Consider the following 144,179-nt stretch of genomic DNA (forward strand, 5'->3'; position numbering starts at 1 on the left):
GAGAAATTGCTAGGCTACTAACATTTTACAAAGTGTTGATTAATTTATAAATATGAATTTAAATATATTTCCCCATTTCCAACTCTAATTTAAAAATTAATTAAAATTTAAATTTAATTATGTCTGGCATTCGCAAAACGACAAGCCAATTGTTCTGTAAATTTTTATGAGAAGAAAAAAAAAACGTTCTTGCTTACAAGTAAAAATTCGTCAGCGAACTTGGAAACAAAAGTAACAAAAACAACTAAAGAAGGCCTAAGTTTGGGTGTAATCGAACATTTCTCTTTCAATTTCATAAAGGCAACTCACATATTGACCGATGTATGCGGTATAAAGACACCCGGAAGTTCGAAAATCTTTCTATTAGGTATAAGGGGGCTAAGAGAATTATTGACCCGATTCTTACGTACAGACATACTATTATCAGAAGAGAATTATTTTCGAATTTCCATACTAAACCGCACAGATTTACCGATATTTTTAATTAAAAGTTCGCATAAAGAACTGGGATAAACATATTCGGTATCTGGGGGCTTGAACAGTTTTGCTCCGATCTGGGCAATTTTTGGTCTGAATCCATTGATTGGTTCTTAATTCGTATACTGAAAAGAGAAAGAATCAAATGGAATTTAAAACTGTATTAAAAGTAGGCGTGGACTTTGTCTGATTTCGCCCATTTTCGCAATATAATGTAGATAATACAGAATAATATTACCTACCGAACTTGATTGAAATCTGTCGGGTATGTTCTGAGACAGTGTGCAGTGCCACGCCCGTCGTCCAAATTTGACACCGGCTCCTATAACGCCCTCTCATACCATCTCGAGCGTAAAATTTTATGTCACTGGCGTATTTATGGTAGTTATAGATTTCTCGCATTAATATTTAGTAGTTTTTAACAAAACCGTTATGCGGCGAGTGGGTGGAGAGACAGACATCCGGACTTAAATCCTCTCGTCATCCTGATCATTTATATATACATAACCCTATATCTCGATAAGCTTTAGGTGAACAAAAATATTATACTTTGTAGCAACATGTTGCAAGAGTATAAGTATTATGCAATATTTCGAGGCGCAAAAGCAATTTTGGAAAATTGGGAATATTTTCTATTTAAACTCTCTGTCAATATTCGATGTATTATAGTCTTTATTCCACAGTAATTCACCAAATTAAAACATCGGACAACTAGTTTTTGAAAAATAGACGATTTATATGAACCCAGATTATTTTGATAGTTTTACCGCGACTTGAAGCAGAAAATTTACCGTCACGATCAGATCTTTTGGTAAAAGGGTCTTTATTATTATAAAATTTAACTTTTAAAGTTAGAAAAAATATTCTATTTTCGAATGCGACTGGGCTACGAAGTGGCCAGCCAATGACACTTTTTCGAGTTACCAATGCTTGAAAATGGCACCGAACAAGTTGTCGGACTTTTTGAAATTATAAATAAAGGCTTGATGAAAGAAAGTTATACAACTAGGCTTTTTGAATCGGTCTAAAAATAAGTCGATTTTTCGTTCAAACTTGTATGAGAATTGTTTGAGTAGTTTTTATACTGAATGGGTGAACAAATTCAATCGTCCTACTTTTGGTCAATTACATTAAATTTCGAATACACTAATGAATTAGAAAATCAGAGAACTAAAATTATTTAAAATCAAAATCACCAAATAAATAATTGCCATTTAATAAATTTTATTTTTCACTTCAAAATAACGTAATAAATTTTCCTTTCGAAAATAAGTCATTCAACTTTCTCATTTAGAAGTATTTACATATGTTATATGTTTGATCTACTTTTCGAGCGAATAGTCAGCAAATTCTTGCATGTTTTACAAATATTCTATTGTTCAAGTAAAATACAAAACAAATAGCGATTGTTTGTTACAACTAAAGTATTGACTTTTAAACATGAATACACTTGTTAAAACCGAGCAACGAGAGGATTTGTTCAAGTAGTGTGTTTTATTTTGCATTCGCAGATTTGTTTCGATGCTTTTGTCTATATTCATAAGCATGTATTACTATGCGCTGCTTATGTATGCCACTTATGTACGCACTCTTTGTTTAGGTTAGTAATGCTTCGTTTGGGTTTATATGAAGTTTCACATAATGTATTGCTTAGAAAATTTGTGGGAGTCACTATTACACAGGCAAATATATACAACGGTATATTTGAGTATATGTGATACTAAATACTAGCTAATCTTACTTTAAATGAAGTACAAATCTGCGGAATATTAAACAAAAACAAACAGAAAGTGGAGTGGAGGTATAGAATAATAGCGCTATATATGAGACATGTAAGTTTTTTTATGTTTAAGCTTGGCTTTATGACAGTAACACTTTTGAGATTTCACTTAATTTTCAAAGACTAGTGATTCAGGAGAATAAAAGTGTGGGCTGAGATTAGCACGAAATAGACGTCAAAGATGAACGCCAGCAAAAATAAAACTATTTCATAATTACATATTTCACAGTTTTTTTTTTCGAAAACTTCGAAAACGCAAGCCAAGCGGTTGAAAATCTGAATGGTGTTTATGGTACTGATTCGTCGATTCCGTCAGTCAAAGGTGCACTACGCTCTGAAACGACACTAGTCAAAAATGTCGATACTAAATGTATATCGTCGGACTCGTCAATTACCCGGAAATATTGCACAAAAAATAATTTGGAACTGCTGAGTTCAAGTAAAATCGATCCATTCCTGATTCGGATGGTTATTATTGGTGATGAAAAGTGGGTCACTTACAACTTTTGCAGTTAGCCCGCAAAAATGGTGGCCAAGCCAGAATTGATGGTGAAGGAGGTTTTGCTACGTATTTGGTGAGATTAGTAAGAATCATATACAATGAGCTGCTCAAAAGGTCAAACTGTTAACTGACTGAAATCGACTATACACATTTTTTTGTCAGCAGGGACTCTCTCTCTCTTCTCTGAGTCTATCTATCAAACAAAACTATCAATCATAACGTCTACACTCTGCTCGTTTCTGGTATTGAAGATGTCTGAGGACGTGATTTTTGCATGTGTACTGTTTTATTTTAGGCAATACATTGGTTTGACCGAAATCAGATAATCCACCAGCCCCCTCTTATTATAGATGTGGTCCCCTATTTAGCTATTACGACGCTTTTGAGCAAATCTCATTTGTTTCGTAAATCAAGTTTTACCCCTAAAAAAGATAAGGAAAAACTTGTGCTATGATTTTATCTCGCCCAGGTTTGACGGTGTGGGTTTCGGACTGGTAGCTTCGAACTCTATTTATTCAGCTAAGGCGGCTAGTTTTTAATATTCTGAGTTAGATTAGAACAGTTTTAGGTAAACATTTTTATAAAATCGCAAAAATATATAAAACTATTAGCAACATCTGAAGAATAATATTAGATATTTAATAATAAACTTTAGCTATTTACACACCAAACACATACATATGTAGGTAAATATTTATAAACGTTCTCCAAGAGCAAAAAAGTATTTTCACCACGATACTGTATTTCGTTGCATACTTTGCGGCTGAATTCGCCGTAAATAACTTGAATATAGGAATATATATATATACATATATAATATAATATATATCGTATCCAATGTTTATGCACACACCTGCTACACACGCATATATATCTACACCTCAAACTGGTTTTATCGTATTTCGGTTCATACAAGGGATCGGATGCTTTGTTATGGTTTGCCGGCTTCTGCCGAACACTTTTGTTGTTATATATTTGTAGATATGTATTAAACAATAGCACAATGGCATTCATACGTTTATATTATGCGCTCTCACAGCTACAAAGAGTCCAATGTAAAGAGCAACAAAGATTTATTGAGTATGGGACAGGGATGCCAATATAGCATTCGTTCGGAGATTGTCTTGGACAATAATCCATGCCAAATTTCGAGAAGATATCTTACCAAATTAAAAAGTTTTCCACATAAAAACTTAGCTTTGATCGTTAAGTTTGTATGGCAGATATCTGGTATAGGGGTCCGATATCGGCGGTTTCGACATATGAGCAGCTACTTGGAGAGAAAACGACGTTTGCAAAATTTCAGATCGATATCGCATAAAGTAAGTGTCTAGTTCACGTACAATATATACAGATAGACGGAGATGTCTAAATCGACTCAGTTCGACACGCTGATCACTTATATTTATATTTTGTAGGGCCTCTGACGTTATTCTATTGCCAAAGACCGACATTTTATAAAAAATTCTACTACATGTTTACATGTATAAATTAGTATAATATGTTATTATTAACTTATGTATGTATGTATGTTATGGAAGTAAATTTTACTCACATGTTTTGTCGCTGAAAAGATTCTATTTATATTTTTAGTAAATATCCATAATCCGTAAGATTTTTTCCAAAAATAAGATTATAAAATTTATTTGTATTAATTATATACAATATATTATATTTAATATTATAAATTTTCAACAGATTGGCTCTTTTCATGATCTTAAAATAGTTTAAAATATATAATTTATTCATTATATTGCAGCAGAACTCACAATATCTTAACTTCCATTATATAATATGCGTTACAGAATAGAGAAAAATTAAAGAGATTTATTTACGTACATTTATTTGGAGCACATTGGATTTATTTGATTGTATTGTATTATATTTTATTTATATAATCCGAATAAAAGTGTTTTTCCCCAACAGATCGCTTTTGAGTACTCTGCACTGTTGGTTTAGCTAAAGAATACAAAACTGTTATTTTATAATGACTTGATTGAATATTTTGAACCCACTTAAATATTAACTGTAAAAAAATCCAGCTTTTACAAATTAATTGTACAATTAATTTTTTACACTTTGGCAACTCTGCCACTAGCACAGTCAGTATGTGAATGAGCTAGAGCAAAATATGCTGAAATTGCTTTACTACGACAGAGGAGGGTTTATTAACGTCGCACGTAAGCACTGTTGCGTTACGTATGGCACGGCACCGCTATTGCGTCGGCGCTTTAATCACTCACAGCCATAGCCATGCAAAAGCAGTGGCAGTGTCAGTCCAGTCAGACTACGGTGGGTTGATTGTTTGTTTGTTGGCTAAAGTTGTTTTCAGTCTGAAACGAATTGTTGTGAACGATGGACGGAAGAGCAATTGGCTGCGTTTAGAATATTTCAACGGAATTGGTACATTTTTTTTGATGAGTGAATAGCCATTGGCATAGAATCGCAGAGTCAATGTGTGATGAAGTACAGTGACAACCAGCTAGACAGACGGCAGGTCGGTAGATAATCAGATAGGCAGTGAAGCTTGAAGAAAGCAGCATAAGAATTTAGGGAGAACAACCGAAAAGGGTGATGGTGGTAACTGGTAAAAGCCGGTGATTTTCGCATGCAAAAATAAAAATAAATAAAAGATTGTGAAATTACTGATTCTTTTGTGGTTTAAAAAATTTTCGAAAAAATTTCGTGGTATATAAAAAACAATTTTTTTTTGCGTTTTTAACTGTAAAAAAAATCAAATTATTGGCAAATTTCAGCAAACAAAGTTTACGTGAGCAATTGTTGCGTTAAGTTTATGCGCCTAAAAGTCTATAAAGTCTGGCAATAAACCGGCACACACATACACATACATATATGTATAAATACGCTAGTACATAGGAAAAGGATAAGTGAAGAGGATATAAGAATTTAAGAGCACATACACTAAAGCCAGCAGAGAGACAAAGGTTAAGTAGTAGCGAAAGCGATGCTTAATTTGTCAGTGTAGTGTTTGTATGTGTGCGTGACTTAATATTTGCGCATCCTTAAAAAATTTTTGGCTACAAGTAAATCAAAAATCAATCAAAATTCCAACTAAAATTGAATGCATTGGTATTCTCTAAAAAATATATATTTTTTGTAAAAGTGAATCCTCGAAAAAAATTTCCAAAGAAAGTGCAATAACAGAGCATTAAAAAACGAAAGTTCTAAATTCCGAAAACCGATGTAAAATAGATCAAAGTAAAAGAGCGTAAAAAAAATACGTCGAAACAAACGAGCCAAATTATTAGAACGCCAACGCTAGACAACACTAAACCTCCCCCAAAAATAGCGTAACACCCACACAACAACAAACACACAAGCTGCCAACGACTACGACGAAGGATCAAAGCAAAAGGATAATTTGGTAGCGTGTTGCGCGCCGCGGTGGTGTGCCATACAAAAACAAAGGGCAACAAAATCAAAATTACAAAAACAAAAATACATAAACGGAAATAAAACTCGACGTGCAACGTGTCTGATAAAATCAGAAGTAAGCAACTTCATATCGCACAGACAGCGCACGTTGTGTTTAGCATCTGTCGTGTCGTGGCTGCTGTGGCCGGATAAGCAAGGAAGAACATAATAATAAAAACAAAAACGAAGATAATAAAAATACCTTTTTCAATCATCGGTATCAGAGGAATTGTGCAGTGCATTACAATTTGAATTTTTTATATGTGTACGGTTAGGTGTTTGACAGCGCGCGGGGGTGTATAAAACCAAAAATTAAGAAAAAAAATTGTTGTGCTGCCATTTACATCTTCTGGGGACACCACTATCTGCTAAAGGCTCGATAAAATAATACAAAGACTGCAACTTTTGTATTTTTTCACAATCAATGTAAGTAAAAATTTACTAAATTTATATATAATACTTATTACAGTAAGGTTATGTATTATATTGCCAAAAAATTAACAAATTAATTTTATAATTTTAATTTTTTCATTACAAAATGGAGAGCAAAGAGAATGACATTGTACAGCAATTTGAATAACTGAAATAAAAAAAATTTATCTCTAAAAAATGATCTCTTCATTTTCATTAACTTAAAAAATACTGAAGGTACTTTAGCAAAGATTGAACTTGAACTTAAATTGTGATTATAGGCGACCTTTCGGCAGCCTTAACTTTATATACTATTGACCTAATCGATATACAAATGTAGTAAAAAATTTAAAAACCAGAATTATTACAAGTTTGAACAAATATACCTAAACTCTCTTTAATGTTAATCTATATAATTAATTATTTAATTAAACGCTGTCCGGGAAAAAGTCATTATTCTTCCAAATACCTACGAAATTTTGCATTTTCTGAATTTGTTTTCAATAAAAAGAATTCTTTTGTTTAGGAAGGATTCCAAGCATATTATTCAACTTGTTTAAAGGTTTCTCAGTTCTCCTGTACAATCTATTTTTCCCAGAAAGTTTTTGATTGACTTATTTAACTAAGTTGCAAGAAGACGCATATGCACACTTGAAGAAACATATGCATACAAATATTCTTGAAGATAAAATAATAATTTTATTTATGTTATACAGAACAACAAGAAACCTGGTTCTAGTAAGAGTGTGGAAAAAAACATTCAACTCAAACAAAACTGACCTGAAGCTCATTAGAAAAGTTGTTAACATCTAAGTTGTGTTTCATTTGTATATATAGTATATTCGTAAATCTAAGTAATTAAAAAAAAAGTTATTTAAACATTTTTTATTTTTAATTTTTTTTGTATAATTAAAAAAAAAAATTCCGAAACTTACCTAGTATTTTTTGAAAGTCCTTTTCTTTAATTTAAAACGGTATCTCGTATGATTTACCAAATCTCGTTAAACTCTGAAAAAAATTGTCGAGTTTTTGCTTTATGCGCAATTTTTTTACTTTAGCGAGTATTATTTTGCTGCTAGCTTATGAGAAAATGCTAAAAAATGCCAAGTCTTTTATAAATCATATTTGATAGAATTAACAACAAAAGATAGAAGTTTATCACTAGAGTTTTTCGCAATTATTAAAAAAAAAGGTTCTAAACCGCTGCAGTGGTTGCGGCCTTCATCGTGGTTGAAAAGTTTTAAGTAAAATTATTAACCTATTTGAATTTAACCTTTCGATTATTAAAAAAAAAATTAAAATTCAACAAAATGGCAGACTTTGATAAAGTTTCAAATTCGCTTAAAAATTAGGTGATTTTTAGTACAGAAATAACATATTTCATAAAGTCCAAAATCTTATAGGTACAGAGAAACATATTGTAGGTTAGACTGTTATTCAAAAAATATTTGAAATATTCAATTATAATTTTAGTATGCTATTTTTTGAGGGTATACACTCTCGAAATATGCAAAAAAAAAAAAAAAGAAAACAATTTTTTCTGTGCCTTTATTTAGATATTGACAAAGTTTGCTAAGCTTCGAATCAGTCTTTGAAAAGCGTTTTTGCCGATAAAATCGTTTATTGATAAAATACCTTCTGGTGTGATGATTGAGTAATTTTTCGAAAATTTTTGAAAATCATTTCACATTTGATTCAGTGAAAAAAGGGTTTTTCAAGAAGAGTGTTTTTTCGAGTACTGTTTCCACTAAATCAAGTCGTATGTCATGAATAGCACGTTCAATATTGAACGTCTTGTTGGAACCAGATATTATCAAAATTAAATTCTACTAATTGGAGCCATAAAAAATTGGTTATTATCGATCTATAGCGCTCTCCATTGACAGAAACGGTGTCACCAGCTTTTTTTCGAAAAAAGGACGGACCGATGATTCCACCAGACCAAAAACCACACCAAGCTGTCGATTTAGGTAAATGTAGTGGTTGTTCATGACTAATTTATGAATTTTCTTGCAGAATCACCAGAATCAACAGTTTTGTTTATATACCGCACCACACAGATGAAACCATCAGACCATAAATTGGCAAAAAGCGTATGAAAAGTTGCAATCGCAGAACGATTATTTTGATAATAAAATTGAATAATTTGTAAACGTCGTTCTGCGTATATCTTTCCATGATGAAATTGTAAACATTACTGAATACAATGAAAAACAAAAAATACAGATCATGACATATTAAAAATGGCCAAAAGGACACTTAGAAATCATATCATACCTAAAGCTTCACTTTAAAAGGTGTCGGTGAGAATTGAAAGTTACTTTTATAAATACTATGTAAGAAAATTAGTTTTCATTAAAAATATCATAGCTTTAGAAACGTTTAGGATAAAATTTCCTACAATGTGGGTTCTTGTAGAGCATAAAATTTCCTATAAATAACTACCTTTAAAAGATTTTGTTCAATGAAAAAAATATATATAATCATGTAACCATTTAATTATTAACACGTGTCAAAAATGTACACTTTGCTGAACACCACCAGGAATACTAAGAAAAACATATTGTAAAAAATTCTATATTTCATATTATATTAGGCAACTCTGTTAAGAGCGAAAAAAAGGGCGAGTGGAAAATAAGAATTAATTTTTTATGACAAAACTCCACGTACTACCTTAAAAAGGAACCAAATTGCATTTAACACCCCTCAAAATTATTCGCCTGAATAAAAACCATTTTTCTGCTGTGGCTACCATTTGCCTCAGGGACTTTCAATTGCTGTGAATGCGCTTTCGCTCCTTTTGCTAGACACATTTTAATTAAATTTAAGCATCATAAAAAATAGCAGGATAAAGAAGTCATATTCTCCTGCGTAAACGTCGTCAATTACGAGATTTCATTGAATTAAATTAAATTGCAATCATTGACAAATTAAAAGGGGCACACAAACAGGTGAAAGTGCTGTCGCCATAGGCAAACTTTAGAACCAGCAAAGATCTCAGTTAACGTAAACTAAATGTAGATGCAAACTAACTGTGCTATATACATATATTTGTATATGAGTACAGCTAGACAGATCCTTAAACGCTCCTCTTAACACTGTAAAATGTGCAATCTATCTAGCAATTGCATAATGATTTACGCCATTTTCACAACAACAGCAATAGCAACAACACGCCCATTAGAAATCATCATCGTTATGAATAAAAAAAAGTAGGTAGAATAAAAAGGCATGAAACTCCACAGTTAGGCAGCTGGAAATAGTGATAAAGTAGTGCAATAAGAGGCGAGCAAAAATATTTGCGCAGAACTCGGCAAGATATGTAAAATGTCTGCGAGCTTTCACTAGCTGAATTGTGCTTTCACGAGTGCAGCAGTGTGCTTGTTCGTGGTGGGGCACTATGGTTGGTTGACTGCCGCTGCCGGTTGGCACACATTAGGATAACTCATTCGTATTGATGCCATTTGCAGCAGCGCCACAGGCCACAGTGGCAACTAAACGTATGTATTTGTGGCGAAATTCAAATGCATATAAATAAATAAATAAAAAGCGGAAAGGAGGAAAGGAAGTAAAAAATGAAATAAATTGAAGTTCTGTGGCATGTTGGTGACATTTTAGGCTCCCTAAGGAAGTGCCTGTTAGAAAATGCCAATGGTTAGAGGCAAGGGAAGAAGTGAGAATGTAGGAGCAGAAGTACATAGTAGTCAGAATAAGTTGTCTACTCGGCCACTTGGTGGCACGCTGGTGTTAGTAGAGTCTAAGAGCAGATTCAATTATCAAAATGTCGTGTGAGGAGAAGAAGAAGCTGCAACAGGGAGTAGAGCTACAGCACGATTGTGAACCCAAAATAATTTAAAACCTGGTAAATTTAATTCATTAAAATGTAAAGAATGGAAAGTAGTAATTCGACTTAACTCGATTTGATTTTTGAACATTTTTTGGTTTAGAATTTTAGTGATTCAATTTGATTTTAACACATTTAATTAGATTCGTAAACTCATATAGAGACATAAATACAATTTAGTGTCCAAATACTTAATTGGGGTGTTGGGTCAGTGTTTCTTATAGATGTACCCAAAATGGGATTATTTCCAACAATCGATAAGCAAAATTTTAATATAATTTGAGAATCTAAAATTTGAATCTAGAAGAAATTTAGTAATTCAATTATTCTTCGCTAAACTTTTTAGAAAATAGTTAAATTTGAGACTTGGTCTGGTAAAATAAGGAAAAACTTTAACTTCGGTTGCACCGAAGCTATAGTATCCTTCACAAATACAAAATATTCCTAACAAGCACATGTTTTTTATTGCTCAGTTTGTATGGCAGCTATATGCTAAAGTGGTCCGATCTGAATAATTTCTTCGGAAATAGCACCGTTGTTTTGAAGATACGTTGTCAAATGAAAAGTTTTTCCATAAAAGCTCATTGATTCCGATCGTTTAGTTTGTATGGCAACTATATGCTATAGTGGTCCGATATCGGCGGTTCCGACAAATGAAAAACTTCTTGGGGAGAAAAGAACGTGTACACAATTCCAGATCGATATCTCAAAAATTGAGGGACTAGTTCGCGTATATACAAACGGACAGATAGACGGACATGGTTAAATTGACTCAGCTCGTCATGCTGATTATTTATATATATATTTTATAGGATCTCCGACGTTTTCTTCTGGGTGTTATAAACTTCGTGGCAAACTTAGTATACGATGTCAGGGTATAAAGTTAGGACTTGGTTAGTTAGAAGGTAGATTGGGCGTCGCAAGAAAGCTTGATCCTAAGAGATCGCATTTAACTCATTAGTAGGCCCATCGTGCTCTCAAGTCACTTAATTAAGCAACATTCAAAAACTATTTTTATAAAACTTCTAAGCTTTTTCCACCCTACTACAAAGTTTCTGTGAAGGAGCTGAACTGTTTTGGACAGCATATGAAACTATAAGGGCAGGACTTCTCAACACACAAGTATACTATTATATAGAAAAATTATAGATGCAAACACCAGCAATTTTATTACGTGCCTGAAAATCGGTTCTTGTTATTTAAACTATTTCAGTAGTGGAAAAAATATCTTGAAAATAGGAAACAATGAGTTCGTAGCAGTACTTTTTCGGACACCAAGGCCACGAGTCACATATTTTTTCCTTCATTAAATATGTAATATTCATAGACATTAACCAGGTATGAACGCTCTTGACGCTCCGCTAGTCAAATGTCATCGGTGCATTTCTTGCAAATGATTGCCATGTGGCACGTTCCCTCATCAGCTATATTTATAAGTTGTTTTTTTCTTTTAAGACCTAAAGACATATAGACGTTGAGATATATGTCCTGCATATTCCATCATACTTGTTTCCTCCTGCTCCACCATGAGATTTTTTTGAGAATATTTCTTTCTTACTTTTTCGCTCTTTATTGCAATACTATTGCGCTGCATTCTCTCAACTAGTAGTTCTCTACCGCAACCCGCTGGCTGTAAGATGCTTAGTCAGTTGTCTTCTGTTGATGGCTGCTTTCAACAGGATAACTATGGCAATGCATGTCACCTTTCAACAATAAACGATTGCACTCGCATTTGAAATTGCACTGTCGTTTGATGTGTGCATGCACTCGTTGTCGTCATGCCGTCTACTGCTTGGTAAGTGAGAAAACAATCTCGCTGTGCTCCTTAGGAATTTGCCCTAGTTTTTCCTTGATTTTCACATTTCTCGTTTTTTTTTTTGTATTTTCCCCTTTGCTTTGAACATATGTTGTTGCCAGTTTATTGTTAAATGACTATTCCTTGTAAATCCTTATTATTTATTTCATTCCATGCTCTTGTCTCTTCCTTCTTGCTAATGTGGCTGTTCTGCGTTTTAATTTGTTGTCGGTTCGAAATAAGAAAATGATTTATGCGGTTCATCAAATCGCATGCAACGCTGCTCTTCAGTAGACGCTTACTGTTCTGGGCACAATTTGTTACGCTTAACGCACGTAAGCCGCAGACAGCGGGAGCTTGGATTACGAGTTGCAAAATTGCAATCGAGAATCGACTGTGTTGGCTTTTGTAAAGCTACTTTTTGTTATCAAATCCCATAGCTAGAGACTCAATATTATATTTAATCCTTTGAAGTATGATACTTTTTAATGTACATATATAGTATAATTTGGTCTTCAGTTGTTTTTTCTACTTGTGTTTTCCTTTTGGTTAATCAATAAGATGCTTATACTCATCAGAAAGGTCTAGACTTTATACTTTTCTTTACTATAAGAGACAAACGCATTTTAAATTTTTTATTATTCCAACTGTCGTAGTTGTTTGTTTTTCAATGAGTTAGTAGAGTATGACAAACAACAGTCTTTAAAATTCTTAGAAGCATCTGATTTGGTTACAGATATCAGAACCGCATTATCGATGGTTGCCAAAGTTGTATGGAGGAGAATGAGGTGAAAACATACAGACTATTTCTGCTCTATAGTGCACCCTTTGCAAGACTGAGATTGAAACATATAGGCAGTCTTACCTTCGGCGAATAAGGAGACACAGCAGAAAATGAAATTAGCCGTCTCAACAAATTTGTGATTGCTTAAAGCTCTTTGTCGATTAAAGGCTTTATGACCTATTATATACCGGCATTAGGATTGACCTTATAACCTAACCTAATTTGACCAATACGATTTTGATACCACTTACAATCTCTAGACGAATCGATTTTACACCAGATTTTAGCTTGAACTTATAATCTTGAGCAATTTGTAAATAACAATTAGAATATATAAAACAGATAAATAATCAAAATATTATCGATATATTTCGTGAGACATAGTAGAATAGTTTTCATTCCTTGACCAAGCATCTAGACCTAAATTGTTATTTTTTCTTAAACAGGTCTCTAGAGGCACGAATTAGTTTTAAAAAAACGCATGTAAATACATACACATATATTTTTTTGGTGATCTGTAGTATAGATAACATTTCTACATTGTATTTTATAGGTTTTTAAAATTCGAAAATTAAGTTCTAGCACTTTATAGAGCAGTATGAACCAAAATGCATTTAAACTGAAATATTTATGAAATTTTATAACAATATCGTCATATTTAGCCCACATAACGTTTTCATTTTCATTCCTTTGAATAATAATGACTGTGAGAGTAAATAATAATAATTTTTATAATCTAGCAATCGTGAAGTTTTAAGTGCGGCATTTTGATTCAAAAGCATATAACTGATTGTAATGAGAATTTGTGTACGCTTTCACTATAAACAATCGTCGTGTGCTACCTAGAAGCCAAAAAGGGGGAGTCTGAGTCAGAAGAAGACGACGATATGGGTTACGGACCCTTCAACTTAACAGCTTCACACTAGCCTTAGATGTTTTCACTAGGAAATCAAAACGAAACCATTATTGCCCTTGCAATTATTTCTTAATGCTTTTGTGAAAATTTTTTATATCTATAATATTACATCCCTCAATAATACTTCCGAAAAACACCGTACAAAACACTCTCTAAACTTGTCGTATTCAACTTGTCGTATTCAACCATTTCACTTTAAAAAGCTCAAACATAACTGGATTCATACAACATGTCGAAGGATTCGTAAGAAAGTTGACACCAAAAGGAAACAAAAATCTGAAAACGAAAGTAATCAGTATTTTTTTTAGATGCGATGCAAAAACGTGCTATAATTACGCTCCATTATATTGGATATAGCTTTTCAATAACGTGGTAGAAAGTGATTTCAGCCGAAATTCGCATTACCTTGCTTATTTTCTGATTATTTTTCAATTTATGAGTTATTGCTACGTGGTTAATTTTTTTAAACAAAAGTTGCAAGCGCATTTTTTTGCGTCCTAACACCAAAAGTTGCCATCACTATTTTATATCCTTAGCCCTGTTCGTTTTACTATTATTGTCTCGCATTGCTTACCGTTTTCTTCAGACACACCTACACATATACACAGGTGCATACAAAGTCTTAATAGGTGTCTTGCGTGCTCAGTTCCTTCACCTATTCGGCGTTAGAAGGATTCTCAACACTTTTATTTACAGTATACATTTACATATATATATATATATATATATATATATATATACATATATATAACACACTTATCTACTTCAGTTAGTTGATAAGCCAGCATTCTTACGTCAGTGCTTTGTTTGCAATTTTAGGCGGTCATTGACTGTCTCACAATATATTCGGTCTATTTTCAACGCTTTCGGTATTTGTATGTATGTGTGTGCGTTTCCTGGTTGGGCTTGCCTTGAATTGGATTTCTTTTAAGGTCGCTGTAGACAAGCAGCATTGTAAACTCAAGATTGCATGGTTGAGCATGAACTTGAATTTGTTACGGCGGGTATTTGGCGATTGCATAAGATTGCATAAGATTGAGGAAATTACAAAATTACAAAATAGCTCAAATAATACGAAAAAAAGTGTAAGGCTTCGGAAGCATGCTTACACGCAAACGTTTATGCAATTAAATGGTATATACATAGCAGATGTAGACTTGTAGTTGCTATCGTTATTATATACATTCTTCCATAGCTCTACTGAGCTACTGTCTGCGACACAAATGAAATGATTACCTATTCTCTGATATAGTTAATCTTCTACTTGCAATAATTTAAATCAAAATATAGTTGAAAGTAAAACACAACATTTGAAAAAAGTAAGTAGTAGGTAAAAAAGTAAGAAGGTAAGAAAGGTTTAAAATGGTCATTTAATTGCACAGAGTTGTTATACCTCTGAAAGAAAGTTTAAACTTTTAAATATATAATTTATGCTAAATATTTAATCCAGAGATTAATTTTTTACTGATTATGTTTTGAGGTGGTTAATTCGTGAATATTATATATATATTTTGTAGGAAACTAACTTGGGTGAACGATGAATTTTAATAAGAGAAATGCAATTCTGTGCTGTAATACTATGACTAATATTCTTGAATGAATTGAAGGAATTTTGAAAGCCAGACAGATATAAACAGATAACTCTCCTGTAGTTTCTTAACAATACATTCACTGGCTATTTATCAGTAAGTACCGGAATAATATATGCAAATAGTAGTTTCAGTACGCTAAGTATTAGCCACGAAGTTAATAAAATAATTAAGGAAAAAGAGAGTAAGCGAAAAATATTTGAAAAGAAGAACATGCAGGAGGTGGAGTATTTATGTTTTACGACCGCGATTATATTTTTGATAGTAAATAAACCATGAAAATATGCACAGAGCAACTCCTATAAAGTGTACAACGATGCTACATATTTCCCAAGAATATTAAGGGAAACGAGTTGGGAATATACCAGCGAACACAAAAATCCTTTATTGAAGTAAGAAATATTAGATAATTAAAAGAAAAGGTACTAGTGAATAGTATTAGAATTACCTTCGATTTCAAATCAGCTAATCAAAAATATTTTAACGTTTGAGACTGTGTTTGCTGGGTTGTTATTATTCAATGATTTAGGGTGTATGAAATTAAGGAACACAGCTACACTAGAAAAATCAAAAAAAAGGCGACTTTTCAGAGAAAAAAAAACTACTTTTTTTATTTATTCAAATTCTTGATGAGAAGATATTAATCGTACATTGAGCTATGGTTTAAAAAATCAAAAAATTGCTGGTAGGTCTTTGTATAAAGAATTTGTCTCCGCGCAATCACCAGAGCAAATTGAACTGATGGAGCTGACTGAAAAGAGCAGTTAATTTTTAGAAGCCTGTAACTTAAAAACAATTTAAGATATTGATTTAAAATTGTAATATGTTTTTTTATACATTTTTGTTAAAGGTATAACCTATCAAAATATGAAAAAATTGAGTTTTTTTAAATTTCACACTAAGTGTGCTCGTAAATCTGAAACTTCGAAATACGAGCGATATTATTATAAGGACCGGATAAATGAAAATGAAGTCCTGATTGATTACAAAAGTCAATATTATATCTCAAGACACTTTATAAATACGCATATTGAAAAAATTTAATATATTTTTTCATGCAAAAATTCAATGAAGCACCCAAAACAATCTATTCAAGCCTTGAAATTGAAGCACAAAAAAGAAAAATGCTAAGCAGGAGCGTGTTTGAGGCTAAGTTTCCTTCCGACTTAATGCTGAAATTTTTGCCTTTATGAGCTTCCGTTGCGACGCAACAAACGTGACATTTCCACACATTAGTCGGGTTGTTTGAGTGCTACTATATGTATATATAGGTATATGTGTGTAAGAGACATAGGTGAGCATGTTGTGTTCAATGGGCGCTTGACACCAGATACCCAGGCAATTCATGCGTAGTTTGTGGCAGTTACATGGATTGGTAATTGTTAGAAATACTATGAAAGGGCAACTGTGAAGCAGCCACAAGTAAGCGACAATAGAAAGACAGACAGAATATATAAAGGTAGACAGGCGACAAAGGCAAACAGACAGACAGAAGATATGCCAACAAACGGCAACAAAAGATGTGCGAACAACGAAATATTGTAGACATAATTCATAAAAGCAATGAATGGCAAACGCTGTGAAAGTGTTAGAAATGCAAAGTATATAAGTGTTATATATGAATGCACACACACACACACACATATGCACGTGCCACAGTGTATTAAAGACACAAATCAGTTTTGAAGAAAGCAGAAAAAATAATTTAGTAAGGCAAGTGGAAGGAATTATTACTTGAAGAACACATGAGGGGAGCCGCAGTGCCGAGGCGGGTGGAAAAAGTGCTAAACCAAACTTAACTATCGATTTTGTGTTAATGTGAAAACAAAAATAACAAAAAACCAGCAAACAAACCTCAGTTGTTGAGGAAAAGGTGCGATTTAGGCGAGTACTGAAGCAATGTGGCAAGAAAAACTAAACTCAACCACAAATGAAGGTAATTTGCGCATTGCGAATGCTTGTTGCATATATACTTGTAATATACATATATACACACACAAACGGTTGCAACCCAAAACGCCGTTTGGGCGCTGATCAGCCACTTGGGCAATGGTTTGCTGCTTGCTGGTGTACTCATTGACTTGTGGCAGCATTAACGGCACTTGTATGGTTTTATTGACACAATTTTCCGTTGCCACAAAATGCAAGTCGTGAAGAAAAAAAGATAAAAATAAAAACATGAATAAAAATAAAACAAAATAATTAAAAAAAAATATAAAAAATAAAAAAAGGAAAATATATAAAAAGGTATAGAAAATGCAATAATAAAAAAAATTGTGTTATATAGTATATATAAAATTTGTGGCAATGATCAGTTGATTAATTTGATAACACCAATTATAAAGCGATATACTTACATATATGTGCATTAAAATTGTTGGATGGTGGCAACTGAGGATACATTTGTTCGAAATGTTACTTATTCACTCCTAAATATGAAAAAAATATATATTGTTGTAACAGGAAGCAACAAAAATTCATATTTTAGGACAAGTTCTATAAAACTCGTCCGTATTTAAAAATTCAAGCTCTTACAATAGGCACACTTAAGGGGTTACAATGGTTTCGTGGAGCAAAAAAAGGTGCTTCCGCGTTGACAGCAGAACTTCTGACAGGATCATCAAAAGTAAACAAAAAACAAGTAAGGAAGGGCTAAGTTCGGATGTAACCGACCATTTTATACTCTCGCAAAGTCAAATGGTATACTCGTTTGAGATTTCTTTGTGGATTGACTGATATTTTCGGTGGAAGGTCAACTATAGGCACTGGGGTCCACATATTTAGTACTTAGGGGTTTGAACAGTTTTGGTTCGATTTAGACAATTTTTGGGCGCAAGGTGGCATACTTTAATTGCATTATTCACGCAAAGTTTTACCCCGATATAATCATTGTTACCTGATTTGCATAGTGGAAAGTGAAAGAATCAGATGGAATTGAAAATGGTGTTACATGGGAAGTAAGCGTGGTTGTAGTCCGATTTCGCCCATTTTCGCACTATGACATAGAAACATGAAAAGAACGTTATGCGCCGAATTTGGTTGAAATCGGTTGAGCAGATCTCAAGATATGGGTTTTCACCTAAAAGTGGGCTGTGCCACGCCCACTGACTAATTTTGAACGCGGTTCCTATAAAGTCATCTTATACCATCTCAGAGATAAAATTTAATGTCTCTGGCGTGTTTAGTGCTTGATTTATCGCGCTTTTAGTAGTTTTTAACAGTACCGTTATATGGGGAGTGGGCGGAGTTGCCACCCGATTTCAACTATTTTCACACCGTCAATAGAAGTGCTAAAAACATTTTCTTCGAGTGAATTTTGTTATTATAGCATTAGCGGTTTAGGAGATATGCACATTAAACCTATTAGAGGCGGGACCACGCCCACTTTTTAAAAAAAAATTTTAACTGCAGATGCCCCTCCCTAATGTGATCCTGTGTACCAAATAACAGTCTTGTATCTTATTGCGGAGCTTAGTTATGGCAAGTTATTTGTTTTTGATTAATGGCGTTTTGTGGGCGTGGCAGTGGTCCGATTACGCCCATCTGCAATACCAACCGTCTCACGGTACCATGAAACATGTCTACCAAGTTTCATAAAGATATCTCAATTTTTACTCAAGTTAGAGCTTGCACGGACGGACGGACGGACAGACGGACGGACGGTCACCCGGATTTCAACTCGTCTCTTCATCCTGATCATTTATATATATATAACCCTATATCTAACTCGATTAATTTTAGGTGATACAAACAACCGTTAGGTGAACAAAACTATTATACTCTGTAGCAACAGGTTGCGAGAGTATAAAAAAAACCGTTATCTGCGGTTGCACCGAAGCTATAATACCTTTCACAGAACTTGATTCCGATCGTTCAATTTGTATGGCAGCTATATGCTATAGTCATCCGACCATTAACTAGGTATTGGACGGAGAAAAAACGAAATAAGTGAAAATTGTATTTTTGCCAGATGTGTAAAAAAAAACACATATTTTGGTGAACATTTCTTGACGTTTTTTTGCTATAGGAAACTTCCAATACTAAAGTTTTAGAAGGCTAAACATTCGAATTTCGATAATACTATTCAACATCTGTGAATGTTCTGGGACAAATATGACAAAATTAATACAAACTATCTACTGGAAAGGTCCACAGGGAAGTCTACAGTACAACTTTTGATGGAATTATTTGCTTCAAGTTAAAATACAACAACTTTTCATTTTCACAAGTAAAGCCCCGACCGCTGCTGTACAAAGCTCTGCATATACTTGTATGCTTGTCTCGTTTTCATTTGAAATAAATTGATCAAGTTCAAGCCGCCCAATGCGTCTGCCCAGTCAAAGTCAAAGTCAGCTGAAAGCTCAAGATCAATTTGCTAGGCGATAAGCTAAAGCAAAACTGGAAATGTTTACACCTACAAAGGCCTGCAGTTGCGGCACTTGATAGCCATAATATGCATATTAAGAGACACAAATATTTATACTAAGACCATTGTGAATGACAATATGCATTGTTCATTTATTGTCTATTTGCCAATTGAGGCGAATTTATTGCAAACATGCTACCCACTGCACGCAATAATATATTTATGGTAAAACTTATACCATATATGAATATGTGTGTTTTGGTGTATATACGATTTACGTTGTTAGAGAAAGTTGTATTTTTATAACAACTTATAGCATTTAACTTATCGCAAAGTAAACTCAAATTTAGTTTCATTAATTAAAAAATTTTTTAAAAATTAAAAAAAAAGTATGATGAAATACAACAATATTTTTTCATTTTAGCGAAGAAATATAAATAGAAAATGAAATGTCAAAACAAACTATCAAAGAGCACAAACAAGAAAAAACGTTAAATTCGGTTGTACCGAAGCCATGATACACCTCACAGGTGCATTGTTTATGGCAATTATATCTTTACTAATTCTTAAATAGTAACCGGCTAACGGTTTACATCCAATGGAAAACGTGTCACTATTTCTTTATAGTGACGTTTTTTGATATAAACCACCTTCAAGTCGAAGTAAAGTTACTAAATAATTTATTCGAAGATTATAGCGCCTTGGACTATACTCTTGCCACAGAGTAAATATATCTTGTCAAATAAAAAAGTTTTCTATACGAAGACTTCATTTTGATCTATAAGTTTGTATGACAGTTATATGAAATAGTGACTCGATCGGAGATTGCACTATTGCCTTGCAAAATAACCCGTTTCTTGAAGATATCTCGGTAAATGAAAAAGTTTTCCATACAAACACATGATTCCGATCGTTCACTTTGTATGCCAGCTTTATGCTATAGTGGTATGATCCGAATAATTTGTTCGGAGGTTATAGTGCTGTCTCGAATAATACTCTGTGACAAATTTCCTGAAGATTGCTTGTCAACGTAAAAACGTTTTTTATACAAAGACATGATTGAGATCGATAAGTTTGTAAGACAGCTATCTGGTATAATGGTTTTACATATGACTTTTTGCGTTTATTGTTGCCGCAATAAATCCATTTCACATCACCAGTCACAATCTCATGCAAAATCAACTTCGTTTTGTAGCGTTCAAGTAGCATTTTGACGTCTTTTAATTTATATGACATCCAATTGCCTTGCTTTTGAATGTGTTCGACTGCTTTTAAACGTTTTGAAGTGAGAAAGATTTTCCAAACTTTTCTTATGCTTGGCAACACCCTTCATCGAGTAGTGCTTTCAGTTCCTCATCTGCGAACTTTTTTGGTCGGCTCGAACGTTCTTTATCTTCTAAATAAAATTCACCACTTTTAAATAGTGCTTATCTGCGGCTAAACTAATGCGAGCAAGGCTTTTAGTATATCCACTAAATTTATGCTTGCTGTAAGTAAAATGAAAATAAACAGGATGTAATGCTTATAAATTGCCTAGTTAGTTTTAATTGCGAAAATATTATAAATAAATTCATTACCCAAACACATTCATTAGAGCATAAACAGTATTGCTTTACACCCACAAAACCTCGAAAACCCATTCCTAATTAAATTAGTGGGCATATGTTGCAAGTAACTTGGCATTAGGCTAACGGCAAAGCATTGTACGCGTCATTAAGTGCAATGTCCTTTTCAAACGTTCACCACACACACGCACACAAACACACACGTTCGAGTACAAAGGAGCGAAACACTCACACCAATGCCGTTAAGCGACGCTAACGGTGCTTCAAACAATCGACCAACTACTAACTAACTAATGGCAGACATAATTGTTGACTGGCACTGGTGGGCATATGCAACACCAACAACAACAATATACTATCAACCACACAACACACCGACTAAACAACACCCACTGACATGGAGGTGTGGGTTGCGACGACGCGGAACTGGACAAACATAAAGTTGCACTTTTAGTATTATGTGGCACGCAACAAATGCATAAAAGCATTTGCTAAAAATGAATTTTCCAATTAATAAATAAAAAAGTGAAAAGTGGTGGAGAAGCGAGGGGGGGCGCTAGTATGGTAAAAAAGTGGGTGGTTGCCGACATTTGCTGCACTTATCGACTGGTATTTACCTTTACCGAGGGTAGTAAATCTTTTCGACCGCTGGTGTGTGTGCAGCAGTCATGTTGCCACATCCAACTGGACATTTCCGCATTTGCCGCGAATTTGCAGACAGCTTAAGCGTATTTTTTTAAGGCCAGCGGTTTGGGCGCCATACGCACACACAAACACATAAACAGAAATGTATGTGTGTTGACCAGAAGTTTATTTCGAGGTGGGCGCATGACCATGCGCTTTATGCGGCTTGTCGGATTGCTGTGGTAGCTTATGAATTATAGAAGTGTGCGCCTCAAGCCAACGCATATCCGGATGTCTAAAACATAGAATTATTAGAGAAATTTCGGCGGGGGAATGAGTTAAGTATTAGTTGCAACAATTTGTGGCAACCTTCGTTGCATTTGCCTGTAGTTGGCGTTTTCTAATGTCATCTAACTGTGATTATGTGTTCAAGTTGAGCTGCATTGTTGTTGTTGCATATGATTTTAATGGGTTGCGCTGTGGTGAAAATGTATGAAATTATTGCCACATGTCGCAAATGCTTTATGGAAGCGAAGCAAGGGAAAATAGAATGCACAAATTTAAATAAATTATTCGCAAAACCACCACCACAGGTGTTTGGATAGAAATTTCATAAATAATGCAAGTACCGTTATGAGTACTAGCTATTCGTATGTATGCAAATAATGACCGCAAAATCTTTTACATCGGGGTTACCCTGTTGCAATATTTATAAAACTATATCAGTTCTAACTTCAATTAATAAATCATTTTGGCAGGGTCTTGAGTTAATAATTAGAATCTAAATCACGTAAAATGGCCGAACCCCCACAATAGTAAAATTTTTAAACAAAAATTTTAGCTAGAAATTTGAAGCCAGAATGACATTACAAGATCAAATAAGTATATTCGCATTGAAAAAATATATATTAATATATCTTAGTTTCGACATTTTTGGCTATTCGCTTTGAACGAGTTAGATGAATACAACCTTTGTTTTGGGTTCGTGTAAAATATGATCTCGGTATGTTAGTTAGTGATTGCTTGGCAGCTGTTTGTTTACGACGCGAAAAGTTTGTCTGGGTATTTTTATATATAGAGTCAATGGACTCATCAAGTGTTACCCAAAGAGCATTTTTTAGTTTCGAAAACAGTAAAATAGACACAGAGAGCCAAATCATTGGAATACGGTGGCTGAGCGATGGCTCCTATTTCGTGTGTAGCCAGTAAGTCAGTCACAAATATGCTAGAATGTGACGGGGCATACAGTCTTTTGATACGACACTAGCGCTTCATATCCTAAACATTAACCAAAATGTGTTGAGTCGATTCATAAGAGATGTTGAATAATTGAAAATGGATAGCAGTTTATATAGGGGTTGAGTAGAAAAGCTACTCCCATGTCTAGGGATAACGGATGATGGAAAAAATTAAGATATTGTACCAGAATTCTGATTTGGGTCGATAAATGATATAAAAATTTGGATTCTTAGTCTCTGGCTTTAGTTAAAGAAGATATATATATTATATTTATAGACGAGGGGAGAGCCTTTGTATTATTGCTATTAGATTTAAGAGGTTAAGGGTACTCAGAGGCACGAAAAAATTAGAATTTTCAGTAATTTTTTTTTTTGCATTAAATCATGTTATTTTACAAAAGTAGTAATATGGCATTATTATATATTATTTTGAATTCAAATCACGAAAATTTCAAAAAAAAAATTTTAATTTCCAAAGTAATAGCTGTCTGTGTTGACCCAGTTCCAAAACAAGGTCTTTGCGGTGACAATCATAAGTCCTTGGAGATTTATCTAAAATCAAGCGGGTAAACAAAATTTGTTTTATAAATAGATAATCCTGGGTCTGATCGCAGCTTTTTTTTTCAAAGATTAACAAAATGGCGGCCTCAGGAATTTTTTTTCTAGAATTTTGGAAAAAAATCAACAGTTAATTGGTTTTAAAAAATCGAAATTTTTGAAGAAAAAAGTCCTTCAAACAGGCCCGAGTTTATTATGTGTTCTAAAAGCTGTATACATTTCATTAAAATCGACTGAGCGGTTTTCGAGTTACAGTTGTCATCAGTTCAAAAAACATAGTTTTGAGTAAAACGCATTTAAAGTTTGTTGCAGCTGCCGCTAGCTACATACTTCTAAGATCTTTGAAATGCCCGAGCGCTCTTTGTTATTTGTCGAATAACTCAGAAAGTAAGATATTACACTTTTTTTTTTTGAAAATTCTGACTGCCCCTAACCCTCTTAAGACCGTTTGCAATATTATTTTGTATATATGACTTTGTATTGAAAAGCAGTTTTATTTTATCCCGAAAAAGGGGGTATATACGTTTGTAACAAAGTTTGTAACACCCAGGGGAAACGTCTGAGATCCTATAAAATATACATATACATATTAAATCAGCATGACGAGCAGCGCAGATTTATCCATGTTCGGCTCTGTTCCTGTCCATTAGTCTTTATATAAGCTCAGTTTATGAGATATCGATCAGAAATTTCGCACAAGTAATTTTCTCCTCACTGAGATGCTCATTTGTCGAAACCGGTGAAATCGGATTACTATAGTACCTATATAACTCCCATACAAACTGAACTAACAAAATCAAGTTCTTGAATGGAACACTTCTTTTTTTGACAAGGTATCTTCACGATTTTTGTCCATGCCAACGCAACAATGTCTGAATATATTGATACAAGAAATGTACCATGAAGGGTATTATTTCGGTATTTTTGAAAATTTGGCTGCCTTAATGGTATAAGAGATATCACTTTATTCGGAAGTGTTTTTTCGTACCTGGCGAGGAGTTGAGCTTTGTATAAATAAAGTTTACATGCCGATCATATTATTCATTGTTGAGTAATGCTATCTACTCTATTATCATCAGCTGTAGCGGTATTCCCTATCAGATAAAACGTATATACATAGTTAAATGCGTCATAAATACAGATTTTATCCAACAGAATCAAAATGTTTGTACAATACATTTTATAATCCCCATGGACATTTGAAAGCACCTATTGTCTTAAATTGTTCCCAACAGCGGAATAGAGAAAGAAGTGATGTAATTTTATATGCATATAACTATGCATTTGTTTTGCATAGAATGTCTTTTATACCTATATAACTGTACTTACATATGTATGCATGTATATGTGCTTGCGTTTACACATATGTACATATGCACCTACTTTTCCCATATCCAGTTTAGCAGTGAAAAGTTGTTGAAGTCATGGCAACCACCTGTGGCAAGCACAACCGGAAGCAACACTCCACCATACACACACAATCGCGCAGACGTCATTAGCAAAGCAAAGTAAATATGTATGGCATTGGTCACAAGTTCTTCCATTTGTTATTGTAGTTGTTTTTTCAACGCATAGCGGTTGTTTACACTGATGTTTATTATGTTCGCCAACTTCCTCTACAACAAAACACACGCATTTCACCCAAACCAACATTCGCTCCACCCACCACCAACTGTCGCAAGTTCTGGTGGAGCTAAAGCAACAGTGGGTGAAACGTGCTTTAAATTTATTTGCAAAGCGTGCATTAGACCACCCACACTTCGCATGACTACCACTACACGCAGCTACAAAATCGTCTATGAATGAATAAATATTATATAGATGTTTGTGTGTGTGTGTGTGTGTGACTGTAGTTGCATGTCAATGGCCGCGCGTGCACCTTATAATTTCACTGACAGCTCCATACGGTTGACTTCTGACGTGCATAACGGTAAAAGTGTGTGAGTGCAGCTTTAAGTTTTGCATTTTGTTGGGGCAGTTGTAAAAAAAACGCACCTTATGGCAGTGCGGTGTTGGTAATTGCATAGCGGGTTTTGTTGCAGCAACATTTTGTTTTGTTCTTCCTCGCAATGCAATTGGTTGTTGTTGTTGTCGTTTTTCAACCCTAAGTGCTATCGTAGCAGCATTCAAGTTCAAGTCCTTTGAACGCTGCCTGCCATGTTCAGGCGGCATTTCACTCCTTTAGGCAATAGTAGACGCTTTGCGCTTTGGAAGAATCGCATTCTAATGAAAGTGCGCTTGTGGAATGAGCGTGAGAGTTGCAAAAGCTGAAAAGTTTTACTTTTTACAGATCAGAGGAGTACTGCTATGATTACTTCGTTTTAAAGAGCAACAATTTCACGTCAAATCAGAACATTATTTTGAAGTTGGTTCAATGTCGGGCGAATTTATATGTAAATATTTTAAGTATCTCGTGTGCACATCCCGTTATAAGAGTTTTTTTTTTCAAGATTTGCATTTGAAATATATTTTAAAAATTTTCTTCAAGGGTGGGTAAAGAGCTTTTTTAGCTCGAAATTTTTTGACTTTTCGAGAGCGATGTAAATGACTATGTAAGTACTGAAACGACTAGAATGAATTTAAATGGATACATATCACTAGAGGGAATTTGTAGTGTCAAATAGATCACGTTCTTATTTACAAAAGTCAGGTTTTAAGACAGATTTACTCAAATTGTATATCTATCCAATCCAATTCTTGAGCAGCGAAGCTTGCTTGCTATTTGTGATGTTTCCAGACCTATATATGTCTGCGGAATCATCAAAATCTGATACCTTTAGTTATAATGAAACTCCAAGTAACACTATTTCTTTGATCAAATTATGTAGATATCTCGGGTGTGTTCAAAAATAATCGAGCTTTTTGGATATGTAATAATATGCACATTATATTATCTATGAAAGTTATTATTTATTCAAAATAGGTTCCATTGTATCAAGTCTAACGTTTGGAACGATCAACCGACGCATGCATAGATTTTTTTATGTCATTTATAGGAATGTTCTTCAGCACGTCGATTACCTTTCCTTGAGATATCATCACAAAATGCGCCTTTCACGTTAGTTTTCAGTTTCGGAAATAGAATATAGTTACGAGGTGATAGGTCAGGCGAATACGAAGAGTAGTTGAGAAATCCATTTTTTTCATCAAAAACTTGTTCCCTTTTTGGGGTTTTATTTACCATAATTTATGTGGCACAAAACTCGCACATAACATTCTTTCACCCAAATTCTCCAAAGAGTGTTATTGTGTCTTATTAAATCGCTACTCCCACATTCCCATAGTAAAATTTGCATCGATACTAATAATTTTCACGGACTTCTTCCATCAATTCAGCACGTTTACTAGCTTTACCAAAGGCCAGGTCGTGATTTAAATCCTCATGACCATTTTTATATCGAAACCACTTTAAACTTGAGTATTACTCATACAGTCATCACCATAAACTTTTGTCATCAATTTGTATGTCTCACCGATTTCTTTATTTTCAAGTTTAACACCAAATTTTTTAATTGCTCTTTGTAAAATTGGAGTAATTGCACACACAAATGGAGCCTTTTTTATTTGTGTAGAGTATTCTAGCTTCGGTGAAATCATGGATAATTTAAGGTGTGTATTACTAAAAGGTCAAAGGTAAATCTTTTCATTCACAAAGCGACAATTTCCTCCCAAATACATCAGAAGTTCCTCTTCTTTCTATCAAATTCAAAATATTTGGCAATATAACAAGTACCTTTGTATACACGCATAGGGTAATATATACAAGTATATTTGTATATTTATCACATTTTCTCCAAATCACGTAGTGTAATCACGCATAGATTACCGATAATAAAAACCACTTTTAAATTACATAAATCAATTCACGCCTGGCGCAGTGGTCAGCGGCGAAAAACAAACGACGAGACAAACGAAAACATTTAGCCCAATTTCCACGGTATTCGAGACAGCGCAGCACGTACCCGTTTCTCAGGGATCTCGAATTAAGAGTTTGCGTGTTTCCGCAAACAATTTCACATAAATTTTTCCAATTAAACACTCGTCCACTTTGTTTGACAAAAACAAAAAAAAAAGAGAAAAAATAATAAAAAATGTTTTAAATTACCAAAATTAAATTTCAATTCGATTGTTTGTACAACAGCAAACAACAATAACAATCGAGAAAAATAATCAATTTGAAAATATTACCCTACATTGTGCGGCATGCTGTGCTGAGTGTGGCAAGTAATTAACGTTGGCAAGCAATTAGGTCAGTTGCCAATAGATTAGCATCCGCATAATGAAGTGCGCGAACTCGCAGCGACTCAACAACACAATGGTTACACGGTTCATGCATAAGTACCCTATACACTTACAAAGCCACATACATCCATATATATACATACAAGGGTATATACATGTATGAGTGTGTGACTGTGCTGGCGATTAATTTTGCAAATACAAGCTGAGAGTGAGCGCACACACAAACATACTCACATACGCTGGGAAAATCAAAAAAAAAAAGGCGAAAAAAGAAACTAGAAAACATATAGTAGTTTCGAGACCTCAATGCCAGTGAAATTGCGGGCAAAGGGTGCAAGCGTGTGAATAATTAAATTAGCAATGTAGCAAACTAGCAGATGTGTGCGAATGAAAATATGCAATGGAAAAATAAAGGTAAGAAACAACAACTGAGATCATCACAAACATTTTTCGCCGATACCATCATGCATTCACTGCACTACGAGTACACAATAACACACCCAGATGCATACCTACAGTGTGTAGTTGCATCCCCGACTGCATAGAGCTTGCATGCAAGTTGCTAAGTGACCAGCTGAGCTCGTTTGCTACTCTTTCGCTTTCAAAAGTGATCTAATATTGTATTGTATCACCGCTAAATTATGTCATGAAATCATAGAAATCAATAAAGCAAACACGAATGGTCAATACCGAAATGGTTTAGCTAAAAGAGTTTGCGTACAGAAAAGGCATTGCGCATGCGTGAATGTGACAAGTTGGTGATGAACAAGTACTGTAGTGTATAAGTATGTTTGTCTGTGGGAAATAAATCTTTAATGAGATAAGCTGTCAACAGGTTTGGTCAGCCATAAATATGTAAAGTCAATTAGACAAATTGCGGAGTCTCTTATTTGGAGGTTAGCAAAAGTTGAGCCAGACGAAAGTATGAAGCGGAGAATATAAACAAAATGAAAGGAAAAACAAGAAAAAAAACCCGTACAATTCTCAAATAAAAAAAATTCCTTACAAGAACTTCGTTTTGATCGGTCAGTTTCATGCCAAATTTGTTAAGTGGAGTTTGTATGGCAGCTATATGCTATAGTGATTCAATTTAAACAATTTCTTCGGATATTGCATCATTGCCTTAGACAATAACATATGTCAAATTTCGTTAAGATATCTGCGCTAATGAAAAAATGTGCCATATAAATACTTAATTCCGATCGTTCAGTTTGTATAACAGCTATACCTATGTAATAGTGGTTCAATATCGGCGGTTCCGACAAATAAGCAGCTTCTTAAAGAGAAAACGGCGTTTGCAAAATTTCTGATCGATATCTCAAAAACTGAGGTAGTAGTTCGCGCATATAAGTACATGCCTAAATCGACTTAGCTCGTCATGCTGATAATTTATATATATGTATACATACAAGTACAAGTATAGTTTATTCGGTCTCTGCCGTTTCCTTCTGCGTATTATAAGCTTTGTGGTAAACTTAATATAACCTATTCAAAGATTGGTTAAGAAAAGACTCGACAACGCTTTTGATAGAAACACACTACGAAAGATCCAATAGTGATCGAAATAATTAGGTAATTCTTGTATAATTACTACTTAAACTGTTAAGGGGCACAGCTAGTGGGACAGCCTAAAAAAGGCGATCTTTGAAAGTTAAAAAAGAAAAAAAACTACTACATATATTAATTGTGTTAAAATATTGTCCGTTAATTGAGCCTCGATAAAACTTCCTAGTAGAATATGCTCGAAAAAAGTCAATAATTGACAAAATGGTGGCGTTTAAAAAAGCTGAATTTTATCGAGCGAATTCGAAAAATGCTGCTCCGAAAAAAAAACGAAGTGATGTAGCTGATTGCACTTCAGAAGGCTGTAACTCAAAAAATATTAGAGATATCGATATACATTTTTAATATGCTATTTTTAAAGGTATAGGTATTTGATTCGTTCAACAAATTCAATGCATTCAATTAAAAAATTTTATAGTAGGCGAACTAGTAAAAGAGAACTTTCAAACGTTGAACCATCATATAAAGAAGGATTTTTGTAGATATTAGTTGTAGATATTAATCTTACTAAATCATACACAAACTGTAAGGAAGTTAAAGTCGTTCCATAAATTTCCGATGAAGCCAAAGTATGCGAGCATAGTATGGAGGGATAAGAGAAATTAATGTATGGTTATATATGGTTTTCCAAATGAACGAATTATCTAACATTATAAACTTCGGTCGAACGAAAAATGTGTGTGACAAACTCAGAGAACGTATATATAAGTGCTGTGGAGATCCCAGATAATAGATATTTTCAATACAGGCAACATATTTTGAAGAAAAAATTAAAGCAGATAAATGTAGTACTAAAAGAGTAGAGAGTCACATTGCATAATTATCATTATTTTAAGTGCGGTAAACATTTTCAAAAATAATTAAATATATATCTCTGGGTTGAATATTTTCAAAAATGCTAATCATTATACTCTTTATAAGGAAACGTGTCTTGAAATCATGACCTAATCATCTTATACACATTGAGTAGAGTTTTCCAAAAATGCGCGCTAACTTAGCCATAGACTTGTTTACTTGTTTCCGCAATTTTGTATCAATTTTTTTATTTGCAAATTTTGCTAAATTTAGCTGCATGCCAAACTTGTACGAAATGAATTCTGATTTGAATTTCAAAAACATTATTTACCGTATTTATGTACACTTGTGTTAATCTTTGCCGGCAGGCAAGTTATTTCTGCTTCTTCTTTTGCGGCGTTGATACTAAGTAATAATATACTACAGTTTACTGTGTTGTTGTTGTTGTTTTAGCTACCTGCTTAGCATTGTAAATCGAGAAACAAAAGCGAATTGCCGCAAAATAGCGAAATTTATTCTATTGACCACAAGGTGTTCAATTGTAACCGGTTATTTTAGTTTTAAGTCGAGCTAGGTCTCTGCTATTTAATACACAAAGAAAAAAAAATATACAAAAACAACAATTTATTAGATAATAACTCTGTAATTTTCAAAACATACTTACAGCGTTAGAGCGGGTGTATAGTTTTTTGAATGAGGTGCTAAGCTGCTTTAGGCCTATTGATAGCCGAGTAATTTATGCAAAGAGTAAAGTGATTCCTAAGCTGGTATTTTCTGATTTTACGTCATTAATAAATGAATGATTATCATTTATGGAGGTGACAACAATAACAAAGTGCGGCAGGGAAATTAATATTATTGCGTGCATATAAATATTCGAACATAGATTTTCATCAGCTGTTGTGTCAATTAAGTGGTTATTCAGTTGTGTTTGGCATAATAAACGGTTGGCTGCTATTGTTTAAGTTGATTTTTGGCTTGCTTGTAAGCTATTCATTAACTTGTGATTAGCTTATGTGATTAAGTCATAATTAATTGTTTAAAATATTTATGTGTACGTAATTTGCATATATATTTTAGAGTTAACAATAAGAAATATTCCAGCTATTTATTGCTTTGGGAACTGAAATTGTTGTGTCTAAATAAATATTAAAAAATATTACATTTATACTAGAATATGGCTAAATTAAAATATTTTTTAAATGCAGAAGAGTAAGAGACTCTTCTTATTCGAAAAACGAGCTTTGGTTGGCGATATAATATATACGGCGATTTTTTTTTTTTCAAAATATGAGAACGGATAGTAATTACCAGAAAAACATACAGAAATAGAAAAAAGTGTGATATTTCGGCAAAAATGAAGTTTAGCTTTATAAGTTTTAGCTGAAATGAAACAACAAACAGCCTAGATACAAATTTGCGAAAATCTGCTAGTGGTTTAATCAAAATTTTATAAAAGAATGGTATTATCGAAACACACACGATCTTTCCCAAACAACATGCCACGTTTAGATTCCAGCTACCTTCAAACCAAATCTAATATTTGACTTGAGAATGTTTGAGTTAATCACTTCTTATTTGTGTTCAAGCGACTTTAAATATTAAATTATGCCACTGCTTAAACTGATCTTAAATACTCGTTAACTGAAAATACTCGTTATATCTTGGCCATGAAGCTTAAAAACACTCTACAGCATGCCAATCGAAGTTAGTATTTTTGAAGTGCCGTGGGCACTTATACGCACATTTCATTCAATTATGAGAGAAAAAAGCACTGTTTGTGGCAACAAGGCAATACTTTAGTCAAATCTTAGACAAAAATTTCATCATCCAAATGGCACTTTTAGAATACTTTTATAAAAGTTTTAAAATGCCGGCAGGCTTACTAGTCTTCAAAGAAAAAAAAAATGTATAAAATAAGTTTATAATAAAAAAGAGCGCTGAAATTTCTTAGGAACTCTGTTTATTTAACATTTTGACAAACACTGTAGGCCCCTATAGAACATTGAAAACATTGCCAATGATTACAAGCATTCTGATTTATATTAAGTCTAAAGTTATATAATGTCTCAAATTTTTTAAAAACTGTTAGTAACTTCATTGGAAAAGCAGGAAACTAAAAGTTAATTTTAAAGAAAAAACAAGGAAACTCCTTAACTAAATTTCAGATTGATATCTAAAAACTGAAGGACTAGATCGTATACCTATATACAGACAGATAGACGACACAAACGGACATGGCTAAATCCACTCAGCTCATAATGCTGATATATATATTTTATGGGGTCTTCAAAATTTTCTTCTGGGTGTTACAAACTTCATGGCCGCAACCGCAACATTGGATTAAATTCACTTGTTTGGAAGGAATAAAAATATTTACTGTTCCGACATGCACTAACTTCATTGCAAGATATAAAGTCAGTGGCAAGTTTACCAAGAGATCACTCGCAAATTATTTAATTTTTTTTACAAAAATTATGTAATCTTAATAAACTTTCTTACTTACTCTTAAAATTTTAAAATCAATTATATGGTATTTTTTTTTATTATTAAAAATTAAATTGTTTAAGCTTTTTTACTTATTTTCTATTTTTGAAATTATTTCTTATAAGTATGCTTTTGAATTCGATGAAAGAAGTGCGAAATCTTACTAAGTTTTGTAGCAATGTACAAAATGTGGTAATTGAGGTAGGCAGATTATCCCACAGAGTAGTCAGGTATGTATATAATTTACTTTCGTAGAGATTCTTTATATTTAGCCTCGCAAAAAAAGGGGTTCCCTTTTTTATGACTTTCGAGTGATTTCTGAAATATATGTGGAAAATATTCTGTATGTACAGAGTTTTTCTAGACCCAGCGCTGATCAGGACTTTTTGAATTATATATTTCGTCTTCTTTTTGAAATAACTTATTTAATTAGAAGGCATACCACTTAATTAGTTATTATTAAGCACAAAAAACAGCTGATTTGTTGAAAATAAGTTATTCCACGTATAATTTTGTAAAATTGCGGAAATTTGTTACCGCTGCCCTTTTGCGAGACTTAATGATATAACGCAGGTGTACCGCCCTTCAAGTTCTAAGTTTCCGACGAACGGTTCTTTAGCACAAATAAGAAACACTTAAACCACTCTGCGCCGACATTTATATTAACCTTTTGGCTCAACTAGCTGTATAATTAAAATAACTAAATTTCATCTTTAGAAATCAACTAGTAGCAGTAAAGTGGCTCAGTAATCTTATGATTATCTCTAATTAGAGAGATACGGTTGTAGCTAAACGCTCAATGACCCGCTTATGTAATTTGGTACCCAAGTGTCTATTCAAACTAATGATGTTGTCATTTACGTAATTCTGCAAGAGTAATAATTATGTAAATGTATACTATGTATGTATCTATAGTAAGTTCAAAGCATCGGCTAGCGCAAAGACGATTTTGACTTCATTAGAATGTAGGCATTAAATACGTAATTTATGTTTCCTTTTTCTTCAAATCGCCAGTTTTTAAATAGTTTATAATTTAGTTTCTTTTTTAATATTTTTTTTGTGTAGCTTTTCATATTTTTTTTTGCAAATTAATAAGCGCGGATGCGGCTGAAAGCCGATTTAATGGAAAAAACTATTTTATAGAAATAACAAAAACTATTTTTAGAACTGATTAAAACAAATATTTACACATATAGGTACATATATTTATATAAAAATATCCCTGCCACCAAAAATATCTTAACCGGTTAAGATAAAATTTCCTAAAAGTTTTACTTCAGGGTGAAATAAAATAAAATATGTACAAAATTACATTTATAATCTGGATTTATCAAAAAAAAAGTTCTTATATTTCGAACCACATGTTTTTGCTAAAATCACTGATAAATCGTGTCTCGCTATGAATTCGAAAACGTAATTTTTTTTTACCAACTTTCAAAATCGTACTACTATAGCATATAGCTGTCATACAAGCTGACCGATAAAATCAATAAAAATATATTTTTATACCCTTCATACTCGTACTATAAAAAATGCACCTGTGAGTGGTACGTTCTTCTAGTATTCTCAGTATATAGGTTCATTTTAACACATGAATTCGATAGCTTAGTTTGTTTGCACACCATAATATATACATACATACATAAGTACATATATAAATAGAACAATTTAATAAGATCAAAGCAAAGAACACAACATTAAGGAACAGGTGGTAATTGATAGCGGCAGTGAAAAAAGAATCGCTTCCAAGCACTTAAAGCGGAAATGGGTGTACTGTTAAATTTCAGCTGAGGAAAATTATAGCTTAAACTTGAACTCTAGAAAAATTTCTATTTTTATTACATTTTTCAATGTAATATTGCTCGTAATTAAATTCGGTGCAACTTTTTAACTCTCTGCCGGTTGATGTAAGTAGAGAAAACCAGTGAGAGAGGAAGGGGAAAGAGGAAGAGCACGAAAATAAGTGGAAAGAGTTGAAAAATCAGCTAAAGTGTTCGCGGTTAGATGGAAATAGCGCGTCATGCTGTGGCAGCCGGCAAAAAGTGCCACTAAAAACTTTGCGGTTTTTTATAGTATTGTAATTACTTAGTGCTCGCTAACCATTACTTTGCCACGGCGCGGACCAAAAGCACACATGATAAATATTATATATAAAACATATTTACATACCTATATAAATAAATAAATATATATATATATATATATATATATGTATATGGTATATGTGTGTGTGTCACCCCGCATACGTTGCCGGGCAAATTCATTCACTGGAAAAATTGTGTGTATGCAAATGTGTTTGTTGCTGTGTTGCGACTTTGAGGTGACCAGCTGAAATGAGCACATTAATTGCAGCATATTAAAGTGTGCGCTGTTGTTGTTGTTTAATGAAAAAGTACACACACAGCTATATACAAGGTGGCATAATATACAAGTGCTTGCCACACATTGTGTAGAAAGTAATGAGCAACACATAATTTAAATGAACAGCAACAACCACAAATGTGAAAATAACAACAAGAAGCTAAGCTATTAAAACTATGGAGTATCTGAGTATAATTATGCATCTATATATATATGCATGTACATACAAGTATATATGTTAAAATACAAAATTATGCGTTGCTTAGAAAAAGCGGCATTGCCACACTTGTGCGGCAAGCTGAACTCTAGCGCCGTTACTTTTATGTTGTAAGTGTTGGTGGCAATGTCAGCCTCGCAAACAATGCCTGCAACATGTGGATATACAAGCATATATAAATTACAAACACATATGCTTAAATATGTATATGCAAATATGTGTGTATTTTGTTGCTTCCACCGCAACATTGCCGATCTCAAAGTAAATTCAAATGTGTCGATTTTAGCTGAGGCAATGTAGGGCGCTGTGTGTGCGCTAGACCATATGTATGTATTTATAGCTAATTGTTATTGTTTTTTGTTGTTCTAGTAATCTTGAAATCTAGCTAATCGCTGGGATTTTTTAGATTTTTGCTTCCATACCAAAAGCTTAAGATTGCTTGAGGTGAATATATATGTATGTGTTTACCATATATCCATATTATACGCTTATGTATATATGCATGTATGTATAGACATAATTGTGAAGGCCTGCTGATTTACCCTTCTATGATGTAAGCTTATGATACGATATTAGAAAAACCAGTAATTTGTATTTGTGTTTTGATTTGCTTCGGAGATGTTATTTTATTCTCTTAGGGGCAGGTCTGGCTTCAATTATAGATGAAGTGACTATTTTATATTTTTTATGAAACAGTGTATATTAAGTTTGTCACGAATTTTGTAACACCCAGAAGGAAACAACGGAGACCCTATAAAGTGTATATAAAATTGATCAGCATAACAAACGAAGCCGATTTTGTCATGATCGTCTGTCTTAGGGTGGAGCCAAAAAATTTATTTTTATTTTTTTTTTTACTTAGCCTGGTAAAATTTGTATAAAAAAAGAAAATTTTTGGAAAAGCCCACTCACTTTTAAAGTAAATTTCGAGTTAAAGTTTTTGTTGGTTTAAACTCTTCAAATTTATATAAAATTAACGGATTTGACGGTTTTTGACTCAAAATTGATTTTAACGGTTAAGGAAAGCATGTTGTCGTTTAAGACTTTTGGTAAAACTCCAATAATGACCACAAAAAGTTTTTTTAAGTTGATAACTTTTAATTGGCTAGAAAGAGGACTCTTCACAGCTTTTAGAACACAACACATCAAAAGCTTTTTACGAAATAAAAATTTTTCAAAAAAATTTTTTTTTTGATCTACAAATTTTACCCTCGGCTAAGAAAATAACGATTTTTTTTCACTCCACCCTAGTCTGTCTGTATATACGCGAACTAGTCCTTCAGTTCTTGAGATATCGATCAAAAATTTCGCTCACGTCCTTTTCTCGCCCAGAAGCTGCTTAACAGCCGCCATTTTGTATTAAAATGTTAAAAAAAAACTTTTTAATACACTCAAATACATGTTTAATAATACTTGAGAGTAGAAAGAAATTCAGTTCAGTTTTCTTTATTGCCAAGATAAATTGACTGTTCTAACCTCATCATGTACAGATATTTGAGGAAATACCTGAGAAATTATATATTTTTTTGGAGAAGAGAAATTGAGTTTTTTCGAAGTGTATTGCAAGTAGCTCTTTTAGAACCAACAGTTTATAAAAATGTTGACACTATTACATCTCTTCTTTAGTTCCTCTTTTAGAGAAAATATCACTGAAACATTTTAATGATAACTAAGTTTGAACTATAGATAAGATAACTCTAAAAAACAAACAACAACACATCCTTTATAAGATTTTCGTTGATTGGGTTTTTCCAATTTCATGAACTTTTCAAATCATATACACATTTTCTTATAAATAAATAAGCATGGTAGAAATGTTGGTCAGAAAGAACACTTAAAAGGCCTTAGAAGAAAGAGTCTTTTTACTGGTATTGAAAATTGTATAAATATAAGTGAAGTAAATTCGATTTTCTCCTTCTCTACAATTTTTACACAAGTCGTTTGTTTAAGCTCTCTTATTATACTTTTTTATTCGAGCGATTTATAACAAAATATTGAGAGCTATATACTTACAAGATACATGTTGCGAACTCAAATCGCTCAAATAAAGCCAAGAGTCTTTTTCATTTAAATTCACTCTAACAGCAAGTGTCTTATCATGGAAGAAGCTTCAGAATTTATTCCGAACAAAATGTTCCTAGAGATTGTGATTACATCGTTTGTCGTTTGAGATGCTAATTTTTTAGTTTATGTTTAAGGTTCGTTTTCAAGTCTTGTTCGTCGACATCAATAATTACGGTACAAATATCATGTAAGTTTTGAAGTTACAAAGTGAGATTCTATATGAAATAAGTTGTACTTCCTCACAACGCTATTCGGGAAGAGTCGGCATATTTATTGGCGCAAACCGACCACCGCTACATCGAACGGTGGGTCGTCGGACGCACAAGCGCTGTTTCGCCATAAAACCAATGCACATATTGCAATAAATCCTACGAATTTCTTTGTATATAATTGCGGCAATATGAATAATTATAGGCATAAATATTTATGATTTCTTAATGCGGACAATATGTGAAAATGCAGCGCCGACAAGCGGCCGGAAACGGGTGAGAGCGGCGGTGATGGCGAGGGCGATGGAGGACCAGCAGCTGAGCGTCAGCGGTTGATAGGCAGGAAATGCGCTACTGTAAATTCTCTAAACATGTTCATTTCTATGTATGTATGTATGTATGTTAGTATGTATAGATAAAGCAACTGTGTGTATTTGTATGAGGAGATTAACGAGTGCGTTACAAGACATGCAAATGAGGGCAATTATATCCACAATGGGCGCAGCTCGAATAAAGTACAAGAAATAACACATTGTAAAGAACAAGAAGCGAACAGTTACAAAATGCAAAGTGCTGTTGTTCTGTTTAATGAGCGGCTAATTCCCCTCAAAGCTTCGAGGCTTCGAGCATAAATGCCGCATACAATGTTGATTGGAAGCCAATTTCAGTGAAATGAAATGATATGCTTTGAGTGCCGAGCAGCTTCTTAAGTTCCGGCCAAGATACAGCAGCAGCAGCAGCAGCACAGATGTAGATATGTACATATGTAATAACAAAACATAATGCAGCATATGGTGATAAATTACTTATCTGAGATTTCTTTTGTTTATATCGCACGTCAATCAAGTTGGAAGTCGGCGAGGCATGCAGCATGTTGTTGGTTAGTTGTGTCAATTCGGTAATATATGATCACTTTAAGTGTTAGAAAATAAATTTGGAGTTTGTACTTTTTCTTGTTTTTGTTTCTAATACTTTCGCGCTTATATAAACGCCTTTGCTTACTTTGCGTTCGCTTTCGAATACGTTTGTCTCTGTACGTTTGCGTGTTTTTCAATTTTCTTTCTTCATATTGATTGCTTTGGCGCATTTTTTAGCCTCGCTGCCGCCCTACTTGGACTTGAACCGCCTGCCAGCTGGGTTGGGTTGCCCACATTTGGCTCAGTTTCTAATGTTGCCTTGACGAAATGCCGTAATTAGCTTAAATGTTCGAAATGTTTTGCAAGCCTTGGCTGATTTTTTCAATACAAATGTAAACGTGTACGCTAATAACATATGAATGAACATGAATTGAAAAAAGTCTATATAAGATACCAACATAAAACAAGTAAGGAAGTTATAAGTTCGGGTGTAACCGATCATTTTATACCCTCGCAACTTGCAAGAATCAAAGCCCGGGAAATTACTTCAGGTGTTGGCAAAATTTTATATTAAACGAAGTATTGATCCGATTCAACCAATTTTTGACACAAAGACATACTATTATCGAGAGTTTCATTAATTGATTTTATTATATGAATTTCAATTATATATCTTACACATTGACCGATATTTTCGGTAAAAAGTCAACTATAGCATAGAAATATGAGAAAAATGTTATGAACCGAATTTGGTTGAAATCGGTTAAGCAGATCCCAGGATATGGGTTTTCACCTAAAAGTGGGCTGTGCCACGCCCACTGCCTAATTTTGAACGCGGTTCCTATAAAGTCATCTCATCCCATCTCAAAAATAAAATTTAATGTCTCTAGCGTATTTAGTGCTTGATTTATCGCGCTTTTAGTAGTTTTTAACAGTACCGTTATATGGGGAGTGGACGGAGTTGCCACCCGATTTCAACTATTTTCACACTGTAGGTAGAGGTTCTAAAAAAATTTGCTTCCAGTGAATTTTGTTATTATAGCTTTGGCTTAGGAGATATGCACATTAAACCTATTAGGAGGCGGGACTACGCCCACTTTTTAAATATAAACTGCAGATGTCCCTCCCTAATGTGATCCTGTATACCAAATAACAGTCTTCTATCCTTTTGTGGAGCTTAGTTATGACAATTTATTTGTTTTTGATAATTGGCGTTTTGTGGGCGTGGCAGTGATCCGTTTACGCCCATCTGCAATACCAACCGTCTCACGGTACCAGGAAACATGTGTACCAAGTTTCATAAAGATATCTCAATTTTTACTCAAGCTATCGCTTGCATTGTTGAACGGACAGACAGGCAGTCCGCCGGATTTCATTATCCTGATCATTTATATATACCATATATAACTCCATATCTAATTCGATTAGTTTTAGGTGATACAAACAACCGTTAGGTGAACAAAACTATTATACTCTGTAGCAACAGGTTGCGAGAGTATAAATATCGACAAAGCTTTAACTTTTAACAAACTGTATAAAAATAGAAAACGATTCAATTTATTTTAGGGAAAACAAGAAAAAACGTTATTTTCAGCATAATAGCATCGAAGCTATTATACCTTTCACAAATACAAAACATTTCTAAGAAGAACTTGATTTTGATCAGTCAGTTTGTATGGCATCTATATGCTATATGAAACATGATTTGATCTGAACACTTTCTTCGGAAATTGTACTATTGCCTTAGAAAACAATGCGTGACAAATTTCTTGGCGATATCTCGTCAAATGAAAAAGCACTTGATCCCGATCGTTTAGTTTATATGGCAGCTATATGCTATCGTAGTTCGATATCGGCGATTTCGACTAACGAGCAGCTTCTTGTAAGGAAAAGGACATGAGCTAATATCTCAAAAAATGAGGTACTATGTAGTTAGTGTATATACTTGTACATACATAGGCGCACATGGCTAAATCATTTATACAAACAATATACATATTTTATAGGGCCTTAAGAAAATGAAGGTGGACCCGCTATTAATATATAATGCGAATATATCTGAGAATATTCTCTAAAAATATGACTCGCCATTCTTGAAATCGATTTGAAATTTTCACAAGATCATGGTGGATATATTTGTCAGATAATGAGCGAAGGGAAGAGATTAAAAAAAAATCGATTTTCTAAACCACTTTCAAATTTTGTAATCCACTCTGAAGTGGAATTTTTTTACAAAAATCCAAAATCATTACCTGTATTCATTTATAGTATTTTATATATAGATAATAAGTTTGTATTTGGATTGGAGATAATTTTAAGCAGAAAAGTGTTTCTCACCGAAGGCTGTTTTCGGAGGTTCTTCTGGACGTCGGTTCGTCAAGGGAATCCAAAATTTTTTAAAACGGGTGCCGATTATGAAAGTACTTTGAATTCTGTACATGTAAAATATTTTTATTTATTTATTAAATAAATTTCATAAGAAAGAACGCATGTTCTAACTTGTAAGTGGATATAACCCCTCAATTAGACGACTCAGGATAAAGCAAATTTTATATAATAAAAACGCCAACTTTGTACTAATGTACCAAAATTGTTATTACTGCTGAAAAGTAACTGGTTAAATTTAATATACCGCCATTTAGACTTGCTGGGTTTGATTGTAAATTTATTTGTTTTATTTCACTTTAATACTATTTATTAGCCTTATCATAGTCTTGGCTATTTCTATTTAACACCTACGATTCATCACCTTCAACGAAAGTAAACAAAACTATCCTTTAAAGAATTTTGAACTTTGAAATGAATGGAAATATATAAATATAGATATGGTTTTCGTGTTTAATCGTATATATATATATATAACCAATATACAAACATATATATATATACACAAATCTTCGAAAAATGCAGGAACTTGTTTAGGTTTGCTTTCGTAAACAAGTTGATTGCACTTTTATTTGTTTTTAACCAAATTCAAATGCAGCCAATATCGAAGTACCGGCATTTTCTTTGCTTCATTCTGTTTAAACTTAAGTTCAATAAAATTTTACCACCTTTCAAATATTTACACCTGCCAAAAGAGCACTCACTACAGCTTCTGATCGAAAAGAATCAATATTAACATGAAATTTTGTATACATATACATACATATAAATATATATATATATATATATATATATAAATCCGTATACATTTTTCAATCAAGATATACATATTTAATCAATATACGTATATATTGACATCTAGTATTTCAGCTATGTGTTTTATTTAAGTTTCTGTGCCCTACACTCACACAAAATGCTTTGAACTTTTGCCAAATTCCGGTTGACTCAGCGAGACCTAAAAACACCGAAGGGCCGACACACACACATACATGATGGGTACGCACGACAGGCTACTTCTAAATTAAATGGACGCTCCATTTACAAACTAACTCATAGCATATGTATGTATATATGTATGCCTATAAATTTATGTATGAGGGCATCATCAAACTTTCTGCTTTATTTATAAACACTGTGTTTTAAAAATGTGTAGCAGTGAGTCAAGTGTGATGCCACCGTAACTTTATGGTTTCGGTGATTGCGTAAATATACAAAAATATATGCAACGATATTTATAAAGCTCCCCAACTACCTTAAGATGTATGTATATATATACGTATGTATGCGTGCCGCTATTACAAACTAGACAACAGACGCCAGTTATGTGTATGCGGGCACTTGCCGCCTCTCATTGTGTGATTTGTACATCAACACCCAATTAATTTGGGGAATTGGTTGCAAGAGACGCCGTGGAGGGCAAAGTCGATGTAAATAAGGGCCTAATTGTGCTGACTTGGCCATATGTTCGTCCCAAGTGATATATACAATTATATTAATATTCAAAATTTTGTTTTGTGTTTGTAAACAAACAACTATAATATATTAATATAAATTACTTCCTTTAGGGCAAAACATACGAAACACCTTTGATACGTGTATTTATTTTTTACGGTCCCCAAAAATATATGTTTGTCTTTCCACTTACAAGTTAGTTGATTAACAAATATTCGACAACAAGTGATTGTGTGTCTCAATTAAGTGACATCGCACGCAATTTGACAAGCGAAACTCACGAGTGACATTCGTCAAACTTTTAATTACCGTTATTTGACTTATTTTCCGGCTTTATTTAACACATCACGCGAACGAGTTTAATTTTTTACTTATAAATTCCGTTTGAGTTTTAGATTTCAATACATTTATTATAAATATTATTTGGGTCATTCCATGTCAAATCGACAAACAGTTGGACGTGACCACCACCGTTGTTGGTGGAAAGTTTTGTCTTACCATAAAAAAAGTTTTGACAAAGGAAAACATTTAAAAAAAAAATTTCCTAAAAGCTATGCAAAGTTTAAAATTTCCGATTTTATGAGTTTATTTATTTAATATTTTAAAAACTACTTTATATTAAATACAGAACGCTGGTGCGTTTTCAGAGCCCACTTAGAGGTATGAGAAAAAAAGTATTTTTTTTTATTTAAAAATTACACAAATTAAGAAATTTTGAATTTTTTAAAATCGAAAGGAGTAACCATCGCGGGACAATTTTGGCCTCAACATTTTTTATATTATACCTCTAACATATCTAAAGGTGTGTTTCTTTTTCGTTTTAAAGATATGATTTTTTGAATTTTGGCTTTTTTATATGTTTTTAAAATAAAAAATATTTTAGATAATTCAAAGTGCATTTTCAAAGTAGTTTTCAAAGTACAATACTCTCTTCTTTATAGATTACTTACAGTCCTTCTATGTAGCGAAAGTTAAAGAAATAACTCCCGTAAAAATAATAATTTCATGAAAGTTCGAAAAGCTCTCTAAGAGTAATACTGCTTAAAAAAAATTGAAAATCAATAGATTTGAAATTTATAAAACTGCAAATTATTTTAAAATATATCCAATCTACTTTGGAATAAATCCAAAGATACCCAAATATATTGAATCTATGCAACAATAAACGAAAATTAATACTATTTATTGCCTTAAAAAAGCTTTAAACTTGTTTGATAAATTTAATTACAATTATTTGTTTAAAATTTACTGTATCCGTTACAAATAACCTCTCACCTAAGCTGTCCATGCCAAACCAGGAATAATCGGGGAAACATCTAAATGTCTTCACGACTTCTATTTATTATTCTACACTGTAAAAACTTTGAAAAGTCAGCTACAATATATGCCTTGCGCTGTATAATTTACTAGTAAACTTTGTGAAAGAAGAACTCGAAACGTTCTAACTTTTTTTTGTAATTTATGTTACAGTAAAATGAGTTATATAACAAAATAAAGGTGACACTGAGAACATTAGTTCATCTCCTTAGGAAATATTTTGTTCAGAAGTGGAGATAACTCCCGGCAGTGTTTGGTCCAAATTTTGGAGATTAGCGAATCGAATTACCAACTGCTATAAATAACTTAGACGGGTATAAAAAATAGAGGTAGAACAGGAAGTGATGAAAAGTTCTAAAATAGCGGAAAAAAGGGCTTATATAAGAAACTCATCTTTTCCTCCGCAGTGTAGGATAAATTTCAGTGCGATACCACGAATATAATACTTGTCTCTGATTCGCCAAGTATTGGAGAGAAACCAATCGAACAACACCAGATGCTCAAACAAACGTGCTGCACTTTTGGTGCAACCTTGGGCTAACATGTCTTCTGCCGGATGACGGCAATAGTGTTATGATTCTTTTTTAGTAAAACTAATCAAACATAAGCAAAACAAAACTTGGTATCATTGAAGATAGGATAGTGGTTATACCATTTTAATGAGGTGTGTGCATACTCTCTTGTACGAATTCAACTCGATAACTTTGTTGCTGCTTTTATATGTACTATTTTTGACAAGAGAGCAGAAGCGAGCAGAGAAATGGCGAATCGAATACAACTAATATTATTTATTATCAGCAACTATTTATATTTCTATTACCAACTGAGTCCCAGGTCCCCTAATATCATATAGGAGGACAGCAGAAGAGTTTTTAAATAATTTAAACAATAAAAATTAAATCTACATACTTACATATATTCTGCGTTACAAAAACATTTGTCTGCCTATAACATCTTTCTTAACTAATATCCAAAAACTAAACACCCTGTTTGACCAAAAAACAAATAAAAACAAATAAGTGTATTTTCGTTCAATAGTTTGTTGTTGTCAATTCAAGTAACATCTCCATTCAACATTTTTATTGCATCGTGTCACACCGCTAGCCGTATAATTACTTTACCTATGTTTGCCGACTGTGTATTTTATTTTTGTTCTTGTTTGTTATTGCCATTCGGTGGCTCCAATTAATTCTATTGTTTATTTACTTTATCACGTATTTAATTGGAGTTTCTGAACTGAACCCAACTCGCGGTGACAAAGGCGACTCAATAAGTTTATTGTCATGAGAAATGTCATTCATGCGCGCTTGTTGAAGAAATAAACATAAAAAATACTATTTGCAGATGCGTAAATATTTACATACGTACATACATATACAGATACTTTTGTTTAGTATTATATTATATTATATATAGAAAGTGATGTCATTTGACTTTTTGAATGAAAACTCATAAAATCATATGTTAACGTGCCTCATTTAAGGACTGAGGTGAAAAAAGATAAAAAATAGCTAATAAGGTAATACCAAAAGAAGTGAACTATAGTTGATTCCTAGGACTAATAATAATATGATCAGACAAGATAAAAGAAGGCTAAAACACTTGCTTTTGAAATATTTAAAGAAGCTTCTGGCTTTGATTTTATTATTTTTAAAATTTAAAAACAAACAAAAAAAAAATTAATGTAATTTAAATAAATTTTAATATTTTAATCACTTTAAAGATTAATTTTGAATGTCAAACGTTGCATAATTCAGAACACTATATGCTATGCACCCTTGTAAAAATTATGTAAAATATGCCGATTTATTCTAAACGTAACAAAATACTTTAGTGCAAGCATAATTATATCATAACTCACTAGGGCGACTACAATTTGAAGCCATAATAGAACATTTAATGCTTAAACGGTAGCGGAGCGCAACGAAGCGGAATGAAAATGTCAGAATTAAAAATAGAAAAAACATACACACACACAAATATAGTATGTATAAAACAAAAATGTTGGCATTGCTAGGAATTAAGTGCGATGAATAACAAGAAAATTTGAATTGGTTTAGGATAAATGGCTTTATAGAAATGGCTAAACAAATTTATTATTTTATGTTAAAAGCTAATAATCATTAAATTTTTTGCATTGTACAAAAATTACATAAAAAAAAAATGACATGAAAAACTTCTAAGGTGTTGAATGCTAAATGAAAGTTTTGGCCTACTCTTTTTGCCCCAACGGTCTGTTAAGCCATATCCATTGAGACTATTGACTTTCCATTTACTTTTGAGGCAATAAACGAATAGTCAAAAAACTGGACTATGGTATAGAATATATTCTATGATTTTCTCGAGATTTGTGTTTAGTAATTACCATAATGAATTAATAAGTTTCAATTGGGAACTTTTTTACATATTTATCATTTTCGACACCTGAAGACAAAAAGTTTCTATTAACTTTATTTTTTTTTTCTTGGAAGCTCACCGACAAGTCGGCTTAAATAATTTCGATTGTATCATTTCATTTATCAGAGAACTTCAAGCTCCACTGTAACAAATGCTAGATATTGCTTTATTTGGATAGCGGTTAAAAGCTTGAATGCTAAAATTAAAACAAAAAATCGACTAAACTTTCTAACTTACAAGTACAAAACTCAGAATTTTTCAAGAAAATTAATTTTAGTTTAATGGAAAGGTTATAAAGGACTATTTTTGTGATATGTAACGCGTTAACATATTATATTAAAAAAGTTTAAATAAATTCTCTGTTATTTTTTCTACAAGATCTAAAGGGTAACGATCTAAGGATCTGAAGCCCACATTCATATTTTCAAAAGTTTTAACTTACGAGTATACTTCCCATATTAATTTTCTATTAAGTATAAAATTTATGGTATGTGAGCAGGGTCCTCTTGGTAATAACTACAAAAATACCTTTATTATGAAGACACTAGTACATTTTTAAACCCTCAACAGCATATATTAAAAATGCTTCTATAAAATATACTCGTATGTATGTATAAATGATTAGTATGATGAGCTGAGTCGATTTTGCCATGCCCGTCTGTCTGTATGTACGCGAATATCTATATCCCTCACTTTTGAGATATCTATCTCAAATTTTGCATACGTTCTTTCCTCCCCAAGAAGCTGATCTTTTGTGGGAAACGCTGATATCTGGCCACTATAGCATATAGCTGCCATACAAGCTGAACGATCGGAATCAAGTGCTTGTATGGACAACTTCATTTAGGGAAATAGCTTCGCGAAATTTGGCATGGATTATTGACGAGGGCAATGCTGCAATTAAGTTCTAAGGAATATTTTGCTTTTGTGAAGGGTATTATAGCTTCGATGCAACCGAAGTTGACGTATTCTTATTGTTTTTATTATTTTTTGTAAACTTTTCAAAAGTCTATTACACTAGAGTTAAAATTCTAACTGGAAACACTTATCAATATACAAACATACCATATATCTTATTAATAAGGAGTATAGTTATTTAGAGTATGATAAAATTGTAACCAAAGTAATATGCTGAACTCAACCAGCATGTCATACTTGTATATTATGTCACACTGCAAGGCGTACGTATCTGATTCCAACAACCTGAGACTATTAGCGATATGTCTATGATCATGGGGAGCAATACTCAGTTGTCAGTATGTACAAGCACATACATACTTCAAATTCAAAAGTATTATAATTGAAGCGAATCTCTTTTCGATTAATTTCACTGAAATCTTTTGTACAATCATATACAATATGTACATATATGACATAATATGTCAACTCGAACTCATCTGCACTGTATCGCCACAAAAGTGTTGTTGTTTATTTAATCATTTTATTTTGCGGCTTTTTATTGTCAATATTGATGTATTGCCAACAAGCTAAGCAGCAAACCGTGTAGCAACGAAATGAGCGAATCAAATTAAAAACAGGCATGCAACAACAAAAACAGTTAGCGTATGACATCAGCTGGAAAGCGCGCCTCGCCGAGCTACTATAAACAGCAAACAAATCAAGCGTTGCAAAGCATTCCGTAGTGTCGCTGCTTTGAAGCAAAATAAGTGCTTAATGCTCTGGCGAATTTTAATGGCAAATAAATGTCATAAAATTATGCTAAAAAACGAATGATATGGCGCTTCCTATTTGAATAACTTCTTAAGTAGCAGCTGGCGTAACGTATACGCCCTGGCGTCTGTGCGACTTTTGGGGAAAAGTTGGGCTGCTGTGTACGAAAGCAAACTAAATAATATTTAGAACACAAGCAATTCAATTGTATTCAAAAAAAAAAAAGTATTTTGCACACGTTTTCGACTCTACTCTGGGCCACACCTTATTTTCACTCTCACGCCACAGTCACTCAACTTGCTCCAGTCTTTGTCACAACTCGTGTTGTTTTTTGTGTTCATTTTAATGTCATTAACAGCATAGAAAGTGTTCATAACTCGTAAAATTGTTTTATCACCTATAAAAAAAACAACAACCACAGCAACAGTAGCATACCTTGAAAACAAAAACAAACAGGCAAAACAAAAGCCAGCTACGAACCGACAACAAAGTAAAGAGTTATTAAATGTTGATGTTGTTGTCTAAATTTTTTGTTGCTATTGTTGTAGTTTGTAGCAGCATCAAATAGCACAACGTGATGACACAGCGTCAAAGTAAGTTTGCGAGCTTAGTTTCATATACTCGTGCATATGTACACCGGCGTTCATATATATAAGTACAACCGGGAGTTTTGTGAAGAGACTAAAATTTAGCTGGTGTGAAAAGAGACGAAAGCTATTTAAAGAGAAAATAGTAACTATGCTTTTGGGTTTATGTATTCGCAATTAAGTGCAGGTATTTTATAATAGTAGTCGATTTTGGAAGAGCTCTGGATTTTGTCCAGAGCGACAAACTTAAAGGTGCCGATTGGCCTTCAAAACGATTATCATATGCTTGAGTGGAGATGAATTATAAAGATACGTTTATGACTTCAAAACATACGAGTAGGTTGAGCTGGTCGAGTTGTGTTTCTGATTCCAGAAGAGTCACAAACGATTCATTCGTCTGAGGTCTTGTAATGTTGATATTTTCATACAATTCTTTCAGAAGATAGAAATTTCAACCGGGAAAGGGTTGAGCCACTTTTTAAAAAAGCGAGAATTTGAGTGTTCTTTTCCCGATATTAAATCAAAGTAAGGTGTAAAAAAAAATTATTTTCACCACGAAAATTACAGTGTGCTTGGGACATAAAAAGTTAGCTTACTACAGATTTCGTAAAAGAATTTTTTTTTTGTAAAATATATAAATAAAAAACTAAAAACTTGGTTAATTGAACTTTCCATATAAATTTTGAGGTTACGTGTAAAAATGTTAACAAAAAAGTTGTAGGTCTTCTTATAACCTGTAACTTTGCCATTTAACTTTTCTCGATAGGACTTGTAGTTTTGCAGGAAATCGAAATGAATATTTCTTCCCGATTTAATAGCGCCCGAAAATTATTCTTCCTTTCATTTTTGTTATTTTATCAGTGGATTTAATCCTAATTTAATTTATTGTTTTTTTGCTTTCAACAATTTTCTACCCTTGTCTATTAGATGTGACTGACTGTTTTTTTTCGATTACCGTGGCGTATACGAGAAAATGCGATAACAAGATCGTAGGTTCGAAAGTTAGTACTCTATTGCTGCTTACTATTATATCTTCAAAAATAAAGGCTCCTTCGAGAGAAAAGAAGTTGACTACCGTTGATTTCCCCCTCAAAAATGTTTTCTGACAGAACTTAAGTGTGCATCAAAAAGTGGTTCTCAAAGAGAGCTTCCCTTGAAAATTGTGTTTGAGGAGATTTTTTGAATAAGTCAATGTTGGAATGTAGTCACTGGTACCCAATTTTCTGCTATATCATGCTGCCTATGGTATATGGTACATTGATCAACTCGATGAAATCACTTTAGGGTGGTTGGTTCTTTATGTCTAAAAATGGGTGAGAATATATTAAAATAAATGAGAGGTCTACATCAAAAGCTCTGCTCATTTTACGGAATGTTGTTAAGAACATTGGACTTGGCTTCTTCGTGAGGGGGTGGGTCTAAAATGCGTAATGATTTATGATTGCTTACACATGTTCCGAGCTAATGTTGTCAATACTGTGTTTCTGATAAATATGTTATGCGACAAAATTTTATTTATATATACATAATTTTCCCATATACTAAAAGTAATAAGGCATAAGTTAAATAGAAATTACACAGCTGCAAGCATATTGGCAAAGCAATTTTCCCAAATCAGTCCCCCCATTTGCCCAAGAGAACGTTGATTTCATTTAATTTTACACGATCCCAGGATTGTTAGGCACGCACTCACAGCCCTTAATGATGAACTCGATCAAGGCGGCCACCAGACATATAAGTATGTACAAAGAACAGCATAACAAAAACACAATCTAAACGAAACGTCGACAACAGCAAAGCGAAAATGAGGCTGTACAAATAGCGGAAGCACGACCGAGTTTAAAAATGGGAACGGCGTAAAGGACGTTTGTTGATTACAAGCAGGAAACCTAGAGCATACGTGTAACCGTTATGCCAGAGCATGCTGGGGCATATTTAGACCAAGTACAACGGCATATATATGGAAATTAGAACAACTATATGGTATGTAGAAGCAAAATAAGTGTGAAAGCCTGCAAAGTTGCAGCAGCCTTGCACTCAACCAAATGCACACTAGGCCTACATATAGTATACATAAACAACATAAAGGGAGTAAATGAAAAACAAAACCCTGGAGATATAAATGTGCATTGCATTGTATGTACTGCAGAGTTGAAGTTCATATTTCATAGCTACAAACGCGCATGGAGATAGTTTGCATACCGGTGTCCACACGGATACTTATTGTTATCTGGTGTTTATATTAGAATGGAAAATATGTGTGAAATAGTACTAATAATGGACCAAAAGTAACCAGTCATAAAAAAACTTGTTAGTGACTAGTTTTTCGTTTTGATATTTGAGTGAGAAATTCCTACAACATAGCAGGAAAAAGTCATTGTACAAGTGTAACAGTTTCTTGAACTTGCTTAAGGCACACATACATACATACCCAATTGGAGTAGCACGTGAGTGAGAAAATAAACAAGTATAAAGGATGTTTCCGCGTTGCTCATGCAAGTAAAAGTGTGCAAACTATGGCCAGTAGGGACATCTTGACACAACGGAAAATAAAAACGTGCAAGAAAAAGCATGTACGTTTGCAAGAGCAACTGCGGAAGGAGTCAAAAGTTTCTCTCGTAGCAGTTAAAGTGCGCAATTTGACGCTTCAACAGAAAGTTTTGTCCAACGAGACGCATTGCAGATAAAATCAAATGATCCCGAAGTGAATACGGACTAAAATGGGCTCTGTGGGCGTGAATGTGTAAATACATAGAAGAAATAGTGATAGATATAAGGAAAAGGGTTGCGGTTGGGGCTATTGAAAAGTCAAAACTTTAGTTCGATAAGAAATGTGACACTAATTAGGAGAATGTGTACTAGATATACATACATACATTTTAATATAAGCAAAAAGAACAGCAAACTGTCCACAAATGTTTAAACGCTGTAGCAGCGGAAAGGCGGCTTCTTGCTCTTTGGTGAAGCTATTTCATTTTATACTCAGATTTCCAGGCAAATCATCAGGGTTCATATATAGTTTACCATCTAGTTGAGAAGTGAAGGATCAACGTTCTTTAGAAAGAGTTTACGTCATTTACTTGGACGACTTAAACATAATTTATGTTGTAAATACCAACAATTAAAGCTTATAAAGTCTGATATATGGAAATACCTATACACGACATCGAGAGAATAGGATAACCTTATTGTCACCCAATTGAAATGGAGAATATTTAAGGGTCATGTTCTTGTACTACACAATGACTTATCATAAATTTACTTTCGAAACTCACCGAAACCAAAATTATGTTTAAACTCTTATATTCTCAGGGTCTGGATGATATAGTAGTAATGATCTGATTATAGACGTTAAGACCCTAACATTAAAATATTTGTGTTTAAAAACTCTCTATAATAATAACTAAGGAGCGATTATTAAAATTTATAACAGAATTGAAGATGAAATTAGTTATACAGGTTGGTTGAAAAAGTGCTGCGCTCGAAATCAAAAAATACTGCTTTTGGTACGAAATATAGTTTTTTATTCAATATAATCTTTCTTAACTTCAATACACTTATTCTAATGATCCTCAAATAATTTTATGCCATCCCTATAAAGACTTTCCGGAAACTCCGCAAAATACCCGTCTACGGCTGTAATAGCTTATTCATTTGATGAAAGACGCTTTTCACGAAGCAATTATTTCAGGTTTCTGAAAAGGTTGTAGGCGCTGGGAGCCAAATCTGTTGAATACGGTGCATGCTTAAGCAATTCGTACTTTAATTGGTTGATTTTTGTCATTGTTAAAATACCTTTGTGAGCAGGTGCATTGTCTTGATGAAAAATTATTTTTTGTGTTACAAATCTTTTCTGTCTCTTCTCACGAATTTGTTCATCCAGTTGATTCAAAAGGCTGCAATAATATTCAGAGTTGATTGTTCTACTTTTCTGCAGATAATCAATTAACAAAATATTTTTGCATCCCAAAAAACTGATGCCATGAGCTTCTTTGCTGATTGTTGTGACTTCACCTGCTTTGGAGCTGAACAACCAGTTTCAGTTCAGTGTAAATGTTCTTGTTTCAATTTAGGATCATTGTACTAGATCCTAGTCTCATCCATAGTTATAAAACGATGCAAGAAACCGGTTTCTACTTAAGATACTCCAAATTTTTTCGATCAGTTGAATGGCGAACATGTGCGGCACTAACTTACCAAACAGCTTTTTCATATGTAATTCTCCATGTAAAGCATGAAGTACTCGTGCATCTGAGATGCCTATAGCATTAGCAATTTCACGCTTAGTCAAATTTAAGTCTTCACTAACAATATTATGAACTTGCCCAATGTTTACTGGTGTGGTTGCAGTTTTTGGTCGTCCTTCGCGTGGATCATATTCAAGTCTAGTATGACGACCTTTAAATTCACCAGCCCAAATTTCAACGGTGCGTTTTGAAGGTGAGCACTCCTTATACACTTTTAACAATTGTTCATAAATTTCCTTTGTTTTTAAACCTTTCAAAATAAAGAATCTAATCGCTGCGCGATATAAAATTTTTTACATATTAAAAAAATACTCTGACACGTCAACTCCAAACAAAGAATTAATTGACAAAATGACTTATAGCTTTGCGTATTTTCTCACAACAGGGGTACCAACTAGAGAAAAACAATTTGTATGTACTTGTATTAGTGCTTCTTCTTGGTGAGAGCAGTAACTTTTTAACCCACTTGTATGTGTTATAGATGCTGGGCTTGTCTACTAAACGACAGAGTAGCTAGGAACCGTGATCTGCGATAAGCGCTTTAAGCCACACGATGTATTTGAAGCATTACAAATTTTTTGCTGTCGCGCTTGCATTCATAACTGATAATAGAGTAAGGAAGAGTTTGTAAAGCAAGAGAGTATAAACTTAATTATAAATTATATATTGAGAATTTCATGCAAGAGCTATAACCAAAACATTGGCGATTGCTTCAGTTATGCCTTTCTAATAGTTATACTAAAGGCATTTTATAATAGAAATTACTACTCCACTGGCGATGTTCAACCTTCGGATGAATTTATAGTACATTTTATTACAAATTGTTCATTCAATGATTTATTATAAACATTAAACAGATATGTTTAGAAATTTTCAAGCAGATTAGTTGTATTTTTATAACTAAAAGCGTCTAAAGGATTATAAATTTAGCGACCTTGAGCTGCCGAAAAAAATGAAATATTTGCCATATGTAAATTCACACTGTCGACTTCTTCTTGCGGCACTCATAACACTATAAAAGCACCCTAACCTATTGTACTGCTGTATAGATGTACTTCAGAACCGATACACTTGTCAGTCTTGTGTAGCTGTTGATTATGATCTCCAGCAGGCAATCCATACCAGAAACACTGTGTATCTATTAAATTTAGTGCCAAGGCGGCTGTCAGCCAAATCGACGAAGTAGAAATTTCGCTATGCGCCACAACTGTGGAATTTCTTGGCAAGTTGCCGAAAAAACTAAACGCCAACAAGCGTGAGCAAAGTGTGCATATCAAGCGACTTGTTGGGGCGGCTTCCACAAAAAGATATTGATGAACTGTTATATGGTGCTGCTGAGCAAACAGCTGTTGCACTCACACCATCCTTGATAGATACATAAGTATGTCTATGTGTATATTATTATTAGTTTTTATTTCAAAATTTTCGACGTTCCAGAAACAACAAACAAACATTAATACGATTGGCCCAATTTCGCATGGATGCGCGCTAGAAATGCAGTTTCTTCCTCGCCGCATCACCGGCCGGTGCTTATTGACTGGCTCATCCGTCTGTTTATTCGTTGTTGCATTTATTTGTTATAGCTGTTGTTGTTGTTGTTAGCGCGCCTGCAATTTGTCTGTGCGCAATCAACAAGAAAATAGCAATCGCAATGCTACAACCGCAATAAAAATGGGCCAAACTCTACATATTGCAGGCGAGTTTGCGTGTGGCACATCTACTTGTACATATTATTATACTTTGTTTCTATGTACGTATTCGTATATATGTAAGTAATTGTGCATTTGGATAATTGTAATTTTATGACTTGTGGCAAGAACATACGCCAGAGGCAAGTATATGCAATTATTGATTTGATGTGATTTTTTTGTTGAATATCTGCGCATATGTAGTTTTTGTTGTGGCTACCGCCACATTGTATGTACCTATACATACATATATATGTCTAACATAGGAAACCACAGCAAGTAGAAAAAAAGAGATTTTAAGAATTTATAAGTGTGAAATGAGAACATAATGCTTTTAGAAAGTCTAGGGCTCTAGCCCTATGAGCTCACTCAGTTCTCTAATGTTATCATAAATTACATATTTTAAAATTTTTCTATTCAACTAGTAGTAATCACTTGGCGCCAGGTCTGCACTATAAATTGGATGCATAAGAACCTCCAAACCAAGTTCCCAGATTTCCTGATGAGTAACTCTAGACGTGTCCGGTCTGGCGTTGTCAAGATGGAACACAATTCCGCTCCTATTGGTTAAAGGCCGCCGCTTCTGGGTGATTGCTTCCTTTACATGGTCCAATGGTTGACAGTACAGGTCTGAATCAAGAGTTTGTAGTAGACCGTTCTCTACTAATCCCACTGAATAGATAGGCAAAACTTTTTGACCACAAATACCCACCACGATTCGATCACGACCGTTTTTGTTGGCGTTGTCAGAGCTCACCCACTTTTCATCACCATTAACTATCCGTTTCAGAAATGGATTGATTTCGTTGTGATTCAATAGTAATGCGTAGATGGGTATTTGGTACATGAGGCATGGGTTAATTTTTGCTAGACGCTCTTAATCAGTCTACAAGATCTTTAAACTCGATTTTCTCGAAAGTACACTTTTCAAATTTGCTTGAGTGATATCCATCAAATTATTTCTGCATATTCTATACTCGTATATAGTTTTCTATGCAATGTCTTACCAGTTTTTGATCTGATTGAAAATCGAATTGCTGCAGACAAAAAACCACCAAAATTTTGAATAAAATTAAACTTTTTTTATAAAGCTGTCATTTCGTGAATTTTCGATTTTTCTCAATCGTAGGTCATTGCACGGCTAATATCTTCTAGGAGAGATTTTTCCTAGATTTCATTCACGGCGAAGTCCGGAACCACTGCAGCAACGGAGAATATATTTTTCATAACTTTTTAGCACCATCGGCAGTGGCTTGCAACTCGAAATATATTTAATTTTTTCTTCAACAATTTTTCTGTGAATTTTTTTAAATATATACCTATATGTATAAATATACATACTTGCCCTTAAAATTTACAAAAAAAAAAATACTAAATTTGATACACTGTTTTTTTTTTAATTCCAAAAAATCTTCGTTTTTAGGCGGTCGCTCTCAGCTCTTAAGTAAGTACATAAGTTACTATGCCTACAATTTAAAATTTTTTTAAATGTTCAATGTGCTGCATAAACTTTAATCTATAAACTAGATATAATATATAAATTAATTTTTTAAGCCTTTTGTTTTATGATTGAACACTTAAAGCGACTTAATTGAGCTTGGAGACAATGTCGATTATGCAACATAACCAAACAAATATATATCGAATAAATATTTGTTCATTTTATTTTGCACTCGGCAAAGCTTAAACCACTTCAATTCTGTAGATCTACAGGGAATAAGTTATGTATTGCTCAATTGGTTATAATTGCTGATGCGCACTGCCGTTTCGCCGGTGTGATTGTGCGACATTTGAATTATTTGTTGCATGCAATTGATCATATTTAGCTTGCGGTTTGGTGTGGCGTTGAGCTAAATGGATTTATCGCACGCATGCAATGTGTTTGCAAAATATTGAAATATAAATAAATAAAATGTGTGTAAGCGAGTGTCTAGAATGAGAGCACGAGTGGTTAACGATATGTGTTTGAGTGGAAATTATTATAAACATTAGAAAGACAGATATTTAAGCAGATATGCCACATGTGTTTTAATGCTTCTGCAAGCGTTGAATAACACATACATATAAACATAAGAATATATATGCAAACTACCGACGAAACGAGGCATAAACCGAATTCATTTGTTACAAGTCGAGAAAAGTCAGACTTGGTGACACACATATACAAGCACACAAACATATACATATGCCTAGCTGTATAATAGGTAAATGACTTTTATAATAAAGCTGTTAACATACTCTTACATATATACAAACACACATATACTTGTATATGTAAGTGAAATCATTTGCATGCGCGCTGCAAGTTTCATATGTCTCCTCTGCTCTCATTTATTGGCTGTTGATGGTCGCCGGCTGTGCCTCCTCGCTTGCGAAGACACATCTGTTGGGCATTGTTCCACTGACTTAATTCTTATTGAATTGCAGGCGCGTATTGTTGCATTGTGCAAGCACAAAAGCAAAAGAAGCGCTGGCAACAACAATTACAACTGTCTGCAACATGCAGCAGAAAAGTGCTTTATTTACAATTTTATTTTTCATCTTTTTTTTTACTTTTCGTATCATTTTTCTCGCTTTTAAATCTTACTGCTTTAAGTAGTCTTTTTGTCATGAAAAATGATATTCAGTTACGAAGTTTGAATGGCGCTGAGTACAATGCTCCCATTTTCCGCTGCGAAACAGTGTTGCATGTTTGAGCGTTTTTGATATGTAAATTTTTTCTAATTATAGGTGGAAAATATTGTGTTTTGGTATAAAATGGAAGATATTTCACAAGAAATAAAAAAGTAACAAGAAAAAAACGTGAACTTTGGTTGCACCGAAACCATAATACCCTTCACAAATAAAGAAGTTTCTGTTAAAAGAACTAAATTTTGATTGTCCAAGCTGTACGACAGCTATATGCTATAGTCGTCCGATGTCAAATGAGCAGCTTTTTGCTATTAAAAAGGCGTGTGCTAAATTTCAGTTGGATATACAGACAGACAGACGGACAACTCTGCTCGTCACATTGATCATTTATAAATATATTTGATAGGGTATCCGACGCTTCCGTCTGGGTACTACAAGCTGCGTGGCAAACTTAATATAATATATCCTGTTCAAGGTATACTAATATTGGAGGAAAATAAATATGCTTGGGTTAGCGTGCGAAAGAATTCATAGCAATCTCAAACTTTATATAGCTAGATTAAATATTCCCACAAAATTCTTTATCATTTTGTAGCTGAAACCCTGGCTTCATATAAAGATAAATATAGATCAAAGCCTATATTGTCTTCTTGATTGCTCCACATTTGCGAGGCCAAGGCTAAAACACCTTTGTTCTCATACCTTAAGTTATTCGTGTAAGCTGACGAGAATATACATTAAGCCCTAAGCAGATTTGCCGACATTAAAAATCTAATTACTGGACTTTTTATTTTGGCTTCAGAAAAGACTGACCATAACCAGTTCAAATGTGATCTTCTCTTGAGGTCAGCCATATAATCTAACCTAACCTATGCATAAGATGGTGAATTTGAAAGCTGTTAGTGTTATATTTTCACCTTTTGGGAGTGAAAATACTATATTACTAACAGAATCTAAAATTTTACTTATCTAATTAGGCAATTATGATACTACTGAAGCAGTCGAAACTTTTTTGAATAAGGCAGCTTGATAAAAAAAAATAAACATACACCGCTGTTTGTTTTATCATAAGCGTCAATAACCACTTGAGTGGTTTAACTTGTAAATTTCAAAAGATTGAATTTTGGTTTTGGATATATATCGAATGTGCATATACATACGTATTTGAAAATATTCTCTCAAAACTTGAATTTGATACGCAAATAGTTTCGGTGATATAGCATATCTTTTGGAAAAGCTGTTTTTAGAGTTGGTGAAGAAAAACGGCTCGATATTCTTCTATAATAACAATAAATTTGATTGACTTTTGGATCTGATATAATTTATGCAGAAAAATCTTTCTCACCACCAAACATCTTTTTTTTGAAGGTGCTTTTGGAGATTGGCTACGGGGTCAAAGGAACCGACAATTTGTCAAAGTGAATTCCTGTTTAGAATATTTTACTATATTTTTGAAATGTGCATTAATATTTATTACTTATTACTAAATAAATTGTTTCTTCAAAAAAGTTCACGACAGAAAACGCTTTTTATATGACTTGCAACCCTTGATACGATTAGTTATGAGTTCTGACATAAGCTACGTCCATATCTCATGTAACGGAATTTCTAAGTACTTAAAAATGGTTTAAGCATTTAATACTAAAGCCAGAGATGCCAAATTTTGTTTATATACATATATAACTTTTGTATATCTTACGAACCATTTAGAGATTAATATTGATCGTCCTATGAAAACGTCCCTTTGAATTATATAAATAAATATCATATGTTCACCATACTCTAGCGTGGATTTGTAAGGCTTTAAGTAAGAAATAAAACTTTTTATTCGACATTATTAAAGATCCAAACTTACATAAATGGTTGAAATATGAAATCATTAACTATGTACCTGTTATATTGATATTCGATTTTATTTTTCTATGGATATATCGAACATTAAAATCAAGTTTTCCCAAAAACCAAATGCGGACAATCGGTTAAATTTCGAAGCTATCGAAGTATCTATAGTATTGATTTTTATTGTTCAAAACGTTCGATTTTTCTAACTATTTCAACTGCTTTCTGTTTATTGATAACACTGTTCCTTCCTCAAAAAATTATACAATAAACACAAAGATTTCAATAGTCTGAATCTAAAAAAAGATTTTGACTTTATGAAATAGATATATTAGTTTCTGGATCACGCTAATAAATAGTCATGATTTATAATATTCTTAAGCCTATACGAAATTTCAAAATATTAATGCTCCACTAATTTTACTCTTTCAGATCTTATAAACCAGAAAATCAAAACTAGCAACTTGGAATTAATTAAAACCATTGACTGATTTACTCTGCCAAAAACTAAGCAAACAACTTACCTACTAAGGTCTTAAATGAAGTTAAAAAAATATAAATTAACAAGTAGTTAGCAGCAAATAAAATTTACAAAATCAAAACAAAAACATTTTTGTAGCTTTTTATATAGAAAGAGGTTATTTGCGCTAACAATAAAAATAATAATCACAGAAAAATTAAACAAAATTACCGTAATTATAATCAAAATTCAAAGTAAATAAATAAAATACAAAGTGAAAAGAACGCAAGCAACAAATTACTAAATAATCAGTTCCACGTCATTTGACGTAACTTTTTTCTACCAACCATAATCAAACAAAAACACATACAAGAATAAGAACAACTTCTACTCAACATTGGCACCGCTCGACACTCGCAAAAACGTTCCAACACCGGTAAGCGTAGAAAGGAATGCAGCGCTGTCCCTATATACATGAGATGCGAGAACGTTTACTGAACGAGCAGCCGCGAGAATCAGTACCGTTACAACAAATGGAGCGCGCAAATCTACTAGACAATCGACAATCGGCTGATTCCAATCAGGTCGGCACAGTGGTCAAGGTAGGGGCCGTCTAACATACTCGTACAAAGGATATGCAAGCGAAGTGCAACTATTAACTATAACTGTTTAATTTTTGCTTTACAAAATATTTTTTATAAATATTTCCAAAAGTTCTCTCAATACTTTTTGAATGTAAATTTTTTCCATAGCAAATTCTCTTATGCATTTTTAAATAGTTTTCTTGCTCCTTGCCTTGTACAGCGTTGTTGTAATTCTTACATCGTGTTCTGCCGTTACACCCATACATACAAACAAAGAAAAACGATTTATGGAATATCCTTGCACGAGTACTGATTGCCCCGTTTAAGTATTTATAATTATTTTATAAAAATTAAAAATAAATAATGAAAATTTAATAAATTGTTTATAGATATTCATTTTGTTATGCAAATTCATCTCAACATAAATCATTGTAAATTAAACATTTTTGAAAATTTGAAAATATAACATTTTTGTTGTTTCACATACATATACATTGCAACAACAACACACATTCTTACATACTATATTTGGATAAATTGGAATTGATCGTACGCGAAGTTGTTAATTGGTTAGTTTTTCTATTAAAATAAATATTTATATGTATTTGTTTTAAAGCACCACAACAAAAACCATATTACAAACAAAGTAACTCTCTATAGTACATACATATATAAATAAGGGTAGGTTTTGACACAGAACCCCAATTGCTGATGTCTTATCTGAAAACTGATCTAAAAAATTTTATATAAAATATTAACACCATTTCCTCAGAAAAAATTTTTGGTTTCGAAAAATGTGCTTTTTAAAGAAAAAATAATATTTAAATCTGCTGTTATTGCCTAAACCTAGTTAACTCAAATGTCTCAAATGTGATAAAAGCGGCTATATTTATTATTTTGGGTAAGTGAGGAAAACATTAACCAGAGGTCTGGACTGATTGCATTAACGTTTGGTATTACCCAAAAAGACTCGTGAACACATCATCGCGCAAACTTGTGAAGATAACTCAAACATTAACCGATATATTCAGGATACAATATAGGTTTATGATTTTACACATTGTCGGCATTAAACTATAGTATATCCGATACTATTTACATATTGACTGATTTATACATTAGAAAGCCTATCGAAACTTTGAAATTCTTATAAAAGATATATGGGAGCTAGGTGATATATTGATCCAATTTTATTCAGTTTAGGGGTTCCGACATATTTTTACCATAAAAAGATGCTCTCTGAGTTTTATGATGGTATATCACAGATTAACCAATATATGTCTACGGTTTGAGGACTAGCGGATATTTGCTCATCCTTACATTTGATATAATATATGAGGGCTATCAGAAGTAGGAGGGAAGTCACCCGATTTTATTCATTGTAGGCAAAAGGTCGTTATACGAAAGATATTCTCTCTAAATTTCATAAAGTGAACCGAAACCGAAAATTTTTATATTAGGTATATGGGGGCTAGGATAAATACTATTCCGATTTCACTCATTTTTGGCACGGGTCTGTTGTTATCGTAAAAATATTTTTCCCGAATTTTAACAATAGATCCCACAAATTGACCGATGTTTTCGGTACAAACTTAGCCATAGGCCCAGTGTCTATGTATACGGTATCTAGGGATTGAAAATGTATGGTACATATAGGTATACCAAAGATGCACTATGTTTGAAAAGTTTTATTACAACAAAGTAATTGACTCTCGATTTAAAAACTGTAAAATTAAAGAATCAGACTGAATTAAAAATTGTTAAATATGGAAAGTAGGCGTTATAATCCGATTTCTCCCATTTTAGTAATGTAAGATAATAATGTCTAAATAGTGTTATAATTGGACGAATATTTCCTGAGATATAGGACTTCGCCTAAAAGTGGGTGGCAATAAAACCTTTCTGTGCCATATAGGATGTGAAATTTAATGTTTCTGACGTAATTATTTCCAACATAAACGTTATATAGATAATAGGTGGGGTTATTACCAAAAGGATCTGACTTACGCTCTCTAAAGTGATATTATTATAAGAATTTAGTCACCACCTTCTTCATTTCATAAAATATCATCAAGGTTGAAGTGTAGGAGACAGTATAACCTGTTGTAGACAACATTTTGCGTTATATCCAACGTTTTTGTAATCGGTAATTCTGAGAGCAATAAGGGAGATTGAAGTATGGGATATCTTTAAGCTGATTTTTGTGCTGTAACTTTTATAATCTAATTTTTTTTGGAAATGTTACGTCAGTTTATTGCATATTTAGGTAGCGATCTGAAAACCCTGAGATTTATTATGGAATCTGTAATATAGTTTTACATACTTAAGTAATATTCCTTGAAGTAAATGATAAAGCACTTTTCGAATAAAAATTTAGGTTTGATGAAAAATGTTAATAAGTTCAAAATATTTACAGTATGCGCATGGTCTCAAAGTCAATAAGGTTCTTCATGAATATTGGTCTAACTATGAGGTTGAAAAAAATGCTGAATTTTATAATTTAAAATAGCCGAATGCACAGTCCAGCACAATAAAATAGCTTTTCGTCATAAATTGAAATTATACACGCCTCTAATTTTTCTACTAAAACACCCATATATGGTAACTGTGTGACTATAATATAATGCATGCTTTCGATTCCAATTTAAATTATTCTTAACTCTCGACTGCTTTCAATTTTAGATAAATGTAAATGTTAAATATTTAAAATAAATGTTTTCAGATGAATTTTGTAAAATAAAATACAATAATCAAAATTATAGACTTCCCGCCAAAATTGAAATGCAAACCAAAATAAACTAATATAAATATTTCTTAAATTTTTCACACTTTCATTACACCCACAACTTAACTCGTGTGAAATTGCTGCGCAACGATGCCGCATGATACAAACATACCTACATGTTCACCATGCTGCCGACGACTAAAACGACGGCGCTATTTGAAAACAAATAAACACGCATCACGGCCAAACATTTAAAATAATGCGTGAAAACATTAAAATTTTTATTTCAAAATATATTTTATGCGTTGTTATTTAAAATACAATGCGCCACTACAACAACAACAAAATGGAATTACTTTGCATAATATTGTGCGCGAGTGTAGCTGCATGCCGATGGCTATCACACGAGTCCAGCACATCAGCGAACGCCGCTAGTGCCGCGCGATCTGGGCGAGGATTTCAATTTGGATTTTGACGATGACTTTCCGATCGATGCGCGTCGGCCAAAAAATGCCAAGTAAGTTCAATTAGTTTAATTATGTGAGTGTTAAGCGTTTAATTTTTTTTGATTTTTTTTCTGGAAAATCTATTGTGTTGTACCCATTTGCACAGAAATTTCCACTTTGCTGTCACAACCCAACCACAATCCGAATCATTGAAAAAATTAAAAAAAAAAATTTTAAGAGAAATTCTAAAAATTTTATTTAGAAATTAATTTATTTATACGTGTTTGAGTGCTCCGTTTCTGTAAGCTTTTGAATTTACGCTTGTAAATAAATAAAAATAAATGTATATTGTTAAGAATTTTTGCGTTTTAAGCTTGAAAGCTATGAACTCAGCGCTAAATTCATATACAAATTACAAAAACTATTTTTGAACAGTGTAATTTTTATAATTTCATTTTAATTTTTATATTGGCTGTGTTTTGTCTTTTGCTGCTGTTTTTACCCTCTTTTTCATATGTAAATATTAACCCTTGTGTGCTACCCCACTAACACGAAACCGAAAAATTTGAAACTTTTATTTACAAATTGTTGCCAAAAATTTACGCTTTCAGATATTTGTTTTTGTAATAAAACATATATATTCTTTTCTTTTCCTTTTATCGTCCATGTGTGCGCTTTTTGTTCGCCTCAAACAAAAACAAAAAAAATATGAAAAATTTAAAAAAAAATTATGAAAAATTACAAAATAAAAATTTCGAAAAAAATTTTGAAAAAAAAATTTTGAAAAATCTTGAAAAAAATAATTAATGAAAAAATTTTGAAAAACAAAACATGAAAAACGAAATCGAAAATGTATTTACAATCTAAAACCAAAATCCATTCGCTCATGAAACACACAGAAACCACTCCAGCAACGCTCTGGACCACGTTTCGATTACATCATTGAAAAGGTTCGACTCTTCATTTTACTACAAGTTTCATTTTGTTGCGTTATTCAGTTTTTGTTGGACTTTTGAATTTAGCTTAATTACCGTAATTTACATACATACAAATTACTCTTTGCTTATGTATATGTGTAGGTAGTGTTTTTGTGAAATTCATAAATTTAATTCGATCCGAAATTTTCTGGTATAAAATTTAATAAAATTGGCTGTTCTGAAAAAAGTTTACTAAAAAATTTTAAATTGCACTTTTGTATGTTCATTTGGTTTGGGCAATAATCACGTTTTTATAAAATGAGTCAATAGTGTGTGAGCACAGGTTTTATGTAGTCAGTTTTTCGCATGGAATTTGTTTATTAATTTTGATGCGTCTTGTTGTTGTACTTTAGATAAACTAAATTTCTTTAATATGAAATTTTAGGCATTTAAATCACTAGTACAAATACTTTTGCACGTAACTGTGTCAGAATATTGCACCTGCGCACATTGGTTTGGGTATATTAGATTTAAAGGCGCAACTGTTACACTAGATTTTCGACAATTTATCTACTTTTAATATGGAAAATATATATACATATATTTAAATCAAAAAATTATGTCTCTATTATCAGAAAACTTTCTGGGTATATTCTAATTCTTTTCTAAACATTCTATTTTACTCCGTTAATTTTCTTGAATATAAGAGAAGTTTATAGCTTATAGCGCTTTAACTGTGATATCCTAGACTTTCTCTAATGATTTCTAAAATTTGTGGAAACTAGACTTATAGAAATCTCTGAGAACTTTCATTAAAAATTTCACTTAGTCTACTTTTTCTACGAAAAATTGTTCTATGGAAATACCATATATGATAATAATGGCCTCTACTGCTTACCAATATAATATCCATAGAAAAAAAGAGTCTTCAAGACCTTAGCTTGAAAATAAATATTTTCTATAGATAACTTCAAAAAGTAATATAATTTATTGCCTACCGTAAAGTTTTATAAGAAACTTTTGGCCTTACATTTTACCATATTCAACAAATTAGTGCGTAACTAGCGAGTTAGCTGCGCGCATCAGATTTTTTATCAAAGTTTTATATCAAATATCGTAAAGGAGCTTCTGAGGAAAAGAATCAGCCAAAGAGTTTAGACTTAACAAAGTATTAAACCATGAAAGTATTACTCATCGTACTGTTACGTATCAGATTAGACTAAATATTTTAGAAAATTTTTTTAGAAAAGCACAAAATCTCCCGAAGACTTATACACTCCACAATTTGTATATACCACATGCTTGGGGTTCAAGACTTTTGTTACTCAATGCGTGGTATAATTTATTAGTCAGAATTCCAAAAATGAATTGCCAAACAAGGAAGAAACATTTTTTTATCTAACCATATTAAATTTTTAATCTCTAAGTAACTTTTAATAAGCCATTATTAATAGATGGGTGTGTTATAAGACAATTAAATATTTTAAAATTCGTTAGATTTTTTGTTTTGGTGAAGTTATGAATATTGTTAAAATTTGTTAGAAAATAATACGAATTTAATATTCAGAAACAAAGAGTGACGATGAGTTTGTAATTATTAATGTATTTAGATATAATTACCTACAATAATAAGTACCCACTTATTATGACTTACAAACATTCAAATATGATTATATATCTAGTTATGTTTTGGTTATACTTGAGAGAAAATAATATTAAGATAATTGAGTTTAGTGCAACAGCTTAGAAATTTATATCAGACATAACAGATGTTATCTTCGATTCGCCTCTAAGGCAATTAGACCATGAATCTTGGATAAAATACAGTGCGTTTAAAAATAACGTTTTCGTTTTCCAAAGTGGAGTTTATTGGCAAACATTTTCAAATTATTAAAAATTCATTATTTTGTTATAGCTGACGTTTATTTAATACTTGCGCCAATCTTCCGCGTTGTCTATTATAGACTGACATCTTTAATGGCAAATTGCAACTAAATTTTCCGTATATTCCACTGGAAGCGACCTCCAGGTATGCTGGAGTAGCCGAATGAAAATGTTTTTCGATGTTCAGGGTTGCGAATGTTTTAAATAAAAAATTTGAAAATTTAATTTTTGCGGACAACATGGGATTAAAAATAAAATTTTTATTTTTTTAATCCCGATGTTGTCCGCAGAAATGAATCGATTTTGTTGTGATTCAGCAGTGATTCGTAGATGGAAATTTGGTGCATCCGGTATGTTTTGCATTAGTTCGTGTGACACTACAATCATCGAGCTGCCTTTGGTATCTGTGTAGCTTTTTTTTCAACGGTTCCAAATGGTTTTTCGTGCAAAATTTAGCTTCTAGACAGTCGAAACAGTGCTTACATGACGATCGGATTCCACGATTACCATTATTTTATTGATATTTTCGACAATTAGCCTTTCAAGAAAAACGGCGCGTTTATACTTCAGCATTTTGCCGCAATATAATAGTGCCAACATACATGAGATTCATATGCTTGGATATTTAGGAGTTTAGGCATTTCTGCGCATATCCACACATGTTTCTCTATTCTGTTTAGTAGGTTGAAGAAGCTGTATGATACTTATTACGCCGTCTGCATTTATTTTCCGCTGCCAAATCCAAGCGGAATCTGCTGATTGTAAATGGAAGTAGTTACTTACTGTTATACGTAAGCAGAAAAATAAACGTTGAAACTAGGCCAGACGCCAGGTTATTGACTTGCCGCTGGCAGATGCCAAAGGCTGTGGCACGTATGCATCAACATCCAAATGACGCATACATATGTGGATCTATCCATATATGTATAAGGACACATACAGAAAACAAATATGGCACGTGCATGCGGACTAACTGCACTCCTGCCAGTTAGCCAACGTAAATATTTGGTATTCAGTGCCAAAACGTGCAACTCATTTAGTCATAAAATTTGCTGCTGTTTGTCAAGCCAAAATGCGAAAGGTGCTGTTCTAAATTATTAGATTAGAGAGGCCACGCCCACTATGGGTGACTAAAATCCTATTTATTTACTAATTCAGTTGACTGCTTGCTTGTGATAAATAGCTAAATACTGACACACCTTTTCAAAAGCGATCCCTCCACCCTCATGCTTCGTATTGTTCTTGCCACATTGCCATTGTGACAGCAACAACATTAAGGCATTTTTCCTCAACCGTTTCGCATTCATAACACGCATCCACTAAAACAAAAGTTATTTGGAGCGCACCCTTTGCCACGCTTTACACTCCGTCGTGCTGCACATTTTCTTGCTGCCGAATCCTTTTTAGTTGCCGCGTGTTGCTGCAGTCCCTTAGGTCTTTGGCGCAGGCGACTGTGTGACATATTCACTCTTACCAGCGCGTTATACATTCATTTGTGCAGCAATTACTATCACCGCCGTTGCAGAAGAAAGTGCGCGTGTCATAAACACACCCCTGATAATGCACATATGTACATAACTGAATGTTGCAGCACGGGGTTGCAGCAAACCCACCAAGCAATGCAACGACGAATGATTAACGATGAATGGACATATCTTTTATGTCTACGCCATAAAATTTCTCTAACCATAAAATTCCCGAAAAAAAAACAATACGTGTGCGTGACTTACAACAAATTAGCAGCAATATTGCGTGCAACAACAAAACAATAGTCCATAAATTAGCTAAATTTGTTTCGCAACCGAATTAAGGAAGAAAGATTATTTAAAATACTTTCCATTGTTCTTGTATGGAAATACAAACATACATTTTGCATCTCCAAAAGGAGATTAAACTAAAGATAACTAGAAGCCTTGAATAATACATTTTTCCGAATTGATTTCTATAATGAATTCATACGAGTATAATATGCTCCTTTTACTCTGCTCCCTTAAGGCTCGAGTTCTAATTCTTTATTAATTACCCCGTCCAGATTCGCCTGCTATTAATAAGTGTCTTCAAAATAGCTATTCGCTCCCCAAGCGATGTTTTTCCCTCTCACTTGTCTCAAATCACTCAAACCATTTAACAGCATACACTGAGAAAAAATATGTTGGTTTTCCTTTGAAGTACTTTATACTTTTTAGTACTGTATACACACAATATGTGTACCGTATGTACATCCAGAGTTGCCATCTGAAGAGTCATTTGAATTTAAACAGACAGACTACCAAAGGAATGTAAAATGCTAAACACTCTCAACGGTATAAAGGAAATAATGAAAAGTTTGGAGTTAGAATTTGAATGTAGTTTTTTTTAAAACCGCATTTTTTATAGTGTTGCCAAGATTAAATTAATAATAATACAGTTAGTTTCTAATGCTTTGTTTTGATGCCATATTATGGTTTCGCCACTCAGAATTACTACCTTTAGTAAATGTTTTAGTGGATAGGATTGCCTAGTTCTTTGAACACAGTTAAAAAAACAATAATCCAGTTAGGAAATAATGATTTTTTCGCTCTGCAATGCAAAATTACTATTTTTTAGGGAGTGCTCCGATAGATAGGGTTGCCAAATGTTATTTGAATATATTTGTCATAAGTGAGGTTATGGTAAGATCTGAGACGTACATATATGAAATAAATACATGGCCCGAATATTTAAAAAATATTAATTATAAATACAAATGGTTATAACTTTGTGATCTACATATTATTTGTGAAGACGACGCCTAAAACCGAAAATGATTAGTTTTCGAGTTTTAAAGGCCCCTTAAAGGGAACAGCCACTATAAAATTTTGAAAAAATAATTTATTTTATTTTTACATATTTCGATAGTCTATACCATTAAAAATAAGTTTGAAGAATTTTAAATGAATATTTCAAATATCTTTTAAGCTAAAGGCTTGTAAAGTTAACTCAGCTCCGACAGGTTACTTTAATTAATTTAAGCGGTTCAAAAATTACCAAAATTTTGAGCAAAATTCAACTTTTTTTAATTTTGTCATTGCACTGACTATATGCTCAAGAAACAAATATGTTTAGGTTTCATCCATAGAGAAGGTCGGAACTACTGCACAAGTCGCTATTTTTAGGCTGTTAGACTAGGTGCGGCTTTTCAAAACGGCCTTACTTCGACAATGTATTCTGAGAGTAATGAAAACTTAATGGAGTTTCACTACTTCAGACTTTTTTAAACATGTACTCGTATGTGCATTAACACATCAAAAAATGGTGGTTAGTGGACCAATCTTTGGAATCACCTTTTCCAGGAAGGCCCTTGCGGGCAACGTTGATGCTAGAACTGATGCTATCTGAAACAAAATATACGACTAAATCTTATATGACATAAGACTAACTTGTAGAGTGTGAATGTGTTTAGCTATACATGATTTTAGTTTTCAAAATGGCGGATTTGTAAAAGAAATGTCTATATTTTCACCAAAACTATTATTAGTAAATTTTTTATAAAAGCACTATTTGCAATAATACTAGATAAGGCTAAAGTGATTTACAGTTGTAAATTTCAAGATGGATGACGAGTCCCATCGTCGCTCAATTTGAAAAACTCAATGCGAGGTCAAATTCTTCTAAAGTTTTAAGTACTGAGCTGACTGATCGGAAGACTTCGAGATTACATCGGATTGGACAGGAGAAAAAAATGTTCACTACTCTAGCAATTGAGCAGTAAATAATTAATATTTGAATTTTTCTATACAGACCGCTTAAGGGTTTATGAGCTCGCACTATCTTAAAGAGATATATTTTTCGATGATCTTAAATTTATTACAAATAAATAATCTATCAAACGGGGGGTTTTACAATATTTTTTATCTCGTTGGGAGCAATGAATTATAAAATGATTATTTATAAACGGGATCTTGGCCATAGTATATATATGTATTTAGTTGCACCATTCATTTAACTACACTTTAAATTACGCTCAGTGTAATAAACTGCACTCGAAAGGATTTGTGTTTTAATAAAATTCAGTCAGCAAGTTAGTTGTAAAAAGCCACAGACAACTTCAGGGCGAGTGCGTTGCTGGCAAAACATTCCCCAAACACGTGTACAAACACCGACACATGCCTGCATATTTTTGTTTTTGCAACATTTTCACTGTCGGTAGTTAAATTTAACATACTACATGCTGCTACTGTTCTGACCAGAGTCATGTATGTACTTGTATGGCTCTGGAGATGATGAAAATGATGATGATGATGATGCTGACGCTGCTGAGCGCGCGCTTCACCGTTGTTTATCCAACAACTTGAAAATTTCGATTGCGTTATAGATAGCATTAAATGGAAATCCACCCTTAAAACTATGGGACTTACCAAAGGCAAATGCAAAAGTCGTCAACAACATCGAAAATAAACAAAATGACAACAACATGTTTATATCGCACGGTGAGCTGGTGTTGCTCTAAGCGAGGTCGATGTGTAAGGTGTGTGGAGTCTATCAGTGTGCAACGTCGTTACTACGACGCAACAAGGTGCTACATACACTACAATGTTGTAAGCAACAACAAAAATAACAACAAAAACATGTTTTATTGTGAACCCCCTAAAAGTGTGGCACGGTCATATGTTGGCTGTGTGTGTGTGCCATTTATGTCTGTTTGTGTATGCATCGACTACGGCCAAGAGCTGCGTGGCCTGCCACATTAAAGATGCTTAGGTCAATTTATTTGCGTCGCATGCAGATTGCTTATATATTGTTGTTGCTGTTTTGTCGTCATTTCCAGAGGAAGCAACGTAAAAATTGAAACGTAATATATAAAAGCAACAACAAGGGGAAAAAGGAAGCGACATTGTGTTGCAACAGCGAGCAAACAGAGTGGCCACTTAAGCGGCTGTTGCAAAAACGACGCAAACAAATAAGCATAACACAACATAATATAAATGAATATTTATGCAGCAGTGTGTGTATCACGAAGAAAATATAAAAACAAAAATATTTAAAAGAAATGTGTCTGTAGCGGATTCTCTATCACAGCAAATCGTTTGCAAAGCCGAGAGGCAAGGATATACGACGCAAACAAAATACGCTGCGTACCTGTGACTTGTTCAGGTGTGTGTTGGGGAAGCAAAAGCAAAGTAACATAAAAAGTATTTACGACGGAAAGTGTATAAATACATAGGAAATGCTTTTTGAGGAATTTCTCTGCGCCGTAACGTACGCTACTTCCTGCTTTGAGATAGTCACCACACTTTGTAATGATGGCCCTGTAGGAAAATTTATTACACGGTTTGTGATATTCAAAATTCATTACTTGAATTTCATATCAAGGTGTAAAATATATATAAATAATATAAAATTATAAATGTATCTTGAAGGATGGGAAAAATATTTAGAAAAATTGTATGGACATATATTTTTTTGATATACATACATACATATTTCCAAATTTTTTAGTTCCAGTGTAGTTTTAGAATGTTTTAGAATAAAGTCGTCACAAATCGCAAAAATAATTGAAAAAAATATTACGTACATATTCCGCAAAATATACGATAATCTTTAATCTGAACATATTTATTATTAATATTGAAAATTTAAAACCAATTAATATAATATATTAGAAAATTTATCTTGTAAGTAGTGAGCTAAAGAAAGCGTACAGGAGAGAATAAAGTTGCCACATATCAAAAAATAAAACTGGAATTATAACATTAATTTAAGAAATTATTTAGCGAAGTCGGTCAGATTTTAATATTAGAAAGACTTATATATAATTTTGTTGATTTCATTGAGAAAGAATTCGGCTAGAGATACAAATTCGGTAAGTTAAAGCTCGCTATGTGATCCTGTATGTAATTAAATTTACATATATGGTAAAAAAACTATCATAAATATATAATATGTTTCCTCGTTTTACACCGTATCATTGGATAACAGAAAGCTTTTAGTTGCTTTTAGCAATAACTTTGGAAATAATAAAATGATTAAAATATTTGAATAAGAAATCTTCCACAATGAAGAAACTTAAATCGTTAATGGACTGGTTCAAATTCGCTAATTTTAAAATGAAATTATGTCACACTAAGGCATATTTTCCTACAGGGCGTGCAGCTACTTTGGTATGTTGAAGAGCGAATTCGCCGCAAAATTTGTATATTGCTCACTGCATGCTCTGCAGAGTTAGCTCTCTGCATAGGCGTATAGTTTGCAAAAGTATTTTACTTTAAATGGCTTTGTATGTTTCTATGTATATAGAAGGAGGTATATATCACATGTATGAAAGTAGCTAGTTAAGCATAATCATGTGCAGCATATTAAATTCCGCTTTATGACCACAACTCTCAGGAGCATAGGCACATTTGATTACTTTGATGCGAGTAGTTTCCTTTACCGCTTAGCAAGCTGCAGTAAAGTTTTTCTTAAGTCTTGCGAAACTTTAATTTATGTGCATTTTCAGCTACTTACATAAGTATGTGGTTAAAGATGAGCGGCATAAGATGTTACCCATTGTGTTAGGCTCTTAAAAAAATAAATGATGTCTTTCAGAGGAGTTCTTAGAACGTTTTCGAATATATAAAAAAAATAGTTTCGGTAGCGAAGTAACAAAATGCCGATACTTTACTTTACGACTAAAGGACATATTGAAAGTTCTTCGATTGCATTTTCGGTTGCGTTTTATTTTCAGTTGATCTAAGACAATTTATAAGGGAGATCTAATCCGGAATATGCTATAATTTTTCATTAGCTATATTTTTATAAACTTTTTCGTGCTCCTTCAATATCTTAACAGTTAATTCTTATCAGATGAAATTAGAGATTTTCCACTTCGTTAATAAATTCATTCTGCCGCAATAATTTTTAAAATGTTGAAATCCCTATATTTCTTTGCCGATTTCCAAGAAGACCTCCTAAAAATTTTGTCTGGCGGTGAGGAAAATTTTTCTGCTTAAAATTCCCTCAAATTTAAAAAAAAAAAGACGAGTCTAAATTTTGACTTTTAAACAAAGGGAAATACAATTTTTTTTTTTATTTACACTTCAGAGTGGCTAAATTATTATCAGAAATCTTATTTTTTAGATCAGGATCTCTCAAATGTATCTTAGAAGGTCATGTGCAAATTTCAAGTACACGGATCAGCGGCTTCGGAGATAGTTTTGGGTTAACTCTGAATTAGAAAAATTCTTACAAATACAATCATAGCAAACTATTTGTCAGATGATCTTAAAATTTTCGGCGAATATATTTTAATATACTTGTGTGTACGTATATTCGAAATATGCAAAACAAAGAAATAATTTTTTTGAAACTTCGCCAGTGGATATAATCTTTAGGCAATCAACAAATATAACAATTAATTAGTAAACTTAAATAAATTGATTTAGCATCGCAATTACTAGTTAACCCGTTCTAGTCTAACTGAAAATGACGTCTCTAGAAACCATACACAAAGTAAGGCTAAAAAACGTTGCCTACATTTCGGAGCAGAAATAAAACTCGAAAAGCAGAAGGAAAACAATTAACGCAATACTTTTCTAATCAAAAAGCAAGCCGTTCCACATTAAGTTATTGGAAATTCAGATTTAACTTAAGCACATTGCAACGTAATACATAACGAAAATTCCGAAAACAATAAACACGAAGGCAACATAAGCAGCATAGATTATTGGAATACACACAGTATAAGGAATAATGTCCTACTTTCCAGCGCAACATACAAAATCAACAATAACAAAAGCAACGCAATAAAAAGTAGGTATTCGCACAAAGGAAATGACGAAACAAAACAAACGAAACAAAAATCGAAGACAATTCAACAATAAGCAAAACAAATACAAAGAGAATTTCCCCTCAACGAAAGCACAACGGCAAGCAACAAGGACAAACATATGCCAGCAAAATAGTGTAGTCAGCGCAGTCAAGCATTTTCCGAGCGAGTAAAATAAACTTGTTCAGAGTATTTAGAGTGATGAAAGTGTAGAGCAAGGAAAATGTGTAAAATGTGGTCGCAACAAGATGCCATCCACATTTTTCCGAGTTAAATCAAAATTCGTGCAAACTGCGCCGAAGCGTGTCAGAGCGTATCCTGGCTGGACCAGTCAATGGCCACTCACGCATACACACACACAACCACACCAATAGACACACACGTGCACGCGTAGTAAGAGCGTTGAACGCTGTCACTGATTGTGGCATTTATTGCTCACATAATTGATGCTGTGTTAGATGCCGAGCACATACTCACATACAAACAGTATTGTGAGTCCGACTCTATTGTATGCTTTCACAGCAATAACGAAGACATCAACATCTTTGGCACGCAGCCGAGTTCGGACCCATTGGCTGTGCTCGCAATCAGTTGTAGTTGGATAGGATATCGTCGCAGACGAATGTGATTGCCATTTACGGATTGTAAAAGTATGTGTTGAGAAAAAAAATTTAGAAAATTTTCACCAGTGAAAAATGCAAACTGCAACTTTTTGAGCAATTCTTGTGTGAAAAATGCGATTTCGTTGGAAAATGTAAAATGAAAATACTTTTCGGAAGAGTTTTTTCTTGACTTGGAGTGAATAAGCGAGGAAATTGTGAAGTTTTTATAGAATAAAGTGAAGGAAAAGATTTTGTGCGCAATTCGCAAGGCGTTCAGATACATTTTTTGCTAAATACACAGTGAAAAATACATTTTTGAACAAAAACATTTTTAAATCTTATAAATTACTCAAAAAATACTAATCTTGAATTTGAGTACAATTTTGCAAAATACAGTGCAAAAAAAAATTTTTTTTTTAACAATTTTTTTTGATGAGCAAAAACATTTTTTTTCGTGCGCAAAAATTTTTTAAAACTTAAAAAGAAATACAGAAAATAGAAATTTTGAGTTTAATTACAATTTTTGCAAACTACACCGTAAAAAATAACTTTTTTAAACAAGAAAACTTAAAAAAAATAAAAATTTAAAGGGAATACATTTCAAGTTTGTGATCGAAAAGTTAAAAAATTGCATTTAAACCCTTCACAAACCATTTCTTATATCTTAAAAAGAACTTAAAATTTACAAATTTTTAATTTAGATACATTTTTTGCAAAATACACTGTGAAAAATAGTTTTTTTATGAAAACAAAACTAAAAAGATACAAATTTGAAGAAAGCACAATTTAATTTCGCGATCAAATATTGCAAAAAACTGATTTTAAACATTTTGCAATTAAAGCTAAAAACAAAGGAACGAAAAAGTACATGTTTTGAGTTTAGAAATTCAAAAAATTATTAAAAACAGAGTTTTGTGCGACGAAACTGCGCTTCATTGCCATTTTTATTTATTTTCGACGGTGATAATGTGTTAAAATTTCCCAAAAAAAAAAATTAATTTCTTTACAATTATCATTGTTAATTAAAAGATTTGCGCTAATATATAAAATTATTGAAGTTTTTGAGCCAAAAACAAATTTTTGATTTAAAAACTTCTACTTTTCAAAGCTGCTAATTACTTGCGAATATACACTTGAGACCTGCTGCCCTGATATATACACAAATAGCTGCCATTCACACATCAGTGCATACACAAACGCACACATACACACGCCGTACATAAACCGTTATACAGCTATGAATACATAACTTGAATGTGCGCTCAAATACAACATAAACTCTCAAGAAGATGGTAAAATCTTTGGAGACGAGCACTCCCCCAACGCTATTCGAGACAAAGCAGGAAAAATAAGACAAAATAAAAGTTAAAAAAGAAGAACACAAAAAACCACAAAAACAAACTAAAACACACCAACACACACGAACCAGTACCTGCCTTATGCTTGAGTATAAGTATTCTAAGCAAATCTGCCTCCTCAATGGTAAATGGCAACATCAATACTTTACCGTTCGAGCAAAGTATTTTAATCAGCTTTTTAAGCTGCTTTAGGTTACATACTTTCAGGCGATTACCATGGCTAAGCTTTAGGCGTTGTTATTTGTACATTTTTTGAGTGGCTCAATTTCATTTTTATTACAAAGTTACATTGTGGGCTCGGCATAACGAGGTTTGCCCCTCGTACCGGGCATGTTTAGAGAGTTGTGAGCGCAATAGGGAGCCTAAGAAACGAGTCAAAACTAGCAGCAAAGCGAGCAGCTGGCAAGCGCCTACCGAAAGCAGCCGAAAGTTAAAGCGAGATTGTTTGCAGAGAGTTGGTTGGACTTCGCTTCAACTCGTGCCAACGAAGTCGCCTAGCAGTGTTCACGCTGGAGCCGAACGCATTCCACACACACACATACATACACCTTGCTTTACATCTGTATAATGTGTGTAGTAGGTGCTTACAGCCAAGCATCTTACCATCTGTGCTGATCAGTTGGTGGGTTGGTGTTATGTTGGTGAGGGTGTTGCGCGCAGCAGAGTTGCCAAATGTGCGCATTATCTCATTAGCAACAACAAAAACAACAGAAAACGTGTATAATAGTGTCAGGCAAAACAAAAAAAAAATATTATTATATTTGCCTTTGCTTCAGGGAGGTCAGTAGGTCGGCCCGGGTTGTCTGTCGTGCACATATATACATGCATATATACTAATGCATGTATGTGTGATGTATATGTATATATAATATGGTTTTGTTGTTGCTAGAACGTCCAACTCGGCTTTTACTTGATGCTAGCTGCTGTTTTCCCTTAATGGCTGGGCAGGTAGTTGCCTGGTGTTGTTGCAGCACACTTGTTTTTGCAGTTTTTATTGTCAAGCATATGTATTTATGTATGTGAGTATACACCCATAGTTCGCTTTCTAAAGCCGAGTACGTTGCGTACAATCGCTTCAACAGCTGCGAAGAGCAGAAGCTGCGCTGTGTGAGGGTGTGACACCAACACGCCAACCCCCCCGCTTGCATCTGGCTCACATTCTACTTTTTGCTGCTGTGTTTTTGTTTTTCTACAACATTGCTTTGTTGCTTTAGTGTATGTGTTGCTGTGTGATTCTTCTAACTTCATTATACCCGCCTTTTTCATCACCGCTCACCCACTTTTTCGCTACCAAAATTTACTTTGTCACCCACAGTCCCCTTCGTACGACGACCGCAATACGCGAAGCGCTCGTGAATGCGCGTAAACTCAATAGCTACTATAATTCGTTTAATTCAACTTTATGCCGCCGCGCTTCGCTTTTGTTTGCGCACGCTCAGCTACTCGCCTCGACCCCGCTCGAAATTCGCGTCTACATGCTATTTGGTTTCATGTGATTCTTTTATTTCTTTGTTGGAGATTTTAGAATTAATTGAAATCTCAAGTTTTTATAGTTTTGTTTACCTATGCTCTTAGCCAGCTGTCCAGCTTTTGTCAGTGGCTGACACACTCACTGTTGTTGTCTTTGCCTTTGGTCACATTGTTGATGACTTTAGTTGTGTCTCATGTGCTAATGAGGGTTTTATGTCAATTGTGCTGCTGCTGTGGGTTGATTCTACGGATGTATGTCAAACAATTAACAATTATTTTATTGTTGTAGGTTTTTATATCTTGCCAAAAATGGCCGTAATGTAATTGCACAGAATTCAGCAACTTTTTCTTTATAAATAGAGAAAAAAATATATGAAAAACTGAATAAAAAATAAAAAGTTTCCTTAACGTTAAAATAAGAAACAAGAAAAAACGTTTACTTCTGCTGTAACGAATCTTCAAAGGTTTACAACTTTATGTTATAGTTATAGTTATAGTGGTCCGATCTCAATAATTTGTTTGGAGATTATAGCGTTATCTTGAATATAATCTATGCCACATATCGTGAAGATCACTAGCCAATTAAAATGGTTTTCCATACAAGGACTTGGGTTTGATCGATCAGTTGATATGGCAGCTATATCCTATAGTAGTCCGATATTGACAGTTTGGACAAGTCAGTTGTTTTTTGGGCAGAAAAGAACGTGTGCAAAATTTCAAAGCGACGCAGCTCGTCACACTGATCATTTGTATAAATACTTTGTAGAGTCTCCGCCGTTTCCATTTGGGTGTTATAAGTTTCGTGACAAATTTAATATAGCATGTTCAGGGTGTACAAAATGTACGAAGTTTCCTAAACTTTATTCTTTTTATAAACATGTTTCTTTGGTTTGCATTTTTTTTACCAAAACAGAAAGCATATACCTTTACCTGCAGAAAGGATGCTTAATTACATTCACGACGATACTTAATTTTTCAAAATCGAAAAAAATTTTATTTTTATTCCAAATTTTTAGTTCTTTCGAAGATCCAACTTAAACTGCTTACAACACCTGACATATAAACCTGATCGAAAAATGGTGTACGTATTTAATATAAGATGTAAACGTGGTTGTTGGCCATATATTCTCTTTTTAGTAAGTAACATAAGCACAATTTCGAAATTCGAAAGCAAATATTTCGAAAGTTGAAAAACGGAGAAATTACTTTTTTATTTATTAGTAAATCTTTCTGTATTTTGTGCTGATATAAGCACCTCGACCCAGAAAAATAGTAAATCAATTATTTGACCGTTTTGATTAGCGACAAAAAATTAGCCTTTTTTGGCTTCCTTTGCGATTTTAAAACGAACGTTTGCTTTAAGATTTTTTTGTTTTTTTTTGTAAAAAGAAACCCACTAAAAGATGTCAGTAGCAGCTAAATCTGAAGATCTGGGCAGGTAGTCTTAGCATCTCTGTGATTTAAGGAGTTTCATGGGTTTTAGGGTTTCAAAAAATCTATTTCTTTATAGTCTTACTTAGTTCTACAACTTCTCTTTAATACTCAACCGATCTTAATGAAATTTTACACAGCTCTTCAAGATATAATTTTTAAGGTCTTGACTGAAGATTTTTGTTTTTTCAATTACACTTATTAAAGAAAAAAAATTTTTAACCAAATTTGCATTTTTTTTTATAAAAAAGTCTGCCTATTTAATTTTTTTTTTATTTTTCCTTCGTCCAATACCTAGTTTATTACCTTTATTAAAACAGGTATGTTTTTCTTTTTACTTCATATGATTCTGTAAAAAGTTCTGCTGTCAACGCGGAGATAACTTTTTTTCAAGGGCTTGCCGGCAATGATCCCGCAAAGGCCAAGTTTTAAATATTTTCTCTTGAAAATTTCACAAAATTCTTCTTATATGATACATATATTTTGTTTGGATAAATGAAAAGTTTTTTTACCATATTTCATTTTTTATATTAAAAAACTAGATGATTGAAAATAGGATCGTATTTTGCTCGAGAAGACCCAGATGGGGTCACTCCTTGAAATTATATTTATATTTCGTAAATACATAAATTTTACTCATTAATACTACTAGATAACTTGAAATGGATTTTAATTTCCATATCAACTACAATTTCAGTCTTTAGCGACATATAGATGGCACATTCTGTATAAATTCACCTGTATTTTCTTCAAAATTTATACATAGTGACTCTTTTTTATTAGTAATTCTTTTTAATTACATTATTTTGCCACCCACATTGTAATAGTTTACTTATTTGAGCGATGTAGTGATGGCTACCCTTCTCTAATATGCATATGGATATATGTTTATACATATATTTATAAGTAAGGTTCCCTAAATGCTTCTTTTAAAGTGAGGTGTTTTGATTAAAAGATTATGACTTTCTTAATCTATCACAAAAATATAATTTTTTTTTTGAATATTCAAACCTCGATTAATAAAGCATTATTCCAGACTTTTTTTCTAAACATGTTGAAGCAGCTTAAGTCTCTTTCATCATTTCGTTATTTCAGGTTGAAATTTTTGATTCAGATTAATTCAGAAAATTGTTAATAGTAATTCCCCACATACCTACTTCCATTTATGCTAATAAATTGTACAATTCACACAAATTTCCCATTGGGAAAATTGTACAGAAAAGCTACATTAACATATACATATGAAAGTATTTGTGTATATGTTGCTCGGTTTTTTGTTCAGACACTTTCGCAGCAAAAATGTAATCCTCTATTTATTATTGTCAAAAAGTTAAGAAATAAATTGCCAACCACACCCTGCCAGTTATCTCTTTATTTGTTTGTTTGTATTGATGGTTTACTACAAGAGAAATATGTCGAGTGCAAGAGCTGGAACAATCACGACTATACACACATACGTACATACATCACTGGTACACATAAAACAAAAAATGTATGTATGTAATTTTTTGAAACAATTGAAAAGGAAAATATAGAAAGATGAACTCATCATGATTTGGAGTTTTAAAAATTAATATTGCTTCCATGTTTCATTATAAACAACCCAATTAATTTCTTTTGTTGAAATCCTGTCAAAAGTTGCGAAAATGAAAGGGTTGGCTAAAAGTATTGAAAATTATTACTGAAGCTCTGATACCAACATCTTCGCATAACTCCACAAGGACCAAATATTAAATAGGTCCAGTGACACTTGTAGCATCATAATGGCAAGCACATGAATAATGACTATAGCAGCAAATATTTCGAGGTGTTTAATGGGTCTGTAGTACTGTTCCAAATTTCTATAATTAATCAGTATAATTTCATAACTGAAACTTAATTCACATACTTATTCACTAAAAGATATTTGTTTAAAAAAAAGTTTCTGTCAAGCATCTCATTTCGAATATCGTTTTTTTAATATATTTTTTTCGTGTGGAATTTTTTCCACTTTATCGAAGTGGTCGTTGTTATAATATGGAGCTGAATTGATTAAAAAAGTTTCCTCCAATCTCTGTGCTCCCCACTAATATGTTAGTATCATTATCATTTCTTGTATCTCCCACTGACGCACAGGGCTTCACTCATAGTATAATGTTACTTTAATATTTATTTTCTCAAAAATTACTAGACATTTTTAAACATCTTCAATGATTCCATAGCTTGAGTTCAAAATTTTTCAAAAATAAAAATCATAACACTAATTTTTTGCGCGTAAAGGAATAACTAATAAAAAAAGAATATAATTTTCCAAATCTTTTTTAAATTTCCAAGGAATAGAAGGGGAGGTTACAATGCACATATCCTGATAAAATTGTTCAAGTAGTGGTGGCTTACATATATGTCCTTAGTAAAATTGGTTCAGTAATTGCCACCAAATCACGTACAGATCAATAGCAATGCTACTAGAGTTCAATTATAACAAGATTTCGAAATATCTTTTAGCTAGCACATTGCAGGATCTTGGTTCGACCCCAACATGAAAAATATCTTTAAGTTTTCTGACTTGAAAAAGACTTTTTTAAAACCTAAACCCCTGTTTAAAGAGTAATTTTTTCATTTAACAAAAAAATTACACATTTTGAAAATAAAATAAATTAAAAATTTCTTATACATTATGTATAACCGAAACTAATCGAAATAAATTTCCAACATATCCGTGCCTTTGCTGCATCCATCATAATTATATATACATTTCACTCAACCGAGATACTAAAAATTTATTTACCGATTTAACCCATTTGCTATGCAAATGAAATTTTGTACACAATTTGAATAGAAATGATAAAGAGCATTGTATACACGAGAAAGATAGTAACAGAAAAAAATGTAATAAAAATAACAACACTATGCGCAAAAGCCCCAACAAGGCAACAGCGGAGCCCACAAGGAGCCTTTGTATACTCGTGCACACACACATATTGAACACACATACACACCGTTGTGAGTATAGGTGAGTTTGGATTGTTTGTTAGACTGGGGAGCAACACCCGAGTGTATACCAACATGAAAATATGCAAATAGCATAAAAGTCTGGCACAGTTTCGCATGAAAGCGAGGCAAAAGCATACAAAGGACGCTCTACTGCTTTAGCAAGAACCAACAACAAATACACAAATACAAAGCACGGACGTGTGAAAACAGTTTAGTAAAGCAAAGTATTGAAGAATACACAGAAGAATATGATTTTCAAGCCGCGAAGCCGTAAACGCATTTGTTGGGGTAGTACACAAAGATTTTATGGAGTGTCAGGTGTGTAGTAGAGTAGGAGACTGCACAAAGAGGGACAAAGTTGGAGGAGAAAGCTTAAAGCTGTAGGAGACGAAAGCTTTTTTGGGGCTAAACTTTTCACTTACGAGAGTAGCCTTGCTATCCTACTTCTCCTAGTTAGAGCAGCGAGTTTAAGAGTTTGCTCTATTTGCCTTTCTCATATTACGTGCCACATTCCACAAACACGATCTCAAAGCCGAGGAGCATACGCAATTGAAGCGCAGTTTTCGCACATACTTCTGCAGCGCTTTTACAGCGCTTCGGTGTATAAAATCAAATTTTGAACTTCTACCATTTCCGCTCGCAGTTTTAATGTGACAGTGACAACGAAAAGCGCTAGCGTCCAATTGTGGAAACAATAAGAAAAAATTCAAATAACTCAAGCAAAATTGTTGCTAATTTTGTGAAAATATATATAATATAATAAAAAAATAATTATAGAAATAATTTTGTGTCAAATTAAAAGTTATTAAAAATTTGGAATAAAAGCCACTCAAAACAATTGAAAATGTAAATGCTCAAATCGACCGTAAAGTGATTTTCAATATTAATACAAATATAAAAATTAAACAGCAGAGAAATAACAACAACAGTAACAGTTAAATAAGTGATTTACAACTTCCGTTACTGGGTGTGTGTGTGTAGTAGTGCAATTTGTTAGAAATGGGTGGCGGCGAAGTCAAAGTCGCTACTGTGGATGTGGAGAGCGGTGATAATATGGCCACACTTCCGGTGTCACGCTCGCACACAACCGGCAGCAATGATAGCGCCGAGAAGAATAATGCAGCCAACAAGGAAATGGAATTAAAGAACGTCATGCCGCAACCATTGCAAAGGTTAATATCGCAATTTTATTATTTTTTCGACAAATTGTGTGTGAAATGCAGGTTAAAAAATTATACTAAAAAGAAAAAAATGCACCATAAAATTTTTGAAAAATTTTAAAGAGATTTTACAGTAAATTTACTATAAAAAATAATAATAATTAACGTAAAACTTGAAAAATCGAATGTATGAACCATAAGTATTTTAAACAAATTGTTAAGTATTTTTTGCGAAACTTGAGCAAAAGTATTGATATATTCGAAAATATAAGGGTTCGAAAATTGATTAGCCGTTTGGCGACCACTTTCAGAGTTTGGTCTATATAATATATTTTAAATGATTAATTTAATAATTGTACGAATATTGATATTACAAATTAACGCAAAAAAGAGTAAAAAATAATTTTTTGTGCACTCACCATAATCAATTACCCAATATATACTATATGAGAAAGTTACCAATATCTGAAAAGACAAAAAATATATAAGTCTTTTTTTAAATTATTTTTAACCGATACCGTGAAAACACTTCAAACAAAAAAACAGATATTAATTTCGGCTGCATCAAAGCTATAATACCCTACACAAATATATAAGAGTCTTTACAAGCATTTGATTCCGATCGTTCAGTTTATATAACAGCTTTATGATATGGTGGTCCGATATCGGCGACTCCGACAAATGAGCAGCTTCATGAGGGACTAGTTCGCGTATATACAGACAAACGGACAGACAGACGGTCATGGCTAAATCATCACATCTCGTTCTGCTGATTATTTATATATTGTACATATATACTTTATAGATCTCCGAAGTTTCCTTCTGGGTGTTACAAACTTCGTAGTAAACTTAGTATACTCTGTTCAATAGTTTCAAACTTAACGCATAGGGATTTTCGGAGGCAACAGATGCGCAACAGAAACACTTCGTTACTGCTACCAATTAAAACAAAAAAAAATATTTTTTATAACTTTATATATTCAGCGGATTTCAATTATCTCCTCAAAATTATGCAATAAATTTCATATGAGCGTCTATCGCTCCTGAAAGAGCTCATAGCATTTAGGAAGAGTAAGACTGTGTTCGTACACGAAGACTTTTGTTCCGGAAACTCATCGTTTGCAGGGGAGGGACGATGAGGAAACACGAAAAGCACTAGATGCTCGTGTTCGGCCAAAAAACTTGGTGCTCATAACAGTGACTCCTTTTAATTTAAAAATTCATATGAATTTGTACAATATGTTCGTCAATTTAAAAATTTCCCGTTAATGAGCAAACAAAGGTTTTCTGTGTGAACCCTGTCTAAGCTATAATTCTCTCAGATGAGGGATGGGAGGATGATGCAGAGTGTCAAATATCACTAAAAATGTTTGATTAAAAAATCGTTTAATTTCTTATAAGTTTAATAACGGAGCTTAAGGCTGATAGCTAACTTGCAAAAGGTTCAGTTTTATTTATATAGATTAAAATAAATAAATAATATAGAAATAGAAATTTTATATGTGGTTTTATAAGTAAATCATAAAATACCAATATTGCTCTATAATCTATAGTCATTACCAAGAAATGTACATTTTATAGCAGTCATAATAGAGTTTGATTAATTCTATACTTTTTTTTGTGGTAATAAAATCTATTTTACAGCTATTTTAGAAAAAGAAACCATAAATTATAATATAAAGCTTTTCATATAAAAAAAAGTAGCAAATGCTTCTACTAATATACAAAATAAGTACGACATAATTACTGGTCAAAAATATTTAGTCAATCACCGCACTTAACGAATTTACAGTAACCGAAACTACCTTGATATTTACACGTTAAAAGTTTGCCATCTCAGGAATAATCCTGTACACTATGTCGAGAAGCAGGGGTGGGTTTCTTAATTATCGCAAATAATTCCACATTAGTCTCCTGATAGTATTTATATGGTATATTCTAATAGCACTGATGTCGTAACATTATATGCTCTCCAACTGTCTTTAAATCCCCAAGCTTTGCAGAGTAGTGCATGAAACAAACTAAACCAGTTGTTCAAATAAAGTGGCAGTACTAGCATTGCAACCCTGTGCTAACATGTACTCTGACGCTTTGTTGCGCTTCTGCCTTAATACAGAAATTTTTCTTTCTGCGGCAAAAAATATTTTGGTAACCTCTTAGTTTCGAGTTTTGCGTTTTTGCTTTTCAAACAACAATATTATATTTAAAATCTTATGTTTTGAAAACCAATCATAAAAATTGTTTGTGTTTTCATTTTTGATAGTCGTTTGTTATATAAGCCATTCACAATGGTTTGACTGGTCTAAAATGTGCAAAACAAAAATTGATAGCATTGAAGACAGCGGTTATACCACTTTATTGAGGTATCCGCATAATCTCTTGTAATAATTTAACTCGATAACTTTATTGTTGCTTTTAAAAGTCAATTTTTGAGTAGACAAATGGCCAATCAAAAAAGGATTCTGCTACGTAAGTCATTCTAAATAACTTTGGGCACACAGATCACAAAGACTAAGATCTTTAGCTATAAAAATTCAGGTTTGATTTTAAACTTTGCTTGCTTTTAAAGAACTGGTCAGATTTTATTTATGCATTAGCATAGCGAGATGTCGTGGGAGCCTGAGTTTACAGAACAGTTTGTTGTAACATAAGCTGTTAAATAATTAATTTAATTAATTTGCTTAGCGCCAAACCAGAGACGATTACAATCAGCACCGAGTTACAATCAGAGAAGAACTTTAAATATTCATAAACAAAGATAATTAAAAGGGAATAAATGATGAAAGACAGATGACAAGTGCAAAAGTTAGATAAGATAGTATTTCTGATCTTGACATTATTAGAAAAGAAACTTAAACTAGTGTAAATAATTCTAAACATAAGCCTTTCTTTCGACGAAGTGAGTATGTAGTTAAATATGGACTATAATGTTTGGCTTTTCGTATTTCAATAACGTGCAGTTTCATTGGAGGACTAGTGGTATCAAATATGAAATAATTGCTCGCTATTGAAGCTAAGAGCTTAGGTATAATAAAGAAAGAGCTTAAAGGATTGCGAATGTCATCAATCTAAATAAACTAAATCCTGATCTATATAAATTTCATTTTGAGATTACGAGCTACGATCGGCAAAAACTAAGAATTAAACGGTTGCTCCGTAGGTATAATACCCGATTTGTTTGTATAGCAGCTGTTGGCTATAGTGATCCGCTCTAAAAAAAAATTTCTGATATTATAGCGTTGCCTTAGAAAATAAACCATGCTAAATTTCGTAAAGATAGCTTGTCAAATGAAAAAATTTTTCCATACAAGAACTTGATTTTGATAGTTAAGTTGGTATGGCAGCTATATGCTATAGTGGTCCGATATCAGCGCTTCCAACAAATAAGCAGCCTCTTGGAGAGAAAATAATGGATGCAAAATTTGAGATCGATATTTCTAAAGTTGAGATAATATACCCTGTTTAGGATATAAAAAGGCAGCTTTAACTGGAAACGGATTTTATCCAGAGCTCAAAAGTTTTTTTCAGCAAAATTATTATCAAACATGTATAATATACATAAAGCTTTCAGCTGACAAACATACATATATTTGCATAGCATTAGGGTAAACACAAACAATGTTAACAAACAATTTGCACACTCCAACAATTTTCGCACTCAGTCATGAACGACTTGTCAACGCGACATTTACAAGGAAATCATGGCTGCGAACATGAACCTTATTGTATTAGTGACAACAACAACAAGAACAGTGCACACAGACTATGCTATAAAAATGACATTCCTGCTGGAATAACTGTGAATCCGGCATGGGATTACGCGACCAAGCTGCAGGCGAACCAATGGTGAGACGAAGAGAGCAAAGGGGGCGAAAAATAAAAAAAGACATTACATAGAAGGCAGTAAAATAAAGAATGCAATGAAATTGATGAATTACTTGCAACATCAAGTTGCACATTGTCACATTGAGGCGCGCATAGTGTAGCGCGCAAGCAAGCTGCATGCAACGAGGGCACGCTGACTGAGTGACTGACGGATTTGGATGTTGAATCCTCTACAAGCATGCTTAGGCATATATTCGTATATGTGTGTTTGTGAGTGTCTGCATGTTGCATGTATGTCGTTGGACACTTGTCGATGTACGTGCAACAGCAGCTAACGGGCAACCAACTTCTGGGGGTATGTGGAAGGTGGCACCATGTTGGACGTTGCGCAACGAAGAGTTAGCATCGCATAGGAATGCTTGTGAATGCCCCAAAGCAAATCAGAATAAAGCGTGAGGAATCAAGTTAAATAATGTCATAAGCTACTGGCTGGCAGAGTTAGAGGGTGGAGGTGAAAGATGCATATTTCTAATATTTGTTTTTGTTGTTGGATAACTTTTTTTTTTTAGTGAAGTATGTGAAAAAGTTTGCATATTTGCATAAGTGCTACCGAGGCTACCATCTATGGGGGAGGTCGAGTGTGCAGAAATGTTAGAAATCAGTTATTACTCTCTACATTTTAGGTGACAACTAATGAAGTGTGTTCTACAGTTTGCGAAGTTGTTGCACGAGTGAGGGAAAGGAAGAAAAAATACACACATACTTGCATGATGTGTATGACAAATGGGACACGATTCATTTAAAGTACAAGTGATCATATATATTATTTAAAATTTACATAAATCAGTTGCTAACAAGTTTATCTAAGGATTTTGCTCGATTTTTTCGAAAAATATATATACTTGTAAACACTATATGTATAACACATATATGGTATTATGTTATTAAAGATATGAATGTGCAACTTGCTTTGTGCCAAAGCCTATTTCTAACCCTATTATAAGCAGAGGGCTTCGTTTAGGTTCGGAAAGTAGCGGAAGAAGGGTGAAAACAGGAATATAGCATTTGATTCTTTTTCCCAATTCAATAATTTTATAGCCAACTGCTTCTAAATATATGCCTCTCACTCTTTCAATGTTGGGAAATATTTGGTGGTGAAGTTTTTTTTTCGCAAATTTTCAGTTTAAATCACTTTGAGAAGCAGCTCACTTGTTCAAAATAACCGCTAGTAAATAGCTTTCTACACTTCCATATTAAAGTCTTTGATTCGACAAGCTTTGGAGAGTAGTGAATCGAACAAATTGTACAATGTGAGGGTTGCGAAGGGTTGCAAGCCCTAACAAGTGCTCTAACGCATCCACAATTATATTTTTGCTTTGACTGAGAAACTCTTTGTAACGAAAAAAAGAAACATATGGGTAAAAGTCTAGTCTTTTCTAAAAAAAAAATAAAATTTTCTATAATTTATTTCGAATCTTAAATTTTTGAAAACCAATAACAAAAAATTTTTGCATTTTAATTTTTGAGTGTAAATTGTCATTTGTGTCATATATAATGTCAAAACTGGTCTGAAATGCGTAAAAGAAAACTTGGTAGCATTGAAGATAGCACATATACTACTTTAAACTTGTTTGGCACTTTTACATGTAATTTTTTATACAAGAGAGCGGCGCGGAAAGAAAACAAGTAGAGAATTGGCGAATCGAAAATAGTATATATTTCGCACTTTTGCGATAAGTCGACAATTTTGTAACTAATATGAATGGTATATATATACATAGATTTACGATTAATTATATCGAGGACAATTTTGTACTAGTAAAAATATGTTAACGGTCATAATATCATCGCATTCGTTTTATAAAGAAGCTGGAGCTAAATAGCTCGACCATGATAGCTCTAAGGAGCTACTGAGAATATATGGTATGCTATAGGCAGTAGTGAAAAATGCGTGACGGCGCGAGTCGCAATTGGTCTATTTGAAAATAAATACAGTTCGCTTTTACTTTTTATGAACTACTGTTGATGAGTAGCGTTGAAGCAGCTGTTCTAGCTCTCTCTCTCTCTTTCAACATACTTATGGCAGCGAAGGGAAATAGTTCGTTGTGTAGTGTTGCTGAATCGTGGTTAGTTCGAACGTGGAACCAAGTTTCCTTTAAAATAAGCTAACTTCCACCTGACCACAGCAGTCAGCCGTATTCTACTTACAGAAGGACGACAGACTTTAAAAAAGCGGTGCACTTGCTGCTCTTGCAAGTAACCTCACATAAAGATACTCATATTTTGAAAGGTGATAGTCAGATATTTTACGAAATTAGGAGAAGGAGGAATGGTCGCTCTCGATATGTTGAAATGTGTACCAGAGAAATCTAGATGTGAAGCTAGTGAAGACTTTGTTAGATGTGAAACAACCGAAATCTTCTTGAAAGCAGATGTTCTTTTTAGTACTATATAAGCGTGAATTGTAGCATAAAAAGTTAGGAAAGGGGAGAGTTTATCTCAATATATTTTGCATATTGTAATTGGTGGGAGATTTATTAAAAGAATTTGGTTTTGGAAACTCAGAACTTGAAAGCAAATCAGAGCCTGAATAAACTAAACGCTGTTTCGAAATTGGAAGCAAACCAACACGTTTAGTATATGTAGATCTATACAGCTAATTCTAACAAAAATAGGTTTCTTTCGTGATACATATTTTCGTCTTTTAGACTTGATTTTAATAATAAATTTTCTTTACTTAAATTTAAAAAAAATGTCTCTATACTTGGATGATGCTTTCAATTTCAGAGATTGTATTTTTCCAATTACTTAATTTCGAATTTACCAATTGTAAGTGGTGAAGCCCCGAATTCAAACTAGAAATAAAAATATTAAAAGTAAAATATAATTTTAATGACATGTCATCATAAAATATGCAACTCAAAAACCCCACACAAACAAAAATCACCAGAATATTTCATTGGCTGCCTTTCAAGCGCATCCTTCTACAAAAGAGTGTGGAAATGGAATATTTTCATTCGACGTTGCCGCAAACTGGATGATATTTTGTGTATTCGAGCGCGGTGCACTTGGCTTAATGCAATATTTGAGGAGAAACCAGGGGCTGGCGACGCACCAATAATCCAACTGCCATTCAACCAGCTCGTCAGCACGCTCACCCAACGCTGCGCTGCAGCACAACGATTTGTAGGTGTTTTTTAGTTTCAGGCTGTACGTTTCCGGGGAGCTGGCTGCGCTTGCGCATAATAAGAACGCCGCTGCAGAATTGGGTCGCTCCTCTTGTGCATATTTTAACCTGCCTCAAGAATCTGTGGGCTCGCTTTACAGTTGCTATACAGCGCTATGATTGGTGCTGATGCTGGTGATGATGATAATAATGGTTGAATAGTTGTGTGAGTGGGTGGCAATCGGGTGGACGGCGCAAGTGGGGGTTGTTGGTGTAAATATTTGTTGCTTTCAGCATTACAATACACAAACAGTAGTCAAGTTGTTTTCCATTTTGTTGCAATGCACTTAAATGCTTGATGAGTGTGCGAGCGGCCAAAATGGTTGTGCGACAAAAATATAAAATACCCGTTAGTTTTGTGTGAATGTTCTTGGGAATACGTACATATGTATTTTCATACATACATAAGTACATATGTATTTTCAAATACATATTTACGCTGGTGCAAATAGATGAAAATATGCAAATCCTTGCTTTGAATTCATTTCACTGTGCAATGAGTTGCACAATCACAAAATAATTGCAAGTATAAATAAAAAATTTATATATGGTATATTCATAAGCATATAACGTATGTGAGTGGTATGTGATATTTATTTGTTTTAAAGCGAATTTGATTTGTTTGATTTTTGTTCATTCGAAAATAATAAAGCAAAAAACAGAACAAAAAATTCCTTGAAGTATTCACCGAAAGTGATTATTTGAATACAAATGATTTCACTTTTTAATAAATTTCGAAAACAACTTTTACATTACTTATTAAGTTACAATAAATGATAAGATTTAAGCATCGAGCTTTTGATATTATTTATATTCAATTAAGCACACGACTGCTTCGTAGGTAGCCAATTGTAGGCAAGTGAACCGCGCTGCACTTTATTTCATGGCATTGACTCCTACATCCTGTCCTACATCGTGTAGCGAAACTGGTCGCCGCTCAGCACGCGATTTTTCTAATACTTACATTTTTAAATTCGTGATATCTTCCGAATCGAATAATTCAAAAATCTATGTAAAGGCATTGAATCAGGTTTGAATACGAAGTAATTAATTTTGATAAGGATTAATACTAAGGTACAAATAAAGAGCTTTTACTGTAGCGGCATTTTAATTAATATATTATTTTTTAAAATAAACAACACTTATCCTAACCTAACTATAACGGTTAGATATGTGCTAAGGCGGCATTTTTTGTAAATAATTATACGTTCTACAAAGTCGTAGTACATTATTTTGTTCTATAATATAATAGTATTCGCAGCGCTTGTCATATAAGGAATTATTTTTTACACCTTGGGTTACATTACCGGCGTTATAGTAAGGATCTCTAACAAAATATAATATAGCCTATGTTCACCGGAGAAAGTGTACCAGTAGCTTGCCAACCGTGAAATAATTTTTTGAAACTGTGACGTAGTTTCAGATCCGATTCTAATCTAACAAACAAAGAAACAATCAATCTTTCCTCATTATAATAATTATATAGCTTCAGTACTTGTAAGGTGGGCGTGGTTATTACAACTTTTCTCGCCTTAAAAGGAAGACTGCTTTTTTCGCTCATATTTCGATTGACCTTCGGATGACACACATGTTTTATTTGACGTGATCGACACGGTGGGGTAAATTGCGCCCAAATTCAAATTTAAAAAAAAATATAGTTTTAAAATGAATAGTCTTTTTGTATTTAGCCTAAGAAAACAGCTATAAAATATCCATGATATTATTTAACTTTTATTGATTTTAAGAAATCTTCCGTCAAAGGGAAACAGTTTCTTTTACGCCAGCGTGCCTTCTAAAGGTTAATATGACTTTGGCAGCTTTAAACAAATATGCTTTTTTTTATAAGGCTGAACCAAAATTTTATTCTAAACGTAATTCGTTGATAATTTCGTCCATATATTTTTCTATAAATATTTTAAATTCTAATGCTATCTTCGAAGTATAAATATTGAGTATTAAGTACTAGCATATATTCTGGCACAAATTTATGATTTTTCAGCTGCCTTTATTCCTGGTAACTAGAATATTAAGTATAAAGAAACAATGATTGAATAGGCAAGTTTGGACCATATTTTAAATAATATTAGCTTGTTCAGAATCAGCAAAAGAAAAATATTTTTGATTCTTATATAGAGTTTGTAAAAGAACCAAATATGATAAATCGATAGATACACTTGTGAAAATTTTACGATTAGCATCTTATCAGAACCAATGCTTTGACTACTGTCTGAAAAGCGAAAGGTTTACCAAAAGATAATTTAGAAAAAAATTACAACAGATATAGAAAATATATTTTCTGTTGTCACTATTAGCGGTCTTTTTCGAAAATCTTACATACTCTAGTAATAATTACATTGGTACATCTCTATCATCAATCTATCATCACAATTCTGTACCAATTTTCATTTTTAACGAGCATTTAATTCACTCCTTTGTTGAGTGTAATCAAAATTTCACTTCGATGCCAGTTTTTATTGATTCAAAGCAGGTCGTATGTACAAGAAAGAATTAAAGTTGTGTAAAAAGTATATACTATCCATGAAACTTTGTATTTTATGTGTCGATATTCCTTTATACACATTTTTTTGGGAATAAAATCTAAACTATTGAGCTTTCCGCCCATATTTTGCTGAACGTACTTGCAATAAGAGGCTTAAGTGGTTATTGCAGGAGTAAAAGTACCAACGCTGCAGTTTAATTGATGAATTAATTTTTTGTATGATATTTTTTTATTTTTTGTTTATAAATATTGTATTTTATTATTTTGTTTAAAAATATATTTTTTTGTTTAATTTTTTTTTCAAAATATGACATATTTAATTTATTGCTTTCTTTTTTGAACTATTGCTGCTAATATGAATAGGATATTATTGAGTAAATTACATTTTTTAATATTCGCTTCATAAACATACAGATATATGCTTGAATTTGCCAGACTTGCGAAGAAAAAGCTTTTAAATTTTGCAATTGAATATGATTTTATTTATACAAGTATTTATATTTCCCAGCTACTAACATACCCACACATACATTTTTAGCGTTGGCTTTCAACTTTTTTTTTACATAAAATTGTAAATCTATGTACACAAAGCAACACACAAATGAAGCTCCCGTTTTATGCCTAAAATAAAATTCACTAATTCCATTCGTGCTTTCCTACAGTTTACTCCATCCCACTGTAATATTATCCGAAGCAAAATATTTTTTGTGCTTTATAATAATCCCTGTCAGTCAAAAGTATGTATGTATTTCATATTGTGTACAGCACAATTTCCAATTTGAGTGAAATCGCTGACAATTGAATATAAATTAATTTTGGGAAAATTGTTATTGTTCCAGGGTTTGCTATTCAATAAAGCCAAATCCAAATCGAAGCTTTCTACCAGCTAAAATCACCGTGCATGGCACTTATCAAACTAACATAATAACCGGACCAATTGAGCTATGGTAATTAACAATATCGAATAGGTATACTAAACAAGTAATTTTTTTTTGAACAACAAAGTTTTACAATACTTGATTGTATTGAAAACAAAAGAAAGCAGGATATGCTTGGTTAGTATGTGGTGGTGGTAAGAGACCAGCTTTTAAGTAGTCTTATGGTTATAGTTAAAAAAACTCTTACTTTGCTACCTTAACTAACTGAACGAGTATAAAAAATATAAAAAAAAGTTAAATAATTTTTTATATACATGAAAAAATTATAAATATTTACTTTTTACATATAACGAAGGTTTAATTCGCTTATATTATAACAAACCACATAAAAAGTTGCTCATACGCCATGCACTCAAGTGAGCGTAGCCAAAATACATAAAACAAAAGTTAGCTTAACCAACTGCTACAAAAAATTAAAAGTGCTTAAACACAAAATAATATAATATTTGTTTTGGTTTTGGCACCAACAAAGGCATAATGCCGACCCGAGAGGCCGCTGCCGCCCCAAGCGTACGTGTTTACATTATTAAATATAACCAACAGACATAATTTTATGGCAATGGCCCTCGGCTTTTATTCGCAGCGTTATGGATAATTGCTTGTGGGATGCCGTTTAGCGTCCAACAAGTGGCCAAATCAATTACGTATGGAAGGGTATTAGAGAGAAGTACGAAATCCCATAAAAAATAATTGAAAATTAATAAATTTTTGGAAATATTCACATAAAAGGAATCTAAAATCATGCAAAAACAATATTAAAATTTTGTTTGCAACATGGCGTGTGCATCACAAAATTACTTTTCCATTTCTAATTTTTTTGATTTTTGTAAACAATTCTCTAAAACTTTTTTTTTAAAGATTTCATTGAAGTGTTCTCACGCGTGCCGGCATTTATGTTTTGCATTTAATTAGTGCCCAAATTTATGTTACTTGATCTGTTTGAGAGCTCATATTTTTTCATTCAAAATTCAAAAAATTTCCACTTGTGCAAATTATGCTAACACTTTGAGATGTGCATATTCCGAGAAGCGATTTTTGAAAAATTCAATTTTTAGACTTTAAGTGAAAAACGACCAAACAATTATATAAATACTTAGCAGTGGTTTTTAGGGGCCTCCATATCATATTTATATTCCAAAAAATCAAAAGTTTTATTAAAATATTTCCAAAACTTTACTGCATGAAGCATAGAAAACTTGAGGCAAATGAGTTTAAGGCCGAAGAGACCTTGACTGCATAAATTTGAAATTTTATACTTAAGCATACTCAAACAACAAAAGAGGATGCTGCTATGAAAAACAAGAATAAGAGCACACAAAACAGAGAAATTAATAAAACAAAACTTGAAAACTTTGTATTATGTTTGCTATTCTCAAGAAATATAATGTTGTGAACTTGTAAATAAAACGTTTATGTGAAATAATGCAATACACTGGATGCCGTGAATACTATACACATAAAATCTGAATTATAAGAATAAATAAATATAATGCTTTTTGGGAAATAAACAACTAAGTAATTTAGATGCGTATAAATCAAAGCGGATACTTTGTAATAATTTACTCCTTATTCCTCAGTATAAGGAGGACTCAATATTATAAATATTGTTTAACACAACTTTTTTCCTACCACTCTGTTGAGTTCAGCGTCATTGATATGATGATGCTAACTAACAATAAATTAGAAGAATAATGAATTTTGTCTACACAGTGTTCTTCGATTCCTCTCAATCGTCAGGTTAGAAAATTCTACGTTAGTTTAGATTGCCTTGAATACCTTTTGACTGAAACTTCCGATTTTTTTTGGGAACTCCAAAAAGCATCTTGATTTCTGCTACTCTCCGCAGCATTTTTCAAATAAAATTTATATACTTGTATAAATATATAATTACATACAGATCACATATTTATAATATGCGATGAGCAGTCTTTAATGAAAAGTAAATACAACTGCACCTATAAAGTGCTTCTGTCTGCTCGTAATCAGATTTTATTAAAATAAATCCACTCTTGTATAATAGCCTAAAATTTTAGAATTCATAGGAATATAACTGACAGGTTTGGTATAACTTATTTGGCCAACAATTAGATTAGCTTAGGGTAAAAGGTCACTCCTGGTACAAGCGCTAACAAGCGTTAACACTTGAATAGCTTAGACTGGTAATCCGTTGTAAAATCCAAAACTCATATATATCGATCTCGAACACTCTAATAATTCGACAAATGCCTTGAGCCTATTAGAAATTTTATTAGAGCAGCTAATATCAGTTTAGGGTATATCTTTGGTTCGCCGAGATGTCTCAACCTTAGTCTTGCAAACGCTTGGCAATGAAGAGGAAGTGCGTGGATGTTTCAACCTCACTTTCCTACATATATACAACTTCGACAATTTTCGATCGTTAAGATTTTTGCCTGGGGCAAGTAGTTTAACATAAAACTTTAACTTAATCAAATTTCATTAATTACTTTATAGAATTGGTTTAAAGGAGGAGTCTTCATTGCTTTTTGCTCTTTATTCCAAACTAAAAATATATACTCATATGTAAATATTTCAGTCACTAGAAGCTCAGGGGTTAAGTAAGTGTAAAGTTATAAGTATTTGTCGTGATAGTAAACATGGTTCTGTAAGTTATTTATTATATTTGATGAAATTCTAAATAATGTGCAAGCATAATAGATAAAATTATTAAACCTGTTCTTCTCTTTACTTTTTCCGACGTTTGTTTGAGGGCAAAACTTATTAGATCATGACTTCGTTAACGAAAATAGAGAAATGACAAGTTTGACAGTTTCATTATCTTTTTATTATATCTATATGGCTCTGGACATAGCTTCTCGCAAGCTATGAAAATAATAATTATTATATTATTATAAATAATCATTCTTGATTATAAAAAAAACTCGTAGAGTTTCTGATAGCTGATATGATAGTTTTCTCTTGAAAAGCAACTCAATTACTCTAAACGGCTTGGTGAGAGTTCAAAGCAGTAATGTGATATTTATAGATTTGAAAGCTCATAAATAAATATAATATTATAGGTGATGCAAATCACTTGGGGTAAATGAAAGTTGGTTGAAAACAATACTGTGTTACGTTCCCTCTCTATAAAATATATATTTTTTATATCAATAATTTTAATAAAGAAAGGTTCCTAAGCAATTTAATATATATAATGAAAACTCTAAAAATAATTATGGACTAATAGTTCTTAGTGAATTCAGGTGATTACTTGGTTCCTAGTAGAAATCACAGCTGGAACTAAAAAATTTAAAAGTTCGCATTTATGTGTGTGATTTTCTGGAAACTTTAAAAATGTTTTGATCGAATTTTCATGTAATAAATATGAAATCGCACAGAATTATTTGCTTAAAATATCTCATAAGTGAAGGTAATAAAATAATGTAAAATATAAAATATAAAAATTGCACTTTTATACTAAAAAATCTATATTATATAGTTGTTATTTTATTTTTGCATCACTGCATGCGGTCTTAGAACGCAAAGAGAGAGAGAGAGAGAGATAACTGTGTAACAATATCATATATATTTAAATAATTTTTATAAAATGTTGTCTGCAACTTTATAATAGCAAATATTGGATTCTTTTGGGTTTGTGCACATTAACTAACACAAGCAATTATCGGATTTTGCTCTTAGTTTTTCTTGCAGTAATGAGAAAGTATTAGCAACAAACTTTATTTTATATGTATTTTGCTAATTGAAGTTTTTTATACTTTCATGCTGTTGCTTCGTTTGCGTTTTGCTGTTTTGCGTCGCACAGGACATCGCTTTTCATCGTCACCAGTTTGGTGTATGCCATCATTTTGATTGTTGTCTGCATTGCCTATGTGATTAGCGATGTGACAACCCACCGTCTGCCAGTGCTCTACTATGAAACATTCTTTACGTACTTGTATGGCGTCAGCATACTCTTCCTATTGTATGTATTTTGCTTCCTGCTGCAGGGTAAGTACAACAAAAATAAAAAATATTCTAAAACTGCTAATGAGTTAGTATTAAGATTTAAAGAAAACGGTGGAAAGATTATTTTTTTTAAAAATTTAAAATTTTAAATTAAGTTTGATAAGAAAATAATTTATAGAAAACCCATGAATTATCAATAAATAATAAAATTCAATAGGGTAGGACGGAGAGGCTATCTAGTCAGTAAAAAAGCAGAATTAATCGCAGAAAACTGCTTCACTTAACTTCAGATCTGAGCTATTTTTTAGATTAGTTCAATTGTAATCTCAACTTCAAAACTATTACTAAAGCTGATTTTGAAGATGGTGATCGCGCTTGGGCTATGTGTACTATATACAGTCGTTTGTGAAGCTAAAAAATATAACTTCTGTAATCAGTCGACAATGCACCTTTAGACTAATACAAATCTGCAGAGGCGTCTTATTTCTATTCCAAGCAGCTCACCGGGATGTCTGAAAGCGTGAGCTCTGAGGTTTTTAAGCTTGACCGTGGAAAAGTGGAACAGTCAAGAAGAAAATGTTGAGATGTCTCTAGCTCGCCTTTTATAACTGAAATCCGATAAGTTTCTCAACCTTACCGTGTGGACTCCGATAGAGCAATGACTAGTTAGAATCCCCATAATTATGTAAAGGCTAAGCTAACTGAGGACGAAGAGATCCACTTATACCTTAGGGAACTTCATTCGGTAAACTCAATCTTCAGTTTAATGCTATCGAAGAGCCGTCGAGTGTATTAGAATTCCCAAAATTCTAACCCACGAAGGAAAATAAATAAATGATAAGTGTGATGAGTCGATTTAGCCATCTTCTCCTAATTGTCCGTCTGTGCGTCTGCCCATCTGCCTATTCGTGAACTAATCCCTCAGCTTTAGAAATATTGCGCTCGTCCTCTTCTCCCTTAGAAGCTTCTCATTTGATGAAACCGGGCTTATCGGAACATTATAGAACATGGCTGTCATACAAACTGGAAAATAATAATCACGTCCTTGTGTGGAAAACTTGACATGATATCCTCACGAAATTTGACAACGATTATTGCTCAAGGTAAAGATACAATCTTCAAACCAATTGTCCAGATCGGACCACTTTAGCATATACATAGCTGCCATATGAACTGACCGATCAAAATCAAGTGCCTGTAAGGAATAATTTGTATTTGTGAAGGGTATTATAGCTTCGATACAGCCGAAGTTAACATGTTTTTATGTTATTAGCTAAAATTATGCCGATTTTAAACTACAATATGTTTAATATAAGTAAAAAATGTTTACTAATTAAAAATTTTACATTTCTCCACCTCAACTTTTAGAGAGTTCCTGCTGTAATGGCGGCAGTAAACCGAAACCACCACCAAAGGAGAAAAAATCCAAGAAGAAAGTACCAGATCCAGCCGATTCGAAGGATGCGAAGGGTTCCAAGGATTCTGGCAAAAGCGGCAAACCGAGTCCATATCAGGTGCGTGTCATTATATGCTATCTCAATTAGTACTAAATGATATTACGCTTTAAAAACTCAATTCGTATTGCCCTTGCACACACACATACACCTACACAATTCAACAACCTTCAGACACACAGGTTCTTTCACTGCGTTGAAAAGTTCCCACACCAGCACACCCTATGTAGTTGCATACAAACATATGTACATATATATACATATGTACGTACTGAATACATTTGTTAGTCAAGTACATTTGAAACTGAAGCATTTATGATTTCAAAATTCTTTTGAGGGTTCTGTAGGTAATTGTGTGCTAATTGGCTGTAATTACTTTAACTATACTTCATTACTAAATCCATTAGTGCTGATTTTGTGTGTGCTTTATTTGCGTTAGTCTGGGGGCTACAGGTGAACTTTTTGAAATTTCAATGTTATTTATGTTTCAATGTTATAATATATACTTGTGTATTTTTTTTCGAATATTTTAGGGAGATTTTATGTTTAAATATTGTTTTTTTTTTTTTTTTAATTTAAAAAAACTAACAATAAATATTATTGTAAATAAGAAGAGTTAAAAAAAAATGTTTATAAAATTTCAAAAAATTTAAAACTAGATTTAAAAAATTATATAAAAAAAAATTTTATTAAAAAAAACTTATTAAAACTTTTAAAAATTCTATATTTCATAATAAAATTAATATTTTATTCTTGTCTTCTTAGTTCATTTGTATTATTAATTTGTCTATTTTCTAATTTCAAGCCCTAACTTTTCTGTTATTTTGCATATATAAAAGTAAATGTTAATTTTAATCCTTATTTTTCATTTTACCACTACCAACACTTTTCATCATCATCATCCACCACATAAAACAAAAATCATATATGCAACCGCCGCCTACCAACGCCAACACAAATCCGAAAAAACGAAAAAAAAATTTAAATCTGCAAAAAATATGGCCACCACTTGTCGACACACATGCCAACGATTCCTGTAAATGAAAATGCTTGAAAATTTTGTGTGCAAAAAATATTAATGATAACAATAACTGGCCTAATGTCTATTATTTATACTCGGTATCTACTCAAAAAAAAAAAAAAAATCACAAAACTGGGTCGAAAATGCTTTTCAAACGCGCAAAATGAATGCAAAAATCTTAAACACAAATAAAAAACACAAAAAAAACACAAAAAATAACTAATATTCGCATTACGCGCCAATGAGCTGAATGGCTGGCTGACTATCAAATTCCTTGCTCCTGCTTTATAATTACCGCCTAATCCTGCCGCTACAACAACAACGCGCTGCTTATATATACACACATATAACTGTGACTCTGCCGCCTACAAATAATCTGGCTAAAATGATGTACAAATAAAACAAAAAAATTTCTGCTTGCACACATGCGCACACACGCGCGCACTTACAAACCCACACCCACATACACATGCACGCATCCTGCCAACAAAACAAATGCGCATTTTATATTTCATAATCCGTTCGTCGGCAGGAGCGCTATCCGGTTAAGAAACGTGATCTGGTGCGCCAGTCCTTGTCGCTACAGGTATGCTAAACAACAACAACAACAATAAAACAATACAAATTACAAAACACCAACATAACTAACTGAATAACAACAACAGCAAATAACAATAAATAATATCCGCAGCAATATTTTTCTATACTTAGTAACATGCTCATGCCATATATGCATATGTGTATATATGTACATATGTAAGAACACCTGCATACACATACATATAAGAAATAATTTGAATAACTCTTGAAATATCAATTCTCTGTGTGGAATGGCAACACCGCACCTCTGTTTCAACATCTTTATGGCTTTCATTCTCTATGTCGCTATCATGTCACATTTTTCATAATTTCAGTGTCTCCTCGATATTTCTTTCTCTCTCTTCCTCTCTTTATCTATTCCTCTCTCCCACCATCTCTCTTTCTCTATCTGTTTAATTAGCATTACTATTTCTTCGATTTATTGTAGTTTTCCGTAAAATTTAATCAGTTTACTTTAAATTCTACAAAAGATTCAAAAACCTTGAAACGCATTCTCATATTTTTCAAATAAACTAATTGTACCCATCTCAAAACTACTTTGTATCTTGAGTTTAAAATATTTACTTGATCCTTATAAGCTTCCTAAGCACGTCTTTCTAGATTCCAGTCCAAAGGAAATCTAAATATTAATGCATGTCCGAGTGTCCGATTAATGTTGAATGTATTGGCATAACAACCCTGTCGAAACCTCAAAACGAAGAAAATGTTTTGTAAGTTAATGAACTAACATAGGTAGAAGTCTTTCCGTGTTCTTAATTTCATATAAGCGTACTCGTATCAAATCGAATGATACGAGATATTTTGTAATACAACCACTACTAAACTGCAAATCTTACTTATTCTAGGTTCCTAAAAAGGCACATATCCTCCTATCCCGAGTCATCGTTCAGCTTTATGTTTTGTGAAAAGTACCAAGCCGCGATGTCTACAGTTTTGACAATTGGTCTCTGAAATAGAGTTTTTAGTAACACAAGTTTAGAATTTAGGAAGTAATGAATTAAATTTAATTTTCTGATGTTAATATCAGAAAATGTCTTGTATAGTGTTACCTGGTCTCAACGCCAGCCGAATCAGTGGATGACCAAATGAAGGTGTCACGAACGAAAACTTGTAATGAAAATTCCAAAAAAATATTTTTCATGACCATAAAATGAACTTGATTGAAATAACTGACATTTCGATGATATCACAAAAATGTGTAGGATTTAGGTATAGCTCATTATTATTTGAGTATAAAAAAGGGGATACCGTGCGAGCTTCAAAACGACCGATACGACTGTTCCCAACTCAATGAAAATTATGTCAAATTTGAGGGAACTGAACTTTTATTGGCTTTCACATTCATTGTACGTTTCGGTTTTGGCTTCCAGTGAATATTTCCCGTTTTTGGATATCAAGCTTAAAACCAATTTGGTTGGTTGAAAACGAAGGCACGTGAGCGCCAGATCACAGGTCACCGCACTTAGGCTAACATTAGACCTCTTTTACTCCTGGGTGGTAACCAAGTTAAGCCTTATCCAGTAACTCGTGGATTTGGTAAAATACCTAATTTTTTTTTCTAATCCAGCTGCCTCATTTTTGGTTGAAAAAATATGTTTGGCTAATTAAGAAAAGTCGGTTTTTGACGTCCGAAGTGCCTCGTTTTACAAAATTACAAAATAATAATTTAGTATGTATTTATTTTGGGTTCAAGATTTTATGCAATTATTTTACTTAAATATAATGTGTTGCAGAAAAAAGTAATAAATGTTACTTGTATAACTTCCTCGCAATACGTGCCTGCTAAAACTGCTTACTCAATTTCGCCTTAAATATTATATCATCAGAAAGTTTGAATACAGTTTTTACATATCGATAAACTTTTGGAATATCATAAAATCATATGTCAAATAACAAAGTGCTTAAAAGAAACTTACTTGCACATAAGTTTTGCTCTGCCGCATTGTAAGCAAGTAAGTAGGTGAGTTCTTCTCTACCCACAAATCTTCTTCCGCCCCTTTCAAGCATATTCTTACCTAAACACATGTGAACTTATGTATGTATATAGTTTCTATGCATAACAAGGAAAAAAATAAGCTCCAAGTCTGCTGTCACAATCATATTTTGTGGTGAAGTGTTTGTGTGTCTACTTATGCTGGCGGCGAAGTAGTCAAGAAAAGCCGCGAAAATTTTGAAATTTATCACATTTATTGCAAAATATTGTTTGGCCGCAAGCGGGCGTTGATGGTGGCGATGCCAATGGCAGCTTGCTCGTGAGCAGCCACCCAAGCAAGCAGTGCGCCAGTTAAGTCAGGCATTCATTTAGCTAAGTGAGACAGTCAGTTAGTTAACTAGTCAACTACAGTCGTTGTCAGACTCAGTTACAGTTTGGGACAAAAGTATGTCTTACTCTCTTCATATAAGTACAAAAATAGGTATGTTTGTTCGTTTCGCTTACACCAACACACAGCACAGTTTGCACAAGTTTGATTTGCTACAATTCGTTGTCTACCATATGTGTATTCCTCGTCGTAGGTTAGTTGCCTGGCGACTCTAATGACGTTGGCTCCAACACGTTGTCTATGATTGTCTCGTTGTTGTGCCCATTTATGGGCCACACTGCATTTAGTATTAATTACCAGGCAGCATCGAATTGCCGTAATGCTTGTGGGTTATCACACCCGTGATGTGTTGTGATTGTTGCGGCAAACAAGTGTAAACTCGCCAAGACAAATTGCAACAGAATGTGTCAATGAAAATGAATGAAAAATAAGTGAGGGTTTTAGAGAAAAAGTGATTGTGCTGTGGCGTTTTTATTGTCGTCATCGTTGAAAAGTGAGAATAATATTTGTCGACATGTTGTGCAAATATCTACATTTAGAGCTCGGGTAATAAAACGATTAGTGTATTTATTTTGTGACTTGATTGCATACACATTTAACCTTTATTTAGATTTTTTTATACCCTTGTACTTGTCACTTAAATAACAATTATTTAAATTGAGTACCATAGTATCCAAGTATTCCCATACGCTCGAGCCTAATCCATCTTGCAACCGGCGTTATTGACGACATGACGAAATCTATTACTCGGATGAGACTGGCTGGACCGACATATGTCCGATCTGACATCCACATCGCCTTTTCTCTAAGCTTAGGTTAGATTAGGTTAGTTAAGATCGTAGGGCTGATCCTCGCATCAAAGGTAACGCACGATCTCGCTTTAGCGGTGAACGCTGGGGCTTATAGATCGACGAAGCGCTTTGAGCCTGCCACAAATTTGTTAAGGTCGCTAATATCCATCACAGTAACTACGCCAGCTTCGACGCTACTATGTTTACCGAAATGTTACAACCTCAGTTTTTCAAAAGCTGCACAGTTGGGAAGAAAGTGTTTAAATGATTTCACCTCGTTTTCTTCCATAAAGTTTTGCGAATTTTTCAACAACTACTTTGATGACAGTCTCGGCATGTAAGACATTTAAGTTTTATACACATATAGAAGTAAATATCATAAAATATGAATCTGCCTTCCTAATGCCAAACGGACTCCAGTTCTCTTTTCTGCCTCCGCAAAAAAGTTATCTGCCGAAAAATATCGGTTGCTCAGTGGACAGAATGGTAACAGATAATTAATTTTTTTGAAACCTTATTTGACACTTGGCAATTAGAAGAGAAATGAACTGCAATCCAAAATAGTAAATGTGAAAATAAATAGTTAAACTTTCTTTATAATAAAAATATAACATTAATAAATATTTTTTCTTAGAATATTTTGTAGTAAGGTCTGCTGTTGAATAAATTAAAGTAGTTTTACCCGTCAAGTTTGAGCAATTGGTTAGAATAGCCTAATTACTAAATATGTTATACACGACAAAGGTCTGAGTTCAGTCATCTAACAGCATGGTAGGAATATCTGAAGACGGTTAACGGGGTATTTAAATAATAAAGCAAATGGACAAAAAAGGGGTGTAAACTTAGAAGAGATAAAGCAATGTTACACGAATTAGCTCATGAAGAAGTAATGCGAAAAGAACCATAGCATTAATAAATAAATTTTAATATGAACCCTGCCATGGAAGAACATTTCAATATTATCAAAAAGGCGAGAAATTAATTTTAAATCATCCGCTACAATCATCACTTTTAATAAAAATTAATAAAATGAAATGAATCTAAATCATTTTAAATAATATTCAAAAACGAGGAGTTTTCTCTTTCACATATATATAAAACGTAATGATTTTTATCTATAAAGTGTTGTATGTATATAATTGTATGGCTGAATGTATGTGTATTAAGTATAAAAAACTAACACTAAACACTTGATAACACTAAATTAACCACATAACACACTATCCAGCGCACTGCTAGCAAATCATTTAATCCATCGTTGCATTATAAATTTGTATGTATTGTAGATATTATATTATTAACAGAGTCGACAAACTAACCTCAAACATTGGCATACTAACGTTTGTTACCTTTACCATTTGAGTTATTATTGCATCCCGTATTTATATCTATCCATTAAAACTAAAAACAAAAATAATAAATTCTAAAATTTATTACTCACAGGATTCTCAAGCTGAAGCCGAGGTCGCTGTCACCACGAAGAATGTACGAAAACGCAAGACAACCCACAGTGATCCCACACACGGCAGCTTCTTTTTGCGTGTGGGTGCAATTGGTAAGTTCAAGTGGTATAACGGTTTAATCAAAGACAGAAAACTGAAAAATAGAATTATAAAGATATAACAAAATAATTAAATATGAAATATAACGATTTCAATATTTCAACTTAAAAATCAAAATATTTAAAATCTATAGGGTAAAAGATAAATTTTACTAGATATAGTAAAAATCAGTATATAGGCCCATAAACTAAACCTCTATTTTTTTTTCTCTTTTATATTAGCCTTTGGTTTGGGCGGCATGATCTATATTGGACTGGAGTTTGGCTCTTTCTTCGAGATTCCTTTCGATTCACCATGTCATCACATTTTGATTGGCGTTAATCCATTGTTGCAGATGATATTCACCTTTATGCAGATGTACTTCATATTCATGAATGCCAGAGTGAGTAAATGAAAAAAAAATTAGTTGCGAAATTTTTTGGAAAAAGTGCTCGAGGAGCTTTGGATTTGCAATATACATATCTATGCTTGCAAAAAAAACCACTCAGTAATGATTCGAGGATTATATTACGTATTTCAGTGCGCTCTATAAGGATACATGAGCTTGAAAAAGCTTAATCGAATAATGTTGCCATATTATCTATAGAATTGTAAAGAAGCATATTCATTAAGAGATTTCAAATTTGAATTACATGAGTTGGAAAATGAGAGACAGTTCAGCATCCGCATGGTAAAAGAAACCTGTCTCAATAACGACGTCTGCCTGTCTTCTAAAATAATACTAAATATGTCACTATTTTTTCAAAATTATTAACGAAGTAGTTTTAGTCGACAACAACTTTATTTTTAGACCATAACCCTTAGAAGACATTATATTTTAGATCAAGTCGGTAGTAAAATAAGAAACTAGGCATGCAAGAGGCCAACATATGTAAGTGAGATTGAATACTAAAAATCGCACAACAAAAGTCTTTAAAATAGCCCTGATGTGTCATTATATCCAACTGCAAAATATACTATAAACTTTCTTACCAGATTCTTTGGAAATTAATTTAAAAGTCGAATGCAAATTTAAAACAAAAACTTGATAAAACGATATTTTCAGCACCGAAGCTCTAATACCCCCACGAGTGCGTTTTTTATAGCATAAAATGGTATAAAAATAATTTTACCGTGGTTAACCATAAATCGGTCAGTTTGTAGATCAGACGATCTAGGCAATCTGAACAATTTATGCTGGTATTGCAGCGTTGCTTTGGAAAGTAATCTATGTTGAATTTAGTAAAGATATCTTGTCAAGGAAAAAAGTTGTCAATAGAAGGACTTTAGATTGGTTGTTCAGTTTGTATAGCTACAGGTTATAGTGGACCGAACTAAACAATATTTTTGGAGACTGTAGCATTGCCTTCGGCAGTAATCCGTTTGGCATGGCATCGTGAATATATCTTGTTTAAAAAAAAGTTTTCCATACAAGGCCTTGATTTTAATCGATCAGTTTGTAGGGCAGCTATATCAGGTCCGATATTGGCGGTTACTAAAAATTAATAAAAAGCTTCTTGGGGGGAAAAAAGTGTGTACAAAGATTCAGAACGGTATCTTATAAATTGAGGGATTAATATTCGTATGTACAGACAGACAGACGGGCATAGTAAAATCGACTCAGTTTATCGCAATGATCATTTATAGTTATACTGTGTGTTACAAACTTTGCCAGCCATTTAGAATAAGATTTAGCGAAACTGAGTTTATGCTTGCATATATCGATATATTTGCATTATATTATATAAGCTATTAAAAGTGAAATATTAATTTTATTTGCTTCATATTTAGTTTTATTATACGGTCGCATTGACTAACAGCGCAATACAGCGGTCATTAAATATTTAGGATATAAGTTTAAAAAGCCATTTGAGTATAATTTTGCTACAATTGACAAACTAACAGGTTTTTATTTGAACACAGAATTGATTTAAGCATGTTAACGTAACAGTTTCCAAAGTGCGACAAATTTATTGCATGCGTTAAAATATTTTCCAAATTCACCCAAAATTTTTAATTACATTTTTTCGAACAAAATTCCTTCATATGCAGACTAGGCCGCCATATCAGGTACAGTACTTCCATATTTCAAAGTTTCATGCCATCTATCATTAATGTACACTAACATGTTTATTCCAATGGCTTTTTAAACTATTCTTTTTTGCAATAATACATACTTTTTTTCCTCCATATTGGCAAGCATTCTACATAATTTTTCCCCCTCTACAATTTCAGCTCAATATCCATCGCTTCAAGGTGATTGCACGTTTTGGACTCATGCATGTTGTGGCCACAAATATTTGCGTTTGGATACGTACGTTGGTTAAGGAATCACTACTCGAAATCACACTTTATCATCAACGTGGTGAACCCGATGCCGATGCCTCGTCCATTGCCAAGTCCATACGTCAACATGCACTGCGTCATGCTGGTACAGTTCTGCGCACCCACGCCGGTCCGAATGAGGAATTTGAGGTGCTGGACGGCGAGGATTTACTGCCCGCCAATGCCTACAAAACCGACAATGTACTCTCGAAATTGGTGCGCAAAACTGTTGATGGCATCTCCAAGTCGTTGGGCATGGGCGCTGCTGCGGGCGCTAACGCCAATGCAGCGCTCACCACGCTGCTCACATCCACCACCAAACCATTGACCTCAACCATCACCACCACCACTACCACTACTACCCCACGTTCCTATTTCACCACACCATCGTATCAGTGGCAAAGCACTACTATGGCACGCAAGTTGAAGAAGTTTATCACGAGCACAACAGCTGCCACGACCACCACGTTGGGCACAACGCCTACCACACCGTCGACAACAACAATGCTGGCGAGCAGCCCTATTACCACCACGACCACAACAACTACGACCACTGAGACACCCTTCCGACATCACTTTGAACATTCGGCATTTACCACTGCTGCCCCAAATGTCGCCACCGATTATCTGACGTCTACTCATGTCGCGGCAGCCGATTTAGCTTCAACCACCGCCGAATCGGTGTCAACCAGTTTTGGTACGGGCATTGCTTCGTTCTTTAATAATTTAGTTTCGTCCACGCCCAGCACCACCGTTACCACAAGTACACCCTCTACTACCACCGAGAATGCATTGAATGTAATGACTAATTTACTTGGTCCTGGCATGAATAACTTCCAAACCTATTCGGGTATCTCGCACCCCGAATCAACTGGCGTTGTGAGCTTTGACAGTTTGGAGAGTCTCGATAATATCTATCCCGCCGCGCTCTCCTCCAACATTGGTACATTGAATTCGACCGCTTGCGGACGTGTCGATATTATGGGTACTATTGTCTACGACTCAGCACCCTTCCTGTATCCCTTCATAATCGAATATTCATTAATCGGTGCGGTTGTTTTGTATGTAATGTGGAAGCATATTGGCCGCTATCCGGGCCGTATGAACGATGAGGATTTGGAGCATCGTTTGGAAGTGATGTTGTCACGCCGCGCTGTCGCAATGGCTCATCAGGCACGTTCGGGACGTGTCGATTGTGTGGGTTCGTCAAAAGGGTTATTCTTTGGTCTGTTGTTGTTGGTAGGTGCTTTGATTTGCCTGATACTCTTCTTCGTCTTGGTGCGTCATCAGCAGTTCTCGCTGCTAGCAATTTACCTTGCCGACGCAAGTCATTGCATACTCATGGCCTTCGCCGTGCTTGCCATAATCATCGGTTTTATAAGGTAATCCTTAGAAATTATTCATCTTTTTACTTCAACTTTAAACTAACCAATTTTTTTCGCCTGCTCGTAGAGTTAAAAATCTAAAATTCCGCTGCGAAGAGCAATCCAATCTCAATGACATTCTTCTACGCATTTCCGCTTTCGGTCTCTTCACTTATTCGATATTTGGCGTCATCGCCGGCAGTTTGAAGGCGCTTGAAAGCGAGCCGAATCTTCTAGTCATGACCACAAGCGCCGTTGCGGTATTCCAGGTGATCTTGCAATTACTCTTCATTGCCGATGTTTCGCGTCGTCGCGTCCACTTGCCCGAGCATGATCGCAGCAAACCGGGCCGTCAAATCGTCACATTCCTGTTGATCTGCAATGTGGCTATGTTTGCTATTTACACATTTGAAGCTCAAAAAGTATTTGCCAATCCTGTAAGTAGCTATGTACGTGAGCGATATATGAAGATATGTTTTACCGCAAAAAAGAAAGTCTTTTTTACGAAATTCAAAAACAAAACGCATAAGTATTTTGTGTAACCGCGAAGCATTGAAGGACATACATTTTGATGACTTTTGTGCTTTATGGTTTTGAAGAGTATGTGTTTTTGAAGTTTTTGCATGACTTGCTTGTTATTATATAATATGTAGAGTAGTATTATTCAATATTGGAACAAGGTTTTGAAATCATCATAAGTTTTACTTTTAGTGTCACGCCTTTAGCGAAGAGCCGGGCTCTTAAGTTAAGTTAAGTTTCTTTAACTCGGTTCAATTTCAACATTTTTTTTCTATATATTTGTATGTACATCAAAGACTTCTCGAGTGTCAATTGACATCAATATTGAAGTATTGAATTTATTAAAAACGTAGCCTTTTTCAAAAATGTTCTCAAAAAAAATATATCGTTAGTTGTGTTAAGTATAAACTCATAATTATATAACTAACTTAAATTTATCCGTTTTCTTAAATTAAAACTCATTTCCGTGATCCTCAAAACTTTGTTGAACAGTAGCATTTTTAAGCCACTTCAGTGTGATACCCAGTTTGTAGTCGACCTTTAGCATTGGGCTTAATTCAAACATGTGACAATTACCTTAATTTCGATCCACGTATTACTCAAATAAACCAAAAAAATACTTAGTCTATCCTTTTTTCCGAAAGTTAGCAAGACAGAATTGGCTACTGAACTATCTCGATTTTTCGGCGACAGTTGGTCGAGCGCTTTACCATGCAACCGTCCAATTGTTGAAAATGATGAATTCTCATCTTCAAGTCCTTCTTCAATCCAAATTCTACTGCCAAATAGGAGAAAGTAATGAAGGAGAATTCACCGCAAAAACCTTTTTTCAGGCGCAAACTTCGACATATTTGAGGGGAAATTAATTATTATTGTTTACGCTTAAAATGAGTGACATGTACCAAAAAAGACGCTTTCCAATACATGTTTGAAATATTAGAACAATGAAATAATTATTACGCGATCTCTACGCAAACCGCACAAATATAGTTATAGACTCAATATCGACACCACTGCCAGTTCTTGAACGGTTGGTAGGGTCAGTCACTCGTATATTTTATACTGTTCGATAAAGCGATAGAACCCAGTTGGTAGTAGGGCGAACTTTGAAGTATATGCGACGATATATTTACGACCAAATGAAGTCTTTATTTTCAAACCTTTTACATTACTCAAACATACATAAATATATTATCGATTTATTTGCAGTTTATGTATATATTGTTTGTAGTAAAATTGTCATATATGGTTAAACATTAACATATGGATGTATATATACATAAATTTCTAATTTTGAGTACGAAATTACTTTAAACCATTTTCACTTCTCATATCTTCATGTATTGCGTACTTTTTTGCACTTTCTCGATGTTACGTAGAAAACTAGTGCATTAAAAGCAAATGAAAATTGAGTAAAATAAATAAATTTTAACACGCTCTCATTTGCTCTCTTCCTCAAATTTTTACCACTCCTCTAAAACACAGGTTCAACTTGACTTCTACGGCTTTGTGCCATGGTCAATAATTCAACGCGTCACACTGCCACTCTGCATTTTCCATCGTTTCCACAGCGCCGTAGCACTGGCTGAGATCTGGAAGACAACGTACAAGGCACGTTTGGAGTAAGCAGTTGCCAAGGAAGCACATAAGAGAAGCTAAAAAACGTTAGAGCGTATCAAAATGGAGGTGTAGTGCCGAATGAACGAAACTGCCAAACTGCGAAAAAGGTACCAAAAAACCCGAAACAAAAACAAAAAAACCAAAAGAGAAGTAAAGAAAGGTAATTGAGGCGCAACGAAAAAGGAAGCATAAGAGAATATGAAGAAATAATTGAAAATAATGCAAACACATAACAGTAAAAACAGCATAAAACAATGAAAATGTATTAAAAAACATATATTTGTAGTATGTATGTGCGGAAAAAGAAAGCGAGCGTACAAGAGAAACGGAAAAGTGTGAACCGTGAAACGTTTAAGGACAACTTGCAGTCAAGTTGATCGGAAAATTAACGGTTACACGCATACCACACAAAGCTACATATACATACAATACAACACGTACATGAATCCATACACTGAGAGATATAATAGCAAAGAGAGCAGAAGTGAACAGTAATTGAAAAGCAGCAAATGAAACAAATGAAAATTAAACGATTAAGGCAAATCAATTTATGCATTGTAGTCTGACTTTGTGCAGACAAAAAGAGTTGTATATTTAAGTGTAATGTTAAGATTTTACTTATTAATTATTACAAAGAAAAATTTTGAAAAAAAAAAACAAACACATAACAATTATTAATTATGAATTATAGTTAAGCGAGTACAATTTGTAGATTTTCATGATAAAATTTAATTTTTAAGTCAATGTAATATTTAATTTATTATGCATAACAAACTGGAGGACAACAATTTAACAACAACAGCAAGAAATAATAAAAATAAAAGTAATTTATATACAATTTGTTGTTTTGTAGGGAGTAAATATTGAAAAAAAACGTTTAATTTTTTCTTAACAGCATTTTCCTTTACTGCTAGGCAGCCAATGCGATACATTTTAAGTGCTAAGTCATATTTATAAAATACGCCGTAGAAAATGCGCGCAGCTAGGCAAGCAGCGTAGCGCAGAAATGCGAATATGTGCGGCCGCGCTGCGAATTATTTAGTACTTAATTAAAAAAAATTATAATTTAAATTCTTATGTAAAAAATATGATGATATGGAAGAAAAGCGGAAGCAGCTAAGAATTAAGCTATATCGTGCTTAATTCTTATTTATTTTTATTTATTATTGGCACTTTATGTTATTGAGTTGTACCAAAAACAAAAAATAAAAAAAGCTTTTTAATTAAAACACAAAAATTTTAATTTAAAAATAGTAAAAAAATTAATATTAAAAATAATTATTTAATTAATTTAAAGAAAAATTTTATTTAAAAAAATTATTATTTAAAAAAATTAAGTATCCAAATTTTAATAAATAAAATTTTTTTTAATCAATTAATTAAACAATTATTTTTTCATTAATTTGTTTAATTAAAATTTTTGTTTTTAAATTAAAAAGCGTTTTTTTTTTTTTGGTAAACAAACTTTTTATTAAAAAAATAAAAACTTTTTTAAATTAAAAAAATTTAATAATAAATTTAAATTAATTTTTTTTATTAAAAAATTTAAATATCATTAAAATAAATTAATTGCTTAAAATTTATTTGGAAAAGGAAAGATTGTTATTTGTGTATATTTTGTGAAAAAAATCGAATATTTATTTTGTGTATTATTTTCAATGTATTGCTAATTTCATAACATACTACATATATGTATATCTAACTCCCAAACAAACAAAAAATTATATAAAAATAAAAAAATTAATATTACGGATATTGAAACTAAAGTTATATATACACACAGACACCCAAACATATTAATATGAAATATAATATAAAAATACAATCTAAAAAAAAAATCATAATAATAAAAAATTGTTGTTTATTTATTTTCTATAAAACTGCGAAATTAAAGGAGAAATTGCAAAAGCAAAATTTATTTATACTAAATGGGCTTGGAGTATAAATTTTACTATATATAATTAAGCGTGTTATTAGTCGTATTTTTAAACAACCAAATATGAGGTGTAAGCATAATCTTAATTATTATTGATTAAAGCCTATGATATTTGTATGTTACAGATATAGAGAAGTAACCAGAGTTCGATACACAGCTTACAGATTAAATGAAATAATCGGAACACAGAAGTAAAGCAACAAAAAGTTCACCCAACAATCATCATAGAGATAAGCACATTCTCAGTCATTAATTACTTGCTCAATGAGAGTTGCATACACATTTTTTACAGTGTAGTAACGGCCTCTTTTAGGGCGAAAGCTCATTAAAGTGAAAGCTTTGCGAAGAAAGTGGCAGAAAATTCCAGAAAAAGCAAGAAGAGCATTCAGAAAAGTATACAATTTCTTGTGAGAAACTTTCGTTAAAGTGAAAAGCTTTCAATAAAGTGAAAAGCTTTTATTAAAGTGAAACTTTTGCATAAAGTGAAAGCCTTGAGTAAAATGCAGAAGAAAATTTAAGCGAAAGCAAGAAGAACGTTCAGAAAAGTTTTCTTGACAAAAGCTTTTATTAAGGTGAAAGTAAGAATTCAGAAAAGTAATAGAATTCTTGTGAAAACTATAATTTTAGTGATAGCTTTGTGTAAAAAGAAGCACCAAATTCGAGCGAAAGTAAGAAGAGCATTCGGTACAGTATCCAAATTCTAGAAGGTTAAGTAGTTTTCAAATAGTTTCAACATTTAACGAAGCGAAGGCTGCGGTTAATGATTTCTCATACAAAAGGTCAAACACTGTCTAGTCTTTTGGGTACTACTTTTTCCGTAATGGAACTAATAACGGTAATCAGAACGAGTTGACTTGTCTTCTTATTAGTTGCTCAGTACAAAAACAGCTTTGCAACCAAGTTAGTGTGATATGAGACTCTTTTAAGAACTTTTAAGCATTGTTTTACAAGGTCATAAGAAATTGTGTCTTGGAACTTAAGCATAATCTCTGCAGAGAGCCTTTGAAATTATTCAAAAAGTGGTTTGCTTTAAGTCAAAGAGTTGCTCAACTGATATTTAAGCTTTTCATATTTATTTTATTTGAATACTAAAGGCTTCCCATCTATTGCCGTAGAGGCCAAACAAAAAATTGCTCTCGTAGGAACTTTTAAGGTCGGATTAAAGGGATTAAAGGTCGAAAATACATTTACAATAATTCCCCATAAAGGCATTGAGTAAGTACAATGAGCACGATTCATATAAATAACCGACCAGAGTTGTCTGCATCACAAAAAAAAATCATAACAACAAAAATCATGAATATCATCACAACACAACAACAACAGCACTGCACTCACGAAGAAGGTTGAAAAAGTAAGTTTGAAAAGTAAAAGCAGCAGGTAGGAAAAACACAGAAGAAACTTTAGAAATACATACATACATTCATACATAGTAAATAACAACAATAAACTGTGATCAATTGACATTTATATAATTTCAATAAAAACTTTTTTTTGGGTATTGTGCAGACACAGCAGGCAGAGAGTTTAGAATTATAAAAGAATTGGCAATTGGCAGTACAATGAAATGAAAGGTGAAAGAAAAAACGGTAAATTAAAATACCTACATTAAATTTGAACCAGAGTTTTTTAGTAGTTATGAACATTTTTTTATATAAACACGCAGGTGGGAAACAAAAAAAATTATATTAATTGTGTAATTAAATTATGGAAATTGCAAGAAAATGAAATTTGTAATTAAAAACTAAAACAAAATATCTTCTTAAAAGTTACAAAAAAGCAAAGCCGGAAAAGTGTAAGTAATAAAAAATATATAAAAAAATTAAAACAAAAATTAAAATAAATTAAAGTAATCAACTTTTTTAAATGTCCATTTTGAATATTAGTAGTGAACTTTAAATGATAAAATCTATGAACAACAACACAAACAACAGCATTATACATACATAAATATTGAATATGTTTATAGCTGCGAAAAGGGCGCGCAGGAAAATTGTTGCATTTTGTCGTAAACCAAAAACAAAAACGAACTATATACGAAATTAGCAAAAGAAGCAAAAGAAAAATTTGTGAGAAAAAATATCTAAAAACTGTTTACATGTAACCTATTGAAAACAAAAACAACAACAAATAAAACAGCAAAGCAAAAACAAAGAAAATTACAACAAAAACATAAACAAAATTACAAAAAAAAAATTCCAAAAACCAAACCAAAATTACCACAAAAAAAACATTCTAAAACATACTGAAAGCATTTAATAATACAAAGAAAAATATTATATTGGCGACACACTCGTACTTACAAAAACAAAAGCAACAAAAATATTAGCGAAATATGTGAAAATGTTTTTTTCAAACAATTGTGAAATAAATTATATACTTATATATACAGACATAATATATAAAGTTTACCAGAAACCCACCAATTTCAAAGTATTACATACATGCGAACATTTCTTACAAACGAGTTATACACGTAAATGTAGAAAAACAACAACAACAAAAGCAGCAACAATATATAAACAGCTAAAGGCGTTGCACTTATTTTGAAAAACAAAAACAAATATTATAGTATTCAAAGCATTCAAGCGAACACATTTTCAAGTGGGAGAAAATATGCTCGGAAAAAATATATTGTAGTGGCGATCGAGTATTCATATTTCATGTGTCTCAATGCAACATAACTTAAAAATTTATACAAATTCAATATTTTCAATTACATGAAGCACCAAAATTCATAAACCATTTCAACAAACGAAATTCAATCAAACCTACAAAAAACCTTAAACAAGCTTTGCAGAGAGCTTAAATCGTTGCTCGCGTACTCCCACATCAAGATACACATTCTTTTTCGATTTTTGCAATTTTTCGACTGAAGTCATCAATTTCCATACTGGCATAGCATTTTCACCAATAAACACGTATGAACACTGCCGTTTATATATAAATTTGTACATTTATATATATTTACATACATACAGCCCACATATAAAAAACATTTTGCAAAATCATTTGTGAAAGATAAGATAAATTGCAAAAAAAGCTCCCAAAATTTCTACCTAAAACCAGATATTGTAAGTTCAGCATGAAAAGCGCTACTCCATTTCCACACGATCAAAATTAAAATTTTTATTTTTTTTATTTGAAAATAGATTCCTATTTTACCATGTTTAATAGCTGCTCTTACGAATTTGTCAGAAAATTCTAAAACATTTGAAAACTTATAAGTTCTTTGAGGCATAACAAAAAAGCTGGCCTACATTTCGGCGCAGTGATATAATATGATAAGAAATATGAGAGACTTGCAAGCTTCATATAAATAAAATGACGAGAGAAAATAAAAAAAGGTGAAAGAGAGTATATGAAGGACGTAAGAAAGTCATTTTACACTGAAAATTTGCATGAAAAGCTTAGTTCTATGATATTTGACAAATATTGCGTGGTGGAATTTTAAAACTTTCATAATTTCTACTTAATACCAAACTGTGTTAGTTTAGCATGAAAAGCGCTACTTCATTTTAACACGAGCAAAACTGTAAAATACAATTTTTTTGAGAACTTCCTGATTATATTGATGCTTTTTCTATTTTGCACGTTTTTTTACGCTATTGCTGAAAAATTTCAAAATATTTAAAAATTTAGGAGATCTATCAGGCAAACTAAAAAAGCTGGCCTACATTTTAGCGCTAAGGCATTAAGTCATGATATTTAAGAGATATTTGTAAACTTCATTTCAATAAAAATTCAAGACAAAACTATATACAAGAGAAAGATAGTAATTGAATTATGAAAGAAAGTCATGTTACTCTAAAAATTTGAGTGTAGAGCTTATTTCGATGATATTAAAAGATAATTGTGATGTTGAAATACTGAAAATTTCATAACTTGATTTATTTCTCCCCATTTAATGGTAAAATGTTTGAAAATCATACTGGAGAATTTAGAAGATTTAACAGACTATGAATAAAAAAAAAATTATAATACAAATATCATTGCCTACATTTCAGCGCAATGACAAAATTCATAATAAAAAAAAAACAACTCAATTATGTGGCGCCAAATAATCGTCATTTTAGCTCAATATATTTCCAAAGCAAATTATTTTTCAATGGCAATCCTTCAGCTGCTCCGGCATATGAGTAAAATAAATTTTTAAGGAACATAAGTCATTCATCGTTGAGTCAGTGTTTAGTAAGATACTTTTTCTAGTACTTTGCAAGTGTTAAATTTTATATCTCGAAAGCGATTTTAAAAATACTGTTCTGTAATATTAACATTAGGTTGGTCTAAAGAGGTTAACTATCTTCAAAACTGAAATTTTTGCTCAAAAGCTGACATGACACAATCAGATAACAGAACAGTAGAATTCGAGTCGGCGGCCAAATTACTTTGATGATTCTTTGGATAAAACACAAAAAACTTGTCAAAGAAATTTGCATAATTCAAGAGAGATTGCAAATGATATAGACTATTCAAAAGGTCCGTAATGAATTGAAATGTTTGAGTTTGGATTAATAATAAACATTTAATATATTTGACTGATCGGTGTCGAAAATATTGAATATATAAAAAATTTTAAAACATTTTTATATCATGAAGTACCAAGGATATTTTAATACAGTTAAAACAGTTTTTGTTTTATTTTTTGCAAAAAGCAGCTATCAAAAAAAATGTATAAAAACTTTAATTATTCAAGAAAGCTCCACTTGTTCAATACAAACGCCAAAAATTATGCTATCTAAAACTAAGATTAGTAGCGCAGCTTTCACAAAATGCGTAGCAAGTGAGAAAATAAAATTTTATTTAGTACAATTCAAACTCCGAATCATAGAAGAAAGTATATGTATATGTTAAATATAAAACCGCATAAATACATCTTACTATTATACATATATGCAGAAAGAAGAGAAAAAAAACATTTAAAAATAATAGATTTAAATAAAATAAATATGGGCGCTAAAAAATAATAAAATATTCAAAATAATTTTTTTTTTTTTCAATATTTCTTTTATAAAAAACAGCAAAAGGTTAATGCAGCTCAAGTTTTTATTAAAAAAACACTTTAGAAAACTTGTATGTATGTATATGCTGAGAGTTAAAGAAATATGAAGCATACTTAAAGGCGCGCAGCATATTCAAATTAAGCAAATGTTGTTATGAGTAACTGAAAAATGTTTAAAGATGTAAACAAAAATGTAAACGAAACAACAAATTAAATTTGTAAACAATATTTTGCAGATTAAATGTTAAAAAAAAATATATTGTAATAAAGAATGAAAATGAGCGCAGTTAAGTGAAAAGCAATGCGATACTTTGCTACATATTATAGCTATGATGCGCTTTCCCTGCTCCCCGCATACCTTCAAAACCACATTAAATACGGCAGTTTATATAGTCGACTTACTTCAATTCAAATGATAATGAGTAAAGGAATTAGAACAGCAAGACGAACGAGGAGAAGAGAAAAGTGCAATAGCTACAACTCAAAAAGGACATATATAAAATAAAAAATAATATATAAAACATAAAAGTAAATAACAAACAAAGACAAATTGTAATCCATTTCTTAAATAGTGAAAATTTTGCACGCGATTAGCGAGACAAACAACATCTCAGCAGATAAAAAAAGAGCAACCATAGCATATTTACAGGCGACACATATACAACTAAAAAGGCAAACAAAAAATATTGAAAGAGTATATAGCAACAGTAAAAAGGCATATTAGCGAAAAAGTAAGAATGAGAAGTAAATGGCTCGAGGACAATGATCTTCTTGGCATAAACGAAACGCCTGCATTCGAATGTCAGCCAAAAACGAACAAAGTAAAATATCTAAAAAATAGCAAATAAAGAGCGATTCAAGCATCATAAAATAGTTCAACTCGATTCTATATAAAAAATTAGTATACAATATATATATGTATATGTATGTACAAGTACTAAATGAATATACTACATATAAATATGTATGTATGTATATGTTCAATGAGGACAAAGTATGAAATGATATTGTATTTGTAGTGTAGCAAATGTAAAGCGTACGCTTCAAGGCACACACACACCGATACAGACACGCATATAAAGACAGAAGACACAGAAACGAACGAAACATACAAGAGAGCTGAAACGACAAGCGGCTGAGTACTTGAAATGATTATAACAGGATATGAAAGACGCTCACGAACTTGACCGACAAAGGAGAGTGATGAGAAAACAAAAATCGATAACAAACAAAAGCAAGAACAACAAACTCAATTACAGCTAGACATACAAGTACCATAAGACATACAAATCATACAAACAAACATACACCAAATTGAAGCATTAATTTTAAATTCGAATAAAATAAAATTAATAAATTTAAAATATATATCTCGTTTGTTTAACTACGAAATATTTTAGGTAGTATGGGGGTCCCAGTTTAGGGTGATCGTGTTTTAGTCTGATCAATTAGTCAGATTCGTGATCTGTACCTAGTGGTATGCTATAAAAGGTTGTGAAGTCAAGATCAAGTTTGACGCGGACAGATCCATATAAACTGCACGATGAATCAACTCAACACGTTTTGGTTAATGTTTTAGGTATGAAGCTTGTCAATGCTAGACTCGTACCAAAATATCTGAATCTTTTGGAAAAACGACGTCGAGTAAAAGTCGCAAAAGAATTGATTGAAAAGGCTGATGAGGGACCTACATTCATCAAACACATCATTACTGATGACTAGACGTAGCGAATGGTGTTCCAAATACATATAAGCCGAAACCGAAAAAACAAAATTCGCTAAAGCCATTGAGGTTCCAAGTATATGGAAAATTGTATTATGCGTTGGCATGCAAGAATTGGCTTCAGAGTCTATTTTGAAGGCGATAGTAAAGGTTTGTATTAATATATATGAAAATGTATTTTTTTCAGTCCGGATCAAATTTGCTGAGATGATTTATAGGCGATAAGCACTTAGAGAGCTTATGAGTACAAAGGTAACAGTGTTAATTCATCTGTAGCAGGCAATCTCCTAACTCTTGATTCTCTTTTTTTTTTGTTGATTTCTTAATCATGAAGAAGAATAAAAAAAAAAAGATTTTTATCGGTGAAGTGTTCAAAACTACCGTTTTTCAAACCGCTTCTCAATTTTTTTACACGAAAATTAGCTAACCTGGTTCCATCATCCTCTGGAAAAGCTGTTCAAAATTGTTTTAATAACAACATTTGTCCCTTTCACCAGAGTTGAATCCACATCATGGTTAATTTGAGTTCTAGAGAGAGGTGATAGATAACACAACAATGCCACTTCTTCAGAATATGCTTTAGAGCTTCAGTTACAATATTTAAGCAAATTTATATCGACATGTTTGTCATTTCATAAACTAACACGTGTCCGAATTTGTTGAATTAGAAGTGGTGAGTTGGTATTCTATTTTCACCATTAAATTTTTCAGTTTTTATCTTACCTCAATGTGTCTTAGATATTAACTTTTTAGGCTCATTTTTATTTCACTCAAGTAACCCTGTGTTCACTTTGCTAGAGAGATTCAAACTAATTTTCTACTCCAATAATATAAACTAATGGCTGTAGGCGACATCTAGCGGTCAGTAGTGCAGTCTTACGATGTTTTATGCGTTTTATGGACATTAGGATGAGTCAACTATTGACAATATATATTATATATCAAGTTGCCACACAAAAAGCAAATAACAAAAATATGTTTTCCCTTAGCAAACCATTTCATTTTGGGATATTACCGGAAATGCTCTACAAAAACAATTAGGGCTTGCTAAAATAGAAGTGCCTACTAAGAGAGGGAATTCATTGCCTAAACAATAATAATAGTATGTAGTTAAGCAGCGGTACGGATGATTTTTTTTTTTTTTTTATGTAATAAGTATCGTGAAGAATGCCCGGAGTAAATCATAATTTTAAAATCACCTCAAGAGATGATAAAAAAGAGCTGGTTTTTAACGGTCGAAATAGAATACATTAATTAATTTACATCACGTTTAATGGACTGGGGACAATAGGTTAATCATCTATCTAATATCTTTAAATGAAGTAAAGATAACTTTAAGTTGCGACTACTGAATTCATGATTTGATTGGGTGCTGGAAAATAATGTAGAGATGCTAAATTTGGTGCAATTTAGTGGGTTATTGCATGTTAAAATATCCTTAATGTAAGACTAGAAATTTAATATTTCAACTGGAAGTACAATATATTTGGACGCCAGCTTTATTCCAAACCGACTACAATGAAGTGGTTATAGTATTATACATTCTAATTATTGTCATGGAGCTGAGCAGACTTTACATTTTCGATCATGAATGTTGATTGCAACTCTTACGTGGAGTCCTTAACAATTATCACAAATGATGTTATATTGACCTGGATGAATGTTACCACGACGTAGAAATACACATAATTACATCATTTAGTGAAATAATGGCGTACGGTTCGTTGGCAGAATCCAATTATTTGAATATACTAAAAGTTTAGGTTAGGTTAAGAGGTCGACCTTAACAGCGATCTCACTTGGATAGCTTAGAACCCCGCCTGTTAAACGCGCGCAAGGTTAATTTGTCCAAAACTAGAACGCAAGATGTCAATAGAGATCTAACTCTTTCCCATTCCGATATGAGCGGGCTAAGGGTACCACTCTTGCGAGCTCACCGGCTTTACAGTTACCAGCAATGCCGCTATGACCGGGCACCCAAACGAGTTTGATGATGAAGTAGCCCAATGCTGTTTGTAGTGAGGACATACACTCCTTGACTAACCTTGAGATCACAGTTAGCGAGCTCAGAGCTAGAATTAGAGTGGCCTTTGCGACGCAGTGTTCTGAGTTTTTAGAGATGCTGTTAAAAAAGAAAAGAATTTCGACCAATTTCCGTGTTCGGAATCCTTCAAATACTCTGCTTTCCTGAGCCTTAGAGCAGAGCAATTCGCGGCCATATACCTGCAGGCAATGTTCATAATAAAAAAGAAGAAGGAAGAAAAATTGGTCATTTATGACAAAGTCTAGTGAAAACGCCGTCGTCGAGTCACGGATGGCCGGCGTAAATGGTGGCCAAGCCAAGATTGATGATCAGAAAGGTTTTGCTATATGTTTGGGGGAATTGACAGATGATGTTCTACTATAAGCTGCTTCCGAATGGCCAAACTCTTAATATGGACCTGTTTTCGAATAATAAAATTTTGTGGGCGTGGTCCGATTACGCCCATCGACGAACTCGTTTACATTTTTGCCAAGGAACACGTATACCTAGTTTCATTGACATATCTTTATTTTTACTCAAGTTATTGCTTGCACAGACAGACGGATGTACCGACAGACAGTCACTCGGAATTCAACTCATATTCTCATCTTGATCATTTATACATGTACCTATATATAACTATTTTACTCTGTAGCAATATGTTGCAAGAGTATAAAAATACGTTAATTTTGGCCTCACCGAAGGCATAATGTCCTTCACAGCTGAATTTCTTGTAGCATAAGATAGTATAAAAATATCTATATTTTGATTTTGATCGGTTAGTTTGACCGTCAGCTACATGCTACAGTGCTCCGATATTGGCGGTTACGACAAATGGGCAGTTTGGGGAGAAACAAACAGACATACGGACATGGCTAAATCGACTCAGTTTATCATCATATTTTATACGGTCTCCGACGTTTACTTCTGGGTGTTACAAACTTCGTGGCAAACTATATTAGGTGTTCTGTTCAGAGTATAAAAAGCAATTCTAAGCCAATATCAGTTATATTGTCTATATATATATATATATGTATCTACACATACGATTTTTCTTCACATAAATTTTTAGCATTGCAAATTGGGAAACAAATGAATACTTGACTTCTTCTAATTCTTTGCAACGTGAAATTTTGTTAAACGGTACATTTACAAGTAATTGCTATAAAACAGGCACGCCAAGTTAAAGCTACCGAAATTATGAATTTTCATTAGCATTCACATTGGAAATCGTTTCAAGGAAAATTCGAAAAAAACTGAAAAATGGTTTATAATATTTCAAGAACACATTTTATTTTGCATTACAATAATAAGTAATTACAAGTAACGCCCAAATAACTGTCTGCCCAACTGCCGGCAATCGAATCGAAGAACAATTAAAGAATAATATAAAAAATTAATTAACACTTTGCGGTAAATCGCATACATTTTTTCTACATTTGGCTGACGGCAGACACACGAGGCAATGCAGATTTCACAAAACCAACGCGAATTTTCATAATGAAATCAAATCAGCCACAAGCGGTACACAGTTCTATGTATTAGCTCAATTCATGTAAGTGATATATATTTTGAGACTCGTAATTAATAAGCGGTTGCATGTGCTTATTTGTGTGTGTGTGTGTGTGTGTTTGCAGTAAGTGCACTTGTTTAGTTGCTTTTGGTTGTTGTTTTTTGCCGATATGGTACATGCATAATTACACATAATCGGACAACACACATACATGCGTGATTCTAAGCAATGCGACGCGTCCTTCCAAAAGCTACGGTCTACTTCCAAAAAGCAGAAAAAACATGGCAAGAGCAGACAAAAACAGACTAAGTAACAGGTAAACAGTGCAAAAATGTAATTGAAAATCAACGAAACCGTTCATCGCAGAATATAAAGCGAGTTTTCGGTAAACAAGCACAGCCTAATTATTATTAAATCGCAAAAATGATTTGTGTTGAGTGTAAACATATATACATACGCTTAACATCAAAAATATTCGTACAAGCTACTCAGAGTGGATAAGAAAAGCTGCAAAACTCTATAATATTTTTCTAAAAGCATTTATTGATTTCGTTAATAGGATTTCAAGCGATCGCGATTATAAACAAATTTTAAAATAATTTTTATAGACACAAATCAAAGCTTAACATAAGGGATAAGTTGGACCATCGTGGAGCCTACTCCTGGTGCTATCTTTTCCGCGCATATACCTGCGAGAAATACAAGTCACAAGTCGCAAGTCACGGGAGAAGAGGCGTATAGAGCTATGTTACAATTAGTAGTAGGGAAAAGTTGGAGAGGGCGTCTTCAGGCGGGAGGTCTCAATCAACTGTTGCTGCAGACTGCCAGACGATTCTGGAGTCTTTAAGGGGTTACATGGTTCACGGCTTCAAAAGAAAAACGATTTTTATTGTCTTATTTAATTATATAACATCTCTAGAATATTGTCCGAAATTCTCAAGTTGATTCTTGCAAGAGTGTTGAAGATACAGTCTTGAAAATTTGTGCGCTCGAGGTTAGCTTTATAGTCACTTAAAACTTTCAACGCGTTTTTCTCGAAACTGTGTTTTCATAGTCGGTTGTCAAGATTTCTCGCGAGTTACTCAACCGATCTTAATGGAATTGTATACAGGTCTTTGAGATATAATTTACAAGATATTGAATGAAGCATCTTTTTGTTCAATAACAAAAACTAAAAGGAAAAGTCAAGAAATTTTCGGTTACGAAATCTTTCGGGCCTAGAGAGGTCTATTAAACTATTTTCTCTTAGCAAAGTTTATCTCGCCTCAATGATAGGAGTTCTTATTGGGCACTGCCTTATTGGCACACATGGGGTGAGACTAAGATTTTGTTAAAGTTGCATGAAAGAAAATTAGGTGGAAACCTTTAAACACCTTCTCCTTCCCTGTCCAGCTTTCGCAAGAAAAAGTTGAAGCCTCTCGCTTGTCATGCCTTCTAAGGACCAGACAATGTGGCGCAGTTGACATTAGCTGCCTCAATAAATTAGGGGCAGGCTCGAGGCGATTTGTCGATTGTAAACGGTCGTTTGGTGTACTACCTGTATAGAAAAAGTTAGTACTACAATATGTCCTGTTGTACGGTTTGTTATTTTCTTTAACCTTAAGATTGATATTCTACATTCATCAAAAAGGTATTCTTTCATTTAATTCCGATCGAAGTATGTTTTACAGCACTTCAATAGATAATTGTACCACTTTGTAAAGTTTCCCCATGTACGAGTACTTTTTATTCCAAGTGTATGTTGCATTTAAGCATTAATCTATGAATGTCCATCAAAATTAGTCGATTGCCAACCGCAAGTAATGGTTTAGTAAACGCTCTCAATTATAACTAAGTATGTCTGACAATATTGTCTATTACTATACATTCCCTGTGTTTGTTTGTGTGTATGTGTATACATAATACGAAAGCACTTGATTACTTATGTTGGACCCGAATTAAAAAATTTATGCTTGAAAATTAACGACCAGCTGCGTACATATGGGGCTTTGATGTTGGGTATATTTGCAACATTTTCGTAAATTTACTCGTACATATTACGATCATTACATCCATAAATAATTTGTTGCGAAACACATTAAAGATGTGTGACAAATATGGCACGGTTTAATTGATTTGAAAACAACAAATCGAAATGAGATTCCTGTGGGTGAAATCGATTAAATCTGATTAACTCGCGACTGATTGATTGACTTGAATGCGCTATTTTAATTTCGTGGTATTCTCTATAAGACGTGGAATAGGTTGCAAAAGACGGCAATATTATATTCAAATCAAACAATATCAAACAAAAAAATTAAATAGGTTTTTATAAGTGTGTGAAAAAAAAATATTGAAATAAATCCAGACAAAAGCAGGGTCTTTTCTTTGAATCAGTTTTTTAATATCACACAAAGAGCTCGGTGCTCTTGAAAATATGGATTTATACCCAAATCCACCATGGAGTATTAAGCATTACATTGCGAATGAAGAAGATTCTGAGGACTTCGGCGAACTCACGAAACTTATGTGTGCATTCGAAATATAGTTAAGTGATAATTCCTTGCTCTATACGAGTATGTCAAAATACCTGAGTATGTATAACATCAAAAATGTCAAACTTTACGATAAAGTTGTTAGTTGCCCGATGGCTGCATTAGGGTTGCCCCAAATCACGAAAGTTCGACAGAGCTTAAGACCTAAGTTGCCAATAACCTTACAGAATCTCTGAAATAAACTACCAGTCTAGGCAATCTCAGTGCGAGTTCCTGCCATCACTCCGACATCACCTTCAAGCGAATACTCTTTATTTATTACATTGGTCTATTCTTGATTTTCAGCTACTTTTTACTTACTTATCACTATCAGTGCAAGAAAGAATATAGATTTCCATCTGCCTAGTGGCGTTGGCTTTGTTTCGTAAACTCTAGTAAACTTTGGTCCATTAATGAGTTAATTCAGTTAGCATCCATACAAATTAGGCTGAGAAAAATGAGGTGAAGCCGAATCGTTTGCATGCCGATTCTACTAATTTGAAGTTAATAAAAAGCACGAATAATTTTTGGCAATTCAAAAACTGCTCCAAAAACAAAGTCACAGAATGCGAGCTTCTCTAGTTTTACATTCCATGAGGGACGAAGCATGCTATTGGCATACAATCATCTCTAAATTGACGGTTTTCGCGCACAACGTCAAAGAACACTCAATAATTATTTTACGCATATAATTTGTAAGAAGCAACTTGAAGTTGTATTGCAAGTATGAAGTCATAAATCGTAAGCTAAGCGAAAAATCCCGAAAATTTAGAAAAGTTTAAACATTTGACGCTTTATTGGACGCTTGACGTGCTGTTTAAGATATTGGTTATATTACATACAAGACAATTTCAGCATCAAGACAACAATTCACAAAAACAGCTTCTCTGTTGAAGCCTTTCTGTAAATCACTGTTCACTGAGCACCAATATGTTAAACTGCAGTTAGGTTGAAAAGAAAAAAGAAAGTCAAAAAATAATAGTTTTAATTGTATTTCGACTCCCTCGATGTGAATAATTAGGAACTTGTTTGTTTGATCATTTGCTGTTATCTACAAGAAAAGCCTCACAGCAAATTTCTTCCGCCTTGTATCGGCGATTGTTTCGTCTGTGCGTACCAATGCGAGCGAATTTATTAAAACAACAATGGACATTTTGCAATTTTTTTGTTAAATAAATTGTTTAGACATTCAGCACAACAGCTGCACGTGCCACTGCAGCTAACGATATTTACTTGGCTTACACTCAAAGCTTATAGTCTTTGTCTTTGACTAGTTTAATGCAATCGTCGCTTTTCAATAGACTTTCGAAAACCAGCTATCTAGTATGTATGTATATATGTAATTCGTTGCGAGCTGCGTTAAGCTTCACCGCTACGTATCCTAAACCACTTTACGCTTAACGTCAATTACGGTACAAGTGGTTGCAAAAAGAAAATTAACTCCTAGAATGATTGACATATTGAAACGGTATCGATAGCGAGACAGTTTTGAGAGTAAATGGCACAAAAAAAAATGTTCATGTTATGGAGCTAATTTGCATGATTTCAGTTTTTTTACAACACAAAATATATTTGTAAAAGAGAAACCACAGTCTTATCATGGCCTTAAACACTTACATATGTAGATCTTGGAAAGTGTTACATCCACTTGTGAATTTCAAAAAATCGATTACGGAAAGTATTTTCTTAGATATTAAAGTATTTGTTTATCGGCTCTCAAAATTTTACGGTGTACCGGTATGAAATGAACGTGTTTTGTGATAATGAAATACTAATTTTGAATGAGCAATCGAAGTGCTGCTCACGGGGTGGGGTTCCATCCAATATTGCTTGCGTTCGGCTTCCTCAAACTTTTTTGGTGGTCTTCCACGTTCTTAAATTCTCACATCAAAATCATTATCTCTAAACCACTGAAACCATCGAGCTGAGTCGATTTAAGCATGGCTGTCTGTCTTAAGATATCGATCTGAATATCGATTATGCACACCCGCTTGTCTCCCCAAGAAGCTGCTAATTTATCGGAATCGCCGATATCGGACCACTATAGCATATAGCTGCCATACAAACGGAATGATAGGAATGAGGTGCTTGTATGGAAAACTTTTTCATTTGACGATATATCTTCACAGAATTTTGCTTACGTCAATGGTGCAATCTCCGATGAAATTGTTCAGATCGAGTTACCATAGCATACAGCTATCATACAAACTAACCGATCAAAATCAATCAAACCCTTGCTGGGGTTTCACGGCTTCTCCATGTATTAATGTTATATTATGGTTTCAAGGAATTTTAAAGTCAGCGAGATTCCACACTGATGACTGGCTTACAGTTAACCACAAAGGCCATTTTGTTTCAGATTTTACGACAATTTTTATAAACTTTAAATTTTTTAGAAAAAATCTCCTCATAATAATTTGAATTTTCATTAAAATTATATGATCTTTTTACACTTTTGAGTGTTGAGACGTCCTCTAACAATATATATGCGAATTTTGAAAATTATTGAAGCCTAACCTGGAAGTTACTTCAGTTTCAGCGATTGAAGACATTAAATACGCAATAACTTTGCAGAAATAATTCTAGCTGTCACATAAAAAACCTTCGACAGCAATTTTACAGATCTCGTAGGTTAACGTGCTACAACGCTCAACAAAATTAAGTTGACATTCTTTTTTGCACAATTCGGTAAATAACTTTGATTCCATATAGTAACTGCCACATAAGTATGACCAAAAATGTTATGCACCATGGAAATAAAACGAAAACGTAGACTCTGTGCATATTTTTAAATTTTAGTAAATACTAACCATATATAATAATAATGGTTTTCAATAACCCCAATATCGAACATCGAAAGCAAATATTGCAATTTCGGAGGCTAGCATTGAAAAATAAAGGAATTACTATTTTACGTATGACTCTATTTCTCGTAAAAAATTGGTTTGGTCTAATACCCAGAAAAAAACGATTTGCCGTATGATATAATGGGCTATTCGCTTTTATAATAAATTTTGTAGACTTGCTATTATAAAAATTGTTGCTCACCAAAATTAAGGTTGACATAACCTTAAATACTGTAATAACATTGATATTTTCAACGGACTCCAAATTAGTACATCAAAGATCAACAATCTAATGATAATGTTTTACTAGAATAGGATTTCGAAATAGCGTTGACTTGCTTACAATAAGGCAACTTAAATTACTTGATGACGTTACGACATTTTAGGAAATATGTATAATTGACTGACAGCCATTTATTGAGCTGACGATAATTCAGAGTATTGGTTTTTTAGACAATTCAGAATTCATTAATGTTAATTTGTAAACTGTAGAGATACTGTTTTTGGGTAAAACTTACAATTAAAATCTACTAAATTTTACAATATTTTAATTCTAATTAGTCAAATATAAGGATAACTGCAGAATATTGGAATATTGGATGTTTTGTAATATATCGATCGACCATACACTGTAAACATCCTAACCTATTAATTCTCTTAAAATTTAGAAGTCAGTTACTATAGGTCTTTGCAAGAGAAGAGAAAGGGGAATAATGAACAGCCCGACTTCCCGTTTCGATTGAGAGTGGTGAATAGAGTTCGACCCAATTTATTTGACAACTATGTTCTAATTGACATTAGATTGTAATTGTCAATAAGTTAATCGCGCTTCAATATATTAAATTTAGTTACAATTGAGATATAATTTTTGAAATATTTTTAAATGGATAACTTAGGTATTTGTTAAATATGGTATTAGGCTAAGTAATGGTTTTTTTGTTTTTATTGGAATTTTGAATGGAAATAATCTCTGTCTGTATGAAAATAAATTTTGATATTGGTCGATATTTCGATACATTTGCTAAAACTAGAATTGGTCATTGATCAATGGTGTTAAAAATAGTATTGAAAGCCAGTCAAATTGTAACCGTTTCAATCATCTATCATTTAGTTTTTGGGTCAGTTTGAGCACCTTTACTTTTTGTGAAATAAAAAATATTTTCAACGCTGTGCATTTAAAGTAGAAAACTTAACGCCACATTGTCATACGCTGCACTACGTTATGATCATATATCTATCACACAAAGTAGCCCGCCACCTTACCAATTATTGATTCAAGTTAGCTTGAGGCGCATGCCTCTGCCACTGACTTACGCGGTTCCACAACTCAAATGGAACGCAAAAAAAGTACGGCTGAAACCCAGGAGATTGAATTGTGCGCAGCCTCCAAGTGTTTAGTTCCAATGACAGTAAACTCGCTCTATTACGCGCATTTGCCAATAACAGACATTAGTATGTACGTGCACACACGTATTATATTTTTTAGCGCGAATTCGGGGAAAGATTTACTTTCAATTTTGGCAAGCATTTATTCCTTCATATATATTATATACGTATACGCAGGAGGAATGCCTATATTTGGTATGCAATTGCTCGTGGCAATGTTTATTTAAATTTATTTATGAGCGGATTGTGTATGGTTTGCAATATATCGGTGTGTCAATGATAATAGAGTGTAGAAATGAACTGATATTATTTTATAAAAGATTGTAAACAAAGCTCTCCCGTTCTTATTGTCTGAAAGGTTGAAACTCAAACCCACAAAATATTGCTATATTTATCTTAGTGAGCCGTTAACCGATAATTATAGTTTTAAAATACTGTTGCAAAGCTAGATGAATTCGGTCAACATTTCGCTAATCTCCAATTACCGAACATAGGGATGTCCATTCTACTCTTCGATTTTTAAGTTGAGCGAGCTAACAAATTCTAGCGGGATATTTGGAAATTTTATCGATTCACAAACTCAAGTACTATATTTTGCAGACTTCCGTATATTATATATTAGTATTTTAAAATATTATGTAATGTTTCGTTCCGCCCGCGTTTCGGTCACCCTTACTTGTTTTAATTATAATTTGCTTTCAATTACACTTCGGTGAAATCGGACAAAAAGATTAGAAAATACAAGTGCATCCAATGGGAGTTAATTTCTATAGAAATATTTTTAACAGTTATAGGCCGAACTTCAAGGGATTCCGAAAACTGTACAGAACGTACTTAAAACACATCTTATCAATAAATGTACAGTAATTTTCTTAAATTATCTGATCATTATCTGGAATTGAGCGAAATCCGACTACAGATACGCTAGATTCTCATAGTAGACAACATCAAATATATTATATACAAGTATATAACAAGCTTTTGTTTCGAGCCTTATAGTAACCCTTCAGGACTCCCATGACCGGTAAGGTCATTATGTAAGATATCTCAATGATATGCTGTGATTTTATTTCACTTTTCAAAGTTTGCTGTATGTATGTATGTCCTCAAAATATATAAAAATCGGTCCAGATCTACCCTTCCAGTAATTAATTGACTTTAATAATTAACGGCATTCCGGTCAACTTAAACGTACTGAAATTTGGTATGATCGCTAAGCTTTGTTTTAGGCTACTAATAAGCAAGATATCATAATCAAACTAAGTTAGCTAGGAGAAGATATAATCTGATTCTAAATATGAATGAAAACGGTTGATATTTTCGGCTCAAAACCGTTTGCAAAACTTCGAAAATGGAATGGTGTGGTACAGAATGCCCGAAACGACTATTTAACGGCAAGATAAATTGAGCACTCATTACAATATACGACATAAAAATGAAGACTATTCACTAAATAGATTCAAACACAAGTATTTGAGTGTACACAAGTATAACGTGGATTTATGAATATGACTTCGAAACTGTTTAACAATCTAGCAAATAGTGCTTCAAAAATAAGCCATAACCGAAAAAAACCAAAGTCCAGTCAAAGTCGGTCAAAAATCAAGGTGATGCTCATCGTTTTCGACATGAATTCGTTCCACAGAGTCAAACGATCAATAAGGAATACTGTTTGGCTGATTTGAGGCATCTACAGTTCGTCGTAAATGACCGGATTTGTGGGCAGAAAACTCATAGATTTTTCACTACAATCATGCGTCGACACATCCTAGCATAATTATGGCTCATTTTTTGGTCAAACAAGAAGAAGAGAGTTATCGCTCAGCTACCGTATTCGCTAGCTCTTTCTCCCTATTATGACTAATTAGGTTATACCTATTCACAAGAATATACAAAACTTTTCATGCGAATTCCACAAAAATATGCGCTAATAAACAAACCGTTACAATATGAATTTTTATGCTCTGTTAAAAATGTAAACAGCTTTCGGATTTGGCATTAGAAAATTAATCAGCACAAATACATACTACGTCAACCCTTCTTCTCACCTTTCAATGCAACTCAATCAGCATAAACAACGTTTTTATAAAAGCACTTTATATTGAGTTATCGTGTCAATAATTAATATTTTGCACCTGTTTCTTAAAGCAAATGCGTATAAAAACTAGTTTCCATATTTGCATACATGCGAGTACATATGTGCATATCTACACACTTTTTTGGTCGTCATATTGGAATTTAGTGCAAGTTTGTAATCAGTCTAAGCTAACATTTTTGCTAAATGCGAGCTATTTTTCGAGTAATGCGATCTAATCAACGATGTATTTGCTGTTGCAATCAGCTCATTAATAATTAAGACATAAATTTGCAAGTGCATGTGTATGTGTGTGCGTGTGCTTGTGCTTATGTATCGACTATGATGCCTGCCACTGGAATATTGTGCTTAAGTATATCACTTCGCTTCACGATTGGCGTCATGCCGTTTTGCGTACTTGAACTATGCCCGAATGCGTGTCTGTGTTTGTATGCGTGCACTTTTATTTGCTGGAATATGCACTAGGGCTACCCGCTGGCTTGGGTTGGGCCGAAGAAGTAAAAGTACCCATACATAAGTAAGTATAAATTGTATTAGATTACTTGTAAATCTACCTGCTACACTTGTACTTAATTTCAATCTATTCATATCAAATGAATCAACACGAATGTTGACGCTGCAAAAAATCGCCAATCAAAAGTTTGGCAGAAAAAAATGCCATTGAACTTTGGCTTTTGACTTTGCTAAAACGATTTTATTTGCAGTTATATTCATTGAGATGGAGTAGAGTACGCATGAATTTGAATGCAAAGCGCGGGAATTGGGTTTGAAACAGCAGGTGTCGTGATTGATCGGAAAATGAAAATATTTATATAAAGAGTTTGTATTGCACGTAAACTAAATACCACTGACTCACTAGATATTTGAAACAACTATAAATGGGTAGCTGTTTTACTCTTCTTCCATTCTCAAGGGCATTCGTGTTGGGAACTTCAAGTGCAGTGCAACTGATCGCAGGGAACCCATTTAATTTGAATTATTGTAAATAATTGCTATACGTACTTGTATATGCATTAAATGTTTTGATAACACATATAGGAGCAATTTTTAGAGGAGAAAGCTATGTAAAACATTTTAGCTGACTTAAGTCAACCCTTTTTATATAATTTTATCATTCTAACGGCGTTCAGGTCTTCTGTGAAGTTAAAAAACCGGCTGCGAGTTGCTTCCGGTCCAGAGTAGAACATATGATTATCTCTGATCTACTTGCTCTTAGCAAGGTTTGTCTCACCGCAATGGTTAGAGTTCTAACTTTATGCTATCTAATTGGCGTACTTGTTAAAGACTAAAAATCTAACCGCCAAAGCTGTATAGCGCAAGACGAGGTGGACCTAAGAATTAGTTCTCTACTGTCAAGCTTTTGCCAGACTAAGGTTGAAGCACCGATCGTAGCTAAACTTTCTATGAAGCAGGATTTAACAGTATAGTATTATAAAATTTAATTTAAAAAAATTGAACTTGCCTTCTATTGCTTTGTCAAATGAAAGAGAAAAACCTTTAGAATTTACCACTTTTTAAATAAAATCTCCACCAAACAAATACGGCTATAACAAATAGATTCACATTATCTTGGACAAAACGCAATATATGTACAGACAATTCCGTTTACCTATAACTAAATAATGTCGGTTTTGGTACCAACAAGCTCTACGTTGGATTATCTCTTCTTTATATTACATTGGCTGACATATCCGAAAAAACTTGTTAGCGACTATTTCCCGTGTGCTCAAAATTGGGCGGGTAATTCAAATATTTCTAAGTCCAGAGCCTTACTGAAATGAAAAAGCTTCCCATATTATCCATAACATACTTTATGGCCACCTCGTTACTGTATGAAATAGTAGTGCGAAGTGCGCATAGGTTTCTGAACAACATGAAAACTGTTTTCCTAATAGTGACTGGTTATAACAATTCTACGAGCAAAGTTACAAGTCATTATGTCAATTAATTCTTTGTTTACAAGCCATTTGACAACTTCAGAGTCAGAGTATTTTTTTACCCTTATGTTAGTAACAAACTTTACCGACGTCTTTTAGCAACCGGGTACCGGGGTACGATCTGAGTATTAAAAATTTTGTTTATTTTATTAAAAACAAATTTTTCAAAAAAATTTTTTTTTGTCAAATATTAATAGTCAGTGACAATTTAAAGAAAAAAAAAATAACAACGTAGAATCGTGACTGACATCTGAAACCTATTTGGGACACCCCAGGTAGTCGGCCGGCTTTTATTGTTCGGAGCCGAGCAGAACGGCATCTCAGAGAAAGAAAAACTCAAGGTTATTTCTTTGTTTTCTATCGCGCACTAGATTCGAGCATTTTTTAGTATGTAACAGATTTTTGGTGGGATCAGGCGTGTTTCATTTGGTGTTCTCTTGACAGTGAAAAATAAAGCTATGGACCAATTATCGAGAGTTGACTATGCTCGGTAAGTAAACGTTACATATATTTAACATTTGTAAATATTTGAATTACAATTTTGTGTAATATAATTATCATTATTTACGACGTATATCACATAATATTTAATTTATTAGGTTAAGTGCAACCGAAAGAAATGAGTACTTGAGGAAACTACTTGGAGAACACGACAGTGATTCGAGTAGGGTTTCTGATAGCGATGACGAAGGCTGGATTCCAGCAAATAGAGCTAGACATCAAAATCAACAAGGTAATTCAGTGCGTGACGAACCAGAAGATTCTGAAGATACAGAAAAAATTGCTGGAGAGAATTAAGCAGTAGAAGAAGAAGAAGAAGTTGAGAGTAGCGAGAGTGAGAATGATGACAATGAAGTAGAAACAGCTGAGCCTGATAAGGTAGTAAAATATTTGTTCTTAGCAATGATTGAAATAATAATTCTTTTTATTAACTAATTAATTAATGTTGTTATTATTATTTTAGGAAGAGCTCAAGAACCAGAGAGTTTTATTGTCAAAGATAAAACAGTGTGGAACAAAACTCCACCAACTTAGCATCAGACCGCAGCTCATAATGTTGTACGCCAGCGGAGTGGCCCTCATCGCAGTACGGCAACGTTGTCAATTAGCGAGACTTTCAAAAAAATGTTTACCTACGAAATGGTTGATATAATCGTCCGTCACACTAATAAAAAAGCAGAAACAATTTTCCAAGAGTACAATGCTAACCATCCAAACTCACAGCATCAATGGAAGCCCGTTACGATACCCCAAATTTATTCGTTCAATCAACCCCCAATATTATTGCAGCTTTTTGGATCAGCTGGATGAAAAAATTCGTGAGAAAAGACCTGGTTTGCAGCACAAAAAATCATTTTTCGTCAAGACAATGCACCAGCTCACAAAGGTATTTTAACAATAACAAAATTCAACGAGTTAAAGTACGAATTGCTTGAGCATCCACCGTATTCATCAGACTTGGCTCCCAGCGTCTACTACCTTTTCAGAAACCTGAAACAATTACTTCGTGGAAAGTATTTTTCGTCGAATGAAGAAGCTATTATAGCTATATATACTATATAGCTATTATAGACGTGTTTTTTGCAGAGCTTTCGGAAACTTGTTACAGTCCGACGACTTTTCTAAGTGTGCGAACACCAAAGTAAGTCGGAATTATTTTGGTAGGTATTTGTTGGGATTTTAATGGAACTATTTACATCAATAAAGTAAATACAATAATAAACAATATTTATATGCGTTATTTGAGGCAAGATTAAACATAGGCCAAAGCATTTCAGCTCAACACTTAATTTAATAACTTGGCTACAGAGGTTTTTTTTAGTTATCTAAAAATAAAATATTAAGCACTTTTTCAATGCAACAGTTGCAAGGCAAAGCTGGCATGACGCCAGTATGCGGATGAGCAAGGAATGTCAGTATTATTGACAAGGTCTTGACCAAATATATATAACAATTTTCACATGGTAACTTATATGACTATTTAAATTTATTGCGAGTAATATATATAAGTATTTGGACAGGTCAAAAAATGCTACTGGCGGAAGGCAATTAATTATTCTACAGCTGATTGGCACTTACTACCACAACTAGATAAACAAAATTTATTAACTGCAAACAATAAACGTCAACAATAGCGATGGAAACATTAATTCATTCATACAATGAACGAACGATAAAATGAATGAACGAATGAGTGAGTGTATTAGTTTTCGTGCCTACAAAAATCGCAACAAAAGGTGCTGGAAATGAGTCAAGCGTGGAAGGCGGCGTAATAGTGAATGTGTAACCATGTCTCTATATGTCTGTTTGTATATATTATATAATATAATGTTTTCGATTTCTTGCATTAAATTGAGACACAGACAAATTATTGCCGCAACGCGCATGCACGACAATGAAATGCCAAATTATAGACCATGAAATATAGAGTTGTGAATTTTGTTGCAAATTCGATTGTGAATGATTTTGTTTTTTTGTTTAGTACATATTTACATACGCAAGGCTTGTTGAGCATATTTTTTGTCTTACAAGACCATTTAGTGACTTGGTTAATTACTAAAAGCTCAAAACTCAGCCAATTTCACCAAAAGCAGCCATGCTAAAAAAACTAGAAATAAAAGCAAGCAATATTAAGGACTGCAAGTGACGACTGCGCACAATTAATAACCAATTAGTGAGCAGTTAATATATGCTAACACTCACACACATATATATATATATATATATATATGTTTCTATATATACATAATATGTATGTGATCAATTGCTCATGCTACTGTCTCATAGTGAAGGCATTTAGCCTATTTAAACGTTCGGCAGACGTTGATGCAACATGCATAGCTTTATATTGCAACAAAGGCTTATACTACATACATAATATTTATATACGTTTATACATATAAATATATAATTGAAACAATTTTTGTTGCTCTTGACACAATCCGTCATTGCGTGCTGCTGCTGACAACTAGTTTGGTTTTTTCTTATATATAATTGTATATATACATATATTTATTGTGATCTTGCAATAGACTTTGGCATTCCCGTATTGTGAAACGGCTATAGTCTGCACATATAAATATATAAATATAATTATAGGCAACAATGTGGTCACTAACAGCAGGCAATGTATTTTCCTTTAACATCTAGAAGGCTGTAACATGTTCAAAGCGAAATAAACAAGTTGAATTATTATGATTGAATTTCATGTCGATTGATTTTTCCTTTTTGATACCCGTGTACAATAAGTTGCTCATAGTTTATGATCACAACCAATCCGTATTTGCTCTATCCATGTCTACAAATAACTGTCGAGATAGATATGTCACCACCTTAAATGGGCGCAGTTGACATTATAATGCAAAAATTATGCGCCGCAGAATGTTAGTTAGGCAAGAATTTCTGAAAGACATTTAATTTGACACGAATGTTGTTTTTTTTTTATGATAATTGTTTTTGAAATAAATTTTTCACACATGTGGCAACGTCTCTTAAAAGTTACAATTTTTTTGGACCCATTCAATTAGACACTCATCATATTATCTATCCTCAATCAAGTTTAATTTTTAAAAAGTAAACAGGTGGCAACACCTTTAAAAATATCTTATCATTACTACCTTTTGCACCCGTCTGATTTGATAGCGATTTTATTATATTAATCAAATAGAATTTAAAAAAATGAACAGGTGGCAGCCCTTTCCAAAAAAAAAAAATTTTTTAAATCCATATAGTTTCACACTTATTTTATTATATTTAATGAATCAAATTTTTTGAAAAAAACACACAAGTGACAAACTTTTTCGAAAATATTTCCAAATCTGTTGTATTTAAAACCCATCTACTTTCACACTAATACAACTATATCCTGAAACAAATTTAATAAAAATTACACAGATGGCAACCGTTCTCAAAAATATTTCCAACATTATTATTTTTAAAGCCCATAATGTTCTCAGATTATCAAAATTATTGAATTAAAAATTTGAAATTAGTGGTAGCCCTTTCCAAGTTCAAGATTCCTTAAACGCCATCCGATAACGTACATTCTTATGTTACAATATCTTTAGAAATTTGTGTGTCTCGAAACTTACAAACTGAGAGCAAACTTTATTCAAAATACATATATTTTTAAGATATATTTTCATTTATTATAAATATTAAATTTGATTTGATTTTTTAGAAATATTTTCTACTATTATACGTATTAAATTTGATATCTATATTTTGATATTATTATTCTCTTATACGAGATTGATTAGGCAGAACCGCAGGAAAAGCTATGGCATATCGACTTATAACTAAATAGTGATGCCTTTACAGAGATTATCCATACAGGATTATCCATACAGGCACCTCTTTGAGAGCTGCCTCTTAGGTATCATCCGTACAGATGTCTCTTAGAGGCAGAGTTGCCTAGGATCAGATTAACTCAGATCTACATTAACTTAGAGAACAAACTCTGACTGAAATAACTTTATCGATAGCAGGAAAAGAGCACGGATTGATAGATGAGTCCAGAATAATTGCAAGACTATAAAACTTTATAGTGGCCAACCTATATTATCTCAAATAGACTTTATGTGTGTTTTGGTGGAGCTCAAAAAATTCTTCAAAATTATTTTTAATAATTTTATGAATACGTGTTAAATTAATAACGTAGTAGAGCCTGGCCGAACCTAACGCGTTCTTACTTATATAGTTTTTTAGTCATTGTTTCTTTGTGATCCTGTATGTCTACGTCTGTATGAAATTAATAAGTTTTTCAGCCTTATTATTTGATTTCAGTCAATCGTGAATGCCGGATGAATGTCGTCATATATGTATTGGAAACATATTTACAGCCGACCGAACATCATATTTCGACAAGTGGTAACAACAGGAAAACCAATATAAGCTGGGTGCTTATGAGAGTGGTAGTTTTGCTATTTGATTTTACTGGTTTAATGTGGAGCTTTCTCTATGTGTTGTGTGGTAAAATCTTTAAAAAGCGTTCAATTGCAGGGATGATATTTTAAGCTCAGGTAAAAAAATGAGAATTGAGGATACGTTATTTGTATTATTGACTCATAATTTTTATACTCTCGCAACCTGTTGCTACAGAGTATAATAGTTTTGTTCAACTAACGGTTGTTTGTATCACCTAAAACTAATCGAGTTAGATCGAGGTTGTCAAATATCTCCCTTCCGCTCTTTTGAATTTCGCGGCTATGTACAAAGCGCTACAGAGCTCGAATCTGGCAACACTATACATAATTTGAAAGGTCTTGACATAACTTACAAAACAACGCTATGCATGATTAGTTTGGATATTGCGTTCAACAGTTATAGACGTGTAAACATGGAGTTTACTAACGCCGAAATTCGCGCTTTTTTAAAGTTTTCCTTCGTTAAAGGCAAATCCGCTAGAGAAACGTTCCGTGAGATTAATGGTGTTTTGGGGGATGGTAATCTATCACTTCGAACCGCGGAGGAATGGTTTCGACGATTCAGAGTCGGTGAAAACGACACCATGGATAAGCCAGCCGGCGGAAGACCTGTGACGACAAATACCGATCAAATCATGGAATACATCGAGTTAGACCGGCATATGGCATCTCGTGACATCGCCCAGGAGATGGGAGTTAGTCACCAAACCATTTTGAACCATCTGCAGAAGGCTGGATACAAAAAAAAGTTTGATGTTTGGGTGCCGCATAATTTGACGCAAAAAAACCTTCTGGACCGAATCAACGCCTGCGATATGCTGCTGAAACGGAACGAACTCGTCCCATTCTTGAAGCGGATGGTGACTGGCGACGAAAAATGGATCACATACGACAATATCAAGCGAAAACGGTTGTGGTCGAAGGCCGGTGAATCGTCCCAAACAGTGGCCAAGCCGGGATTGACAGCCAGGAAGGTTTTGCTGTGTGTTTGGTGGGATTGCAAGGGCATCATCCACTATGAGCTGCTCCCATATGGCCAGACGCTTAATTCTACCATCTACTGCGAACAACTGGACCGCTTGAAGCAGGCGATCGACCAGAAGCGTCCAGAGTTGGCCAACAGGAAGGGTGTAGTGTTCCACCAGGACAACGCCAGACCACACTTCGTTGATGACTCGTCAGAAGCTACGGGAGCTCGGATGGGAGGTTTTATCGCATCCACCATATAGCTCGGACGTAGCGCCAAGTGATTACCACCTGTTCCTGTCCATGGCGAATGCCCTTGGTGGTGTGAAGTTGAACTCAAAAGAGGCTTGTGAAAAGTGGCTGTCCGAATTCTTCGCGAATAAGGAGGGGGGCTTCTACGATGAAGCTATTATGAAGTTGCCGTCTAGATGGAAACAGATCATCGAACAAAACGGCGCATATTTTAACTAAATCCGATCACTGTAACACTTTTTATAAAGCATTGAATGAAGAGCAAAAAAGCGGAAGAAGGGAGATATTTGACAACCTATATATATAAATGATCAGGATGAAGAGACGAGTTGAAATCCGGGTGACTGTCTGACCGTCCGTCCGTCCGTCCGTCTTTCCGTCCGTGCAAGCTGTAACTTGAGTAAAAATTGAGATATCTTTATGAAAGTTGGTAGACATATTTCTTGGTACCGTGAGACGGTTGGTATTGCAGATGGGCGTAATCGGACCACTGCCACGCCCACAAAACGCCATTAATCAAAAACAAATAAATTGCCATAATTAAGCTCCGCAATAAAATACAAGACTGTTATTTGGTACACAGGATCACATTAGGGAGGAGCATCTGCAGCTAAAAAAGTTTTTTTAAAGTGGGCGTGGTCCCACCCCTAATAGGTTTAATGTGCATATCTCCTAAACCGGTAAAGCTATAATAATAAAATTCACTTATATCAAATGCTTTTGGCATCTCTATCGACAGTGTGAAAATGGGTGAAATCGGTAGCAACCGCGTACAAAACTAGTCAGTGGGCGTGGCACCGCCCACTTTTAGGTGAAAACCGATATCTTAGGATCTGCTGAACCGATTTCAACCAAATTCGGTACATAGCATTCTTCTCATTGATTCTCAAAATTGTCTACATCGAACCAAAACTGTTCAAGCCCCTAGGTACTGAATATGTGGACCCCAGTGCCTATAGTTGACCTTCTACCGAAAATATCGGTCAATCCACAAAGAAATCTCAAACGAGTATACCATTTGCTTTAAGAGAGTATAAAATGTTCGGTTACATCTGAACTTAGCACTTCCTTACTTGTTTAAAACTCATTTTGTTATCAAAATGTTGGCCATTTTACAAATATTTTTGTTTATAAGCTTTATGTCTAAAACCACAAATATGTAAAAAGTTTTTTTTACATAAATTATTCAGTATTAGTGACATTTACAGATTATTTTTGTACAATATATTTAGTATACTAACTACGTACTTTAAATAATCTCATAAATGTGACATATAGCATGTACATGATTAGATAACAAATTGTAGTCAGTAATATAAAGCCAATTTTTTGCAGATCTTGTTTGACAGGTGTCAAAAATCTCATAAAATTTAGTGTAAGAACCATACGCCACTACCGCAGTAACATAGCGTAAAAGGCGAGTTAAAGGAATAAACATTACAACAACATAACATGCAATCCACTAGCAATGTGAAAATGTGCTTTTACAAATGTGAAAACATGAAAATAATGAAGATAAATATATAATGTGAATAATGTGGACCCCTGGGGTACATTGATTTGTGACTTCTGATGACAATCGCTGTTCACATGCGCGCAAGTTAAAATTTTTATTTGGTTTGAGTTGAAAGACAAACGAAAAGTGGTAAATTTAAGCAAATTCAAGTAAGGAAGAGCTAAGTTCGGGTGTAAGCGAATATTTTATACTCTTGCAACTTGCAAGGGTCAATGCCGGCTATAGTTATATATCAAAGTGGGAAAATTTTTATACTAGGCATATGGGGGCTAAGAAATGTATTGACCCGATTCAATCCATTTTTGACATACAGACAAAATATTATCAGGAAAAGATTCTCTTTGAATTCCAATTATATATTTTATACACATTTTCAGTATATGGCGGCTTGAACAGTTATGGTCCGATTTGGACAATTTTTATGCTTGAGATGGCATATATTAAAGGCACTCTTTTTACAAAATTTTATTTCAATATATTCATATTATGCTTGATTTGAATACTGGAAAGTGAAAGAATTAGATGAAATTAAAATTTTTGTTATATGGCAAGTAGGTGTTGTTGTAATTCGATGTAGCCCATTTTCGCACTGTAATATGTAAAATGTCAAGATAATGTTACTTAAAACGTTTGAAATCGGTCTTGTAGATCCTGAGATATGGTTTTTCATCCAAAGGGGGACTAGGCGGGGTTATCACCCGATTGCATCCTTTATCACACTGCCGGTAAGGGTGCTAAAAATGTTTGGCCTGAGTGAATTTGGTTAGTATAGCGTTAGCGGTTTAGGAGATATGCACAGTAAACCTATTAGTAGGCGGTGCCACGCCCTCTTTTAACACTGCAGATGCCCCTTCCTAAGACAATTCGTTGTACCAAATGACAGACTTGTATCTTACTGTTGATCTTTGATATGCCAATTTATTGGTTTTCGATTATTGGTGTTTTCTGGGCGTGGCAGTGATCCGATTACGCCCATCTACAATATCGTATGATGCCAAGAAATGTGTATAGCAAGTTTCGTCAAAATATCTCAATTTTTATTCAATTTGCAGCTTGCACAAACGGACGGACAGACAGTCACGTGGACTTTAACTCGTCTCTTCATCCTGATCGTTTATGTATATATAACCCTAAACTCGCCCAATTTTTTAGAAAGCCGAATAAAGCAAACAACTGGTACATGTGGTATTTTTTATGTTCTGACTAAACAGATATTTCATAGAGCCAAACATACTCCCTCATATTGATTTCATGCCATCAGCTTTGTGGTTCCTTTAGCAAGCGCACTTTTTTGACAAGAGCGTGTGGCGTAAACATAGTAATCAAAAGAGTATCGAGTCGGACACGAACATTGGTTTGTTTTCTACTGTCACTTTCTGCGAAACAAAATGAAAATGGACACAATTATTTCCTTCCTTTTTGTGGTCAACTAATGCTTTTTCCAGTATCTTTATGTTAGGCAACTTGTATTGATACTCATTGAGGCAAGTCAGCTGTCGAACTGATTAATATGCTCGTAGCTTTCTTTTCCCCATTTCAACAAGACCTTTTTTGGTCTTACCATTGAACTTGACTTTGAAGTTGGCAAAGGTAAGCACAAAGCAAAGAAGAAATGTATTTTTAATTTTATTTTTTAATGCGTTTGGCTTAATTACACAATGTAGACACACTTGTCTCTATTTGTCTCCTGATGTGCGACTTTCATATTTGGCATTTCACCTAAGCTAAATGAAGCCAGCTTTTTCTTCCTCTGCCACATATGGGAGCGGTTTTTTTTTTTGTGTGCACTTAGCCCCGAGTGACTAAACACATGTCATGACATATATGGACAGCCATGTGCAAACATATGTATGTATATATGATTGCATATGTTGCAAGTGGCACGCTATGCAAGATCGCGTGTTGCATGCTTACAGCTTCTAATAGTTTTCTGACGCCTTTACTGGTAATCATTTTCATTACACAATCGACACGTATAAATCACGGAAGGATGCATGGATGTATCATAATGGTTTAATGGATATATGGCAAACATGTTTCTGTATTACACAATAAATCAGTATTTGTGATATATTGCTGCATGTTGCATCACATGCATGTACGACTGTGTAATAGTTTGTCTTTGGATAAATATTTTTAAATTTTTAGCTTCTACACGAACTTTATAGTTATTTCAATGGTTTCCGGTAAAAATAATTTTGAAGGTAAAGCCTCTGGTGAGAGAATATTTGTATGATTAACCTTACTGTCGTCCGTAGAGGCTCTATTGTACAGTTTACTCTAAAATATGTTAAATAAAGCCTAAAAAAGTAAATACGAATAATTTTTCTTTAATCCCAGAACAAATTGTCGAAGTAAGTCCTTTTCAGGGCTTTAAACTGATTTATAACTTAGTTCACCTTCGCTCAAATAAACCCAAAAAATTGGCGGAGGTACTGAGCTTCTCTTTGTATACCAAATCATACGCACATCATATATAATAGTAACTTAGATTGAATCACTATGGGAGAGCTCTAACGAGAACGATATTCTTATCCTGAATTTTTCAGAGTATCGTGTATCCACTTAAACATCTGTGATCATTATCGATATCTTTAAATACTTGGAAGAGGACGGATCATCTTCTAAGAATATCAAAAAGGCATTCTTCTGAACTTCGTATTTAGGAACCGTGGAGTTAATTCCCAATGAGACCTTGAACTTCTTACAATCTTAACACTTTTAACCATTTATAATATACTACTGCCCAAAAAAGCAATATACATAAGTCTTCAAACTACACTAACCACTTTATCCTTTTACAGTGAAACCTATTCATACTATGGCTCTCTCGTTACCATTTTCCAAATAAGTCAACTCATACAACACGCTTCCGAAAACATCTTTTCTTGATGAGGGAATCTCGACGG

General features: G+C 33.2%; 1 protein-coding gene across 13 annotated transcripts; it reads left to right on the forward strand.

Moving 5' to 3' along the window:
- Positions 1–5,773: 5,773 nt before the first annotated feature.
- OtopLa (Otopetrin-like a) lies at positions 5,774–118,943 on the forward strand. 13 transcript variants are annotated; one of them, XM_070110786.1, is made up of 13 exons: positions 5,774–6,620; positions 55,847–55,867; positions 59,326–59,955; positions 63,046–63,179; positions 93,059–93,166; positions 96,939–97,123; positions 98,450–98,595; positions 100,089–100,142; positions 104,712–104,823; positions 105,052–105,212; positions 107,045–108,516; positions 108,587–108,947; positions 110,503–118,943. In XM_070110786.1, exons 3-13 carry the CDS (start codon positions 59,806–59,808, stop codon positions 110,641–110,643), a joined length of 3,024 nt encoding a protein of 1,007 aa, XP_069966887.1. In that variant the 5' UTR covers positions 5,774–6,620; positions 55,847–55,867; positions 59,326–59,805; the 3' UTR covers positions 110,644–118,943. The 13 variants fall into 13 exon arrangements, with proteins under 13 accessions (XP_069966887.1, XP_069966890.1, XP_069966886.1 ...); XM_070110789.1 differs by lacking the exons at positions 55,847–55,867; positions 93,059–93,166 and adding an exon at positions 64,008–64,058; XM_070110785.1 differs by lacking the exon at positions 55,847–55,867.
- The last annotated feature ends 25,236 nt before the right edge of the window (positions 118,944–144,179 follow it).

Source organism: Bactrocera oleae, chromosome 5 (assembly GCF_042242935.1).
Source record: "Bactrocera oleae isolate idBacOlea1 chromosome 5, idBacOlea1, whole genome shotgun sequence".
Lineage (NCBI taxonomy): Eukaryota > Metazoa > Arthropoda > Insecta > Diptera > Tephritidae > Bactrocera > Bactrocera oleae.

Bases quoted from the DNA above. Each gene is read 5' to 3' on its own strand.
- OtopLa (XM_070110786.1), top strand. From the start codon at position 59,806: ATGCAGCGCTGTCCCTATATACATGAGATGCGAGAACGTTTACTGAAC. The intron at 93,167-96,938 runs GTAATTAACAAT...TGCGTCGCACAG, and splicing joins ACCGGACCAATTGAGCTATG to GACATCGCTTTTCATCGTCA. The intron at 104,824-105,051 runs GTAAGTTCAAGT...CTTTTATATTAG, and splicing joins TTTGCGTGTGGGTGCAATTG to CCTTTGGTTTGGGCGGCATG.